Below are 144,179 nucleotides of genomic sequence, written 5' to 3' on the forward strand. Positions count from 1 at the left end.
TTTGCTGGGACTATCATGCATTAGTCTTCAACCAGCAAGACAATTGGTCAAGAATGCTCTTGTTATCAACTATCTGTGGCTGGTTTGGTAGGTTTTCAATTAAACTACGGTTAGGAAAGACCTCAGTAAGTTATGGAGAGCAAATAAAGCCCTTATGCAAATTAGTTTAGAATTGAGACCATCTGATTGGTTGATGCAATTGTCATTCAAAATACACCATTCTGATTGGTTTATGTACTGTCAGTCAACAGTTCTCTATTTTACAACTTTTGTTGGGACTATCATGCATTAGTCTTCAACCAGCAAGACAATTGGTCAAGAATGCTCTTGTTATCAACTATCTGTGGCTGGTTTTATAGGTTTTCAATTAAACTAGGGTTAGGAAGGACCTCAGTAAGTTATGAAGAGCAAATAAAGCCCTTATGCAAATTGGTTCAGAATTGAGATCATATGATTGGTTGTTGCAACTGTCATTCAAAATAAGCCATTCTGATTGGTTTATGTGCTGTCAGTCAACAGTTTTCTATTTTATAACTTTTGCTGGGACCATCATGCAATAGTCTTCTACCAGCAAGACAATTGGTCAAGAATGTAGTCAACAGTTTTCTATTTTACAACTTTTGCTGGCACCATCACGCAATAGCCTTCAACCAGCAAGACAATTGGTCAAGAATGTTCTTGTAATCAACTATCTGTGGCTGGTTCTGAAGGTGTTCAATTAGACTAGGGTGAGGAAGGACCTCAGTAAGTTATGAAGAGCAAATAAAGCCATTATGCAAATTAGTTCAGAATTGAGACCATCTGATTGGTTGATGCAACTGTCATTCAAAATAAGCCATTCTGATTGGTTTATGTACCATCAGTCAACAGTTTCCTATTTTACAACGTTTGCTGTGACCATCATGCAATAGTCTTCAACCAGCAAGACAATTGGTCAATACTGTTCTTATTATCAACTATCTGTGGCTGGTTCTGCAGTTGTTCAATTAGAATAGGGTGAGGAAGGACCTCAGTAAGTTATAAAGAGCAAATAAAGCCCTTATGCAAATTAGTTTAGAATTGAGACCATCTGATTGGTTTATGTACTGTCAGTCAACAGTTCTCTATTTTACAACTTTTGCTGGGACTATCATGCATTAGTCTTCAACCAGCAAGACAATTGGTCAAGAATGCTCTTGTTATCAACTATCTGTGGCTGGTTTTGTAGGCTTTCAATTAAACTAGGGTTAGGAAGGACCTCAGTAAGTTATGGAGAGCAAATAAAGCCCTTATGCAAATTAGTTTAGAATTAAGACCATCTGATTGGTTGATGCAATTGTCATTCAAAATAAGCCATTCTGATTGGTTTATGTACTGTCAGTCAACAGTTCTCTATTTTACAACTTTTGCTGGCACCATCACGCAATAGCCTTCAACCAGCAAGACAATTGGTCAAGAATGCTCTTGTTATCAACTATCTGTGGCTGGTTTTGTAGGTTTTCAATTAAACAAGGGTTAGGAAGGACCTCAGTAAGTTATGGAGAGCAAATAAAGCCCCTATGCAAATTGGTTCAGAATTGAGACCATCTGATTGGTTGATGCAACTGTCATTCAAAATAAGCCATTCTGATTGGTTTATGTACTGTCAGTCAACAGTTCTCTATTTTACAACTTTTGCTGGGACTATCAAGCATTAGTCTTCAACCAGCAAGACAATTGGTCAAGAATGCTCTTGTTATCAACTATCTGTGGCTGGGTTTGTAGGTTTTCAATTAAACTAGGGTTAGGAAGGACCTCAGTAAGTTATGGAGAGCAAATAAAGCCCTTATGCAAATTAGTTCAGAATTGAGATCATATGATTGGTTGATGCAACTGTCATTAAAAATAAGACATTCTGATTGGTTTATGTACTGTCAGTCAACAGTTTTCTATTTTACAACTTTTGCTGGGACTATCATGCATTAGTCTTCAACCAGCAAGACAATTGGTCAAGAATGCTCTTGTTATCAACTATCTGTGGCTGGTTTTGTAGGTTTTCAATTAGACTAGGGTGAGGAAGGACCTCAGTAAGTTATGAAGAGCACATAAAGCCCTTATGCAAATTGGTTCAGAATTGAGATCATATGATTGGTTGATGCAACTGTCATTCAAAATAAGCCATTCTGATTGGTTTATGTACTGTCAGTCAACAGTTTTCTATTTTACAACTTTTGCTGGGACTATCATGCATTAGTCTTCAACCAGCAAGACAATTGGTCAAGAATGCTCTTGTTATCAACTATCTGTGGCTGGTTTGGTAGGTTTTCAATTAAACTAGGGTTAGGAAAGACCTCAGTAAGTTATGGAGAGCAAATAAAGCCCTTATGCAAATTAGTTTAGAATTGAGACCATCTGATTGGTTGATGCAATTGTCATTCAAAATAAGCCATTCTGATTGGTTTATGTGCTGTCAGTCAACAGTTTTCTATTTTATAACTTTTTTTGGGACCATCATGCAATAGTCTTCTACCAGCAAGACAATTGGTCAAGAATGTAGTCAACAGTTTTCTATTTTACAACTTTTGCTGGCACCATCACGCAATAGCCTTCAACCAGCAAGACAATTGGTCAAGAATGTTCTTGTTATCAACTATCTGTGGCTGGTTCTGCAGGTGTTCAATTAGTCTAGGGTGAGGAAGGACCTCAGTAAGTTATGAAGAGCAAATAAAGCCATTATGCAAATTAGTTCAGAATTGAGACCATCTGATTGGTTTATGTACTGTCAGTCAACAGTTCTCTATTTTACAACTTTTGCTGGGACTATCATGCATTAGTCTTCAACCAGCAAGACAATTGGTCAAGAATGCTCTTGTTATCAACTATCTGTGGCTGGTTTTATAGGTTTTCAATTAAACTAGGGTTAGGAAGGACCTCAGTAAGTTATGGAGAGCAAATAAAGCCCTTATGCAAATTAGTTTAGAATTAAGACCATCTGATTGGTTGATGCAATTGTCATTCAAAATAAGCCATTCTGATTGGTTTATGTACTGTCAGTCAACAGTTCTCTATTTTACAACTTTTGCTGGCACCATCACGCAATAGCCTTCAACCAGCAAGACAATTGGTCAAGAATGCTCTTGTTATCAACTATCTGTGGCTGGTTTTGTAGGTTTTCAATTAAACTAGGGTTAGGAAGGACCTCAGTAAGTTATGGAGAGCAAATAAAGCCCCTATGCAAATTGGTTCAGAATTGAGATCATATGATTGGTTGTTGCAACTGTCATTCAAAATAAGCCATTTTGATTGGTTTATGTACTGTCAATCAACAGTTTTCTATTTTACAACTTTTGCTGGGACTATCATGCATTAGTCTTCAACCAGCAAGACAATTGGTCAAGAATGCTCTTGTTATCAACTATCTTTGGCTGGTTTGGTAGGTTTTCAATTAAACTAGGGTTAGGAAAGACCTCAGTAAGTTATGGAGAGCAAATAAAGCCCTTATGCAAATTAGTTTAGAATTGAGACCATCTGATTGGTTGATGCAATTGTCATTCAAAATAAGCCATTCTGATTGGTTTATGTGCTGTCAGTCAACAGTTTTCTATTTTATAACTTTTGCTGGGACCATCTTGCAATAGTCTTCTACCAGCAAGACAATTGGTCAAGAATGTAGTCAACAGTTTTCTATATTACAACTTTTGCTGGCACCATCACGCAATAGCCTTCAACCAGCAAGACAATTGGTCAAGAATGTTCTTGTAATCAACTATCTGTGGCTGGTTCTGCAGGTGTTCAATTAGACTAGGGTGAGAAAGGACCTCAGTAAGTTATGAAGAGCAAATAAAGCCATTATGCAAATTAGTTCAGAATTGAGACCATCTGATTGGTTGATGCAACTGTCATTCAAAATAAGTCATTCTGATTGGTTTATGTACCATCAGTCAACAGTTTCCTATTTTACAACGTTTGCTGGGACCATCATGCAATAGTCTTCAACCAGCAAGACAATTGGTCAATAATGTTCTTGTTATCAACTATCTGTGGCTGGTTCTGCAGTTGTTCAATTAGAATAGGGTGAGGAAGGACCTCAGTAAGTTATAAAGAGCAAATAAAGCCCTTATGCAAATTAGTTCAGAATTGAGACCATCTGATTGGTTGATGCAACTGTCATTCAAAATAAGCCATTCTGATTGGTTTATGTACTGTCAGTCAACAGTTCTCTATTTTACAACTTTTGCTGGGACTATCAAGCATTAGTCTTCAACCAGCAAGACAATTGGTCAAGAATGCTCTTGTTATCAACTATCTGTGGCTGGTTTTGTAGGTTTTCAATTAGACTAGGGTGAGGAAGGACCTCAGTAAGTTATGAAGAGCACATAAAGCCCTTATGCAAATTGGTTCAGAATTGAGATCATATGATTGGTTGATGCAACTGTCATTCAAAATAAGCCATTCTGATTGGTTTATGTACTGTCAGTCAACAGTTTTCTATTTTACAACTTTTGCTGGGACTATCATGCATTAGTCTTCAACCAGCAAGACAATTGGTCAAGAATGCTCTTGTTATCAACTATCTGTGGCTGGTTTGGTAGGTTTTCAATTAAACTAGGGTTAGGAAAGACCTCAGTAAGTTATGGAGAGCAAATAAAGCCCTTATGCAAATTAGTTTAGAATTGAGACCATCTGATTGGTTGATGCAATTGTCATTCAAAATAAGCCATTCTGATTGGTTTATGTGCTGTCAGTCAACAGTTTTCTATTTTATAACTTTTTTTGGGACCATCATGCAATAGTCTTCTACCAGCAAGACAATTGGTCAAGAATGTAGTCAACAGTTTTCTATTTTACAACTTTTGCTGGCACCATCACGCAATAGCCTTCAACCAGCAAGACAATTGGTCAAGAATGTTCTTGTTATCAACTATCTGTGGCTGGTTCTGCAGGTGTTCAATTAGTCTAGGGTGAGGAAGGACCTCAGTAAGTTATGAAGAGCAAATAAAGCCATTATGCAAATTAGTTCAGAATTGAGACCATCTGATTGGTTGATGCAACTGTCATTCAAAATAAGCCATTCTGATTGGTTTATGTACCATCAGTCAACAGTTCTCTATTTTACAACTTTTGCTGGGACTATCATGCATTAGTCTTCAACCAGCAAGACATTTGGTCAATAATGCTCTTGTTATCAACTATCTGTGGCTGGTTTTGTAGGTTTTCAATTAAACTAGGGTTAGGAAGGACCTCAGTAAGTTATGGAGAGCAAATAAAGCCCTTATGCAAATTAGTTCAGAATTGAGATCATCTGATTGGTTGATGCAACTGTCATTCAAAATAAGCCATTCTGATTGGTTTATATACTGTCAGTCAACAGTTTTCTATTTTACAACTTTTGCTGGGACTATCATGCATTAGTCTTCAACCAGCAAGACAATTGGTCAAGAATGCTCTTGTTATCAACTATCTGTGGCTGGTTCTGCAGGTGTTCAATTAAACTAGGGTTAGGAAAGACCTCAGTAAATTATGGAGAGCAAATAAAGCCCTTATGCAAATTAGTTTAGAATTGAGACCATCTGATTGGTTGATGCAATTGTCATTCAAAATAAGCCATTCTGATTGGTTTATGTACTGTCAGTCAACAGTTCTCTATTTTACAACTTTTGCTGGGACTATCATGCATTAGTCTTCAACCAGCAAAACAATTGGTCAAGAATGCTCTTGTTATCAACTATCTGTGGCTGGTTTTATAGGTTTTCAATTAAACTAGGGTTAGGAAGGACCTCAGTAAGTTATGGAGAGCAAATAAAGCCCTTATGCAAATTAGTTTAGAATTGAGACCATCTGATTGGTTGATGCAATTGTCATTTAAAATACACCATTCTGATTGGTTTATGTACTGTCAGTCAACAGTTCTCTATTTTACAACTTTTGCTGGGACTATCATGCATTAGTCTTCAACCAGCAAGACAATTGGTCAAGAATGCTCTTGTTATCAACTATCTGTGGCTGGTTTTGTAGGTTTTCAATTAAACTAGGGTTAGGAAGGACCTCAGTAAGTTATGGAGAGCAAATAAAGCCAAGTTATGGAGAGCAAATAAAGCCCTTATGCAAATTAGTTTAGAATTAAGACCATCTGATTGGTTGATGCAATTGTCATTCAAAATAAGCCATTCTGATTGGTTTATGTCCTGTCAGTCTACAGTTCTCTATTTTACAACTTTTGCTGGGACTATCATGCATTAGTCTTCAACCAGCAAGACATTTGGTCAAGAATGCTCTTGTTATCAACTATCTGTGGCTGGTTTTGTAGGTTTTCAATTAAACTAGGGTTAGGAAGGACCTTAGTAAGTTATGGAGAGCAAATAAAGCCCTTATGCAAATTAGTTCAGAATTGAGATCATCTGATTGGTTGATGCAACTGTCATTCAAAATAAGCCATTCTGATTGGTTTATATACTGTCAGTCAACAGTTTTCTATTTTACAACTTTTGCTGGGACTACAGTAGGAGCAAGTTTCATCTTTGCTCCTTTGGGCAGGGCTAGCCATGGCTAATCTATTGTTCTCAACTGCAATACAATACGTATTGAAATACAAAGATGAAACTTGCTCCTACTGTATCATGCATTAGTCTTCAACCAGCAAGACAATTGGTCAAGAATGCTCTTGTTATCAACTATCTGTGGCTGGTTCTGCAGGTGTTCAATTAGACTAGGGTGAGGAAGGACCTCAGTAAGTTATGAAGAGCAAATAAAGCCCTTATGCAAATTGGTTCAGAATTGAGATCATATGATTGGTTGATGCAACTGTCATTCAAAATAAGCCATTCTGATTGGTTTATGTACTGTCAGTCAACAGTTTTCTATTTTACAACTTTTGCTGGGACTATCATGCATTAGTCTTCAACCAGCAAGACAATTGGTCAAGAATGTAGTCAACAGTTTCCTATTTTACAACTTTTGCTGGCACCATCACGCAATAGCCTTCAACCAGCAAGACAATTGGTCAAGAATGTTCTTGTTATCAACTATCTGTGGCTGGTTCTGCAGTTGTTCAATTAGAATAGGGTGAGGAAGGACCTCAGTAAGTTATAAAGAGCAAATAAAGCCCTTATGCAAATTAGTTCAGAATTGAGACCATCTGATTGGTTGATGCAACTGTCATTCAAAATAAGCCATTCTGATTGGTTTATGTACTGTCAGTCAACAGTTCTCTATTTTACAACTTTTGCTGGGACTATCATGCATTAGTCTTCAACCAGCAAGACAATTGGTCAAAATGCTCTTGATATCAACTATCTGTGGCTGGTTTTGTAGGTTTTCAATTAAACAAGGGTTAGGAAGGACCTCAGTAAGTTATGGAGAGCAAATAAAGCCCTTATGCAAATTAGTTTAGAATTAAGACCATCTGATTGGTTGATGCAATTGTCATTCAAAATAAGCCATTCTGATTGGTTTATGTACTGTCAGTCAACAGTTCTCTATTTTACAACTTTTGCTGGGACTATCATGCATTAGTCTTCAACCAGCAAGACATTTGGTCAAGAATGCTCTTGTTATCAACTATCTGTGGCTGGTTTTGTAGGTTTTCAATTAAACTAGGGTTAGGAAGGACCTCAGTAAGTTATGAAGAGCAAATAAAGCCCTATGCAAATTAGTTCAGAATTGAGATCATCTGATTGGTTGATGCAACTGTCATTCAAAATAAGCCATTCTGATTGGTTTATATACTGTCAGTCAACAGTTTTCTATTTTACAACTTTTGCTGGGACTATCATGCATTAGTCTTCAACCAGCAAGACAATTGGTCAAGAATGCTCTTGTTATCAACTATCTGTGGCTGGTTCTGCAGGTGTTCAATTAAACTAGGGTTAGGAAAGACCTCAGTAAGTTATGGAGAGCAAATAAAGCCCTTATGCAAATTAGTTTAGAATTGAGACCATCTGATTGGTTGATGCAATTGTCATTCAAAATAAGCCATTCTGATTGGTTTATGTACTGTCAGTCAACAGTTCTCTATTTTACAACTTTTCCTGGGACTATCATTCATTAGTCTTCAACCAGCAAGACAATTGGTCAAGAATGCTCTTGTTATGAACTATCTGTGGCTGGTTTTATAAGTTTTCAATTAAACTAGGGTTAGGAAGGACCTCAGTAAGTTATGGAGAGCAAATAAAGCCCTTATGCAAATTAGTTTAGAATTAAGACCATCTGATTGGTTGATGCAATTGTCATTCAAAATACACTATTCTGATTGGTTTATGTACTGTCAGTCAACAGTTCTCTATTTTACAACTTTTGCTGGGACTATCATGCATTAGTCTTCAACCAGCAAGACAATTGGTCAAGAATGCTCTTGTTATCAACTATCTGTGGCTGGTTTTGTAGGTTTTCAATTAAACTAGGGTTAGGAAGGACCTCAGTAAGTTATGGAGAGCAAATAAAGCCCTTATGCAAATTAGTTTAGAATTGAGACCATCTGATTGGTTGATGCAATTGCCATTCAAAATAAGCCATTCTGATTGGTTTATGTGCTGTCAGTCAACAGTTTTCGATTTTATAACTTTTGCTGGGACCATCATGCAATAGTCTTCAACAAGCAAGACAATTGGTCATGAATGTAGTCAACAGTTTTCTATTTTACAACTTTTGCTTGCACTATCACGCAATAGCCTTCAACCAGTAAGACAATTGGTCAAGAATGCTCTTGATATCATCTATCTGTGGCTGGTTTTATAGGTTTTCAATTAAACTAGGGTTAGGAAGGACCTCAGTAAGTTATGGAGAGCAAATAAAGCCCCTATGCAAATTAGTTTAGAATTGAGACCATCTGATTGGTTGATGCAATTGTCATTCAAAATACACCATTCTGATTGGTTTATGTACTGTCAGTCAACAGTTCTCTATTTTACAACTTTTGCTGGGACTATCATGCATTAGTCTTCAACCAGAAAGACAATTGGTCAAGAATGCTCTTGTTATCAACTATCTGTGGCTGATTTTGTAGGTTTTCAATTAAACTAGGGTTAGGAAGGGCCTCAGTAAGTTTTGGAGAGCAAATAAAGCCCTTATGCAAATTAGTTTAGAATTAAGACCATCTGATTGGTTGATGCAATTGTCATTCAAAATAAGCCATTCTGATTGGTTTATGTACTGTCAGTCAACAGTTCTCTATTTTACGACTTTTGCTGGCACTATCATGCATTAGTCTTCAACCAGCAAGACATTTGGTCAAGAATGCTCTTGTTATGAACTATCTGTGGCTGGTTTTATAGGTTTTCAATTAAACTAGGGTTAGGAAGGACCTCAGTAAGTTATGGAGAGCAAATAAAGCCCTTATGCAAATTAGTTTAGAATTGAGACCATCTGATTGGTTGATGCAATTGTCATTCAAAATACACCATTCTGATTGGTTTATGTACTGTCAGTCAACAGTTCTCTATTTTACAACTTTTGCTGGGACTATCATGCATTAGTCTTCAACCAGCAAGACAATTGGTCAAGAATGCTCTTGTTATCAACTATCTGTGGCTGGTTTTGTAGGTTTTCAATTAAACTAGGGTTAGGAAGGACCTCAGTAAGTTATGGAGAGCAAATAAAGCCCTTATGCAAATTGGTTCAGAATTGAGATCATATGATTGGTTGATGCAACTGTCATTCAAAATAAGCCATTCTGATTGGTTTATGTACTGTCAGTCAACAGTTTTCTATTTTACAACTTTTGCTGGGACTATCATGCATTAGTCTTCAACCAGCAAGACAATTGGTCAAAATGCTCTTGATATCAACTATCTGTGGCTGGTTTTGTAGGTTTTCAATTAAACAAGGGTTAGGAAGGACCTCAGTAAGTTATGGAGAGCAAATAAAGCCCTTATGCAAATTAGTTTAGAATTAAGACCATCTGATTGGTTGATGCAATTGTCATTCAAAATAAGCCATTCTGATTGGTTTATGTACTGTCAGTCAACAGTTCTCTATTTTACAACTTTTGCTGGGACTATCATGCATTAGTCTTCAACCAGCAAGACATTTGGTCAAGAATGCTCTTGTTATCAACTATCTGTGGCTGGTTTTGTAGGTTTTCAATTAAACTAGGGTTAGGAAGGACCTCAGTAAGTTATGAAGAGCAAATAAAGCCCTATGCAAATTAGTTCAGAATTGAGATCATCTGATTGGTTGATGCAACTGTCATTCAAAATAAGCCATTCTGATTGGTTTATATACTGTCAGTCAACAGTTTTCTATTTTACAACTTTTGCTGGGACTATCATGCATTAGTCTTCAACCAGCAAGACAATTGGTCAAGAATGCTCTTGTTATCAACTATCTGTGGCTGGTTCTGCAGGTGTTCAATTAAACTAGGGTTAGGAAAGACCTCAGTAAGTTATGGAGAGCAAATAAAGCCCTTATGCAAATTAGTTTAGAATTGAGACCATCTGATTGGTTGATGCAATTGTCATTCAAAATAAGCCATTCTGATTGGTTTATGTACTGTCAGTCAACAGTTCTCTATTTTACAACTTTTGCTTGCACTATCACGCAATAGCCTTCAACCAGTAAGACAATTGGTCAAGAATGCTCTTGATATCATCTATCTGTGGCTGGTTTTATAGGTTTTCAATTAAACTAGGGTTAGGAAGGACCTCAGTAAGTTATGGAGAGCAAATAAAGCCCCTATGCAAATTAGTTTAGAATTGAGACCATCTGATTGGTTGATGCAATTGTCATTCAAAATACACCATTCTGATTGGTTTATGTACTGTCAGTCAACAGTTCTCTATTTTACAACTTTTGCTGGGACTATCATGCATTAGTCTTCAACCAGAAAGACAATTGGTCAAGAATGCTCTTGTTATCAACTATCTGTGGCTGATTTTGTAGGTTTTCAATTAAACTAGGGTTAGGAAGGGCCTCAGTAAGTTTTGGAGAGCAAATAAAGCCCTTATGCAAATTAGTTTAGAATTAAGACCATCTGATTGGTTGATGCAATTGTCATTCAAAATAAGCCATTCTGATTGGTTTATGTACTGTCAGTCAACAGTTCTCTATTTTACGACTTTTGCTGGCACTATCATGCATTAGTCTTCAACCAGCAAGACATTTGGTCAAGAATGCTCTTGTTATGAACTATCTGTGGCTGGTTTTATAGGTTTTCAATTAAACTAGGGTTAGGAAGGACCTCAGTAAGTTATGGAGAGCAAATAAAGCCCTTATGCAAATTAGTTTAGAATTGAGACCATCTGATTGGTTGATGCAATTGTCATTCAAAATACACCATTCTGATTGGTTTATGTACTGTCAGTCAACAGTTCTCTATTTTACAACTTTTGCTGGGACTATCATGCATTAGTCTTCAACCAGCAAGACAATTGGTCAAGAATGCTCTTGTTATCAACTATCTGTGGCTGGTTTTGTAGGTTTTCAATTAAACTAGGGTTAGGAAGGACCTCAGTAAGTTATGGAGAGCAAATAAAGCCCTTATGCAAATTGGTTCAGAATTGAGATCATATGATTGGTTGATGCAACTGTCATTCAAAATAAGCCATTCTGATTGGTTTATGTACTGTCAGTCAACAGTTTTCTATTTTACAACTTTTGCTGGGACTATCATGCATTAGTCTTCAACCAGCAAGACAATTGGTCAAAATGCTCTTGATATCAACTATCTGTGGCTGGTTTTGTAGGTTTTCAATTAAACAAGGGTTAGGAAGGACCTCAGTAAGTTATGGAGAGCAAATAAAGCCCTTATGCAAATTAGTTTAGAATTAAGACCATCTGATTGGTTGATGCAATTGTCATTCAAAATAAGCCATTCTGATTGGTTTATGTACTGTCAGTCAACAGTTCTCTATTTTACAACTTTTGCTGGGACTATCATGCATTAGTCTTCAACCAGCAAGACATTTGGTCAAGAATGCTCTTGTTATCAACTATCTGTGGCTGGTTTTGTAGGTTTTCAATTAAACTAGGGTTAGGAAGGACCTCAGTAAGTTATGAAGAGCAAATAAAGCCCTATGCAAATTAGTTCAGAATTGAGATCATCTGATTGGTTGATGCAACTGTCATTCAAAATAAGCCATTCTGATTGGTTTATATACTGTCAGTCAACAGTTTTCTATTTTACAACTTTTGCTGGGACTATCATGCATTAGTCTTCAACCAGCAAGACAATTGGTCAAGAATGCTCTTGTTATCAACTATCTGTGGCTGGTTCTGCAGGTGTTCAATTAAACTAGGGTTAGGAAAGACCTCAGTAAGTTATGGAGAGCAAATAAAGCCCTTATGCAAATTAGTTTAGAATTGAGACCATCTGATTGGTTGATGCAATTGTCATTCAAAATAAGCCATTCTGATTGGTTTATGTACTGTCAGTCAACAGTTCTCTATTTTACAACTTTTCCTGGGACTATCATTCATTAGTCTTCAACCAGCAAGACAATTGGTCAAGAATGCTCTTGTTATGAACTATCTGTGGCTGGTTTTATAAGTTTTCAATTAAACTAGGGTTAGGAAGGACCTCAGTAAGTTATGGAGAGCAAATAAAGCCCTTATGAAAATTAGTTTAGAATTAAGACCATCTGATTGGTTGATGCAATTGTCATTCAAAATACACTATTCTGATTGGTTTATGTACTGTCAGTCAACAGTTCTCTATTTTACAACTTTTGCTGGGACTATCATGCATTAGTCTTCAACCAGCAAGACAATTGGTCAAGAATGCTCTTGTTATCAACTATCTGTGGCTGGTTTTGTAGGTTTTCAATTAAACTAGGGTTAGGAAGGACCTCAGTAAGTTATGGAGAGCAAATAAAGCCCTTATGCAAATTAGTTTAGAATTGAGACCATCTGATTGGTTGATGCAATTGCCATTCAAAATAAGCCATTCTGATTGGTTTATGTGCTGTCAGTCAACAGTTTTCGATTTTATAACTTTTGCTGGGACCATCATGCAATAGTCTTCAACAAGCAAGACAATTGGTCATGAATGTAGTCAACAGTTTTCTATTTTACAACTTTTGCTTGCACTATCACGCAATAGCCTTCAACCAGTAAGACAATTGGTCAAGAATGCTCTTGATATCATCTATCTGTGGCTGGTTTTATAGGTTTTCAATTAAACTAGGGTTAGGAAGGACCTCAGTAAGTTATGGAGAGCAAATAAAGCCCCTATGCAAATTAGTTTAGAATTGAGACCATCTGATTGGTTGATGCAATTGTCATTCAAAATACACCATTCTGATTGGTTTATGTACTGTCAGTCAACAGTTCTCTATTTTACAACTTTTGCTGGGACTATCATGCATTAGTCTTCAACCAGAAAGACAATTGGTCAAGAATGCTCTTGTTATCAACTATCTGTGGCTGATTTTGTAGGTTTTCAATTAAACTAGGGTTAGGAAGGGCCTCAGTAAGTTTTGGAGAGCAAATAAAGCCCTTATGCAAATTAGTTTAGAATTAAGACCATCTGATTGGTTGATGCAATTGTCATTCAAAATAAGCCATTCTGATTGGTTTATGTACTGTCAGTCAACAGTTCTCTATTTTACGACTTTTGCTGGCACTATCATGCATTAGTCTTCAACCAGCAAGACATTTGGTCAAGAATGCTCTTGTTATGAACTATCTGTGGCTGGTTTTATAGGTTTTCAATTAAACTAGGGTTAGGAAGGACCTCAGTAAGTTATGGAGAGCAAATAAAGCCCTTATGCAAATTAGTTTAGAATTGAGACCATCTGATTGGTTGATGCAATTGTCATTCAAAATACACCATTCTGATTGGTTTATGTACTGTCAGTCAACAGTTCTCTATTTTACAACTTTTGCTGGGACTATCATGCATTAGTCTTCAACCAGCAAGACAATTGGTCAAGAATGCTCTTGTTATCAACTATCTGTGGCTGGTTTTGTAGGTTTTCAATTAAACTAGGGTTAGGAAAGACCTCAGTAAGTTATGGAGAGCAAATAAAGCCCCTATGCAAATTAGTTTAGAATTGAGACCATCTGATTGGTTGATGCAATTGTCATTCAAAATACACCATTCTGATTGGTTTATGTACTGTCAGTCAACAGTTCTCTATTTTACAACTTTTGCTGGGACTATCATGCATTAGTCTTCAACCAGAAAGACAATTGGTCAAGAATGCTCTTGTTATCAACTATCTGTGGCTGATTTTGTAGGTTTTCAATTAAACTAGGGTTAGGAAGGGCCTCAGTAAGTTTTGGAGAGCAAATAAAGCCCTTATGCAAATTAGTTTAGAATTAAGACCATCTGATTGGTTGATGCAATTGTCATTCAAAATAAGCCATTCTGATTGGTTTATGTACTGTCAGTCAACAGTTCTCTATTTTACGACTTTTGCTGGCACTATCATGCATTAGTCTTCAACCAGCAAGACATTTGGTCAAGAATGCTCTTGTTATGAACTATCTGTGGCTGGTTTTATAGGTTTTCAATTAAACTAGGGTTAGGAAGGACCTCAGTAAGTTATGGAGAGCAAATAAAGCCCTTATGCAAATTAGTTTAGAATTGAGACCATCTGATTGGTTGATGCAATTGTCATTCAAAATACACCATTCTGATTGGTTTATGTACTGTCAGTCAACAGTTCTCTATTTTACAACTTTTGCTGGGACTATCATGCATTAGTCTTCAACCAGCAAGACAATTGGTCAAGAATGCTCTTGTTATCAACTATCTGTGGCTGGTTTTGTAGGTTTTCAATTAAACTAGGGTTAGGAAGGACCTCAGTAAGTTATGGAGAGCAAATAAAGCCCTTATGCAAATTGGTTCAGAATTGAGATCATATGATTGGTTGATGCAACTGTCATTCAAAATAAGCCATTCTGATTGGTTTATGTACTGTCAGTCAACAGTTTTCTATTTTACAACTTTTGCTGGGACTATCATGCATTAGTCTTCAACCAGCAAGACAATTGGTCAAGAATGCTCTTGTTATCAACTATCTGTGGCTGGTTTGGTAGGTTTTCAATTAAACTAGGGTTAGGAAAGACCTCAGTAAGTTATGGAGAGCAAATAAAGCCCTTATGCAAATTAGTTTAGAATTGAGACCATCTGATTGGTTGATGCAATTGTCATTCAAAATAAGCCATTCTGATTGGTTTATGTGCTGTCAGTCAACAGTTTTCTATTTTATAACTTTTGCTGGGACCATCATGCAATAGTCTTCTACCAGCAAGACAATTGGTCAAGAATGTAGTCAACAGTTTTCTATTTTACAACTTTTGCTGGCACCATCACGCAATAGCCTTCAACCAGCAAGACAATTGGTCAAGAATGTTCTTGTTATCAACTATCTGTGGCTGGTTCTGCAGGTGTTCAATTAGACTAGGGTGAGGAAGGACCTCAGTAAGTTATGAAGAGCAAATAAAGCCATTATGCAAATTAGTTCAGAATTGAGACCATCTGATTGGTTGATGCAACTGTCATTCAAAATAAGCCATTCTGATTGGTTTATGTACCATCAGTCAACAGTTTCCTATTTTACAACGTTTGCTGGGACCATCATGCAATAGTCTTCAACCAGCAAGACAATTGGTCAATAATGCTCTTGTTATCAACTATCTGTGGCTGGTTTTGTAGGTTTTCAATTAAACTAGGGTTAGGAAGGACCTCAGTAAGTTATGGAGAGCAAATATAGCCCTTATGCAAATTAGTTCAGAATTGAGATCATCTGATTGGTTGATGCAACTGTCATTCAAAATAAGCCATTCTGATTGGTTTATATACTGTCAGTCAACAGTTTTCTATTTTACAACTTTTGCTTGGACTATCATGCATTCGTCTTCAACCAGCAAGACAATTGGTCAAGAATGTAGTCAACAGTTTTCTATTTTACAACTTTTGCTGGCACCATCACGCAATAGCCTTCAACCAGCAAGACAATTGGTCAAGAATGTTCTTGTAATCAACTATCTGTGGCTGGTTCTGCAGGTGTTCAATTAGACTAGGGTGAGGAAGGACCTCAGTAAGTTATGAAGAGCAAATAAAGCCATTATGCAAATTAGTTCAGAATTGAGACCATCTGATTGGTTGATGCAACTGTCATTCAAAATAAGCCATTCTGATTGGTTTATGTACCATCAGTCAACAGTTTCCTATTTTACAACGTCTGCTGGGACCATCATGCAATAGTCTTCAACCAGCAAGACAATTGGTCAATAATGTTCTTGTTATCAACTATCTGTGGCTGGTTCTGCAGTTGTTCAATTAGAATAGGGTGAGGAAGGACCTCAGTAAGTTATAAAGAGCAAATAAAGCCCTTATGCAAATTAGTTCAGAATTGAGACCATCTGATTGGTTGATGCAACTGTCATTCAAAATAAGCCATTCTGATTGGTTTATATACTGTCAGTCAACAGTTTTCTATTTTACAACTTTTGCTTGGACTATCATGCATTAGTCTTCAACCAGCAAGACAATTGGTCAAGAATGTAGTCAACAGTTTTCTATTTTACAACTTTTGCTGGCACCATCACGCAATAGCCTTCAACCAGCAAGACAATTGGTCAAGAATGCTCTTGTTATCAACTATCTGTGGCTGGTTTTATAGGTTTTCAATTAAACTAGGGTTAGGAAGGACCTCAGTAAGTTATGGAGAGCAAATAAAGCCCTTATGCAAATTAGTTCAGAATTGAGATCATCTGATTGGTTGATGCAACTGTCATTCAAAATACACCATTCTGATTGGTTTATGTACTGTCAGTCAACAGTTCTCTATTTTACAACTTTTGCTGGGACTATCATGCATTAGTCTTCAACCAGCAAGACAATTGGTCAAGAATGCTCTTGTTATGAACTATCTGTGGCTGGTTTTATAAGTTTTCAATTAAACTAGGGTTAGGAAGGACCTCAGTAAGTTATGGAGAGCAAATAAAGCCCTTATGCAAATTAGTTTAGAATTGAGACCATCTGATTGGTTGATGCAATTGTCATTCAAAATACACCATTCTGATTGGTTTATGTACTGTCAGTCAACAGTTCTCTATTTTACAACTTTTGCTGGGACTATCATGCATTAGTCTTCAACCAGCAAGACAATTGGTCAAGAATGCTCTTGTTATCAACTATCTGTGGCTGGTTTTGTAGGTTTTCAATTAAACTAGGGTTAGGAAGGACCTCAGTAAGTTATGGAGAGCAAATAAAGCCCTTATGCAAATTAGTTTAGAATTGAGACCATCTGATTGGTTGATGCAATTGCCATTCAAAATAAGCCATTCTGATTGGTTTATGTGCTGTCAGTCAACAGTTTTCGATTTTATAACTTTTGCTGGGACCATCATGCAATAGTCTTCAACAAGCAAGACAATTGGTCATGAATGTAGTCAACAGTTTTCTATTTTACAACTTTTGCTTGCACTATCACGCAATAGCCTTCAACCAGTAAGACAATTGGTCAAGAATGCTCTTGATATCATCTATCTGTGGCTGGTTTTATAGGTTTTCAATTAAACTAGGGTTAGGAAGGACCTCAGTAAGTTATGGAGAGCAAATAAAGCCCCTATGCAAATTAGTTTAGAATTGAGACCATCTGATTGGTTGATGCAATTGTCATTCAAAATACACCATTCTGATTGGTTTATGTACTGTCAGTCAACAGTTCTCTATTTTACAACTTTTGCTGGGACTATCATGCATTAGTCTTCAACCAGAAAGACAATTGGTCAAGAATGCTCTTGTTATCAACTATCTGTGGCTGATTTTGTAGGTTTTCAATTAAACTAGGGTTAGGAAGGGCCTCAGTAAGTTTTGGAGAGCAAATAAAGCCCTTATGCAAATTAGTTTAGAATTAAGACCATCTGATTGGTTGATGCAATTGTCATTCAAAATAAGCCATTCTGATTGGTTTATGTACTGTCAGTCAACAGTTCTCTATTTTACGACTTTTGCTGGCACTATCATGCATTAGTCTTCAACCAGCAAGACATTTGGTCAAGAATGCTCTTGTTATGAACTATCTGTGGCTGGTTTTATAGGTTTTCAATTAAACTAGGGTTAGGAAGGACCTCAGTAAGTTATGGAGAGCAAATAAAGCCCTTATGCAAATTAGTTTAGAATTGAGACCATCTGATTGGTTGATGCAATTGTCATTCAAAATACACCATTCTGATTGGTTTATGTACTGTCAGTCAACAGTTCTCTATTTTACAACTTTTGCTGGGACTATCATGCATTAGTCTTCAACCAGCAAGACAATTGGTCAAGAATGCTCTTGTTATCAACTATCTGTGGCTGGTTTTGTAGGTTTTCAATTAAACTAGGGTTAGGAAGGACCTCAGTAAGTTATGGAGAGCAAATAAAGCCCTTATGCAAATTGGTTCAGAATTGAGATCATATGATTGGTTGATGCAACTGTCATTCAAAATAAGCCATTCTGATTGGTTTATGTACTGTCAGTCAACAGTTTTCTATTTTACAACTTTTGCTGGGACTATCATGCATTAGTCTTCAACCAGCAAGACAATTGGTCAAAATGCTCTTGATATCAACTATCTGTGGCTGGTTTTGTAGGTTTTCAATTAAACAAGGGTTAGGAAGGACCTCAGTAAGTTATGGAGAGCAAATAAAGCCCTTATGCAAATTAGTTTAGAATTAAGACCATCTGATTGGTTGATGCAATTGTCATTCAAAATAAGCCATTCTGATTGGTTTATGTACTGTCAGTCAACAGTTCTCTATTTTACAACTTTTGCTGGGACTATCATGCATTAGTCTTCAACCAGCAAGACATTTGGTCAAGAATGCTCTTGTTATCAACTATCTGTGGCTGGTTTTGTAGGTTTTCAATTAAACTAGGGTTAGGAAGGACCTCAGTAAGTTATGAAGAGCAAATAAAGCCCTATGCAAATTAGTTCAGAATTGAGATCATCTGATTGGTTGATGCAACTGTCATTCAAAATAAGCCATTCTGATTGGTTTATATACTGTCAGTCAACAGTTTTCTATTTTACAACTTTTGCTGGGACTATCATGCATTAGTCTTCAACCAGCAAGACAATTGGTCAAGAATGCTCTTGTTATCAACTATCTGTGGCTGGTTCTGCAGGTGTTCAATTAAACTAGGGTTAGGAAAGACCTCAGTAAGTTATGGAGAGCAAATAAAGCCCTTATGCAAATTAGTTTAGAATTGAGACCATCTGATTGGTTGATGCAATTGTCATTCAAAATAAGCCATTCTGATTGGTTTATGTACTGTCAGTCAACAGTTCTCTATTTTACAACTTTTGCTTGCACTATCACGCAATAGCCTTCAACCAGTAAGACAATTGGTCAAGAATGCTCTTGATATCATCTATCTGTGGCTGGTTTTATAGGTTTTCAATTAAACTAGGGTTAGGAAGGACCTCAGTAAGTTATGGAGAGCAAATAAAGCCCCTATGCAAATTAGTTTAGAATTGAGACCATCTGATTGGTTGATGCAATTGTCATTCAAAATACACCATTCTGATTGGTTTATGTACTGTCAGTCAACAGTTCTCTATTTTACAACTTTTGCTGGGACTATCATGCATTAGTCTTCAACCAGAAAGACAATTGGTCAAGAATGCTCTTGTTATCAACTATCTGTGGCTGATTTTGTAGGTTTTCAATTAAACTAGGGTTAGGAAGGGCCTCAGTAAGTTTTGGAGAGCAAATAAAGCCCTTATGCAAATTAGTTTAGAATTAAGACCATCTGATTGGTTGATGCAATTGTCATTCAAAATAAGCCATTCTGATTGGTTTATGTACTGTCAGTCAACAGTTCTCTATTTTACGACTTTTGCTGGCACTATCATGCATTAGTCTTCAACCAGCAAGACATTTGGTCAAGAATGCTCTTGTTATGAACTATCTGTGGCTGGTTTTATAGGTTTTCAATTAAACTAGGGTTAGGAAGGACCTCAGTAAGTTATGGAGAGCAAATAAAGCCCTTATGCAAATTAGTTTAGAATTGAGACCATCTGATTGGTTGATGCAATTGTCATTCAAAATACACCATTCTGATTGGTTTATGTACTGTCAGTCAACAGTTCTCTATTTTACAACTTTTGCTGGGACTATCATGCATTAGTCTTCAACCAGCAAGACAATTGGTCAAGAATGCTCTTGTTATCAACTATCTGTGGCTGGTTTTGTAGGTTTTCAATTAAACTAGGGTTAGGAAGGACCTCAGTAAGTTATGGAGAGCAAATAAAGCCCTTATGCAAATTGGTTCAGAATTGAGATCATATGATTGGTTGATGCAACTGTCATTCAAAATAAGCCATTCTGATTGGTTTATGTACTGTCAGTCAACAGTTTTCTATTTTACAACTTTTGCTGGGACTATCATGCATTAGTCTTCAACCAGCAAGACAATTGGTCAAAATGCTCTTGATATCAACTATCTGTGGCTGGTTTTGTAGGTTTTCAATTAAACAAGGGTTAGGAAGGACCTCAGTAAGTTATGGAGAGCAAATAAAGCCCTTATGCAAATTAGTTTAGAATTAAGACCATCTGATTGGTTGATGCAATTGTCATTCAAAATAAGCCATTCTGATTGGTTTATGTACTGTCAGTCAACAGTTCTCTATTTTACAACTTTTGCTGGGACTATCATGCATTAGTCTTCAACCAGCAAGACATTTGGTCAAGAATGCTCTTGTTATCAACTATCTGTGGCTGGTTTTGTAGGTTTTCAATTAAACTAGGGTTAGGAAGGACCTCAGTAAGTTATGAAGAGCAAATAAAGCCCTATGCAAATTAGTTCAGAATTGAGATCATCTGATTGGTTGATGCAACTGTCATTCAAAATAAGCCATTCTGATTGGTTTATATACTGTCAGTCAACAGTTTTCTATTTTACAACTTTTGCTGGGACTATCATGCATTAGTCTTCAACCAGCAAGACAATTGGTCAAGAATGCTCTTGTTATCAACTATCTGTGGCTGGTTCTGCAGGTGTTCAATTAAACTAGGGTTAGGAAAGACCTCAGTAAGTTATGGAGAGCAAATAAAGCCCTTATGCAAATTAGTTTAGAATTGAGACCATCTGATTGGTTGATGCAATTGTCATTCAAAATAAGCCATTCTGATTGGTTTATGTACTGTCAGTCAACAGTTCTCTATTTTACAACTTTTCCTGGGACTATCATTCATTAGTCTTCAACCAGCAAGACAATTGGTCAAGAATGCTCTTGTTATGAACTATCTGTGGCTGGTTTTATAAGTTTTCAATTAAACTAGGGTTAGGAAGGACCTCAGTAAGTTATGGAGAGCAAATAAAGCCCTTATGCAAATTAGTTTAGAATTAAGACCATCTGATTGGTTGATGCAATTGTCATTCAAAATACACTATTCTGATTGGTTTATGTACTGTCAGTCAACAGTTCTCTATTTTACAACTTTTGCTGGGACTATCATGCATTAGTCTTCAACCAGCAAGACAATTGGTCAAGAATGCTCTTGTTATCAACTATCTGTGGCTGGTTTTGTAGGTTTTCAATTAAACTAGGGTTAGGAAGGACCTCAGTAAGTTATGGAGAGCAAATAAAGCCCTTATGCAAATTAGTTTAGAATTGAGACCATCTGATTGGTTGATGCAATTGCCATTCAAAATAAGCCATTCTGATTGGTTTATGTGCTGTCAGTCAACAGTTTTCGATTTTATAACTTTTGCTGGGACCATCATGCAATAGTCTTCAACAAGCAAGACAATTGGTCATGAATGTAGTCAACAGTTTTCTATTTTACAACTTTTGCTTGCACTATCACGCAATAGCCTTCAACCAGTAAGACAATTGGTCAAGAATGCTCTTGATATCATCTATCTGTGGCTGGTTTTATAGGTTTTCAATTAAACTAGGGTTAGGAAGGACCTCAGTAAGTTATGGAGAGCAAATAAAGCCCCTATGCAAATTAGTTTAGAATTGAGACCATCTGATTGGTTGATGCAATTGTCATTCAAAATACACCATTCTGATTGGTTTATGTACTGTCAGTCAACAGTTCTCTATTTTACAACTTTTGCTGGGACTATCATGCATTAGTCTTCAACCAGAAAGACAATTGGTCAAGAATGCTCTTGTTATCAACTATCTGTGGCTGATTTTGTAGGTTTTCAATTAAACTAGGGTTAGGAAGGGCCTCAGTAAGTTTTGGAGAGCAAATAAAGCCCTTATGCAAATTAGTTTAGAATTAAGACCATCTGATTGGTTGATGCAATTGTCATTCAAAATAAGCCATTCTGATTGGTTTATGTACTGTCAGTCAACAGTTCTCTATTTTACGACTTTTGCTGGCACTATCATGCATTAGTCTTCAACCAGCAAGACATTTGGTCAAGAATGCTCTTGTTATGAACTATCTGTGGCTGGTTTTATAGGTTTTCAATTAAACTAGGGTTAGGAAGGACCTCAGTAATGCGGGGTACACACCAGGACGACCCGCTCACGATGCACATCGTGAGCGGGTCGTCAGTGTCTCGTCCGACCCGCTCACGATGACGCGGGAGGGCACGACCCGCTCACGATGTGCACCGTGAGCGGGTCCGATCCGATGGCGACCCGCACCCGGTTCTATGGTCGTCATTGAGATCCTACCTGCAGCAGGTAGGATCTCAATAACGACCGACCGACCCGCGGGACCGCGCATCGGATCGGAATCGCTCCACACCAGGTCAGAAAAGGGCCCAATCAGCACACAATCTACATCCGATTGATCGGAATTGGATCTAGATTGTGCTGATCGGGCCCTAGTCGTCCTGGTGTGTACCTAGCATAAGTTATGGAGAGCAAATAAAGCCCTTATGCAAATTAGTTTAGAATTGAGACCATCTGATTGGTTGATGCAATTGTCATTCAAAATACACCATTCTGATTGGTTTATGTACTGTCAGTCAACAGTTCTCTATTTTACAACTTTTGCTGGGACTATCATGCATTAGTCTTCAACCAGCAAGACAATTGGTCAAGAATGCTCTTGTTATCAACTATCTGTGGCTGGTTTTGTAGGTTTTCAATTAAACTAGGGTTAGGAAGGACCTCAGTAAGTTATGGAGAGCAAATAAAGCCCTTATGCAAATTGGTTCAGAATTGAGATCATATGATTGGTTGATGCAACTGTCATTCAAAATAAGCCATTCTGATTGGTTTATGTACTGTCAGTCAACAGTTTTCTATTTTACAACTTTTGCTGGGACTATCATGCATTAGTCTTCAACCAGCAAGACAATTGGTCAAGAATGCTCTTGTTATCAACTATCTGTGGCTGGTTTGGTAGGTTTTCAATTAAACTAGGGTTAGGAAAGACCTCAGTAAGTTATGGAGAGCAAATAAAGCCCTTATGCAAATTAGTTTAGAATTGAGACCATCTGATTGGTTGATGCAATTGTCATTCAAAATAAGCCATTCTGATTGGTTTATGTGCTGTCAGTCAACAGTTTTCTATTTTATAACTTTTGCTGGGACCATCATGCAATAGTCTTCTACCAGCAAGACAATTGGTCAAGAATGTAGTCAACAGTTTTCTATTTTACAACTTTTGCTGGCACCATCACGCAATAGCCTTCAACCAGCAAGACAATTGGTCAAGAATGTTCTTGTTATCAACTATCTGTGGCTGGTTCTGCAGGTGTTCAATTAGACTAGGGTGAGGAAGGACCTCAGTAAGTTATGAAGAGCAAATAAAGCCATTATGCAAATTAGTTCAGAATTGAGACCATCTGATTGGTTGATGCAACTGTCATTCAAAATAAGCCATTCTGATTGGTTTATGTACCATCAGTCAACAGTTTCCTATTTTACAACGTTTGCTGGGACCATCATGCAATAGTCTTCAACCAGCAAGACAATTGGTCAATAATGCTCTTGTTATCAACTATCTGTGGCTGGTTTTGTAGGTTTTCAATTAAACTAGGGTTAGGAAGGACCTCAGTAAGTTATGGAGAGCAAATATAGCCCTTATGCAAATTAGTTCAGAATTGAGATCATCTGATTGGTTGATGCAACTGTCATTCAAAATAAGCCATTCTGATTGGTTTATATACTGTCAGTCAACAGTTTTCTATTTTACAACTTTTGCTTGGACTATCATGCATTCGTCTTCAACCAGCAAGACAATTGGTCAAGAATGTAGTCAACAGTTTTCTATTTTACAACTTTTGCTGGCACCATCACGCAATAGCCTTCAACCAGCAAGACAATTGGTCAAGAATGTTCTTGTAATCAACTATCTGTGGCTGGTTCTGCAGGTGTTCAATTAGACTAGGGTGAGGAAGGACCTCAGTAAGTTATGAAGAGCAAATAAAGCCATTATGCAAATTAGTTCAGAATTGAGACCATCTGATTGGTTGATGCAACTGTCATTCAAAATAAGCCATTCTGATTGGTTTATGTACCATCAGTCAACAGTTTCCTATTTTACAACGTCTGCTGGGACCATCATGCAATAGTCTTCAACCAGCAAGACAATTGGTCAATAATGTTCTTGTTATCAACTATCTGTGGCTGGTTCTGCAGTTGTTCAATTAGAATAGGGTGAGGAAGGACCTCAGTAAGTTATAAAGAGCAAATAAAGCCCTTATGCAAATTAGTTCAGAATTGAGACCATCTGATTGGTTGATGCAACTGTCATTCAAAATAAGCCATTCTGATTGGTTTATATACTGTCAGTCAACAGTTTTCTATTTTACAACTTTTGCTTGGACTATCATGCATTAGTCTTCAACCAGCAAGACAATTGGTCAAGAATGTAGTCAACAGTTTTCTATTTTACAACTTTTGCTGGCACCATCACGCAATAGCCTTCAACCAGCAAGACAATTGGTCAAGAATGCTCTTGTTATCAACTATCTGTGGCTGGTTTTATAGGTTTTCAATTAAACTAGGGTTAGGAAGGACCTCAGTAAGTTATGGAGAGCAAATAAAGCCCTTATGCAAATTAGTTCAGAATTGAGATCATCTGATTGGTTGATGCAACTGTCATTCAAAATACACCATTCTGATTGGTTTATGTACTGTCAGTCAACAGTTCTCTATTTTACAACTTTTGCTGGGACTATCATGCATTAGTCTTCAACCAGCAAGACAATTGGTCAAGAATGCTCTTGTTATGAACTATCTGTGGCTGGTTTTATAAGTTTTCAATTAAACTAGGGTTAGGAAGGACCTCAGTAAGTTATGGAGAGCAAATAAAGCCCTTATGCAAATTAGTTTAGAATTGAGACCATCTGATTGGTTGATGCAATTGTCATTCAAAATACACCATTCTGATTGGTTTATGTACTGTCAGTCAACAGTTCTCTATTTTACAACTTTTGCTGGGACTATCATGCATTAGTCTTCAACCAGCAAGACAATTGGTCAAGAATGCTCTTGTTATCAACTATCTGTGGCTGGTTTTGTAGGTTTTCAATTAAACTAGGGTTAGGAAGGACCTCAGTAAGTTATGGAGAGCAAATAAAGCCCTTATGCAAATTAGTTTAGAATTAAGACCATCTGATTGGTTGATGCAATTGTCATTCAAAATAAGCCATTCTGATTGGTTTATGTACTGTCAGTCAACAGTTCTCTATTTTACAACTTTTGCTGAGACTATCATGCATTAGTCTTCAACCAGCAAGACATTTGGTCAAGAATGCTCTTGTTATCATCTATCTGTGGCTGGTTTTGTAGGTTTTCAATTAAACTAGGGTTAGGAAAGACCTCAGTAAGTTATGGGGAGCAAATAAAGCCCTTATGCAAATTAGTTTAGAATTGAGACCATCTGATTGGTTGATGCAATTGTCATTCAAAATAAGCCATTCTGATTGGTTTATGTGCTGTCAGTCAACAGTTTTCGATTTTATAACTTTTGCTGGGACCATCATGCAATAGTCTTCAACCAGCAAGACAATTGGTCATGAATGTAGTCAACAGTTTTCTATTTTACAACTTTTGCTTGCACCATCACACAATAGCCTTCAACCAGCAAGACAATTGGTCAAGAATGCTCTTGTTATCAACTATCTGTGGCTGGTTCTGCAGGTGTTCAATTAAACTAGGGTTAGGAAAGACCTCAGTAAGTTATGGAGAGCAAATAAAGCCCTTATGCAAATTAGTTTAGAATTGAGACCATCTGATTGGTTGATGCAATTGTCATTCAAAATAAGCCATTCTGATTGGTTTATGTACTGTCAGTCAACAGTTCTCTATTTTACAACTTTTCCTGGGACTATCATTCATTAGTCTTCAACCAGCAAGACAATTGGTCAAGAATGCTCTTGTTATGAACTATCTGTGGCTGGTTTTGTAGGTTTTCAATTAAACTAGGGTTAGGAAGGACCTCAGTAAGTTATGGAGAGCAAATAAAGCCCTTATGCAAATTGGTTCAGAATTGAGATCATATGATTGGTTGATGCAACTGTCATTCAAAATAAGCCATTCTGATTGGTTTATGTACTGTCAGTCAACAGTTTTCTATTTTACAACTTTTGCTGGGACTATCATGCATTAGTCTTCAACCAGCAAGACAATTGGTCAAGAATGCTCTTGTTATCAACTATCTGTGGCTGGTTTTGTAGGTTTTCAATTAAACTAGGGTTAGGAAGGACCTCAGTAAGTTATGGAGAGCAAATAAAGCCCTTATGCAAATTGGTTCAGAATTGAGATCATATGATTGGTTGATGCAACTGTCATTCAAAATAAGCCATTCTGATTGGTTTATGTGCTGTCAGTCAACAGTTTTCTATTTTATAACTTTTGCTGGGACCATCATGCAATAGTCTTCAACCAGCAAGACAATTGGTCAATAATGTTCTTGTTATCAACTATCTGTGGCTGGTTCTGCAGTTGTTCAATTAGACTAGGGTGAGGAAGGACCTCAGTAAGTTATGAAGAGCAAATAAAGCCCCTATGCAAATTAGTTCAGAATTGAGACCATCTGATTGGTTGATGCAACTGTCATTCAAAATAAGCCATTCTGATTGGTTTATGTACCATCAGTCAACAGTTTCCTATTTTACAACGTTTGCTGGGACTATCATGCATTAGTCTTCAACCAGCAAGACAATTGGTCAAGAATGCTCTTGTTATGAACTATCTGTGGCTGGTTTTATAGGTTTTCAATTAAACTAGGGTTAGGAAGGACCTCAGTAAGTTATGGAGAGCAAATAAAGCCCTTATGCAAATTAGTTTAGAATTGAGACCATCTGATTGGTTGATGCAATTGTCATTCAAAATACACCATTCTGATTGGTTTATGTACTGTCAGTCAACAGTTCTCTATTTTACAACTTTTGCTGGGACTATCATGCATTAGTCTTCAACCAGCAAGACAATTGGTCAAGAATGCTCTTGTTATCAACTATCTGTGGCTGGTTTTGTAGGTTTTCAATTAAACTAGGGTTAGGAAGGACCTCAGTAAGTTATGGAGAGCAAATAAAGCCCTTATGCAAATTAGTTTAGAATTAAGACCATCTGATTGGTTGATGCAATTGTCATTCAAAATACACCATTCTGATTGGTTTATGTACTGTCAGTCAACAGTTCTCTATTTTACAACTTTTGCTGGGGCTATCATGCATTAGTCTTCTACCAGCAAGACAATTGGTCAAGAATGCTCTTGTTATCAACTATCTGTGGCTGGTTTTGTAGGTTTTCAATTAAACTAGGGTTAGGAAGGACCTCAGTAAGTTATGGAGAGCAAATATAGCCCTTATGCAAATTAGTTCAGAATTGAGATCATCTGATTGGTTGATGCAACTGTCATTCAAAATAAGCCATTCTGATTGGTTTATATACTGTCAGTCAACAGTTTTCTATTTTACAACTTTTGCTTGGACTATCATGCATTAGTCTTCAACCAGCAAGACAATTGGTCAAGAATGCTCTTGTTATCAACTATCTGTGGCTGGTTCTGCAGGTGTTCTATTAGACTAGGGTGAGGAAGGACCTCAGTAAGTTATGAAGAGCAAATAAAGCCTTTATGCAAATTAGTTCAGAATTGAGATCATCTGATTGGTTGATGCAACCGTCATTCAAAATAAGCCATTCTGATTGGTTTATGTACTGTCAGTCAACAGTTTTCTATTTTACAACTTTTGCTGGGACTATCATGCATTAGTCTTCAACCAGCAAGACAATTGGTCAAGAATGCTCTTGTTATCAACTATCTGTGGCTGGTTTTGTAGGTTTTCAATTAAACTAGGGTTAGGAAAGACCTCAGTAAGTTATGGAGAGCAAATAAAGCCCTTATGCAAATTAGTTTAGAATTGAGACCATCTGATTGGTTGATGCAATTGTCATTCAAAATAAGCCATTCTGATTGGTTTATGTGCTGTCAGTCAACAGTTTTCTATTTTATAACTTTTGCTGGGACCATCATGCAATAGCCTTCAACCAGCAAGACAATTGGTCAAGAATGCTCTTGTTATCAACTATCTGTGGCTGGTTTTATAGGTTTTCAATTAAACTAGGGTTAGGAAGGACCTCAGTAAGTTATGGAGAGCAAATAAAGCCCCTATGCAAATTAGTTTAGAATTGAGACCATCTGATTGGTTGATGCATTTGTCATTCAAAATACACCATTCTGATTGGTTTATGTACTGTCAGTCAACAGTTCTCTATTTTACAACTTTTGCTGGGACTATCATGCATTAGTCTTCAACCAGCAAGACAATTGGTCAAGAATGCCCTTGTTATCAACTATCTGTGGCTGGTTTTGTAGGTTTTCAATTAAACTAGGGTTAGGAAGGACCTCAGTAAGTTATGGAGAGCAAATAAAGCCCTTATGCAAATTAGTTCAGAATTGAGATCATCTGATTGGTTGATGCAACTGTCATTCAAAATAAGCCATTCTGATTGGTTTATATACTGTCAGTCAACAGTTTTCTATTTTACAACTTTTGCTGGGACTATCATGCATTAGTCTTCAACCAGCAAGACAATTGGTCAAGAATGCTCATGTTATCAACTATCTGTGGCTGGTTCTGCAGGTGTTCAATTAGACTAGGGTGAGGAAGGACCTCAGTAAGTTATGAAGAGCAAATAAAGCCCTTATGCAAATTGGTTCAGAATTGAGATCATATGATTGGTTGATGCAACTGTCATTCAAAATAAGCCATTCTGATTGGTTTATGTACTGTCAGTCAACAGTTTTCTATTTTACAACTTTTGCTGGGACTATCATGCATTAGTCTTCAACCAGCAAGACAATTTTTTTTTTTTTTTTACCACTCAGTGGTGTATTAAAACCGTTCTGTTCCCAAAAGGGAACTTTGAAATCCAGGCCTAGACTCCACGGTTACTAATACATTATCATCAATGTGGTCTTTATTAAACTCATAGAGACTCTCAAATAAAAATTTGCATACTCCCACCTACTATTTTCCCTCCAAAAAGCATTAAACACACCCCAAACAAAGCAATCAGTAGCCATTTTAATCTGATACTTCTAAAGTCTCCAAAAGATGAGCATTCTTTTCCCTTGTCCCAGGTTCCTTAAAAAAATCTTCTGGAACCTCAAAAAAGTCTGTCTGGTTCTTCATTCTTAGAAAACCAACACTCAACATTTTACTTATCCGCTCTTCTGAAAAACCAACAATTTTTATTACAGTCACAACCCTCTTTGCCTTTTTTTCTTCCTCCTTTATTTTAGCTTTTTTAAATTTAACACTCCCCTCCGCCTGATTTCCAACATCTTCTCTTTTAGGTTTTTTTCTCTCCATCTCCTCCTCTTTTATTGAACCTTCCTGCTCACTCATTTCTGACAAAGTACATCCACTAACAGTTTCCATACTATCTTGCTCAGATTCTGTTCCTTCTTCTGGAAATACAGACATAACCTCCATTTCTGGAAGTCCTGCCGCAATCCCACCAAATCCTCCATCTTCGGGACTCTTTTCTGCTCTCTTCTCCTTTCCTTTTGTAGCTCTGGTAGTACCTACAGTATCCCTCTCCTTTTCTTTTGGGGCTTCCTCCTCTCCCATACCTGGGCACCCTCTAGCCGAATGACCACTCTTGCCACAGACATCACAAGTCCTTGGCTGAGGACAGTCCCCTGCCTCATGACCTGCCTGTCTGCAGTTTCTGCAGCATTTATCTTTCGGACACTCATCTCGTACATGTCCATACATTAGGCATAATCTGCAATATCTCGGCTGTCCGGGGTAGTACAGAAAGCCTCTGTATCCCCCCACTGAGAAATTTGCTGGTGGGTGCGTTACCCCTCCGATTCCTCCAGAATCTGCCCTTAATTTGACCCAAAATTTATATTTTCCATTAAAAATCTGAAATGCATTTTTCTGCGGTATACCTCCTCTCACAGAAACACAATATCTTGTAAGAAAAGATCTTACCAGATCCAGGGGAGTGTACGTGTTGTACACATGTACTATTACTGGTCTCTCATTAATCATGAAGAGAGGAATCACTTCTATTCCATCCATCACAGGTTTGGATTTGTACTCACGCAGTAACTCATAGACAGGCAGGCACAAATGGTCATCGTCCAAAGTCACATCATAAATCCCAGTAGTCGGAAAATCTTGAACACAAAATATATCCTCCATCTTCAAATTAGCTGCTCCAAACAAAATCTCCTTCATAACAAACGCCAAGCTGTTGCTTTCTTTCTTCTGTAAATTGACCTGAAGCCGGAAAGTATTTCGAATCCCAACCATGGTTGCACAGGATACAGACACTACCTCGCCCTCTCGTTATCCTAGGGGCCCCCCAACAGGAAGGACCCCCGAATGCCTCCGGCTAGGACCAAGGCAGCAGATACTACCCTTGATCGCCAGCCAAAAGGCCGAGAAGACCAGCAAGACAATTGGTCAAGAATGCTCTTGTTATCAACTATCTGTGGCTGGTTTGGTAGGTTTTCAATTAAACTAGGGTTAGGAAAGACCTCAGTAAGTTATGGAGAGCAAATAAAGCCCTTATGCAAATTAGTTTAGAATTGAGACCATCTGATTGGTTGATGCAATTGTCATTCAAAATAAGCCATTCTGATTGGTTTATGTGCTGTCAGTCAACAGTTTTCTATTTTATAACTTTTGCTGGGACCATCATGCAATAGTCTTCAACCAGCAAGACAATTGGTCAATAATGCTCTTGTTATCAACTATCTGTGGATGGTTTTGTAGGTTTTCAATTAAACTAGGGTTAGGAATGACCTCAGTAAGTTATGGAGAGCAAATATAGCCCTTATGCAAATTAGTTCAGAATTGAGATCATCTGATTGGTTGATGCAACTGTCATTCAAAATAAGCCATTCTGATTGGTTTATATACTGTCAGTCAACAGTTTTCTATTTTACAACTTTTGCTTTGACAATTGGTCAAGAATGCTCTTGTTATCAACTATCTGTGGCTGGTTCTGCAGGTGTTCTATTAGACTAGGGTGAGGAAGGACCTCAGTAAGTTATGAAGAGCGAATAAAGCCCTTATGCAAATTAGTTCAGAATTGAGATCATATGATTGGTTAATGCAACTGTCATTCAAAATAAGCCATTCTGATTGGTTTATGTACTGTCAGTCAACAGTTTTCTATTTTACATCTTTTGCTGGGACTATCATGCATTAGTCTACAACCAGCAAGACAATTGGTCAAGAATGCTCTTGTTATCAACTATCTGTGGCTGGTTTTGTAGGTTTTCAATTAAACTAGGGTTAGGAAAGACCTCAGTAAGTTATGGAGAGCAAATAAAGCCCTTATGCAAATTAGTTCAGAATTGAGATCATATGATTGGTTGATGCAATTGTCATTCAAAATAAGCCATTCTGATTGGTTTATGTGCTGTCAGTCAACAGTTTTCTATTTTATAACTTTTGCTGGGACCATCATGCAATAGTCTTCAACCAGCAAGACAATTGGTCAAGAATGTAGTCAACAGTTTTCTATTTTACAACTTTTGCTGGCACCATCACACAATAGCCTTCAACCAGCAAGACAATTGGTCAAGAATGCTCTTGTTATCAACTATCTGTGGCTGGTTTTATAGCTTTTCAATTAAACTAGGGTTAGGAAGGACCTCAGTAAGTTATGGAGAGCAAATAAAGCCCTTATGCAAATTAGTTTAGAATTGAGACCATCTGATTGGTTGATGCAATTGTCATTCAAAATACACCATTCTGATTGGTTTATGTACTGTCAGTCAACAGTTCTCTATTTTACAACTTTTGCTGGGACTATCATGCATTAGTCTTCAACCAGCAAGACAATTGGTCAAGAATGCTCTTGTTATCAACTATCTGTGGCTGGTTTTGTAGGTTTTCAATTAAACTAGGGTTAGGAAGGACCTCAGTAAGTTATGGAGAGCAAATAAAGCCCTTATGCAAATTAGTTTAGAATTAAGACCATCTGATTGGTTGATGCAATTGTCATTCAAAATAAGCCATTCTGATTGGTTTATGTACTGTCAGTCAACAGTTTTCTATTTTGCAACTTTTGCTGGGACTATCATGCATTAGTCTTCAACCAGCAAGACAATTGGTCAAGAATGCTCTTGTTATCAACTATCTGTGGCTGGTTCTGCAGGTGTTCAATTAAACTAGGGTTAGGAAAGACCTCAGTAAGTTATGGAGAGCAAATAAAGCCCTTATGCAAATTAGTTTAGAATTGAGACCATCTGATTGGTTGATGCAATTGTCATTCAAAATAAGCCATTCTGATTGGTTTATGTACTGTCAGTCAACAGTTCTCTATTTTACAACTTTTGCTGGGACTATCATGCATTAGTCTTCAACCAGCAAGACAATTGGTCAAGAATGCTCTTGTTATGAACTATCTGTGGCTGGTTTTATAAGTTTTCAATTAAACTAGGGTTAGGAAGGACCTCAGTAAGTTATGGAGAGCAAATAAAGCCCTTATGCAAATTAGTTTAGAATTGAGACCATCTGATTGGTTGATGCAATTGTCATACAAAATACACCATTCTGATTGGTTTATGTACTGTCAGTCAACAGTTCTCTATTTTACAACTTTTGCTGGGACTATCATGCATTAGTCTTCAACCAGCAAGACAATTGGTCAAGAATGCTCTTGTTATCAACTATCTGTGGCTGGTTTTGTAGGTTTTCAATTAAACTAGGGTTAGGAAGGACCTCAGTAAGTTATGGAGAGCAAATAAAGCCCTTATGCAAATTAGTTTAGAATTAAGACCATCTGATTGGTTGATGCAATTGTCATTCAAAATAAGCCATTCTGATTGGTTTATGTACTGTCAATCAACAGTTCTCTATTTTACAACTTTTGCTGGGACTATCATGCATTAGTCTTCAACCAGCAAGACATTTGGTCAAGAATGCTCTTGTTATCAACTATCTGTGGCTGGTTTTGTAGGTTTTCAATTAAACTAGGGTTAGGAAAGACCTCAGTAAGTTATGGAGAGCAAATAAAGCCCTTATGCAAATTAGTTTAGAATTGAGACCATCTGATTGGTTGATGCACTTGTCATTCAAAATAAGCCATTCTGATTGGTTTATGTGCTGTCAGTCAACAGTTTTCTATTTTATAACTTTTGCTGGGACCATCATGCAATAGTCTTCAACCAGCAAGACAATTGGTCAAGAATGTAGTCAACAGTTTTCTATTTTACAACTTTTGCTGGCACCATCACGCAATAGCCTTCAACCAACAAGACAATTGGTCAAGAATGCTCTTGTTATCAACTATCTGTGGCTGGTTTTATAGGTTTTCAATTAAACTAGGGTTAGGAAGGACCTCAGTAAGTTATGGAGAGCAAATAAAGCCCCTATGCAAATTAGTTTAGAATTGAGACCATCTGATTGGTTGATGCAATTGTCATTCAAAATACACCATTCTGATTGGTTTATGTACAGTCAGTCAACAGTTCTCTATTTTACAACTTTTGCTGGGACTATCATGCATTAGTCTTCAACCAGCAAGACAAATGGTCAAGAATGCTCTTGTTATCAACTATCTGTGGCTGGTTTTGTAGGTTTTCAATTAAACTAGGGTTAGGAAGGACCTCAGTAAGTTATGAAGAGCAAATAAAGCCATTATGCAAATTAGTTTAGAATTGAGACCATCTGATTGGTTGATGCAACTGTCATTCAAAATAAGCCATTCTGATTGGTTTATGTACCATCAGTCAACAGTTTCCTATTTTACAACGTTTGCTGGGACCATCATGCAATAGTCTTCAACCAGCAAGACAATTGGTCAATAATGTTCTTGTTATCAACTATCTGTGGCTGGTTCTGCAGTTGTTCAATTAGAATAGGGTGAGGAAGGACCTCAGTAAGTTATAAAGAGCTAATAAAGCCCTTATGCAAATTAGTTCAGAATTGAGACCATCTGATTGGTTGATGCAACTGTCATTCAAAATAAGCCATTCTGATTGGTTTATGTACTGTCAGTCAACAGTTTTCTATTTTACAACTTTTGCTTGGACTATCATGCATTAGTCTTCAACCAGCAAGACAATTGGTCAAGAATGCTCTTGTTATCAACTATCTGTGGCTGGTTTTGTAGGTTTTCAATTAAACTAGGGTTAGGAAAGACCTCAGTAAGTTATGGAGAGCAAATAAAGCCCTTATGCAAATTAGTTTAGAATTGAGACCATCTGATTGGTTGATGCAATTGTCATTCAAAATAAGCCATTCTGATTGGTTTATGTGCTGTCAGTCAACAGTTTTCTATTTTATAACTTTTGCTGGGACCATCATGCAATAGTCTTCAACAAGCAAGACAATTGGTCAAGAATGTAGTCAACAGTTTTCTATTTTACAACATTTGCTGGCAGCATCACGCAATAGCCTTCAACCAGCAAGACTATTGGTCAAGAATGCTCTTGTTATCAACTATCTGTGGTTGGTTTTATAGGTTTTCAATTAAACTAGGGTTAGGAAGGACCTCAGTAAGTTAGGGAGAGCAAATAAAGCCCTTATGCAAATTAGTTTAGAATTAAGACCATCTGATTGGTTGATGCAATTGTCATTCAAAATAAGCCATTCTGATTGGTTTATGTACTGTCAGTCAACAGTTCTCTATTTTAAAACTTTTGCTGGGACTATCATGCATTAGTCTTCAACCAGCAAGACATTTGGTCAAGAATGCTCTTGTTATCAACTATCTGTGGCTGGTTTTGTAGGTTTTCAATTAAACTAGGGTTAGGAAGGACCTCAGTAAGTTATGGAGAGCAAATAAAGCCCTTATGCAAATTAGTTCAGAATTGAGATCATCTGATTGGTTGATGCAACTGTCATTCAAAATAAGCCATTCTGATTGGTTTATATACTGTCAGTCAACAGTTTTCTATTTTACAACTTTTGCTGGGACTATCATGCATTAGTCTTCAACCAGCAAGACAATTGGTCAAGAATGCTATTGTTATGAACTATCTGTGGCTGGTTTTATAAGTTTTCAATTAAACTAGGGTTAGGAAGGACCACAATAAGTTATGTAGAGCAAATAAAGCCCTTATGCAAATTAGTTTAGAATTGAGACCATCTGATTGGTTGATGCAATTGTCATTCAAAATACACCATTCTGATTGGTTTATGTACTGTCAGTCAACAGTTCTCTATTTTACAACTTTTGCTGGGACTACCATGCATTAGTCTTCAACCAGCAAGACAATTGGTCAAGAATGCTCTTGTTATCAACTATCTGTGGCTGGTTTTGTAGGTTTTCAATTAAACTAGGGTTAGGAATGACCTCAGTAAGTTATGGAGAGCAAATAAAGCCCTTATGCAAATTAGTTCAGAATTGAGATCATATGATTGGTTGATGCAATTGTCATTCAAAATAAGCCATTCTGATTGGTTTATGTGCTGTCAGTCAACAGTTTTCTATTTTATAACTTTTGCTGGGACCATCATGCAATAGTCTTCAACCAGCAAGACAATTGGTCAAGAATGTAGTCAACAGTTTTCTATTTTACAACTTTTGCTGGCACCATCACACAATAGCCTTCAACCAGCAAGACAATTGGTCAAGAATGCTCTTGTTATCAACTATCTGTGGCTGGTTTTATAGGTTTTCAATTAAAATAGGGTTAGGAAGGACCTCAGTAAGTTATGGAGAGCAAATAAAGCCCCTATGCAAATTAGTTTAGAATTGAGACCATCTGATTGGTTGATGCAATTGTCATTCAAAATACACCATTCTGATTGGTTTATGTACTGTCAGTCAACAGTTCTCTATTTTACAACTTTTGCTGGGACTATCATGCATTAGTCTTCAATCAGCAAGACAATTAGTCAAGAATGCTCTTGTTATCAACTATCTGTGGCTGGTTTTGTAGGTTTTTCAATTAAACTAGGGTTAGGAAGGACCTCAGTAACTTATGGAGAGCAAATAAAGCCCTTATGCAAATTAGTTCAGAATTGAGATCATCTGATTGGTTGATGCAACTGTCATTCAAAATAAGCCATTCTGATTGGTTTATATACTGTCAGTCAACAGTTTTCTATTTTACAACTTTTGCTGGGACTATCATGCATTAGTCTTCAACCAGCAAGACAATTGGTCAAGAATGCTCATGTTATCAACTATCTGTGGCTGGTTCTGCAGGTGTTCAATTAGACTAGGGTGAGGAAGGACCTCAGTAAGTTATGAAGAGCAAATAAAGCCCTTATGCAAATTGGTTCAGAATTGAGATCATATGATTGGTTGATGCAACTGTCATTCAAAATAAGCCATTCTGATTGGTTTATGTACTGTCAGTCAACAGTTTTCTATTTTACAACTTTTGCTGGGACTATCATGCATTAGTCTTCAACCAGCAAGACAATTGGTCAAGAATGCTCTTGTTATCAACTATCTGTGGCTGATTTGGTAGGTTTTCAATTAAACTAGGGTTAGGAAAGACCTCAGTAAGTTATGGAGAGCAAATAAAGCCCTTATGCAAATTAGTTTAGAATTGAGACCATCTGATTGGTTGATGCAATTGTCATTCAAAATAAGCCATTCTGATTGGTTTATGTGTTGTCAGTCAACAGTTCTCTATTTTACAACTTTTGCTGGGACTATCAAGCATTAGTCTTCAACCAGCAAGACAATTGGTCAAGAATGCTCTTGTTATCAACTATCTGTGGCTGGTTTGGTAGGTTTTCAATTAAACTAGGGTTAGGAAGGACCTCAGTAAGTTATGGAGAGCAAATAAAGCCCTTATGCAAATTAGTTCAGAATTGAGATCATCTGATTGGTTGATGCAACTGTCATTCAAAATAAGCCATTCTGATTGGTTTATATACTGTCAGTCAACAGTTTTCTATTTTACAACTTTTGCTGGGACTATCATGCATTAGTCTTCAACCAGCAAGACAATTAGTCAAGAATGCTATTGTTATGAACTATCTGTGGCTGGTTTTATAAGTTTTCAATTAAACTAGGGTTAGGAAGGACCTCAGTAAGTTATGGAGAGCAAATAAAGCCCTTATGCAAATTAGTTTAGAATTGAGACCATCTGATTGGTTGATGCAATTGTCATTCAAAATACACCATTCTGATTGGTTTATGTACTGTCAGTCAACAGTTCTCTATTTTACAACTTTTGCTGGGACTATCATGCATTAGTCTTCAACCAGCAAGACAATTGTTCAAGAATGCTCTTGTTATCAACTATATGTAGCTGGTTTTGTAGGTTTTCAATTAAACTAGGGTTAGGAAGGACCTCAGTAAGTTATGGAGAGCAAATAAAGCCCTTATGCAAATTAGTTTAGAATTAAGACCATCTGATTGGTTGATGCAATTGTCATTCAAAATAAGCCATTCTGATTGGTTTATGTACTGTCAGTCAACAGTTCTCTATTTTACAACTTTTGATGGGACCATCATGCAATAGTCTTCAACCAGCAAGACAATTGGTCAAGAATGTAGTCAACAGTTTTCTATTTTACAACTTTTGCTGGCACCATCATGCAATAGCCTTCAACCAGCAAGACAATTGGTCAAGAATGCTCTTGTTATCAACTATCTGTGGCTGGTTTTATAGGTTTTCAATTAAACTAGGGTTAGGAAGGACCTCAGTAAGTTATGGAGAGCAAATAAAGCCCCTATGCAAATTAGTTTAGAATTGAGACCATCTGATTGGTTGATGCAATTGTCATTCAAAATACACCATTCTGATTGGTTTATGTACAGTCAGTCAACAGTTCTCTATTTTACAACTTTTGCTGGGACTATCATGCATTAGTCTTCAACCAGCAAGACATTTGGTCAAGAATGCTCTTGTTATCAACTATCTGTGGCTGGTTTTGTAGGTTTTCAATTAAACTAGGGTTAGGAAAGACCTCAGTAAGTTATGGAGAGCAAATAAAGCCCTTATGCAAATTAGTTTAGAATTGAGACCATCTGATTGGTTGATGCAATTGTCATTCAAAATAAGCCATTCTGATTGGTTTATGTGCTGTCAGTCAACAGTTTTCTATTTTATAACTTTTGCTGGGACCATCATGCAATAGTCTTCAACCAGCAAGACAATTGGTCAAGAATGTAGTCAACAGTTTTCTATTTTACAACTTTTGCTGGCACCATCACACAATAGCCTTCAACCAGCAAGACAATTGGTCAAGAATGCTCTTGTTATCAACTATCTGTGGCTGGTTTTATAGGTTTTCAATTAAACTAGGGTTAGGAAGGACCTCAGTAAGTTATGGAGAGCAAATAAAGCCCCTATGCAAATTAGTTTAGAATTGAGACCATCTGATTGGTTGATGCAATTGTCATTCAAAATACACCATTCTGATTGGTTTATGTACTGTCAGTCAACAGTTCTCTATTTTACAACTTTTGCTGGGACTATCATGCATTAGTCTTCAACCAGCAAGACAATTGGTCAAGAATGCTCTTGTTATCAACTATCTGTGGCTGGTTTTGTAGGTTTTTCAATTAAACTAGGGCTAGGAAGGACCTCAGTAAGTTATGGAGAGCAAATAAAGCCCTTATGCAAATTAGTTCAGAATTGAGATCATCTGATTGGTTGATGCAACTGTCATTCAAAATAAGCCATTCTGATTGGTTTATATACTGTCAGTCAACAGTTTTCTATTTTACAACTTTTGCTGGGACTATCATGCATTAGTCTTCAACCAGCAAGACAATTGGTCAAGAATGCTCATGTTATCAACTATCTGTGGCTGGTTCTGCAGGTGTTCAATTAGACTAGGGTGAGGAAGGACCTCAGTAAGTTATGAAGAGCAAATAAAGCCCTTATGCAAATTGGTTCAGAATTGAGATCATATGATTGGTTGATGCAACTGTCATTCAAAATAAGCCATTCTGATTGGTTTATGTACTGTCAGTCAACAGTTTTCTATTTTACAACTTTTGCTGGGACTATCATGCATTAGTCTTCAACCAGCAAGACAATTGGTCAAGAATGCTCTTGTTATCAACTATCTGTGGCTGGTTTGGTAGGTTTTCAATTAAACTAGGGTTAGGAAAGACCTCAGTAAGTTATGGAGAGCAAATAAAGCCCTTATGCAAATTAGTTTAGAATTGATACCATCTGATTGGTTGATGCAATTGTCATTCAAAATAAGCCATTCTGATTGGTTTATGTGCTGTCAGTCAACAGTTCTCTATTTTACAACTTTTGCTGGGACTATCAAGCATTAGTCTTCAACCAGCAAGACAATTGGTCAAGAATGCTCTTGTTATCAACTATCTGTGGATGGTTTTGTAGGTTTTCAATTAAACTAGGGTTAGGAATGACCTCAGTAAGTTATGGAGAGCAAATATAGCCCTTATGCAAATTAGTTCAGAATTGAGATCATCTGATTGGTTGATGCAACTGTCATTCAAAATAAGCCATTCTGATTGGTTTATATACTGTCAGTCAACAGTTTTCTATTTTACAACTTTTGCTTTGACAATTGGTCAAGAATGCTCTTGTTATCAACTATCTGTGGCTGGTTCTGCAGGTGTTCTATTAGACTAGGGTGAGGAAGGACCTCAGTAAGTTATGAAGAGCGAATAAAGCCCTTATGCAAATTAGTTCAGAATTGAGATCATATGATTGGTTGATGCAACTGTCATTCAAAATAAGCCATTCTGATTGGTTTATGTACTGTCAGTCAACAGTTTTCTATTTTACATCTTTTGCTGGGACTATCATGCATTAGTCTACAACCAGCAAGACAATTGGTCAAGAATGCTCTTGTTATCAACTATCTGTGGCTGGTTTTGTATGTTTTCAATTAAACTAGGGTTAGGAAAGACCTCAGTAAGTTATGGAGAGCAAATAAAGCCCTTATGCAAATTAGTTTAGAATTGAGACCATCTGATTGGTTGATGCAATTGTCATTCAAAATATGCCATTCTGATTGGTTTATGTGCTGTCAGTCAACAGTTTTCTATTTTATAACTTTTGCTGGGACCATCATGCAATAGTCTTCAACCAGCAAGACAATTGGTCAAGAATGTAGTCAACAGTTTTCTATTTTACAACTTTTGCTGGCACTATCACGCAATAGCCTTCAACCAGCAAGTCAATTGGTCAAGAATGCTCTTGTTATCAACTATCTGTGGCTGGTTTTATAGCTTTTCAATTAAACTAGGGTTAGGAAGGACCTCAGTAAGTTATGGAGAGCAAATAAAGCCCTTATGCAAATTAGTTTAGAATTGAGACCATCTTAATGGTTGATGCAATTGTCATTCAAAATACACCATTCTGATTGGTTTATGTACTGTCAGTCAACAGTTCTCTATTTTACAACTTTTGCTGGGACTATCATGCATTAGTCTTCAACCAGCAAGACAATTGGTCAAGAATGCTCTTGTTATCAACTATCTGTGGCTGGTTTTGTAGGTTTTCAATTAAACTAGGGTTAGGAAGGACCTCAGTAAGTTATGGAGAGCAAATAAAGCCCTTATGCAAATTAGTTCAGAATTGAGATCATCTGATTGGTTGATGCAACTGTCATTCAAAATAAGCCATTCTGATTGGTTTATATACTGTCAGTCAACAGTTTTCTATTTTACAACTTTTGCTGGGACTATCATGCATTAGTCTTCAACCAGCAAGACAATTGGTCAAGAATGCTCATGTTATCAACTATCTGTGGCTGGTTCTGCAGGTGTTCAATTAGACTAGGGTGAGGAAGGACCTCAGTAAGTTATGAAGAGCAAATAAAGCCCTTATGCAAATTGGTTCAGAATTGAGATCATATGATTGGTTGATGCAACTGTCATTCAAAATAAGCCATTCAGATTGGTTTATGTACTGTCAGTCAACAGTTTTCTATTTTACAACTTTTGCTGGGACTATCATGCATTAGTCTTCAACCAGCAAGACAATTGGTCAAGAATGCTCTTGTTATCAACTATCTGTGGCTGGTTTGGTAGGTTTTCAATTAAACTAGGGTTAGGAAAGACCTCAGTAAGTTATGGAGAGCAAATAAAGCCCTTATGCAAATTAGTTTAGAATTGAGACCATCTGATTGGTTGATGCAATTGTCATTCAAAATAAGCCATTCTGATTGGTTTATGTGCTGTCAGTCAACAGTTCTCTATTTTACAACTTTTGCTGGGACTATCAAGCATTAGTCTTCAACCAGCAAGACAATTGGTCAAGAATGCTCTTGTTATCAACTATCTGTAGATGGTTTTGTAGGTTTTCAATTAAACTAGGGTTAGGAATGACCTCAGTAAGTTATGGAGAGCAAATATAGCCCTTATGCAAATTAGTTCAGAATTGAGATCATCTGATTGGTTGATGCAACTGTCATTCAAAATAAGCCATTCTGATTGGTTTATATACTGTCAGTCAACAGTTTTCTATTTTACAACTTTTGCTTTGACAATTGGTCAAGAATGCTCTTGTTATCAACTATCTGTGGCTGGTTCTGCAGGTGTTCTATTAGACTAGGGTGAGGAAGGACCTCAGTAAGTTATGAAGAGCGAATAAAGCCCTTATGCAAATTAGTTCAGAATTGAGATCATATGATTGGTTGATGCAACTGTCATTCAAAATAAGCCATTCTGATTGGTTTATGTACTGTCAGTCAACAGTTTTCTATTTTACATCTTTTGCTGGGACTATCATGCATTAGTCTACAACCAGCAAGACAATTGGTCAAGAATGCTCTTGTTATCAACTATCTGTGGCTGGTTTTGTATGTTTTCAATTAAACTAGGGTTAGGAAAGACCTCAGTAAGTTATGGAGAGCAAATAAAGCCCTTATGCAAATTAGTTTAGAATTGAGACCATCTGATTGGTTGATGCAATTGTCATTCAAAATATGCCATTCTGATTGGTTTATGTGCTGTCAGTCAACAGTTTTCTATTTTATAACTTTTGCTGGGACCATCATGCAATAGTCTTCAACCAACAAGACAATTGGTCAAGAATGTAGTCAACAGTTTTCTATTTTACAACTTTTGCTGGAAGCATCACGCAATAGCCTTCAACCAGCAAGACTATTGGTCAAGAATGCTCTTGTTATCAACTATCTGTGGTTGGTTTTATAGATTTTCAATTAAACTAGGGTTAGGAAGGACCTCAGTAAGTTATGGAGAGCAAATAAAGCCCTTATGCAAATTAGTTTAGAATTAAGACCATCTGATTGGTTGATGCAATTGTCATTCAAAATAAGCCATTCTGATTGGTTTATGTACTGTCAGTCAACAGTTCTCTATTTTAAAACTTTTGCTGGGACTATCATGCATTAGTCTTCAACCAGCAAGACATTTGGTCAAGAATGCTCTTGTTATCAACTATCTGTGGCTGGTTTTGTAGGTTTTCAATTAAACTAGGGTTAGGAAGGACCTCAGTAAGTTATGGAGAGCAAATAAAGCCCTTATGCAAATTAGTTCAGAATTGAGATCATCTGATTGGTTGATGCAACTGTCATTCAAAATAAGCCATTCTGATTGGTTTATATACTGTCAGTCAACAGTTTTCTATTTTACAACTTTTGCTGGGACTATCATGCATTAGTCTTCAACCAGCAAGACAATTGGTCAAGAATGCTATTGTTATGAACTATCTGTGGCTGGTTTTATAAGTTTTCAATTAAACTAGGGTTAGGAAGGACCACAATAAGTTATGTAGAGCAAATAAAGCCCTTATGCAAATTAGTTTAGAATTGAGACCATCTGATTGGTTGATGCAATTGTCATTCAAAATACACCATTCTGATTGGTTTATGTACTGTCAGTCAACAGTTCTCTATTTTACAACTTTTGCTGGGACTACCATGCATTAGTCTTCAACCAGCAAGACAATTGGTCAAGAATGCTCTTGTTATCAACTATCTGTGGCTGGTTTTGTAGGTTTTCAATTAAACTAGGGTTAGGAATGACCTCAGTAAGTTATGGAGAGCAAATAAAGCCCTTATGCAAATTAGTTCAGAATTGAGATCATATGATTGGTTGATGCAATTGTCATTCAAAATAAGCCATTCTGATTGGTTTATGTGCTGTCAGTCAACAGTTTTCTATTTTATAACTTTTGCTGGGACCATCATGCAATAGTCTTCAACCAGCAAGACAATTGGTCAAGAATGTAGTCAACAGTTTTCTATTTTACAACTTTTGCTGGCACCATCACACAATAGCCTTCAACCAGCAAGACAATTGGTCAAGAATGCTCTTGTTATCAACTATCTGTGGCTGGTTTTATAGGTTTTCAATTAAACTAGGGTTAGGAAGGACCTCAGTAAGTTATGGAGAGCAAATAAAGCCCCTATGCAAATTAGTTTAGAATTGAGACCATCTGATTGGTTGATGCAATTGTCATTCAAAATACACCATTCTGATTGGTTTATGTACTGTCAGTCAACAGTTCTCTATTTTACAACTTTTGCTGGGACTATCATGCATTAGTCTTCAACCAGCAAGACAATTGGTCAAGAATGCTCTTGTTATCAACTATCTGTGGCTGGTTTTGTAGGTTTTTCAATTAAACTAGGGTTAGGAAGGACCTCAGTAAGTTATGGAGAGCAAATAAAGCCCTTATGCAAATTAGTTCAGAATTGAGATCATCTGATTGGTTGATGCAACTGTCATTCAAAATAAGCCATTCTGATTGGTTTATATACTGTCAGTCAACAGTTTTCTATTTTACAACTTTTGCTGGGACTATCATGCATTAGTCTTCAACCAGCAAGACAATTGGTCAAGAATGCTCATGTTATCAACTATCTGTGGCTGGTTCTGCAGGTGTTCAATTAGACTAGGGTGAGGAAGGACCTCAGTAAGTTATGAAGAGCAAATAAAGCCCTTATGCAAATTGGTTCAGAATTGAGATCATATGATTGGTTGATGCAACTGTCATTCAAAATAAGCCATTCTGATTGGTTTATGTACTGTCAGTCAACAGTTTTCTATTTTACAACTTTTGCTGGGACTATCATGCATTAATCTTCAACCAGCAAGACAATTGGTCAAGAATGCTCTTGTTATCAACTATCTGTGGCTGGTTTGGTAGGTTTTCAATTAAACTAGGGTTAGGAAAGACCTCAGTAAGTTATGGAGAGCAAATAAAGCCCTTATGCAAATTAGTTTAGAATTGAGACCATCTGATTGGTTGATGCAATTGTCATTCAAAATAAGCCATTCTGATTGGTTTATGTGCTGTCAGTCAACAGTTCTCTATTTTACAACTTTTGCTGGGACTATCAAGCATTAGTCTTCAACCAGCAAGACAATTGGTCAAGAATGCTCTTGTTATCAACTATCTGTGGCTGGTTTGGTAGGTTTTCAATTAAACTAGGGTTAGGAAGGACCTCAGTAAGTTATGGAGAGCAAATAAAGCCCTTATGCAAATTAGTTCAGAATTGAGATCATCTGATTGGTTGATGCAACTGTCATTCAAAATAAGCCATTCTGATTGGTTTATATACTGTCAGTCAACAGTTTTCTATTTTACAACTTTTGCTGGGACTATCATGCATTAGTCTTCAACCAGCAAGACAATTGGTCAAGAATGTTCTTGTTATCAACTATCTGTGGCTGGTTTTATAAGTTTTCAATTAAACTAGGGTTAGGAAGGACCTCAGTAAGTTATGGAGAGCAAATAAAGCCCTTATGCAAATTAGTTTAGAATTGAGACCATCTGATTGGTTGATGCAATTGTCATTCAAAATACACCATTCTGATTGGTTTATGTACTGTCAGTCAACAGTTCTCTATTTTACAACTTTTGCTGGGACTATCATGCATTAGTCTTCAACCAGCAAGACAATTGTTCAAGAATGCTCTTGTTATCAACTATATGTAGCTGGTTTTGTAGGTTTTCAATTAAACTAGGGTTAGGAAGGACCTCAGTAAGTTATGGAGAGCAAATAAAGCCCTTATGCAAATTAGTTTAGAATTAAGACCATCTGATTGGTTGATGCAATTGTCATTCAAAATAAGCCATTCTGATTGGTTTATGTACTGTCAGTCAACAGTTCTCTATTTTACAACTTTTGATGGGACCATCATGCAATAGTCTTCAACCAGCAAGACAATTGGTCAAGAATGTAGTCAACAGTTTTCTATTTTACAACTTTTGCTGGCACCATCATGCAATAGCCTTCAACCAGCAAGACAATTGGTCAAGAATGCTCTTGTTATCAACTATCTGTGGCTGGTTTTATAGGTTTTCAATTAAACTAGGGTTAGGAAGGACCTCAGTAAGTTATGGAGAGCAAATAAAGCCCCTATGCAAATTAGTTTAGAATTGAGACCATCTGATTGGTTGATGCAATTGTCATTCAAAATACACCATTCTGATTGGTTTATGTACAGTCAGTCAACAGTTCTCTATTTTACAACTTTTGCTGGGACTATCATGCATTAGTCTTCAACCAGCAAGACATTTGGTCAAGAATGCTCTTGTTATCAACTATCTGTGGCTGGTTTTGTAGGTTTTCAATTAAACTAGGGTTAGGAAAGACCTCAGTAAGTTATGGAGAGCAAATAAAGCCCTTATGCAAATTAGTTTAGAATTGAGACCATCTGATTGGTTGATGCAATTGTCATTCAAAATAAGCCATTCTGATTGGTTTATGTGCTGTCAGTCAACAGTTTTCTATTTTATAACTTTTGCTGGGACCATCATGCAATAGTCTTCAACAAGCAAGACAATTGGTCAAGAATGTAGTCAACAGTTTTCTATTTTACAACTTTTGCTGGCACCATCACACAATAGCCTTCAACCAGCAAGACAATTGGTCAAGAATGCTCTTGTTATCAACTATCTGTGGCTGGTTTTATAGGTTTTCAATTAAACTAGGGTTAGGAAGGACCTCAGTAAGTTATGGAGAGCAAATAAAGCCCCTATGCAAATTAGTTTAGAATTGAGACCATCTGATTGGTTGATGCAATTGTCATTCAAAATACACCATTCTGATTGGTTTATGTACTGTCAGTCAACAGTTCTCTATTTTACAACTTTTGCTGGGACTATCATGCATTAGTCTTCAACCAGCAAGACAATTGGTCAAGAATGCTCTTGTTATCAACTATCTGTGGCTGGTTTTGTAGGTTTTTCAATTAAACTAGGGCTAGGAAGGACCTCAGTAAGTTATGAAGAGCAAATAAAGCCCTTATGCAAATTAGTTCAGAATTGAGATCATCTGATTGGTTGATGCAACTGTCATTCAAAATAAGCCATTCTGATTGGTTTATATACTGTCAGTCAACAGTTTTCTATTTTACAACTTTTGCTGGGACTATCATGCATTAGTCTTCAACCAGCAAGACAATTGGTCAAGAATGCTCTTGTTATCAACTATCTGTGGCTGGTTTGGTAGGTTTTCAATTAAACTAGGGTTAGGAAAGACCTCAGTAAGTTATGGAGAGCAAATAAAGCCCTTATGCAAATTAGTTTAGAATTGAGACCATCTGATTGGTTGATGCAATTGTCATTCAAAATAAGCCATTCTGATTGGTTTATGTGCTGTCAGTCAACAGTTCTCTATTTTACAACTTTTGCTGGGACTATCAAGCATTAGTCTTCAACCAGCAAGACAATTGGTCAAGAATGCTCTTGTTATCAACTATCTGTGGATGGTTTTGTAGGTTTTCAATTAAACTAGGGTTAGGAATGACCTCAGTAAGTTATGGAGAGCAAATATAGCCCTTATGCAAATTAGTTCAGAATTGAGATCATCTGATTGGTTGATGCAACTGTCATTCAAAATAAGCCATTCTGATTGGTTTATATACTGTCAGTCAACAGTTTTCTATTTTACAACTTTTGCTTTGACAATTGGTCAAGAATGCTCTTGTTATCAACTATCTGTGGCTGGTTCTGCAGGTGTTCTATTAGACTAGGGTGAGGAAGGACCTCAGTAAGTTATGAAGAGCGAATAAAGCCCTTATGCAAATTAGTTCAGAATTGAGATCATATGATTGGTTGATGCAACTGTCATTCAAAATAAGCCATTCTGATTGGTTTATGTACTGTCAGTCAACAGTTTTCTATTTTACATCTTTTGCTGGGACTATCATGCATTAGTCTACAACCAGCAAGACAATTGGTCAAGAATGCTCTTGTTATCAACTATCTGTGGCTGGTTTTGTATGTTTTCAATTAAACTAGGGTTAGGAAAGACCTCAGTAAGTTATGGAGAGCAAATAAAGCCCTTATGCAAATTAGTTCAGAATTGAGACCATCTGATTGGTTGATGCAATTGTCATTCAAAATATGCCATTCTGATTGGTTTATGTGCTGTCAGTCAACAGTTTTCTATTTTATAACTTTTGCTGGGACCATCATGCAATAGTCTTCAACCAGCAAGACAATTGGTCAAGAATGTAGTCAACAGTTTTCTATTTTACAACTTTTGCTGGCACCATCACACAATAGCCTTCAACCAGCAAGACAATTGGTCAAGAATGCTCTTGTTATCAACTATCTGTGGCTGGTTTTATAGGTTTTCAATTAAACTAGGGTTAGGAAGGACCTCAGTAAGTTATGGAGAGCAAATAAAGCCCCTATGCAAATTAGTTTAGAATTGAGACCATCTGATTGGTTGATGCAATTGTCATTCAAAATACACCATTCTGATTGGTTTATGTACTGTCAGTCAACAGTTCTCTATTTTACAACTTTTGCTGGGACTATCATGCATTAGTCTTCAACCAGCAAGACAATTGGTCAAGAATGCTCTTGTTATCAACTATCTGTGGCTGGTTTTGTAGGTTTTTCAATTAAACTAGGGTTAGGAAGGACCTCAGTAAGTTATGGAGAGCAAATAAAGCCCTTATGCAAATTAGTTCAGAATTGAGATCATCTGATTGGTTGATGCAACTGTCATTCAAAATAAGCCATTCTGATTGGTTTATATACTGTCAGTCAACAGTTTTCTATTTTACAACTTTTGCTGGGACTATCATGCATTAGTCTTCAACCAGCAAGACAATTGGTCAAGAATGCTCATGTTATCAACTATCTGTGGCTGGTTCTGCAGGTGTTCAATTAGACTAGGGTGAGGAAGGACCTCAGTAAGTTATGAAGAGCAAATAAAGCCCTTATGCAAATTGGTTCAGAATTGAGATCATATGATTGGTTGATGCAACTGTCATTCAAAATAAGCCATTCTGATTGGTTTATGTACTGTCAGTCAACAGTTTTCTATTTTACAACTTTTGCTGGGACTATCATGCATTAATCTTCAACCAGCAAGACAATTGGTCAAGAATGCTCTTGTTATCAACTATCTGTGGCTGGTTTGGTAGGTTTTCAATTAAACTAGGGTTAGGAAGGACCTCAGTAAGTTATGGAGAGCAAATAAAGCCCTTATGCAAATTAGTTCAGAATTGAGATCATCTGATTGGTTGATGCAACTGTCATTCAAAATAAGCCATTCTGATTGGTTTATATACTGTCAGTCAACAGTTTTCTATTTTACAACTTTTGCTGGGACTATCATGCATTAGTCTTCAACCAGCAAGACAATTGGTCAAGAATGCTATTGTTATGAACTATCTGTGGCTGGTTTTATAAGTTTTCAATTAAACTAGGGTTAGGAAGGACCTCAGTAAGTTATGGAGAGCAAATAAAGCCCTTATGCAAATTAGTTTAGAATTGAGACCATCTGATTGGTTGATGCAATTGTCATTCAAAATACACCATTCTGATTGGTTTATGTACTGTCAGTCAACAGTTCTCTATTTTACAACTTTTGCTGGGACTATCATGCATTAGTCTTCAACCAGCAAGACAATTGTTCAAGAATGCTCTTGTTATCAACTATATGTAGCTGGTTTTGTAGGTTTTCAATTAAACTAGGGTTAGGAAGGACCTCAGTAAGTTATGGAGAGCAAATAAAGCCCTTATGCAAATTAGTTTAGAATTAAGACCATCTGATTGGTTGATGCAATTGTCATTCAAAATAAGCCATTCTGATTGGTTTATGTACTGTCAGTCAACAGTTCTCTATTTTACAACTTTTGATGGGACCATCATGCAATAGTCTTCAACCAGCAAGACAATTGGTCAAGAATGTAGTCAACAGTTTTCTATTTTACAACTTTTGCTGGCACCATCATGCAATAGCCTTCAACCAGCAAGACAATTGGTCAAGAATGCTCTTGTTATCAACTATCTGTGGCTGGTTTTATAGGTTTTCAATTAAACTAGGGTTAGGAAGGACCTCAGTAAGTTATGGAGAGCAAATAAAGCCCCTATGCAAATTAGTTTAGAATTGAGACCATCTGATTGGTTGATGCAATTGTCATTCAAAATACACCATTCTGATTGGTTTATGTACAGTCAGTCAACAGTTCTCTATTTTACAACTTTTGCTGGGACTATCATGCATTAGTCTTCAACCAGCAAGACATTTGGTCAAGAATGCTCTTGTTATCAACTATCTGTGGCTGGTTTTGTAGGTTTTCAATTAAACTAGGGTTAGGAAAGACCTCAGTAAGTTATGGAGAGCAAATAAAGCCCTTATGCAAATTAGTTTAGAATTGAGACCATCTGATTGGTTGATGCAATTGTCATTCAAAATAAGCCATTCTGATTGGTTTATGTGCTGTCAGTCAACAGTTTTCTATTTTATAACTTTTGCTGGGACCATCATGCAATAGTCTTCAACAAGCAAGACAATTGGTCAAGAATGTAGTCAACAGTTTTCTATTTTACAACTTTTGCTGGCACCATCACACAATAGCCTTCAACCAGCAAGACAATTGGTCAAGAATGCTCTTGTTATCAACTATCTGTGGCTGGTTTTATAGGTTTTCAATTAAACTAGGGTTAGGAAGGACCTCAGTAAGTTATGGAGAGCAAATAAAGCCCCTATGCAAATTAGTTTAGAATTGAGACCATCTGATTGGTTGATGCAATTGTCATTCAAAATACACCATTCTGATTGGTTTATGTACTGTCAGTCAACAGTTCTCTATTTTACAACTTTTGCTGGGACTATCATGCATTAGTCTTCAACCAGCAAGACAATTGGTCAAGAATGCTCTTGTTATCAACTATCTGTGGCTGGTTTTGTAGGTTTTTCAATTAAACTAGGGCTAGGAAGGACCTCAGTAAGTTATGGAGAGCAAATAAAGCCCTTATGCAAATTAGTTCAGAATTGAGATCATCTGATTGGTTGATGCAACTGTCATTCAAAATAAGCCATTCTGATTGGTTTATATACTGTCAGTCAACAGTTTTCTATTTTACAACTTTTGCTGGGACTATCATGCATTAGTCTTCAACCAGCAAGACAATTGGTCAAGAATGCTCATGTTATCAACTATCTGTGGCTGGTTCTGCAGGTGTTCAATTAGACTAGGGTGAGGAAGGACCTCAGTAAGTTATGAAGAGCAAATAAAGCCCTTATGCAAATTGGTTCAGAATTGAGATCATATGATTGGTTGATGCAACTGTCATTCAAAATAAGCCATTCTGATTGGTTTATGTACTGTCAGTCAACAGTTTTCTATTTTACAACTTTTGCTGGGACTATCATGCATTAGTCTTCAACCAGCAAGACAATTGGTCAAGAATGCTCTTGTTATCAACTATCTGTGGCTGGTTTGGTAGGTTTTCAATTAAACTAGGGTTAGGAAAGACCTCAGTAAGTTATGGAGAGCAAATAAAGCCCTTATGCAAATTAGTTTAGAATTGAGACCATCTGATTGGTTGATGCAATTGTCATTCAAAATAAGCCATTCTGATTGGTTTATGTGCTGTCAGTCAACAGTTCTCTATTTTACAACTTTTGCTGGGACTATCAAGCATTAGTCTTCAACCAGCAAGACAATTGGTCAAGAATGCTCTTGTTATCAACTATCTGTGGATGGTTTTGTAGGTTTTCAATTAAACTAGGGTTAGGAATGACCTCAGTAAGTTATGGAGAGCAAATATAGCCCTTATGCAAATTAGTTCAGAATTGAGATCATCTGATTGGTTGATGCAACTGTCATTCAAAATAAGCCATTCTGATTGGTTTATATACTGTCAGTCAACAGTTTTCTATTTTACAACTTTTGCTTTGACAATTGGTCAAGAATGCTCTTGTTATCAACTATCTGTGGCTGGTTCTGCAGGTGTTCTATTAGACTAGGGTGAGGAAGGACCTCAGTAAGTTATGAAGAGCGAATAAAGCCCTTATGCAAATTAGTTCAGAATTGAGATCATATGATTGGTTGATGCAACTGTCATTCAAAATAAGCCATTCTGATTGGTTTATGTACTGTCAGTCAACAGTTTTCTATTTTACATCTTTTGCTGGGACTATCATGCATTAGTCTACAACCAGCAAGACAATTGGTCAAGAATGCTCTTGTTATCAACTATCAGTGGCTGGTTTTGTATGTTTTCAATTAAACTAGGGTTAGGAAAGACCTCAGTAAGTTATGGAGAGCAAATAAAGCCCTTATGCAAATTAGTTTAGAATTGAGACCATCTGATTGGTTGATGCAATTGTCATTCAAAATATGCCATTCTGATTGGTTTATGTGCTGTCAGTCAACAGTTTTCTATTTTATAACTTTTGCTGGGACCATCATGCAATAGTCTTCAACCAGCAAGACAATTGGTCAAGAATGTAGTCAACAGTTTTCTATTTTACAACTTTTGCTGGCACTATCACGCAATAGCCTTCAACCAGCAAGTCAATTGGTCAAGAATGCTCTTGTTATCAACTATCTGTGGCTGGTTTTATAGCTTTTCAATTAAACTAGGGTTAGGAAGGACCTCAGTAAGTTATGGAGAGCAAATAAAGCCCTTATGCAAATTAGTTTAGAATTGAGACCATCTTAATGGTTGATGCAATTGTCATTCAAAATACACCATTCTGATTGGTTTATGTACTGTCAGTCAACAGTTCTCTATTTTACAACTTTTGCTGGGACTATCATGCATTAGTCTTCAACCAGCAAGACAATTGGTCAAGAATGCTCTTGTTATCAACTATCTGTGGCTGGTTTTGTAGGTTTTCAATTAAACTAGGGTTAGGAAGGACCTCAGTAAGTTATGGAGAGCAAATAAAGCCCTTATGCAAATTAGTTCAGAATTGAGATCATCTGATTGGTTGATGCAACTGTCATTCAAAATAAGCCATTCTGATTGGTTTATGTACTGTCAGTCAACAGTTTTCTATTTTACAACTTTTGCTGGGACTATCATGCATTAGTCTTCAACCAGCAAGACAATTGGTCAAGAATGCTCTTGTTATCAACTATCTGTGGCTGGTTTTGTAGGTTTTCAATTAAACTAGGGTTAGGAAGGACCTCAGTAAGTTATGGAGAGCAAATAAAGCCCTTATGCAAATTAGTTCAGAATTGAGATCTTCTGATTGGTTGATGCAACTGTCATTCAAAATAAGCCATTCTGATTGGTTTATATACTGTCAGTCAACAGTTTTCTATTTTACAACTTTTGCTGGGACTATCATGCATTAGTCTTCAACCAGCAAGACAATTGGTCAAGAATGCTATTGTTATGAACTATCTGTGGCTGGTTTTATAAGTTTTCAATTAAACTAGGGTTAGGAAGGACCACAATAAGTTATGTAGAGCAAATAAAGCCCTTATGCAAATTAGTTTAGAATTGAGACCATCTGATTGGTTGATGCAATTGTCATTCAAAATACACCATTCTGATTGGTTTATGTACTGTCAGTCAACAGTTCTCTATTTTACAACTTTTGCTGGGACTACCATGCATTAGTCTTCAACCAGCAAGACAATTGGTCAAGAATGCTCTTGTTATCAACTATCTGTGGCTGGTTTTGTAGGTTTTCAATTAAACTAGGGTTAGGAATGACCTCAGTAAGTTATGGAGAGCAAATAAAGCCCTTATGCAAATTAGTTCAGAATTGAGATCATATGATTGGTTGATGCAATTGTCATTCAAAATAAGCCATTCTGATTGGTTTATGTGCTGTCAGTCAACAGTTTTCTATTTTATAACTTTTGCTGGGACCATCATGCAATAGTCTTCAACCAGCAAGACAATTGGTCAAGAATGTAGTCAACAGTTTTCTATTTTACAACTTTTGCTGGCACCATCACACAATAGCCTTCAACCAGCAAGACAATTGGTCAAGAATGCTCTTGTTATCAACTATCTGTGGCTGGTTTTATAGGTTTTCAATTAAACTAGGGTTAGGAAGGACCTCAGTAAGTTATGGAGAGCAAATAAAGCCCCTATGCAAATTAGTTTAGAATTGAGACCATCTGATTGGTTGATGCAATTGTCATTCAAAATACACCATTCTGATTGGTTTATGTACTGTCAGTCAACAGTTCTCTATTTTACAACTTTTGCTGGGACTATCATGCATTAGTCTTCAACCAGCAAGACAATTGGTCAAGAATGCTCTTGTTATCAACTATCTGTGGCTGGTTTTGTAGGTTTTTCAATTAAACTAGGGTTAGGAAGGACCTCAGTAAGTTATGGAGAGCAAATAAAGCCCTTATGCAAATTAGTTCAGAATTGAGATCATCTGATTGGTTGATGCAACTGTCATTCAAAATAAGCCATTCTGATTGGTTTATATACTGTCAGTCAACAGTTTTCTATTTTACAACTTTTGCTGGGACTATCATGCATTAGTCTTCAACCAGCAAGACAATTGGTCAAGAATGCTCATGTTATCAACTATCTGTGGCTGGTTCTGCAGGTGTTCAATTAGACTAGGGTGAGGAAGGACCTCAGTAAGTTATGAAGAGCAAATAAAGCCCTTATGCAAATTGGTTCAGAATTGAGATCATATGATTGGTTGATGCAACTGTCATTCAAAATAAGCCATTCTGATTGGTTTATGTACTGTCAGTCAACAGTTTTCTATTTTACAACTTTTGCTGGGACTATCATGCATTAATCTTCAACCAGCAAGACAATTGGTCAAGAATGCTCTTGTTATCAACTATCTGTGGCTGGTTTGGTAGGTTTTCAATTAAACTAGGGTTAGGAAAGACCTCAGTAAGTTATGGAGAGCAAATAAAGCCCTTATGCAAATTAGTTTAGAATTGAGACCATCTGATTGGTTGATGCAATTGTCATTCATAATAAGCCATTCTGATTGGTTTATGTGCTGTCAGTCAACAGTTCTCTATTTTACAACTTTTGCTGGGACTATCAAGCATTAGTCTTCAACCAGCAAGACAATTGGTCAAGAATGCTCTTGTTATCAACTATCTGTGGCTGGTTTGGTAGGTTTTCAATTAAACTAGGGTTAGGAAGGACCTCAGTAAGTTATGGAGAGCAAATAAAGCCCTTATGCAAATTAGTTCAGAATTGAGATCATCTGATTGGTTGATGCAACTGTCATTCAAAATAAGCCATTCTGATTGGTTTATATACTGTCAGTCAACAGTTTTCTATTTTACAACTTTTGCTGGGACTATCATGCATTAGTCTTCAACCAGCAAGACAATTGGTCAAGAATGCTATTGTTATGAACTATCTGTGGCTGGTTTTATAAGTTTTCAATTAAACTAGGGTTAGGAAGGACCTCAGTAAGTTATGGAGAGCAAATAAAGCCCTTATGCAAATTAGTTTAGAATTGAGACCATCTGATTGGTTGATGCAATTGTCATTCAAAATACACCATTCTGATTGGTTTATGTACTGTCAGTCAACAGTTCTCTATTTTACAACTTTTGCTGGGACTATCATGCATTAGTCTTCAACCAGCAAGACAATTGTTCAAGAATGCTCTTGTTATCAACTATATGTAGCTGGTTTTGTAGGTTTTCAATTAAACTAGGGTTAGGAAGGACCTCAGTAAGTTATGGAGAGCAAATAAAGCCCTTATGCAAATTAGTTTAGAATTAAGACCATCTGATTGGTTGATGCAATTGTCATTCAAAATAAGCCATTCTGATTGGTTTATGTACTGTCAGTCAACAGTTCTCTATTTTACAACTTTTGATGGGACCATCATGCAATAGTCTTCAACCAGCAAGACAATTGGTCAAGAATGTAGTCAACAGTTTTCTATTTTACAACTTTTGCTGGCACCATCATGCAATAGCCTTCAACCAGCAAGACAATTGGTCAAGAATGCTCTTGTTATCAACTATCTGTGGCTGGTTTTATAGGTTTTCAATTAAACTAGGGTTAGGAAGGACCTCAGTAAGTTATGGAGAGCAAATAAAGCCCCTATGCAAATTAGTTTAGAATTGAGACCATCTGATTGGTTGATGCAATTGTCATTCAAAATACACCATTCTGATTGGTTTATGTACAGTCAGTCAACAGTTCTCTATTTTACAACTTTTGCTGGGACTATCATGCATTAGTCTTCAACCAGCAAGACATTTGGTCAAGAATGCTCTTGTTATCAACTATCTGTGGCTGGTTTTGTAGGTTTTCAATTAAACTAGGGTTAGGAAAGACCTCAGTAAGTTATGGAGAGCAAATAAAGCCCTTATGCAAATTAGTTTAGAATTGAGACCATCTGATTGGTTGATGCAATTGTCATTCAAAATAAGCCATTCTGATTGGTTTATGTGCTGTCAGTCAACAGTTTTCTATTTTATAACTTTTGCTGGGACCATCATGCAATAGTCTTCAACAAGCAAGACAATTGGTCAAGAATGTAGTCAACAGTTTTCTATTTTACAACTTTTGCTGGCACCATCACACAATAGCCTTCAACCAGCAAGACAATTGGTCAAGAATGCTCTTGTTATCAACTATCTGTGGCTGGTTTTATAGGTTTTCAATTAAACTAGGGTTAGGAAGGACCTCAGTAAGTTATGGAGAGCAAATAAAGCCCCTATGCAAATTAGTTTAGAATTGAGACCATCTGATTGGTTGATGCAATTGTCATTCAAAATACACCATTCTGATTGGTTTATGTACTGTCAGTCAACAGTTCTCTATTTTACAACTTTTGCTGGGACTATCATGCATTAGTCTTCAACCAGCAAGACAATTGGTCAAGAATGCTCTTGTTATCAACTATCTGTGGCTGGTTTTGTAGGTTTTTCAATTAAACTAGGGCTAGGAAGGACCTCAGTAAGTTATGGAGAGCAAATAAAGCCCTTATGCAAATTAGTTCAGAATTGAGATCATCTGATTGGTTTATGCAACTGTCATTCAAAATAAGCCATTCTGATTGGTTTATATACTGTCAGTCAACAGTTTTCTATTTTACAACTTTTGCTGGGACTATCATGCATTAGTCTTCAACCAGCAAGACAATTGGTCAAGAATGCTCATGTTATCAACTATCTGTGGCTGGTTCTGCAGGTGTTCAATTAGACTAGGGTGAGGAAGGACCTCAGTAAGTTATGAAGAGCAAATAAAGCCCTTATGCAAATTGGTTCAGAATTGAGATCATATGATTGGTTGATGCAACTGTCATTCAAAATAAGCCATTCTGATTGGTTTATGTACTGTCAGTCAACAGTTTTCTATTTTACAACTTTTGCTGGGACTATCATGCATTAGTCTTCAACCAGCAAGACAATTGGTCAAGAATGCTCTTGTTATCAACTATCTGTGGCTGGTTTGGTAGGTTTTCAATTAAACTAGGGTTAGGAAAGACCTCAGTAAGTTATGGAGAGCAAATAAAGCCCTTATGCAAATTAGTTTAGAATTGAGACCATCTGATTGGTTGATGCAATTGTCATTCAAAATAAGCCATTCTGATTGGTTTATGTGCTGTCAGTCAACAGTTCTCTATTTTACAACTTTTGCTGGGACTATCAAGCATTAGTCTTCAACCAGCAAGACAATTGGTCAAGACTGCTCTTGTTATCAACTATCTGTGGATGGTTTTGTAGGTTTTCAATTAAACTAGGGTTAGGAATGACCTCAGTAAGTTATGGAGAGCAAATATAGCCCTTATGCAAATTAGTTCAGAATTGAGATCATCTGATTGGTTGATGCAACTGTCATTCAAAATAAGCCATTCTGATTGGTTTATATACTGTCAGTCAACAGTTTTCTATTTTACAACTTTTGCTTTGACAATTGGTCAAGAATGCTCTTGTTATCAACTATCTGTGGCTGGTTCTGCAGGTGTTCTATTAGACTAGGGTGAGGAAGGACCTCAGTAAGTTATGAAGAGCGAATAAAGCCCTTATGCAAATTAGTTCAGAATTGAGATCATATGATTGGTTGATGCAACTGTCATTCAAAATAAGCCATTCTGATTGGTTTATGTACTGTCAGTCAACAGTTTTCTATTTTACATCTTTTGCTGGGACTATCATGCATTAGTCTACAACCAGCAAGACAATTGGTCAAGAATGCTCTTGTTATCAACTATCAGTGGCTGGTTTTGTATGTTTTCAATTAAACTAGGGTTAGGAAAGACCTCAGTAAGTTATGGAGAGCAAATAAAGCCCTTATGCAAATTAGTTTAGAATTGAGACCATCTGATTGGTTGATGCAATTGTCATTCAAAATATGCCATTCTGATTGGTTTATGTGCTGTCAGTCAACAGTTTTCTATTTTATAACTTTTGCTGGGACCATCATGCAATAGTCTTCAACCAGCAAGACAATTGGTCAAGAATGTAGTCAACAGTTTTCTATTTTACAACTTTTGCTGGCACCATCACACAATAGCCTTCAACCAGCAAGACAATTGGTCAAGAATGCTCTTATCAACTATCTGTGGCTGGTTTTATAGGTTTTCAATTAAACTAGGGTTAGGAAGGACCTCAGTAAGTTATGGAGAGCAAATAAAGCCCCTATGCAAATTAGTTTAGAATTGAGACCATCTGATTGGTTGATGCAATTGTCATTCAAAATACACCATTCTGATTGGTTTATGTACTGTCAGTCAACAGTTTTCTATTTTACAACTTTTGCTGGGACTATCATGCATTAGTCTTCAACCAGCAAGACAATTGGTCAAGAATGCTCTTGTTATCAACTATCTGTGGCTGGTTTTGTAGGTTTTTCAATTAAACTAGGGTTAGGAAGGACCTCAGTAAGTTATGGAGAGCAAATAAAGCCCTTATGCAAATTAGTTCAGAATTGAGATCATCTGATTGGTTGATGCAACTGTCATTCAAAATAAGCCATTCTGATTGGTTTATATACTGTCAGTCAACAGTTTTCTATTTTACAACTTTTGCTGGGACTATCATGCATTAGTCTTCAACCAGCAAGACAATTGGTCAAGAATGCTCATGTTATCAACTATCTGTGGCTGGTTCTGCAGGTGTTCAATTAGACTAGGGTGAGGAAGGACCTCAGTAAGTTATGAAGAGCAAATAAAGCCCTTATGCAAATTGGTTCAGAATTGAGATCATATGATTGGTTGATGCAACTGTCATTCAAAATAAGCCATTCTGATTGGTTTATGTACTGTCAGTCAACAGTTTTCTATTTTACAACTTTTGCTGGGACTATCATGCATTAGTCTTCAACCAGCAAGACAATTGGTCAAGAATGCTCTTGTTATCAACTATCTGTGGCTGGTTTGGTAGGTTTTCAATTAAACTAGGGTTAGGAAAGACCTCAGTAAGTTATGGAGAGCAAATAAAGCCCTTATGCAAATTAGTTTAGAATTGAGACCATCTGATTGGTTGATGCAATTGTCATTCAAAATAAGCCATTCTGATTGGTTTATGTGCTGTCAGTCAACAGTTCTCTATTTTACAACTTTTGCTGGGACTATCAAGCATTAGTCTTCAACCAGCAAGACAATTGGTCAAGAATGCTCTTGTTATCAACTATCTGTGGATGGTTTTGTAGGTTTTCAATTAAACTAGGGTTAGGAATGACCTCAGTAAGTTATGGAGAGCAAATATAGCCCTTATGCAAATTAGTTCAGAATTGAGATCATCTGATTGGTTGATGCAACTGTCATTCAAAATAAGCCATTCTGATTGGTTTATATACTGTCAGTCAACAGTTTTCTATTTTACAACTTTTGCTTTGACAATTGGTCAAGAATGCTCTTGTTATCAACTATCTGTGGATGGTTTTGTAGGTTTTCAATTAAACTAGGGTTAGGAAAGACCTCAGTAAGTTATGGAGAGCAAATAAAGCCCTTATGCAAATTAGTTTAGAATTGAGACCATCTGATTGGTTGATGCAATTGTCATTCAAAATATGCCATTCTGATTGGTTTATGTGCTGTCAGTCAACAGTTTTCTATTTTATAACTTTTGCTGGGACCATCATGCAATAGTCTTCAACCAGCAAGACAATTGGTCAAGAATGTAGTCAACAGTTTTCTATTTTACAACTTTTGCTGGCACCATCACGCAATAGCCTTCAACCAGCAAGACAATTGGTCAAGAATGCTCTTGTTATCAACTATCTGTGGCTGGTTTTATAGCTTTTCAATTAAACTAGGGTTAGGAAGGACCTCAGTAAGTTATGGAGAGCAAATAAAGCCCTTATGCAAATTAGTTTAGAATTGAGACCATCTGATTGGTTGATGCAATTGTCATTCAAAATACACCATTCTGATTGGTTTATGTACTGTCAGTCAACAGTTCTCTATTTTACAACTTTTGCTGGGACTATCATGCATTAGTCTTCAACCAGCAAGACAATTGGTCAAGAATGCTCTTGTTATCAACTATCTGTGGCTGGTTTTGTAGGTTTTCAATTAAACTAGGGTTAGGAAGGACCTCAGTAAGTTATGGAGAGCAAATAAAGCCCTTATGCAAATTAGTTTAGAATTAAGACCATCTGATTGGTTGATGCAATTGTCATTCAAAATAAGCCATTCTGATTGGTTTATGTACTGTCAGTCAACAGTTTTCTATTTTGCAACTTTTGCTGGGACTATCATGCATTAGTCTTCAACCAGCAAGACAATTGGTCAAGAATGCTCTTGTTATCAACTATCTGTGGCTGGTTCTGCAGGTGTTCAATTAAACTAGGGTTAGGAAAGACCTCAGTAAGTTATGGAGAGCAAATAAAGCCCTTATGCAAATTAGTTTAGAATTGAGACCATCTGATTGGTTGATGCAATTGTCATTCAAAATAAGCCATTCTGATTGGTTTATGTACTGTCAGTCAACAGTTCTCTATTTTACAACTTTTGCTGGGACTATCATGCATTAGTCTTCAACCAGCAAGACAATTGGTCAAGAATGCTCTTGTTATGAACTATCTGTGGCTGGTTTTATAAGTTTTCAATTAAACTAGGGTTAGGAAGGACCTCAGTAAGTTATGGAGAGCAAATAAAGCCCTTATGCAAATTAGTTTAGAATTGAGACCATCTGATTGGTTGATGCAATTGTCATACAAAATACACCATTCTGATTGGTTTATGTACTGTCAGTCAACAGTTCTCTATTTTACAACTTTTGCTGGGACTATCATGCATTAGTCTTCAACCAGCAAGACAATTGGTCAAGAATGCTCTTGTTATCAACTATCTGTGGCTGGTTTTGTAGGTTTTCAATTAAACTAGGGTTAGGAAGGACCTCAGTAAGTTATGGAGAGCAAATAAAGCCTGTATGCAAATTATTTTAGAATTAAGACCATCTGATTGGTTGATGCAATTGTCATTCAAAATAAGCCATTCTGATTGGTTTATGTACTGTCAATCAACAGTTCTCTATTTTACAACTTTTGCTGGGACTATCATGCATTAGTCTTCAACCAGCAAGACATTTGGTCAAGAATGCTCTTGTTATCAACTATCTGTGGCTGGTTTTGTAGGTTTTCAATTAAACTAGGGTTAGGAAAGACCTCAGTAAGTTATGGAGAGCAAATAAAGCCCTTATGCAAATTAGTTTAGAATTGAGACCATCTGATTGGTTGATGCAATTGTCATTCAAAATAAGCCATTCTGATTGGTTTATGTGCTGTCAGTCAACAGTTTTCTATTTTATAACTTTTGCTGGGACCATCATGCAATAGTCTTCAACCAGCAAGACAATTGGTCAAGAATGTAGTCAACAGTTTTCTATTTTACAACTTTTGCTGGCACCATCACGCAATAGCCTTCAACCAGCAAGACAATTGGTCAAGAATGTTCTTGTTATCAACTATCCGTGGCTGGTTTTGTAGGTTTTCAATTAAACTAGGGTTAGGAAGGACCTCAGTAAGTTATGGAGAGCAAATAAAGCCCTTATGCAAATTAGTTCAGAATTGAGACCATCTGATTGGTTGCTGCAATTGTCATTCAAAATAAGCCATTCTGATTGGTTTATGTGCTGTCAGTCAACAGTTTTCTATTTTATAACTTTTGCTGGGACCATCATGCAATAGTCTTCAACCAGCAAGACAATTGGTCAAGAATGCTCTTGTTATCAACTATCTGTGGCTGGTTCTGCAGGTGTTCAATTAGACTAGGGTGAGGAAGGACCTCAGTAAGTTATGAAGAGCAAATAAAGCCATTATGCAAATTAGTTCAGAATTGAGACCATCTGATTGGTTGATGCAACTGTCATTCAAAATAAGCAATTCTGATTGGTTTATGTACCATCAGTCAACAGTTTCCTATTTTACAACGTTTGCTGGGACCATCATGCAATAGTCTTTAACCAGCAAGACAATTGGTCAATAATGTTCTTGTTATCAACTATCTGTGGCTGGTTCTGCAGGTGTTCAATTAGAATAGGGTGAGGAAGGACCTCAGTAAGTTATAAAGAGCAAATAAAGCCCTTATGCAAATTAGTTCAGAATTGAGACCATCTGATTGGTTGATGCAATTGTCATTCAAAATAAGCCATTCTGATTGGTTTATGTACTGTCAGTCAACAGTTCTCTATTTTACATCTTTTGCTGGGACTATCATGCATTAATCTTCAACCAGCAAGACAATTTTTTTTTTTTCTTTAATAAACCACTCAGTCTGGAAACAAACATCATATACTCCGAAGAGTAACACATATCTTTGCCCTTTGAACCCAGAAACTTGTTTCCAATCATCACACATGGTTTCAAAAAACAAATATTCCGAAATACAAAACCTTTACAAACTGTTATCCAAAAAAGACTTTACATTAGGAATCAATACATATCCGAAATACATATCAGTCAACAGGAAAACAAGAAAACCATTTACACAAACTCACTCTCACCTATATCTTACTAACTGCTTCCATTTTTTGTATTTCCACACTCCTTCAGCATCCCATTGAACAGCTCTTTTTTTATCCCATTCGTAGCATACATACAGTTTCCCAATTATCATCCTCACACAATCATTCACATCAATCCTCTCTTTTTTTGAAAACAAAAACATTCCTCACATCCCACAAACATTCCAGCACACATGACATAAACAACCATAATACCCTCTCTTCAAATTTACCACATGCACCCATCCCAAACATAGCCACTTTCCATGACACCCTTTGCACACCAGACAATTCCTTGCATAAACCATCCACACATCTCCAAACACTCCTTGCATACCTACATCCCCAAACAACATGCATAATACTTTCATTTCCACTACATCCATTCCTCGGACATTCCTCCATGCTTGTCAATCCTCTCTTCTTCTGTACCATCCTCACCGGTAAAATACCATGCAAACAAAGCCATACAAGATCTTTCTGCTTATTACTCATACCATCCATGCTCACTTTCTTCCACACTTCCTCACACTCACTCACTTTCAAACCCTCCACACTACAAACAGTCTCTCTATCTTTCAATACCTTCAACACACTCTTCTTTTTCTTCCAATCATCCTTAGGAATATCTCTCAAATTATTTTTTCTAACAAAAATTTCCAACTTCTTATAAACCAAACTAGCCTCATACGCAACCGGTTCATTCAACTTCCTCTCATACCATTTCAGATTCACAAACACCCATCCCGCCACATACCTCATCATACACGCTGCTTTCGTATCTTTCTCAATCATAACCATCACTCTTACTATAATATTTAGGTACAGGTAGACCTCAATATTAGGGAAATCCCATCCACCATTCTTCCTTTCTTTCATAACCCATTCTCTCTTTAAACATTCAGTCCTTCTATTCCAAAAAAACAAAAACAACATTCTATTAATCCTTTTCAAACACAGCACATTCGGCATAAACACACTCGCAACATAAAGCAACATCGGTAAAACAATTGCTTTCACCACAAGCACTCTTCCAGTCATCGTCAATTTTCTCAGTTTCCAAAAACTCAATCTTGCACTCACCTTTCTCTCTAACTCGCGCCAACTTTCTCTCCCTCTCATATCATTATCAAAAACAACCCCAAGAATTTTTATCCCACCCTCCACATACTCACCACCCACATCATCCATACCTTTCATCCCAAACACTTTCAACTTAGTTTTATCCCAGTTAACCTTAAAAGCGGAAGCTCCACAAAAAAAAACAATAAGCAACTTTGCTCTCTCAATTGATCTCTTACTCTCACCCACAATCACAACATCATCCATATATCCCAACACTTTCACACATCTACCGTTACTTCCGGGTATCATAAAACCTCTCACTACCTTATCTCTCCTCAACATACACAACAAAGGTTCCATTGCACACACGAAAATAATAGGGGATAAAGGACATCCCTGTCTCACCCCAGATTTAACAAAAAAACTTTCACTCAAAAAACCATTCACCAAAACCCTACTACTTACATTATAATACATACTCCTGATCTTACACACAAAATCACTCGGAAACCCCATTCTTACCAAAACCTTCCATAAAAAATCATGCGCAACCCTATCAAAAGCTTTTTCAAAGTCAAGCGACATCACATACATTCTTTGCATCCTTCCCAAACAATCATCAATCATATCCCGCAACAACATCAGATTTTCATTTATACGTCTCTCAGGCACCGCACACACTTGTTCCTCCCCAATCACTTGTTCACTCACACGTCTCATTCGATTCGCAATCACCTTAGCATACACCTTATAATCGACATTCAACAAGGTGATTGGCCTCCAATTTCTCACATCCTTCCTATCACCCTTCTTATATATCAACACAACCACACCCTCTTTCATACTATCACTCATAACCTCATTCTTAAACATGTAATTCAGAACACTCACCACATCCTCACTCATTACTTCCCACATCACACTATACAACTCCACAGGCAATCCATCACTCCCAGGCGTCTTATTCCTACTCATACTATCCAATGCATCCTTAATCTCACTCTCAGACAAAACTTTGCACAGCGACTCCCATTCAGACTCATCCACTCTCCCTTCCAAAGCATTCAAAACCTCACTTTCCATACTATCATCACACTCCTTCTCTTGAAACAAAATACTATAAAAAATTTTAACCTCATCTCTCATCCGTTCACCACATACTTCTTCTCCATTTACATCTTTCACCACATCCATATCCTTCCTTGCACCACACACTTTCTTAAAGAAGAAGCGACTACATTTTTCATCCTGCTCCATACATTCCACTTTAGCTCTGTATACAATCTGCCGTCCTTTTTCATTCATTCTGAACTTACACTTATTCCTTGTCTCACATATTTCCTCAGTCACATCCATACCCTCATCACGCAACCTATATAAATAATCCAGTCTCTTTCCCCACCATTCAATTTCTTCTCTCTTTGCTTTCGCCATTCTAAGTCCACTCTTTCTAAAAAATTTTGCAATCTCACTTTTTACCCAATCCCACCATTTCAGCAAACAAGCATAACTCTCTTTCTTACTCTTCCATACTTCATAGCATTTCACAAACTCATTCATAACCTCTTCCTTACCTAGCATACTCACATTTAACTTCCACACACCTCTTCCATACTTCCCACTGTCCATACACACCAGCTTACATTCTATACAATCATGATCAGAAAAACCTACTCTCATTTGCTCAAAACTTTTACATTCAAAATCTCTGGATACAAAAACATAATCTAAACGTGACACAATCATTCCCCTATCTGCTTTATAGGTCGCATTCGCTACCCCTCCACCACATTCTTTCGCCACATCCATAAGTGAAAAATCACCAATCAAACCACGCAGCAAACTACTTGTGACATCATTCCTCACTTCACCCATACCTCTCTTAATACCTCTATCTATCACACAATTAAAATCCCCCACCAGTACCACAGGCTTTCTTCCACACAAAAAATAACCCAATCTTTCAAACAATTCCTTCCTCATATTCTTATCAGCATATGCATATATGTTAATCAAATTAAATTTAAATCCACCATAATCCATTTCAACCAGTACACATCTACCCCTTTCTATTATTGTATAAGAATCCACTTTAATTTTATTACCCTTAATCAAAATCCCTACACCATCATTTCTGTTCTCACTAGATCCACTCCATAATGAGAAACCCTCCCTCCACTCAGTGCTTTTAGGTGAATCAATTATCCCACACTCCTGCAAGCAAATTACCTCTCCTCTCAAACCCTTAACATAATCTAAAACAGCTGTTCTCCTAATCAGAGATTTACACCCTCTCACATTCAGGGACACAATCCCAATCTCTTTCTTTGCCATTTAAAGAGACATAGCACATTTAAAGCAGCAAACCCAACCCAAATCAAAAACCTTAACATAAACTAAGAAAGCAGTTCTCTTAACTAGAGACATATACCCTTTTATATTCAGGGACACAATCCCTACATATGTTTTAAACATTTACAACCATTTGCAGGTACAAAACACATAACATGCACAAAACATATACCCTCAACCCATATCATCAGAGCCAGAGGTATGAGGCACTGCATGCCTCTCAGCCGACCCCTGCCTCTGCTGTCTGTCAAACTCATTTGCCTTTTCAATCAGGGTCTGTATATCAGGCGTAGGTGTTCCACTGAACCCCTTCATTAGCAGCAAAGCCTGCGGCATTGGAATAAGTTCTTCTCTGCGCGGTTTCTTTGCTGCCCTTCCTGACTCCTTTAAGCACTCTGGGGTGTCCATATAATCCGTCTGTGGGCTTTCACCTCCAGGTGTAGCCCGGCAGACCTCACTCCAATCTCTGCTGTCCTCTCCCAAATCAGCCGTGCCCGGCGAGCTCTCAGAGCTTAACCCACCGGAGCACGGACTGTAACAAATGCCGCTGCCATCATTATGCGCCTCAAAGAAAGGGGAGGCTGTCGGCGTCGGTGGCACTTCCCCAGACACCTCTCCCCTCCCGTCCTGTACCTGGTGGGGTGCTGGGCAGTCCTCAGCGTCCTCCTCGCTGTCAGCGTTCCCCTCCATTGTCTCACTGGCAGCATCATCCTGCTGCTCCTCAGCCCTCCTCTCATCCCTTTTACGCTCAAACGCCTCGGCATTCTGCCGGGCGTACTCATGTGGCTCCAACCCCCGGGTTTTTTCAAACGCAGATTTGGGGCAGTTCCGAGCCATATGCCCGGGCTCCCCGCAGAAATCGCACCTTCGGGGTTTAGTGCAGTCTCGGGCTTCATGCCCTGTCATTTTACAATTCCTGCACACTGTCTCTTTTTTGCAGTCATTGGCTCTGTGCCCAAACAGTTTACACAGCCTGCAAAAGTCAGGCTGGCCTGGGTAATTCAAATAACCCCTGAAATCCCCCACTGCAAAGGAAGCAGGGGGATGCATTTTTTTATCATGGGAACCAGCAGCTTCTTTTAGACGGACCCAGAATCTCCAGGCCCCATTGAAAATGCCACATACATTTTTTTGCATAACTCCTCCTCTAATTGAGGAGCAGTACTGTCTGAGGAAAGCAAAAATCCTTTCTACCTTTATAAAGGGATCAAAAAGGTGTACAGTTAATGGGATTTCATCCCCCAAGGCTGGGATAAATTTCAGCCCCTCCAACACGGGGTTCCCCTTTTCCTCTTCCGACAGTCTTAGAACTTCATGGTATACTGCATTTTCCACAAAAGTAACATCAAAGTAGCCTGTTCTAGGCACCTCCTGTATGCAAAATATTTCCCTCTTTTGCACATGAAATAGTCCCTCCAGCACCTCCACCACAAGATACAGCAACCTACTGTTAGGTACATCTCGATCCAGGAAAACTCTCAGCGTATTCCTCACATAAGACATCTTTCCTTCAAAATCCAAATCTCCTCCTCCGATAATCACCGATCTCTCCTCCGACCCGGGGGTCCCAAGGGAGGACCCTCGCACTCAAACCTCCGGCCACGCAAGGCTATGAACCTGGATCGCAGCCAAAAGGCCGAGAAGCGATCCTTCAGAATTGAGATCATATGATTGGTTGATGCAACTGTCATTCAAAATAAGCCATTCTGATTGGTTTATGTACTGTCAGTCAACAGTTTTCTATTTTACAACTTCATGCATTAGTCTTCAACCAGCAAGACAATTGGTCAAGAATGCCCTTGTTATCAACTATCTGTGGCTGGTTTTGTAGGTTTTCAATTAAACTAGGGTTAGGAAGGACCTCAGTAAGTTATGGAGAGCAAATAAAGCCCTTATGCAAATTAGTTCAGAATTGAGACCATCTGATTGTTTGATGCAATTGTCATTCAAAATAAGACATTCTGATTGGTTTATGTACTGTCAGTCAACAGTTCTCTATTTTACAACTTTTGCTGGGACTATCATGCATTAGTCTTCAACCAGCAAGACATTTGGTCAAGAATGCTCTTGTTATCAACTATCTGTGGCTGGTTTTGTAGGTTTTCAATTAAACTAGGGTTAGGAAGGACCTCAGTAAGTTATGCAGAGCAAATAAAGCCCTTATGCAAATTAGTTCAGAATTGAGATCATCTGATTGGTTGATGCAACTGTCATTCAAAATAAGCCATTCTGATTGGTTTATATACTGTCAGTCAACAGTTTTCTATTTTACAACTTTTGCTGGGACTATCATGCATTAGTCTTCAACCAGCAAGACAATTGGTCAAGAATGCTCTTGTTATCAACTATCTGTGGCTGGTTCTGCAGGTGTTCAATTAAACTAGGGTTAGGAAAGACCTCAGTAAGTTATGGAGAGCAAATAAAGCCATTATGCAAATTAGTTTAGAATTGAGACCATCTGATTGGTTGATGCAATTGTCATTCAAAATACACCAATCTGATTGGTTTATGTACTGTCAGTAAACAGTTCTCTATTTTACAACTTTTGCTGGGACTATCATGCATTAGTCTTCAACCAGCAAGACAATTTGTCAAGAATGCTCTTGTTATCAACTATCTGTGGAAGGTTTTGTAGGTTTTCAATTAAACTAGGGTTAGGAAGGAACTCAGTAAGTTATGGAGAGCAAATAAAGCCCTTATGCAAATTAGTTCAGAATTGAGATCATCTGATTGGTTGATGCAACTGTCATTCAAAATAAGCCATTCTGATTGGTTTATATACTGTCAGTCAACAGTTTTCTATTTTACAACTTTTGCTGGGACTATTATGCATTAGTCTTCAACCAGCAAGACAATTGGTCAATAATGCTCTTGTTATCAACTATCTGTGGCTGGTTCTGCAGGTGTTCAATTAGACTAGGGTGAGGAAGGACCTCAGTAATTTATGAAGAGCAAATAAAGCCCTTATGCAAATTGGTTCAGAATTGAGATCATATGATTGGTTGATGCAACTGTCATTAAAAATAAGCCATTCTGATTGGTTTATGTACTGTCAGTCAACAGTTCTCTATTTTACAACTTTTGCTGGGACTATCATGCATTAGTCTTCAACCAGCAAGACAATTGGTCAAGAATGCTCTTGTTATCAACTATCTGTGGCTGGTTTTGTAGGTTTTCAATTAAACTAGGGTTAGGAAGGACCTCAGTAAGTTATGGAGAGCAAATAAAGCCCTTATGCAAATTAGTTTAGAATTAAGACCATCTGATTGGTTGATGCAATTGTCATTCAAAATAAGCCATTCTGATTGGTTTATGTCCTGTCAGTCAACAGTTCTCTATTTTACAACTTTTGCTGGGACTATCATGCATTAGTTTTCAACCAGCAACATTTGGTCAAGAATGCTCTTGTTATCAACTATCTGTGGCTGGTTCTGCAGGTGTTCAATTAGACTAGGGTGAGGAAGGACCTCAGTAAGTTATGAAGAGCAAATAAAGCCCTTATGCAAATTGGTTCAGAATTGAGATCATATGATTGGTTGATGCAACTGTCATTCAAAATAAGCCATTCTGATTGGTTTATGTACTGTCAGTCAACAGTTTTCTATTTTATAACTTTTGATGGGACCATCATGCAATAGACTTCTACCAGCAAGACAATTGGTCAAGAATGTAGTCAACAGTTTTCTATTTTACAACTTTTGCTGGCACCATCACGCAATAGCCTTCAACCAGCAAGACAATTGGTCAAGAATGTTCTTGTTATCAACTATCTGTGGCTGGTTCTGCAGGTGTTCAATTAGACTAGGGTGAGGAAGGACCTCAGTAAGTTATGAAGAGCAAATAATGCCATTATGCAAATTAGTTCAGAATTGAGACCATCTGATTGGTTGATGCAACTGTCATTCAAAATAAGCCATTCTGATTGGTTTATGTACCATCAGTCAACAGTTTCCTATTTTACAACGTTTGCTGGGACCATCATGCAATAGTCTTCAACCAGCAAGACAATTGGTCAATAATGTTCTTGTTATTAACTATCTGTGGCTGGTTCGGCAGGTGTTCAATTAGAATAGGGTGAGGAAGGACCTCAGTAAGTTATAAAGAGCAAATAAAGCCCTTATGCAAATTAGTTCAGAATTGAGACCATCTGATTGGTTGCTGCAATTGTCATTCAAAATAAGCCATTCTGATTGGTTTATGTGCTGTCAGTCAACAGTTTTCTATTTTATAACTTTTGCTGAGACCATCATGCAATAGTCTTCAACCAGCAAGACAATTGGTCAAGAATGTAGTCAACAGTTTTCTGTTTTACAAATTTTGCTGGCACCATCACGCAATAGCCTTTAACCAGCAAGACAATTGGTCAAGAATGTTCTTGTTATCAACTATCTGTGGCTGGTTCTGCAGGTGTTCAATTAGACTAGGGCGAGGAAGGACCTCAGTAAGTTATGAAGAGCAAATAAAGCCATTATGTAAATTAGTTCAGAATTGAGATCATCTGATTGGTTGATGCAACTGTCATTCAAAATAAGCCATTCTGATTGGTTTATATACTGTCAGTCAACAGTTTTCTATTTTACAACTTTTGCTTGGACTACCATGCATTAGTCTTCAACCAGCAAGACAATTGGTCAAGCATGCTCTCGTTATGAACTATTTGTGGCTGGTTCTGCAGGTGTTCAATTAGACTAGGGTGAGGAAGGACCTCAGTAAGTTATGGAGAGCAAATAAAGCCCTTATGCAAATTAGTTCAGAATTGAGATCATATGATTGGTTGATGCAACTGTCATTCAAAATAAGCCATTCTGATTGGTTTATGTACAGTCAGTCAACAGTTTTCTATTTTACAACTTTTGCTGGGACTATCATGCATTAGTCTTCAACCAGCAAGACAATTGGTCAAGAATGCTCTTGTTATCAACTATCTGTCGCTGGTTTTGTAGGTTTTCAATTAAACTAGGGATAGGAAGGACCTCAGTAAGTTATGGAGAGCAAATAAAGCCCTTATGCAAATTAGTTCAGAATTGAGACCATCTGATTGGTTGCTGCAATTGTCATTCAAAATAAGACATTCTGATTGGATTATGTACTGTCAGTCAACAGTTTTCTAATTTACAACTTTTGCTGGGACTATCATGCATTAGTCTTCAACCAGCAAGACAATTAGTCAAGAATGCTCTTGTTATCAACTATCTGTGGCTGGTTTTATAGGTTTTCAATTAAACTAGGGTTAGGAAGGACCGCAGTAAGTTATGGAGAGCAAATAAAGCCCTTATGCAAATTAGTTCTCAATTGAGACCATCTGATTGGTTAATGCAATTGTCATTCAAAATAAGCCATTCTGATTGGTTTATGTGCTGTCAGTCAACAGTTTTCTAATTTACAACTTTTGCTGGGACCAACATGCAATAGTCTTCAACCAGCAAGACAATTGGTCAAGAATGTTCTTGTTATCAACTATCTGTGGCTGGTTCTGCAGGTGTTCAATTAGACTAGGGTGAGGAAGGACCTCAGTAAGTTATGAAGAGCAAATAAAGCCCTTATGCAAATTAGTTCAGAATTGAGATCATCTGATTGGTTGATGCAACTGTCATTCAAAATAAGCCATTCTGATTGGTTTATGTACTGTCAGTCAACAGTTTTCTATTTTACAACTTTTGCTGGGACTACCATGCAATAGTCTTCAAACAGCAAGACAATTAGTCAAGAATGCTCTTGTTATCAACTATCTGTGGCTGGTTTTATAGGTTTTCAATTAAACTAGGGTTAGGAAGGACCGCAGTAAGTTATGGAGAGCAAATAAAGCCCTTATGCAAATTAGTTCAGAATTGAGACCATCTGATTGGTTGATGCAACTGTCATTCAAAATAAGCCATTCTGATTGGTTTATATACTGTCAGTCAACAGTTTTCTATTTTACAACTTTTGCTGGGACTATCATGCATTAGTCTTCAACCAGCAAGACAATTTTTTTTTTTTTTTTTTCTAAACCATCAGGTTTAGAGATAACATGCATTGTCCCATCAGGGACTAATCCATCAATCATGCTCAACCTGTAGCATTTATCTCCAACTCATCATTCTGGTCTTTATTTTTTTCTTAACTTTTAACTTATAGAGACTAACATAATTTTGCATAAACACACCTCCTTTCCAGTGCACCTCCCCAAACGGTCACACCCCAAACACTCAGCCTGGGGGCCATTTTAAACAATACTCCAAAAAAACACACTAACCAAAATTACTCATATTGATCCACATAATTCACTCCTTCTTGAAAAACTGGAATCCACGCTTTTGCTGGTTTAAAACCTTCTGGAACCACCCAAAAATCTGTGTTCGATTTCCAGGACACAAAACCCAGTTTCTCCAACACATCTGTCTTTACTTCCTTAAGCACATTCTTTAGGATAACTGCAACCTTTCCACCATACAGAGTCCCAGACACTCCTGAACCCTCTGATGTACTTGAGTCTTCACTTTCAGACCAGTCCTTAACTTTCTTTTTCTTTCTTTCCCGTTCAATCTTATCCTTTGATTTTCCCCTGCCCTCCTCCTTAGAACAATCAGATAAGTCCACTGGTATACACATCTCCTCAACCATTTCCACTTTATTTTCCTTCTCAACAGGTTCACTCTTTTCTACTTCTGCCACAACCTGTTCCTTCTCTGAATCATTACCTTCTGTATACGTTTCCTGCTGCTTTTTAAAGACAGGGCAGCTCCTTGCCATATGATCTGCAGCTCCACATATATCACATTTGCATATTTCAGGACATTCATTAGCCATGTGCCCTGCTTTTTTGCACTTCCTACATTTCTTCTCTGCTGAACACTCGCTCTGAACATGTCCATAAGAAAAACATTTCCTACAATATGTAGGCTGGCCAGGATAGTACAAAAAACCACGTTTTCCTCCTATGTTGAAACTTGCTGGAGGATGTTTAACCCCTCCTATGCCACCGGGCTCTGGCTTAAACTTGACAAAAAACTTAATCTTGCCATTAAAAATCCCAAAGGAATTTTTCATGCGCTCTCCTCCTTTTATCTCAGTGCAGTATTGCAACAAAAAGGATATAACCAAATTCACATCTGTATACGGGTCATAAAGATGTACATACATAGGCCTTTGTAACGCAAAAAACAGTTCAGTGAGCTTAATTCCCTCCATGATGGAGTTAGCCCCCTTAATGCAGTCTTTTAATTTCCCGCAGGCATCAAGACAACGATTCATCTCGTACAAGGTAATATCGTACATACCGGCTTTCTGGAAATCTTGCAGACAAAAAATCTCATTTTTTCCAATTCCAGCTACCTTCATCAAAATTTTCTCCATGATAAACTCCAAATCCACATCCTTCCTCAGAGCCAAATCGACTTCCAATCGAAACGTATTGCGCACCATCTTGGACACGATCAATCTTAACTCCTTCAACTCGCCTTCCCGTTCTCGTTCTCAGGGGATCTCCAGCATGAAGAACCCCCAAACAGACAATTGACCAAGAATGTTCTTGTTATCAACTATCTGTGGCTGGTTCTGCAGGTGTTCAATTAAACTAGGGTTAGGAAAGACCTCAGTAAGTTATGGAGAGCAAATAAAGCCCTTATGCAAATTAGTTTAGAATTGAGACCATCTGATTGGTTGATGCAATTGTCATTCAAAATACACCATTCTGATTGGTTTATGTACTGTCAGTCAACAGTTCTCTATTTTACAACTTTTGCTGGGACTATCATGCATTAGTCTTCAACCAGCAAGACAATTTGTCAAGAATGCTCTTGTTATCAACTATCTGTGGCTGGTTTTGTAGGTTTTCAATTAAACTAGGGTTAGGAAGGAACTCAGTTAGTTATGGAGAGCAAATAAAGCCCTTATGCAAATTAGTTCAGAATTGAGATCATCTGATTGGTTGATGCAACTGTCATTCAAAATAAGCCATTCTGATTGGTTTATATACTGTCAGTCAACAGTTTTCTATTTTACAACTTTTGCTGGGACTATCATGCATTAGTCTTCAACCAGCAAGACAATTGGTCAAGAATGCTCTTGTTATCAACTATCTGTGTCTGGTTCTGCAGGTGTTCAATTAGACTAGGGTGAGGAAGGACCTCAGTAAGTTATGAAGAGCAAATAAAGCCCTTATGCAAATTGGTTCAGAATTGAGATCATATGATTGGTTGATGCAACTGTCATCCAAAATAATCCATTCTGATTGGTTTATGTACTGTCAGTCAACAGTTTTCTATTTTACAACTTTTGCTGGGACTATCATGCATTAGTCTTCAACCAGCAAGACATTTGGTCAAGAATGCTCTTGTTATCAACTATCTGTGGCTGGTTTTGTAGGTTTTCAATTAAACTAGGGTTAGGAAGGACCTTAGTAAGTTATGGAGAGCAAATAAAGCCCTTATGCAAATTAGTTCAGAATTGAGATCATCTGATTGGTTGATGCAACTGTCATTTAAAATAAGCCATTCGGATTGGTTTATATACTGTCAGTCAACAGTTTTCTATTTTACAACTTTTGCTGGGACTATCATGCATTAGTCTTCAACCAGCAAGACAATTTGTCAAGAATGCTCTTGTTATCAACTATCTGTGGCTGGTTTTGTAGGTTTTCAATTAAACTAGGGTTAGGAAGGAACTCAGTAAGTTATGGAGAGCAAATAAAGCCCTTATGCAAATTAGTTTAGAATTGAGACCATCTGATTGGTTGATGCAATTGTCATTCAAAATACACCATTCTGATTGGTTTATGTACTGTCAGTCAACAGTTCTCTATTTTACAACTTTTGCTGGGACTATCATGCATTAGTCTTCAACCAGCAAGACAATTTGTCAAGAATGTTCTTGTTATCAACTATCTGTGGCTGGTTTTGTAGGTTTTCAATTAAACTAGGGTTAGGAAGGAACTCAGTAAGTTATGGAGAGCAAATAAAGCCCTTATGCAAATTAGTTCAGAATTGAGATCATCTGATTGGTTGATGCAACTGTCATTCAAAATAAGCCATTCTGATTGGTTTATATACTGTCAGTCAACAGTTTTCTATTTTACAACTTTTGCTGGGACTATCATGCATTAGTCTTCAACCAGCAAGACAATTGGTCAAGAATGCTCTTGTTATCAACTATCTGTGGCTGGTTCTGCAGGTGTTAAATTAGACTAGGGTGAGGAAGGACCTCAGTAAGTTATGAAGAGCAAATAAAGCCCTTATGCAAATTGGTTCAGAATTGAGATCATATGATTGGTTGATGCAACTGTCATTCAAAATAAGCCATTCTGATTGGTTTATGTACTGTCAGTCAACAGTTTTCTATTCTACAACTTTTGCTGGGACTATCATGCATTAGTCTTCAACCAGCAAGACAATTGGTCAAGAATGCTCTTGTTATCAACAATCTGTGGCTGGTTTGGTAGGTTTTCAATTAAACTAGGGTTAGGAAAGACCTCAGTAAGTTATGGAGAGCAAATAAAGCCCTTATGCAAATTAGTTTAAAATTGAGACCATCTGATTGGTTGATGCAATTGTCATTCAAAATAAGCCATTCTGATTGGTTTATGTGCTGTCAGTCAACAGTTTTCTATTTTATAACTTTTGCTGGGACCATCATGCAATAGTCTTCTACCAGCAAGACAATTGGTCAAGAATGTAGTCAACAGTTTTCTATTTTACAACTTTTGCTGGCACCATCACGCAATAGCCTTCAACCAGCAAGACAATTGGTCAAGAATGTTCTTGTTATCAACTATCTGTGGTTGGTTCTGCAGGTGTTCAATTAGACTAGGGTGAGGAAGGACCTCAGTAAGTTATGAAGAGCAAATAAAGCCCTTATGCAAATTAGTTCAGAATTGAGACCATCTGATTGGTTGATGCAACTGTCATTCAAAATAAGCCATTCTGATTGGTTTATGTACCATCAGTCAACAGTTTCCTATTTTACAACGTTTGCTGGGACCATCATGCAATAGTCTTCAACCAGCAAGACAATTAGTCAAGAATGCTCTTGTTATCAACTATCTGTGGCTGGTTTTATAGGTTTTCAATTAAACTAGGGTTAGGAAGGACCGCAGTAAGTTATGGAGAGCAAATAAAGCCCTTATGCAAATTAGTTCTCAATTGAGACCATCTGATTGGTTGATGCAATTGTCATTCAAAATAAGCCATTCTGATTGGTTTATGTGCTGTCAGTCAACAGTTTTCTAATTTACAACTTTTGCTGGGACCAACATGCAATAGTCTTCAACCAGCAAGACAATTGGTCAAGAATGTTCTTGTTATCAACTATCTGTGGCTGGTTCTGCAGGTGTTCAATTAGACTAGGGTGAGGAAGGACCTCAGTAAATTATGAAGAGCAAATAAAGCCCTTATGCAAATTAGTTCAGAATTGAGACCATCTGATTGGTTGATGCAACTGTCATTCAAAATAAGCCATTCTGATTGGTTTATATACTGTCAGTCAACAGTTTTCTATTTTACAACTTTTGCTGGGACTATCATGCATTATTCTTCAACCAGCAAGACAATTGGTCAAGAGTGCTCTTGTTATCAACTATCTGTGGCTGGTTTTGTAGGTTTTCAATTAAACTAGGGTAAGGAAGGACCTCAGTAAGTTATGAAGAGCAAATAAAGCCCTCATGAAAATTAGTTTAGAATTGAGACCATCTGATTAATTGATGCAATTGTCATTAAAAATAAGCCATTCTGATTGGTTTATGTGCTGTCAGTCAACAGTTTTCTATTTTATAACTTTTGCTGGGACTATCATGCAATAATCTTTAACCAGAAAGACAATTCGTCAAGAATGTAGTCAACAGTTTTCTATTTTACAACTTTTGCTGGGACTATCATGCATTAGTCTTCAACCAGAAAGACAATTGGTCAAGAATGCTCTTGTTATCAACTATCTGTGGCTGGTTCTGCAGGTGTTCAATTAGACTAGGGTGAGGAAGGACCTCAGTAAGTTATGAAGAGCAAATAAAGCCATTATGCAAATTAGTTCAGAATTGAGACCATCTGATTGGATGATGCAACTGTCATTCAAAATAAGCAATTCTGATTGGTTTATGTACCATCAGTCAACAGTTTCCTATTTTACAACGTTTGCTGGGACCATCATGCAATAGTCTTCAACCAACAAGACAATTGGTCAATAATGTTCTTGTTATCAACTATCTGTGGCTGGTTCTGCAGGTGTTCAATTAGAATATGGTGAGGAAGGACCTCAGTAAGTTATAAAGAGCAAATAAAGCCCTTATACAAATTAGTTCAGAATTGAGACCATCTGATTGGTTGATGCAACTGTCATTCAAAATAAGCCATTCTGATTGGTTTATGTATTGTCAATCAACAGTTCTCTATTTTACAACTTTTGCTGGGACTATCATGCATTAGTCTTCAACCAGTAAGACAATTGGTCAAGAATGCTCTTGTTATCAACTATCTGTGGCTGGTTTTGTAGGTTTTCAATTAAACTAGGGTTAGGAAGGACCTCAGTAAGTTATGGAGAGCAAATAAAGCCCTTATGCAAATTAGTTCAGAATTGAGATCATCTGATTGGTTGATGCAACTGTCATTCAAAATAAGCCATTCTGATTGGTTTATATACTGTCAGTCAACAGTTTTCTATTTTACAACTTTTGCTGGGACTATCATGCGTTAGTCTTCAACCAGCAAGACAATTGGTCAAGAATGCTCTTGTTATCAACTATCTGTGGCTGGTTCTGCAGGTGTTCAATTAAACTAGGGTTAGGAAAGACCTCAGTAAGTTATGGAGAGCAAATAAAGCCCTTATGCAAATTAGTTCAGAATTGAGATCATATGATTGGTTGATGCAACTGTCATTCAAAATAAGCCATTCTGATTGGTTTATGTACTGTCAGTCAACAGTTTTCTATTTTATAACTTTTGCTGGGACTATCATGCATTAGTCTTCAACCAGCAAGACAATTGGTCAAGAATGCTCTTGTTATCAACTATCTGTCGCTGGTTTTGTAGGTTTTCAATTAAACTAGGGTTAGGAAAGACCTCAGTAAGTTATGGAGAGCAAATAAAGCCCTTATGCAAATTAGTTTAGAATTGAGACCATCTGATTGGTTGATGCAATTGTCATTCAAAATACACCATTATGATTGGTTTATGTACTGTCAGTCAACAGTTCTTTATTTCACAACTTTTGCTGGGACTATCATGCATTAGTCTTCAACCAGCAAGACAATTGGTAAAGAATGCTCTTGTTATCAACTATCTGTGGCTGGTTCTGCAGGTGTTCAATTAGACTAGGGTGAGGAAGGACCTCAGTAAGTTATAAGGAGCAAATAAAGCCATTATGTAAATTAGTTCAGAATTGAGATCATCTGATTGGTTGATGCAACTGTCATTCAAAATAAGCCATTCTGATTGGTTTATATACTGTCAGTCAACAGTTTTCTATTTTACAACTTTTGCTGGGACTATCATGCATTAGTCTTCAACCAGCAAGACAATTGGTCAAGAATGCTCTTGTTATCAACTATCTGTGGCTGGTTCTGCAGGTGTTCAATTAGACTAGGGTGAGGAAGGACCTCAGTAAGTTATGAAGAGCAAATAAAGCCATTTTGCAAATTAGTTCAGAATTGAGACCATCTGATTGGTTGATGCTACTGTCATTCAAAATAAGCAATTCTGATTGGTTTATGTACCATCAGTCAACAGTTTCCTATTTTACAACGTTTGCTGGGACCATCATGCAATAGTCTTCAACCAGCAAGACAATTGGTCAACAATGTTCTTGTTATCAACTATCTGTGGCTGGTTCTGCAGGTGTTCAATTAGAATAGGGTGAGGAAGGACCTCAGTAAGTTATAAAGAGCAAATAAAGCCCTTATGCAAATTAGTTCAGAATTGAGACCATCTGATTGGTTGATGCAACTGTCATTCAAAATAAGCCATTCTGATTGGTTTATGTACTATCAGTCAACAGTTCTCTATTTTACAACTTTTGCTGGGACTATCATGCATTAGTCTTCAACCAGCAAGACAATTGGTCAAGCATGCTCTTGTTATCAACTATCTGTGGCTGGTTTTGTAGGTTTTCAATTAAACTAGGGTTAGGAAGGACCTCAGTAAGTTATGGAGAGCAAATAAAGCCCTTATGCAAATTAGTTCAGAATTGAGACCATCTGATTGGATGATGCAACTGTCATTCAAAATAAGCAATTCTGATTGGTTTATGTACCATCAGTCAACAGTTTCCTATTTTACAACGTTTGCTGGGACCATCATGCAATAGTCTTCAACCAACAAGACAATTGGTCAATAATGTTCTTGTTATCAACTATCTGTGGCTGGTTCTGCAGGTGTTCAATTAGAATATGGTGAGGAAGGACCTCAGTAAGTTATAAAGAGCAAATAAAGCCCTTATACAAATTAGTTCAGAATTGAGACCATCTGATTGGTTGATGCAACTGTCATTCAAAATAAGCCATTCTGATTGGTTTATGTATTGTCAATCAACAGTTCTCTATTTTACAACTTTTGCTGGGACTATCATGCATTAGTCTTCAACCAGTAAGACAATTGGTCAAGAATGCTCTTGTTATCAACTATCTGTGGCTGGTTTTGTAGGTTTTCAATTAAACTAGGGTTAGGAAGGACCTCAGTAAGTTATGGAGAGCAAATAAAGCCCTTATGCAAATTAGTTCAGAATTGAGATCATCTGATTGGTTGATGCAACTGTCATTCAAAATAAGCCATTCTGATTGGTTTATATACTGTCAGTCAACAGTTTTCTATTTTACAACTTTTGCTGGGACTATCATGCGTTAGTCTTCAACCAGCAAGACAATTGGTCAAGAATGCTCTTGTTATCAACTATCTGTCGCTGGTTTTGTAGGTTTTCAATTAAACTAGGGTTAGGAAAGACCTCAGTAAGTTATGGAGAGCAAATAAAGCCCTTATGCAAATTAGTTTAGAATTGAGACCATCTGATTGGTTGATGCAATTGTCATTCAAAATACACCATTATGATTGGTTTATGTACTGTCAGTCAACAGTTCTCTATTTTACAACTTTTGCTGGGACTATCATGCATTAGTCTTCAACCAGCAAGACAATTTGTCAAGAATGCTCTTGTTATCAACTATCTGTGGCTGGTTTTGTAGGTTTTCAATTAAACTAGGGTTAGGAAGGACCTCAGTAAGTTATGGAGAGCAAATAAAGCCCTTATGCAAATTAGTTTAGAATTGAGACCATCTGATTGGTTGATGCAATTGTCATTCAAAATAAGACATTCTGATTGGTTTATGTACTGTCAGTCAACAGTTCTTTATTTCACAACTTTTGCTGGGACTATCATGCATTAGTCTTCAACCAGCAAGACAATTGGTAAAGAATGCTCTTGTTATCAACTATCTGTGGCTGGTTCTGCAGGTGTTCAATTAGACTAGGGTGAGGAAGGACCTCAGTAAGTTATAAGGAGCAAATAAAGCCATTATGTAAATTAGTTCAGAATTGAGATCATCTGATTGGTTGATGCAACTGTCATTCAAAATAAGCCATTCTGATTGGTTTATATACTGTCAGTCAACAGTTTTCTATTTTACAACTTTTGCTGGGACTATCATGCATTAGTCTTCAACCAGCAAGACAATTGGTCAAGAATGCTCTTGTTATCAACTATCTGTGGCTGGTTCTGCAGGTGTTCAATTAGACTAGGGTGAGGAAGGACCTCAGTAAGTTATGAAGAGCAAATAAAGCCATTTTGCAAATTAGTTCAGAATTGAGACCATCTGATTGGTTGATGCTACTGTCATTCAAAATAAGCAATTCTGATTGGTTTATGTACCATCAGTCAACAGTTTCCTATTTTACAACGTTTGCTGGGACCATCATGCAATAGTCTTCAACCAGCAAGACAATTGGTCAACAATGTTCTTGTTATCAACTATCTGTGGCTGGTTCTGCAGGTGTTCAATTAGAATAGGGTGAGGAAGGACCTCAGTAAGTTATAAAGAGCAAATAAAGCCCTTATGCAAATTAGTTCAGAATTGAGACCATCTGATTGGTTGATGCAACTGTCATTCAAAATAAGCCATTCTGATTGGTTTATGTACTATCAGTCAACAGTTCTCTATTTTACAACTTTTGCTGGGACTATCATGCATTAGTCTTCAACCAGCAAGACAATTGGTCAAGCATGCTCTTGTTATCAACTATCTGTGGCTGGTTTTGTAGGTTTTCAATTAAACTAGGGTTAGGAAGGACCTCAGTAAGTTATGGAGAGCAAATAAAGCCCTTATGCAAATTAGTTCAGAATTGAGACCATCTGATTGGATGATGCAACTGTCATTCAAAATAAGCAATTCTGATTGGTTTATGTACCATCAGTCAACAGTTTCCTATTTTACAACGTTTGCTGGGACCATCATGCAATAGTCTTCAACCAACAAGACAATTGGTCAATAATGTTCTTGTTATCAACTATCTGTGGCTGGTTCTGCAGGTGTTCAATTAGAATATGGTGAGGAAGGACCTCAGTAAGTTATAAAGAGCAAATAAAGCCCTTATACAAATTAGTTCAGAATTGAGACCATCTGATTGGTTGATGCAACTGTCATTCAAAATAAGCCATTCTGATTGGTTTATGTATTGTCAATCAACAGTTCTCTATTTTACAACTTTTGCTGGGACTATCATGCATTAGTCTTCAACCAGTAAGACAATTGGTCAAGAATGCTCTTGTTATCAACTATCTGTGGCTGGTTTTGTAGGTTTTCAATTAAACTAGGGTTAGGAAGGACCTCAGTAAGTTATGGAGAGCAAATAAAGCCCTTATGCAAATTAGTTCAGAATTGAGATCATCTGATTGGTTGATGCAACTGTCATTCAAAATAAGCCATTCTGATTGGTTTATATACTGTCAGTCAACAGTTTTCTATTTTACAACTTTTGCTGGGACTATCATGCGTTAGTCTTCAACCAGCAAGACAATTGGTCAAGAATGCTCTTGTTATCAACTATCTGTCGCTGGTTTTGTAGGTTTTCAATTAAACTAGGGTTAGGAAAGACCTCAGTAAGTTATGGAGAGCAAATAAAGCCCTTATGCAAATTAGTTTAGAATTGAGACCATCTGATTGGTTGATGCAATTGTCATTCAAAATACACCATTATGATTGGTTTATGTACTGTCAGTCAACAGTTCTCTATTTTACAACTTTTGCTGGGACTATCATGCATTAGTCTTCAACCAGCAAGACAATTTGTCAAGAATGCTCTTGTTATCAACTATCTGTGGCTGGTTTTGTAGGTTTTCAATTAAACTAGGGTTAGGAAGGACCTCAGTAAGTTATGGAGAGCAAATAAAGCCCTTATGCAAATTAGTTTAGAATTGAGACCATCTGATTGGTTGATGCAATTGTCATTCAAAATAAGACATTCTGATTGGTTTATGTACTGTCAGTCAACAGTTCTTTATTTCACAACTTTTGCTGGGACTATCATGCATTAGTCTTCAACCAGCAAGACAATTGGTAAAGAATGCTCTTGTTATCAACTATCTGTGGCTGGTTCTGCAGGTGTTCAATTAGACTAGGGTGAGGAAGGACCTCAGTAAGTTATAAGGAGCAAATAAAGCCATTATGTAAATTAGTTCAGAATTGAGATCATCTGATTGGTTGATGCAACTGTCATTCAAAATAAGCCATTCTGATTGGTTTATATACTGTCAGTCAACAGTTTTCTATTTTACAACTTTTGCTGGGACTATCATGCATTAGTCTTCAACCAGCAAGACAATTGGTCAAGAATGCTCTTGTTATCAACTATCTGTGGCTGGTTCTGCAGGTGTTCAATTAGACTAGGGTGAGGAAGGACCTCAGTAAGTTATGAAGAGCAAATAAAGCCATTTTGCAAATTAGTTCAGAATTGAGACCATCTGATTGGTTGATGCTACTGTCATTCAAAATAAGCAATTCTGATTGGTTTATGTACCATCAGTCAACAGTTTCCTATTTTACAACGTTTGCTGGGACCATCATGCAATAGTCTTCAACCAGCAAGACAATTGGTCAACAATGTTCTTGTTATCAACTATCTGTGGCTGGTTCTGCAGGTGTTCAATTAGAATAGGGTGAGGAAGGACCTCAGTAAGTTATAAAGAGCAAATAAAGCCCTTATGCAAATTAGTTCAGAATTGAGACCATCTGATTGGTTGATGCAACTGTCATTCAAAATAAGCCATTCTGATTGGTTTATGTACTATCAGTCAACAGTTCTCTATTTTACAACTTTTGCTGGGACTATCATGCATTAGTCTTCAACCAGCAAGACAATTGGTCAAGCATGCTCTTGTTATCAACTATCTGTGGCTGGTTTTGTAGGTTTTCAATTAAACTAGGGTTAGGAAGGACCTCAGTAAGTTATGGAGAGCAAATAAAGCCCTTATGCAAATTAGTTCAGAATTGAGATCATCTGATTGGTTGATGCAACTGTCATTCAAAATAAGCCATTCTGATTGGTTTATATACTGTCAGTCAACAGTTTTCTATTTTACAACTTTTGCTGGGACTATCATGCGTTAGTCTTCAACCAGCAAGACAATTGGTCAAGAATGCTCTTGTTATCAACTATCTGTGGCTGGTTCTGCAGGTGTTCAATTAAACTAGGGTTAGGAAAGACCTCAGTAAGTTATGGAGAGCAAATAAAGCCCTTATGCAAATTAGTTCAGAATTGAGATCATATGATTGGTTGATGCAACTGTCATTCAAAATAAGCCATTCTGATTGGTTTATGTACTGTCAGTCAACAGTTTTCTATTTTATAACTTTTGCTGGGACTATCATGCATTAGTCTTCAACCAGCAAGACAATTGGTCAAGAATGCTCTTGTTATCAACTATCTGTCGCTGGTTTTGTAGGTTTTCAATTAAACTAGGGTTAGGAAAGACCTCAGTAAGTTATGGAGAGCAAATAAAGCCCTTATGCAAATTAGTTTAGAATTGAGACCATCTGATTGGTTGATGCAATTGTCATTCAAAATACACCATTCTGATTGGTTTATGTACTGTCAGTCAACAGTTCTCTATTTTACAACTTTTGCTGGGACTATCATGCATTAGTCTTCAACCAGCAAGACAATTTGTCAAGAATGCTCTTGTTATCAACTATCTGTGGCTGGTTTTGTAGGTTTTCAATTAAACTAGGGTTAGGAAGGACCTCAGTAAGTTATGGAGAGCAAATAAAGCCCTTATGCAAATTAGTTTAGAATTGAGACCATCTGATTGGTTGATGCAATTGTCATTCAAAATAAGACATTCTGATTGGTTTATGTACTGTCAGTCAACAGTTCTTTATTTCACAACTTTTGCTGGGACTATCATGCATTAGTCTTCAACCAGCAAGACAATTGGTAAAGAATGCTCTTGTTATCAACTATCTGTGGCTGGTTCTGCAGGTGTTCAATTAGACTAGGGTGAGGAAGGACCTCAGTAAGTTATAAGGAGCAAATAAAGCCATTATGTAAATTAGTTCAGAATTGAGATCATCTGATTGGTTGATGCAACTGTCATTCAAAATAAGCCATTCTGATTGGTTTATATACTGTCAGTCAACAGTTTTCTATTTTACAACTTTTGCTGGGACTATCATGCATTAGTCTTCAACCAGCAAGACAATTGGTCAAGAATGCTCTTGTTATCAACTATCTGTGGCTGGTTCTGCAGGTGTTCAATTAGACTAGGGTGAGGAAGGACCTCAGTAAGTTATGAAGAGCAAATAAAGCCATTTTGCAAATTAGTTCAGAATTGAGACCATCTGATTGGTTGATGCTACTGTCATTCAAAATAAGCAATTCTGATTGGTTTATGTACCATCAGTCAACAGTTTCCTATTTTACAACGTTTGCTGGGACCATCATGCAATAGTCTTCAACCAGCAAGACAATTGGTCAACAATGTTCTTGTTATCAACTATCTGTGGCTGGTTCTGCAGGTGTTCAATTAGAATAGGGTGAGGAAGGACCTCAGTAAGTTATAAAGAGCAAATAAAGCCCTTATGCAAATTAGTTCAGAATTGAGACCATCTGATTGGTTGATGCAACTGTCATTCAAAATAAGCCATTCTGATTGGTTTATGTACTATCAGTCAACAGTTCTCTATTTTACAACTTTTGCTGGGACTATCATGCATTAGTCTTCAACCAGCAAGACAATTGGTCAAGAATGCTCTTGTTATCAACTATCTGTGGCTGGTTTTGTAGGGTTTCAATTAAACTAGGGTTAGGAAGGACCTCAGTAAGTTATGGAGAGCAAATAAAGCCCTTATGCAAATTAGTTCAGAATTGAGATCATCTGATTGGTTAATGCAACTGTCATTCAAAATAAGCCATTCTGATTGGTTTATATACTGTCAGTCAACAGTTTTCTATTTTACAACTTTTGCTGGGACTATCATGCGTTAGTCTTCAACCAGCAAGACAATTGGTCAAGAATGCTCTTGTTATCAACTATCTGTCGCTGGTTTTGTAGGTTTTCAATTAAACTAGGGTTAGGAAAGACCTCAGTAAGTTATGGAGAGCAAATAAAGCCCTTATGCAAATTAGTTCTCAATTGAGACCATCTGATTGGTTGATGCAATTGTCATTCAAAATAAGCCATTCTGATTGGTTTATGTGCTGTCAGTCAACAGTTTTCTAATTTACAACTTTTGCTGGGACCAACATGCAATAGTCTTCAACCAGCAATACAATTGGTCAAGATTGTTCTTGTTATCAACTATCTGTGGCTGGTTCTGCAGGTGTTCAATTAGACTAGGGTGAGGAAGGACCTCAGTAAGTTATGAAGAGCAAATAAAGCCCTTATGCAAATTAGTTCAGAATTGAGATCATCTGATTGGTTGATGCAACTGTCATTCAAAATAAGCCATTCTGATTGGTTTATGTACTGTCAGTCAACAGTTTTCTATTTTACAACTTTTGCTGGGACGACCATGCAATAGTCTTCAAACAGCAAGACAATTAGTCAAGAATGCTCTTGTTATCAACTATCTGTGGCTGGTTTTATAGGTTTTCAATTAAACTAGGGTTAGGAAGGATCGCAGTAAGTTATGGAGAGCAAAGAAAGCCCTTATGAAAATTAGTTTATAATTGAGTCCATCTGATTAATTGATGCAATTGTCATTAAAAATAAGCCATTCTGATTGGTTTATGTGCTGTCAGTCAACAGTTTTCTATTTTATAACTTTTGCTGGGACTATCATGCAATAATCTTTAACCAGAAAGACAATTCGTCAAGAACGTAGTGTACAGTTTTCTATTTTACAACTTTTGCTGGGACTATCATGCATTAGTCTTCAACCAGCAAGACAATTGGTCAAGAATCTTCTTGTTATCAACTATCTGTGGCTGGTTCTGCAGGTGTTCAATTAGAATAGGGTGAGGAAGGACCTCAGTAAGTTATAAAGAGCAAATAAAGCCCTTATGCAAATTAGTTCAGAATTGAGACCATCTGATTGGTTGATGCAACTGTCATTCAAAATAAGCCATTCTGATTGGTTTATGTACTATCAGTCAACAGTTCTCTATTTTACAACTTTTGCTGGGACTATCATGCATTAGTCTTCAACCAGCAAGACAATTGGTCAAGCATGCTCTTGTTATAAACTATCTGTGGCTGGTTTTGTAGGGTTTCAATTAAACTAGGGTTAGGAAGGACCTCTGTAAGTTATGGAGAGCAAATAAAGCCCTTATGCAAATTAGTTCAGAATTGAGATCATCTGATTGGTTAATGCAACTGTCATTCAAAATAAGCCATTCTGATTGGTTTATATACTGTCAGTCAACAGTTTTCTATTTTACAACTTTTGCTGGGACTATCATGCGTTAGTCTTCAACCAGCAAGACAATTGGTCAAGAATGCTCTTGTTATCAACTATCTGTGGCTGGTTCTGCAGGTGTTCAATTAAACTAGGGTTAGGAAAGATCTCAGTAAGTTATGGAGAGCAAATAAAGCCCTTATGCAAATTAGTTCAGAATTGAGATCATATGATTGGTTGATGCAACTGTCATTCAAAATAAGCCATTCTGATTGGTTTATATACTGTCAGTCAACAGTTTTCTATTTCACAACTTTTGCTGGGACTATCATGCATTAGTCTTCAACCAGCAAGACAATTGGTCAAGAATGCTCTTGTCATCAACTATCTGTGGCTGGTTCTGCAGGTGTTCAATTAAACTAGGGTTAGGAAAGACCTCAGTAAGTTATGGAGAGCAAATAAATCCCTTATGCAAATTAGTTCAGAATTGAGATCATATGATTGGTTGATGCAACTGTCATTTCAAAATAAGCCATTCTGATTGGTTTATGTACTGTCAGTCAACAGTTTTCTATTTTACAACTATTGCTGGGACTATCATGCATTAGTCTTCAACCAGCAAGACAATTGGTCAAGAATGCTCTTGTTATCAACTATCTATGGCTGGTTTTGTAGGTTTTCAATTAAACTAGGGCTAGGAAAGACCTCAGTAAGTTATGGAGAGCAAATAAAGTCCTTATGCAAATTAGTTTAAAATTGAGACCATCTGATTGGTTGATGCAATTGTCATTCAAAATACACCATTCTGATTGGTTTATGTACTGTCAGTCAACAGTTCTCTATTTTACAACTTTTGCTGGGACTATCATGCATTAGTCTTCAACCAGCAAGACAATTTGTCAAGAATGCTCTTGTTATCAACTATCTGTGGCTGGTTTTGTAGGGTTTCAATTAAACTAGGGTTAGGAAGGACCTCAGTAAGTTATGGAGAGCAAATAAAGCCCTTATTTAAATTAGTTCAGAATTGAGATCATCTGATTGGTTAATGCAACTGTCATTCAAAATAAGCCATTCTGATTGGTTTATATACTGTCAGTCAACAGTTTTCTATTTTACAACTTTTGCTGGGACTATCATGCATTAGTCTTCAACCAGCAAGACATTTGGTCAAGAATGCTCTTGTTATCAACTATCTGTGGCTGGTTTTGTAGGTTTTCAATTAAACTAGGGCTAGGAAAGACCTCAGTAAGTTATGGAGAGCAAATAAAGTCCTTATGCAAATTAGTTTAAAATTGAGACCATCTGATTGGTTGATGCAACTGTCATTTCAAAATAAGCCATTCTGATTGGTTTATGTACTGTCAGTCAACAGTTTTCTATTTTACAACTATTGCTGGGACTATCATGCATTAGTCTTCAACCAGCAAGACAATTGGTCAAGAATGCTCTTGTTATCAACTATCTGTGGCTGGTTCTGCAGGTGTTCAATTAAACTAGGGTTAGGAAAGATCTCAGTAAGTTATGGAGAGCAAATAAAGCCCTTATGCAAATTAGTTCAGAATTGAGATCATATGATTGGTTGATGCAACTGTCATTCAAAATAAGCCATTCTGATTGGTTTATGTACTGTCAGTCAACAGTTTTCTATTTTACAACTTTTGCTGGGACTATCATGCATTAGTCTTCAACCAGCAAGACAATTGGTCAAGAATGCTCTTGTTATCAACTATCTGTCGCTGGTTTTGTAGGTTTTCAATTAAACTAGGGTTAGGAAAGACCTCGGTAAGTTATGGAGAGCAAATAAAGCCCTTATGCAAATTAGTTTAGAATTGAGACCATCTGATTGGTTGATACAATTGTCATTCAAAATACACCATTCTGATTGGTTTATGTACTGTCAGTCAACAGTTTTCTATTTTACAACTTTTGCTGGGACTATCATGCATTAGTCTTCAACCAGCAAGACATTTGGTCAAGAATGCTCTTGTTATCAACTATCTGTGGCTGGTTTTGTAGGTTTTCAATTAAACTAGGGTTAGGAAGGACCTCAGTAAGTTATGGAGAGCAAATAAAGCCCTTATGCAAACTAGTTTAGAATTGAGACCATCTGATTGGTTGATGCAATTGTCATTCAAAATAAGACATTCTGATTGGTTTATGTACTGTCAGTCAACAGTTCTTTATTTCACAACTTTTGCTGGGACTATCATGCATTAGTCTTCAACCAGCAAGACAATTGGTAAAGAATGCTCTTGTTATCAACTATCTGTGGCTGGTTTTGTAGGTTTTCAATTAAACTAGGGTTAGGAAGGACCTCAGTAAGTTATGGAGAGCAAATAAAGCCCTTATGCAAATTAGTTCAGAATTGAGACCATCTGATTGGTTGCTGCAATTGTCATTCAAAATAAGCCATTCTGATTGGTTTATGTGCTGTCAGTCAACAGTTTTCTATTTTATAACTTTTGCTGGGACCATCATGCAATAGTCTTCAACCAGCAAGACAATTGGTCAAGAATGTAGTCAACAGTTTTCTATTTTACAAATTTTGCTGGCACCATCACGCAATAGCCTTTAACCAGAAAGACAATTGGTCAAGAATGTTCTTGTTGTCAACTATCTGTGGCTGGTTCTGCAGGTGTTCAATTAGACTAGGGTGAGAAAGGACCTCAGTAAGTTATGAAGAGCAAATAAAGCCATTATGTAAATAAGTTCAGAATTGAGATCATCTGATTGGTTGATGCAACTGTCATTCAAAATAAGCCATTCTGATTGGTTTATATACTGTCAGTCAACAGTTTTCTATTTTACAACTTTTGCTGGGACTATCATGCATTAGTCTTCAACCAGCAAGACAATTGGTCAAGAATGCTCTTGTTATCAACTATCTGTGGCTGGTTCTGCAGGTGTTCAATTAGACTAGGGTGAGGAAGGACCTCAGTAAGTTATGAAGAGCAAATAAAGCCATTTTGCAAATTAGTTCAGAATTGAGACCATCTGATTGGTTGATGCTACTGTCATTCAAAATAAGCAATTCTGATTGGTTTATGTACCATCAGTCAACAGTTTCCTATTTTACAACGTTTGCTGGGACCATCATGCAATAGTCTTCAACCAGCAAGACAATTGGTCAACAATGTTCTTGTTATCAACTATCTGTGGCTGGTTCTGCAGGTGTTCAATTAGAATAGGGTGAGGAAGGACCTCAGTAAGTTATAAAGAGCAAATAAAGCCCTTATGCAAATTAGTTCAGAATTGAGACCATCTGATTGGTTGATGCAACTGTCATTCAAAATAAGCCATTCTGATTGGTTTATGTACTATCAGTCAACAGTTCTCTATTTTACAACTTTTGCTGGGACTATCATGCATTAGTCTTCAACCAGCAAGACAATTGGTCAAGCATGCTCTTGTTATAAACTATCTGTGGCTGGTTTTGTAGGGTTTCAATTAAACTAGGGTTAGGAAGGACCTCAGTAAGTTATGGAGAGCAAATAAAGCCCTTATGCAAATTAGTTCAGAATTGAGATCATCTGATTGGTTAATGCAACTGTCATTCAAAATAAGCCATTCTGATTGGTTTATATACTGTCAGTCAACAGTTTTCTATTTTACAACTTTTGCTGGGACTATCATGCGTTAGTCTTCAACCAGCAAGACAATTGGTCAACAATGCTCTTGTTATCAACTATCTGTGGCTGGTTCTGCAGGTGTTCAATTAAACTAGGGTTAGGAAAGATCTCAGTAAGTTATGGAGAGCAAATAAAGCCCTTATGCAAATTAGTTCAGAATTGAGATCATATGATTGGTTGATGCAACTGTCATTCAAAATAAGCCATTCTGATTGGTTTATATACTGTCAGTCAACAGTTTTCTATTTCACAACTTTTGCTGGGACTATCATGCATTAGTCTTCAACCAGCAAGACAATTGGTCAAGAATGCTCTTGTCATCAACTATCTGTGGCTGGTTCTGCAGGTGTTCAATTAAACTAGGGTTAGGAAAGACCTCAGTAAGTTATGGAGAGCAAATAAAGCCCTTATGCAAATTAGTTCAGAATTGAGATCATATGATTGGTTGATGCAACTGTCATTTCAAAATAAGCCATTCTGATTGGTTTATGTACTGTCAGTCAACAGTTTTCTATTTTACAACTATTGCTGGGACTATCATGCATTAGTCTTCAACCAGCAAGACAATTGGTCAAGAATGCTCTTGTTATCAACTATCTATGGCTGGTTTTGTAGGTTTTCAATTAAACTAGGGTTAGGAAAGACCTCAGTAAGTTATGGAGAGCAAATAAAGCCCTTATGCAAATTAGTTTAGAATTGAGACCATCTGATTGGTTGATGCAATTGTCATTCAAAATACACCATTCTGATTGGTTTATGTACTGTCAGTCAACAGTTCTCTATTTTACAACTTTTGCTGGGACTATCATGCATCAGTCTTCAACCAGCAAGACAATTTGTCAAGAATGCTCTTGTTATCAACTATCTGTGGCTGGTTTTGTAGGGTTTCAATTAAACTAGGGTTAGGAAGGACCTCAGTAAGTTATGGAGAGCAAATAAAGCCCTTATGCAAATTAGTTCAGAATTGAGATCATCTGATTGGTTAATGCAACTGTCATTCAAAATAAGCCATTCTGATTGGTTTATATACTGTCAGTCAACAGTTTTCTATTTTACAACTTTTGCTGGGACTATCATGCATTAGTCTTCAACCAGCAAGACAATTGGTCAAGAATGCTCTTGTTATCAACTATCTGTGTCTGGTTCTGCAGGTGTTCAATTAGACTAGGGTGAGGAAGGACCTCAGTAAGTTATGAAGAGCAAATAAAGCCCTTATGCAAATTGGTTCAGAATTGAGATCATATGATTGGTTGATGCAACTGTCATTCAAAATAAGCCATTCTGATTGGTTTATGTACTGTCAGTCAACAGTTTTCTATTTTACAACTTTTGCTGGGACTATCATGCATTAGTCTTCAACCAGCAAAACATTTGGTCAAGAATGCTCTTGTTATCAACTATCTGTGGCTGGTTTTGTAGGTTTTCAATTAAACTAGGGTTAGGAAGGACCTCAGTAAGTTATGGAGAGCAAATAAAGCCCTTATGCAAATTAGTTCAGAATTGAGACCATCTGATTGGTTGATGCAATTGTCATTCAAAATACACCATTCTGATTGGTTTATGTACTGTCAGTCAACAGTTCTCTATTTTACAACTTTTGCTGGGACTATCATGCATTAGTCTTCAACCAGCAAGACAATGTGTCAAGAATGCTCTTGTTATCAACTATCTGTGGCTGGTTTTGTAGGTTTTCAATTAAACTAGGGTTAGGAAGGAACTCAGTAAGTTATGGAGAGCAAATAAAGCCCTTATGCAAATTAGTCCAGAATTGAGATCATCTGATTGGTTGATGCAACTGTCATTCAAAATAAGCCATTCTGATTGGTTTATATACTGTCAGTCAACAGTTTTCTATTTTGCAACTTTTGCTGGGACTATCATGCATTAGTCTTCAACCAGCAAGACAATTGGTCAAGAATGCTCTTGTTATCAACTATCTGTGGCTGGTTCTGCAGGTGTTCAATTAGACTAGGGTGAGGAAGGACCTCAGTAAGTTATGGAGAGCAAATAAAGCCCTTATGCAAATTGGTTCAGAATTGAGATCATATGATTGGTTGATGCAACTGTCATTCAAAATAAGCCATTCTGATTGGTTTATGTACTGTCAGTCAACAGTTTTCTATTTTACAACTTTTGCTGGGACCATCATGCATTAGTCTTCAACCAGCAAGACAATTGGTCAAGAATGCTCTTGTTATCAACTATCTGTGGCTGGTTTGGTAGGTTTTCAATTAAACTAGGGTTAGGAAAGACCTCAGTAAGTTATGGAGAGCAAATAAAGCCCTTATGCAAATTAGTTTAAAATTGAGACCATCTGATTGGTTGATGCAATTGTCATTCAAAATAAGCCATTCTGATTGGTTTATGTGCTGTCAGTCAACAGTTTTCTATTTTATAACTTTTGCTGGGACCATCATGCAATAGTCTTCTACCAGCAAGACAATTGGTCAAGAATGTAGTCACTAGTTTTCTATTTTACAACTTTTGCTGGCACCATCACGCAATAGCCTTCAACCAGCAAGACAATTGGTCAAGAATGTTCTTGTTATCAACTATCTGTGGCTGGTTCTGCAGGTGTTCAATTAGACTAGGGTGAGGAAGGACCTCAGTAAGTTATGAAGAGCAAATAAAGCCATTATGCAAATTAGTTCAGAATTGAGACCATCTGATTGGTTGATGCAACTGTCATTCAAAATAAGCCATTCTGATTGGTTTATGTACCATCAGTAAACAGTTTCCTATTTTACAACGTTTGCTGGGACCATCATGCAATAGTCTTCAACCAGCAAGACAATTAGTCAAGAATGCTCTTGTTATCAACTATCTGTGGCTGGTTTTATAGGTTTTCAATTAAACTAGGGTTAGGAAGGACCGCAGTAAGTTATGGAGAGCAAATAAAGCCCTTATGCAAATTAGTTCTCAATTGAGACCATCTGATTGGTTGATGCAATTGTCATTCAAAATAAGCCATTCTGATTGGTTTATGTGCTGTCAGTCAACAGTTTTCTAATTTACAACTTTTGCTGGGACCAACTTGCAATAGTCTTCAACCAGCAATACAATTGGTCAAGAATGTTCTTGTTATCAACTATCTGTGGCTGGTTCTGCAGGTGTTCAATTAGACTAGGGTGAGGAAGGACCTCAGTAAGTTATGAAGAGCAAATAAAGCCCTTATGCAAATTAGTTCAGAATTGAGATCATCTGATTGGTTGATGCAACTGTCATTCAAAATAAGCCATTCTGATTGGTTTATGTACTGTCAGTCAACAGTTTTCTATTTTACAACTTTTGCTGGGACTACCATGCAATAGTCTTCAAACAGCAAGACAATTAATCAAGAATGCTCTTGTTATCAACTATCTGTGGCTGGTTTTATAGGTTTTCAATTAAACTAGGGTTAGGAAGGATCGCAGTAAGTTATGGAGAGCAAAGAAAGCCCTTATGAAAATTAGTTTAGAATTGAGACCATCTGATTAATTGATGCAATTGTCATTAAAAATAAGCCATTCTGATTGGTTTATGTGCTGTCAGTCAACAGTTTTCTATTTTATAACTTTTGCTGGGACTATCATGCAATAATCTTTAACCAGAAAGACAATTCGTCAAGAATGTAGTGAACAGTTTTCTATTTTACAACTTTTGCTGGGACTATCATGCATTAGTCTTCAACCAGCAAGACAATTGGTCAAGAATCTTCTTGTTATCAACTATCTGTGGCTGGTTCTGCAGGTGTTCAATTAGAATAGGGTGAGGAAGGACCTCAGTAAGTTATAAAGAGCAAATAAAGCCCTTATGCAAATTAGTTCAGAATTGAGACCATCTGATTGGTTGATGCAACTGTCATTCAAAATAAGCCATTCTGATTGGTTTATGTACTATCAGTCAACAGTTCTCTATTTTACAACTTTTGCTGGGACTATCATGCATTAGTCTTCAACCAGCAAGACAATTGGTCAAGCATGCTCTTGTTATAAACTATCTGTGGCTGGTTTTGTAGGGTTTCAATTAAACTAGGGTTAGGAAGGACCTCAGTAAGTTATGGAGAGCAAATAAAGCCCTTATGCAAATTAGTTCAGAATTGAGATCATCTGATTGGTTAATGCAACTGTCATTCAAAATAAGCCATTCTGATTGGTTTATATACTGTCAGTCAACAGTTTTCTATTTTACAACTTTTGCTGGGACTATCATGCGTTAGTCTTCAACCAGCAAGACAATTGGTCAACAATGCTCTTGTTATCAACTATCTGTGGCTGGTTCTGCAGGTGTTCAATTAAACTAGGGTTAGGAAAGATCTCAGTAAGTTATGGAGAGCAAATAAAGCCCTTATGCAAATTAGTTCAGAATTGAGATCATATGATTGGTTGATGCAACTGTCATTCAAAATAAGCCATTCTGATTGGTTTATATACTGTCAGTCAACAGTTTTCTATTTCACAACTTTTGCTGGGACTATCATGCATTAGTCTTCAACCAGCAAGACAATTGGTCAAGAATGCTCTTGTCATCAACTATCTGTGGCTGGTTCTGCAGGTGTTCAATTAAACTAGGGTTAGGAAAGACCTAAGTAAGTTATGGAGAGCAAATAAAGCCCTTATGCAAATTAGTTCAGAATTGAGATCATATGATTGGTTGATGCAACTGTCATTTCAAAATAAGCCATTCTGATTGGTTTATGTACTGTCAGTCAACAGTTTTCTATTTTACAACTATTGCTGGGACTATCATGCATTAGTCTTCAACCAGCAAGACAATTGGTCAAGAATGCTCTTGTTATCAACTATCTATGGCTGGTTTTGTAGGTTTTCAATTAAACTAGGGTTAGGAAAGACCTCAGTAAGTTATGGAGAGCAAATAAAGCCCTTATGCAAATTAGTTTAGAATTGAGACCATCTGATTGGTTGATGCAATTGTCATTCAAAATACACCATTCTGATTGGTTTATGTACTGTCAGTCAACAGTTCTCTATTTTACAACTTTTGCTGGGACTATCATGCATTAGTCTTCAACCAGCAAGACAATTTGTCACGAATGCTCTTGTTATCAACTATCTGTGGCTGGTTTTGTAGGGTTTCAATTAAACTAGGGTTAGGAAGGACCTCAGTAAGTTATGGAGAGCAAATAAAGCCCTTATGCAAATTAGTTCAGAATTGAGATCATCTGATTGGTTAATGCAACTGTCATTCAAAATAAGCCATTCTGATTGGTTTATATACTGTCAGTCAACAGTTTTCTATTTTACAACTTTTGCTGGGACTATCATGCGTTAGTCTTCAACCAGCAAGACAATTGGTCAAGAATGCTCTTGTTATCAACTATCTGTGGCTGGTTCTGCAGGTGTTCAATTAAACTAGGGTTAGGAAAGATCTCAGTAAGTTATGAAGAGCAAATAAAGCCCTTATGCAAATTAGTTCAGAATTGAGATCATATGATTGGTTGATGCAACTGTCATTCAAAATAAGCAATTCTGATTGGTTTATGTACCATCAGTCAACAGTTTCCTATTTTACAACGTTTGCTGGGACCATCATGCAATAGTCTTCAACCAGCAAGACAATTGGTCAAGAATGTTCTTGTTATCAACTATCTGTGGCTGGTTCTGCAGGTGTTCAATTAGACTAGGGTGAGGAAGGACCTCAGTAAGTTATGAAGAGCAAATAAAGCCCTTATGCAAATTAGTTCAGAATTGAGATCATCTGATTGGTTGATGCAACTGTCATTCAAAATAAGCCATTCTGATTGGTTTATGTACTGTCAGTCAACAGTTTTCTATTTTACAACTTTTGCTGGGACTACCATGCAATAGTCTTCAAACAGCAAGACAATTAGTCAAGAATGCTCTTGTTATCAACTATCTGTGGCTGGTTTTATAGGTTTTCAATTAAACTAGGGTTAGGAAGGATCGCAGTAAGTTATGGAGAGCAAAGAAAGCCCTTATGAAAATTAGTTTAGAATTGAGACCATCTGATTAATTGATGCAATTGTCATTAAAAATAAGCCATTCTGATTGGTTTATGTGCTGTCAGTCAACAGTTTTCTATTTTATAACTTTTGCTGGGACTATCATGCAATAATCTTTAACCAGAAAGACAATTCGTCAAGAATGTAGTGAACAGTTTTCTATTTTACAACTTTTGCTGGGACTATCATGCATTAGTCTTCAACCAGCAAGACAATTGGTCAAGAATCTTCTTGTTATCAACTATCTGTGGCTGGTTCTGCAGGTGTTCAATTAGAATAGGGTGAGGAAGGACCTCAGTAAGTTATAAAGAGCAAATAAAGCCCTTATGCAAATTAGTTCAGAATTGAGACCATCTGATTGGTTGATGCAACTGTCATTCAAAATAAGCCATTCTGATTGGTTTATGTACTATCAGTCAACAGTTCTCTATTTTACAACTTTTGCTGGGACTATCATGCATTAGTCTTCAACCAGCAAGACAATTGGTCAAGCATGCTCTTGTTATAAACTATCTGTGGCTGGTTTTGTAGGGTTTCAATTAAACTAGGGTTAGGAAGGACCTCAGTAAGTTATGGAGAGCAAATAAAGCCCTTATGCAAATTAGTTCAGAATTGAGATCATCTGATTGGTTAATGCAACTGTCATTCAAAATAAGCCATTCTGATTGGTTTATATACTGTCAGTCAACAGTTTTCTATTTTACAACTTTTGCTGGGACTATCATGCGTTAGTCTTCAACCAGCAAGACAATTGGTCAACAATGCTCTTGTTATCAACTATCTGTGGCTGGTTCTGCAGGTGTTCAATTAAACTAGGGTTAGGAAAGATCTCAGTAAGTTATGGAGAGCAAATAAAGCCCTTATGCAAATTAGTTCAGAATTGAGATCATATGATTGGTTGATGCAACTGTCATTCAAAATAAGCCATTCTGATTGGTTTATATACTGTCAGTCAACAGTTTTCTATTTCACAACTTTTGCTGGGACTATCATGCATTAGTCTTCAACCAGCAAGACAATTGGTCAAGAATGCTCTTGTCATCAACTATCTGTGGCTGGTTCTGCAGGTGTTCAATTAAACTAGGGTTAGGAAAGACCTCAGTAAGTTATGGAGAGCAAATAAAGCCCTTATGCAAATTAGTTCAGAATTGATCATATGATTGGTTGATGCAACTGTCATTTCAAAATAAGCCATTCTGATTGGTTTATGTACTGTCAGTCAACAGTTTTCTATTTTACAACTATTGCTGGGACTATCATGCATTAGTCTTCAACCAGCAAGACAATTGGTCAAGAATGCTCTTGTTATCAACTATCTATGGCTGGTTTTGTAGGTTTTCAATTAAACTAGGGTTAGGAAAGACCTCAGTAAGTTATGGAGAGCAAATAAAGCCCTTATGCAAATTAGTTTAGAATTGAGACCATCTGATTGGTTGATGCAATTGTCATTCAAAATACACCATTCTGATTGGTTTATGTACTGTCAGTCAACAGTTCTCTATTTTACAACTTTTGCTGGGACTATCATGCATTAGTCTTCAACCAGCAAGACAATTTGTCAAGAATGCTCTTGTTATCAACTATCTGTGGCTGGTTTTGTAGGGTTTCAATTAAACTAGGGTTAGGAAGGACCTCAGTAAGTTATGGAGAGCAAATAAAGCCCTTATGCAAATTAGTTCAGAATTGAGATCATCTGATTGGTTAATGCAACTGTCATTCAAAATAAGCCATTCTGATTGGTTTATATACTGTCAGTCAACAGTTTTCTATTTTACAACTTTTGCTGGGACTATCATGCATTAGTCTTCAACCAGCAAGACAATTGGTCAAGAATGCTCTTGTTATCAACTATCTGTGTCTGGTTCTGCAGGTGTTCAATTAGACTAGGGTGAGGAAGGACCTCAGTAAGTTATGAAGAGCAAATAAAGCCCTTATGCAAATTGGTTCAGAATTGAGATCATATGATTGGTTGATGCAACTGTCATTTAAAATAAGCCATTCTGATTGGTTTATGTACTGTCAGTCAACAGTTTTCTATTTTACAACTTTTGCTGGGACTATCATGCATTAGTCTTCAACCAGCAAGACATTTGGTCAAGAATACTCTTGTTATCAACTATCTGTGGCTGGTTTTGTAGGTTTTCAATTAATCTAGGGTTAGGAAGGACCTCAGTAAGTTATGGAGAGCAAATAAAGCCCTTATGCAAATTAGTTCAGAATTGAGACCATCTGATTGGTTGATGCAATTGTCATTCAAAATACACCATTCTGATTGGTTTATGTACTGTCAGTCAACAGTTCTCTATTTTACAACTTTTGCTGGGACTATCATGCATTAGTCTTCAACCAGCAAGACAATGTGTCAAGAATGCTCTTGTTATCAACTATCTGTGGCTGGTTTTGTAGGTTTTCAATTAAACTAGGGTTAGGAAGGAACTCAGTAAGTTATGGAGAGCAAATAAAGCCCTTATGCAAATTAGTCCAGAATTGAGATCATCTGATTGGTTGATGCAACTGTCATTCAAAATAAGCCATTCTGATTGGTTTATATACTGTCAGTCAACAGTTTTCTATTTTGCAACTTTTGCTGGGACTATCATGCATTAGTCTTCAACCAGCAAGACAATTGGTCAAGAATGCTCTTGTTATCAACTATATGTGGCTGGTTCTGCAGGTGTTCAATTAGACTAGGGTGAGGAAGGACCTCAGTAAGTTATGGAGAGCAAATAAAGCCCTTATGCAAATTGGTTCAGAATTGAGATCATATGATTGGTTGATGCAACTGTCATTCAAAATAAGCCATTCTGATTGGTTTATGTACTGTCAGTCAACAGTTTTCTATTTTACAACTTTTGCTGGGACCATCATGCATTAGTCTTCAACCAGCAAGACAATTGGTCAAGAATGCTCTTGTTATCAACTATCTGTGGCTGGTTTGGTAGGTTTTCAATTAAACTAGGGTTAGGAAAGACCTCAGTAAGTTATGGAGAGCAAATGAAGCCCTTATGCAAATTAGTTTAAAATTGAGACCATCTGATTGGTTGATGCAATTGTCATTCAAAATAAGCCATTCTGATTGGTTTATGTGCTGTCAGTCAACAGTTTTCTATTTTATAACTTTTGCTGGGACCATCATGCAATAGTCTTCTACCAGCAAGACAATTGGTCAAGAATGTAGTCACTAGTTTTCTATTTTACAACTTTTGCTGGCACCATCACGCAATAGCCTTCAACCAGCAAGACAATTGGTCAAGAATGTTCTTGTTATCAACTATCTGTGGCTGGTTCTGCAGGTGTTCAATTAGACTAGGGTGAGGAAGGACCTCAGTAAGTTATGAAGAGCAAATAAAGCCATTATGCAAATTAGTTCAGAATTGAGACCATCTGATTGGTTGATGCAACTGTCATTCAAAATAAGCCATTCTGATTGGTTTATGTACCATCAGTAAACAGTTTCCTATTTTACAACGTTTTCTGGGACCATCATGCAATAGTCTTCAACCAGCAAGACAATTAGTCAAGAATGCTCTTGTTATCAACTATCTGTGGCTGGTTTTATAGGTTTTCAATTAAACTAGGGTTAGGAAGGACCGCAGTAAGTTATGGAGAGCAAATAAAGCCCTTATGCAAATTAGTTCTCAATTGAGACCATCTGATTGGTTGATGCAATTGTCATTCAAAATAAGCCATTCTGATTGGTTTATGTGCTGTCAGTCAACAGTTTTCTAATTTACAACTTTTGCTGGGACCAACATGCAATAGTCTTCAACCAGCAATACAATTGGTCAAGAATGTTCTTGTTATCAACTATCTGTGGCTGGTTCTGCAGGTGTTCAATTAGACTAGGGTGAGGAAGGACCTCAGTAAGTTATGAAGAGCAAATAAAGCCCTTATGCAAATTAGTTCAGAATTGAGATCATCTGATTGGTTGATGCAACTGTCATTCAAAATAAGCCATTCTGATTGGTTTATGTACTGTCAGTCAACAGTTTTCTATTTTACAACTTTTGCTGGGACTACCATGCAATAGTCTTCAAACAGCAAGACAATTAGTCAAGAATGCTCTTGTTATCAACTCTCTGTGGCTGGTTTTATAGGTTTTCAATTAAACTAGGGTTAGGAAGGATCGCAGTAAGTTATGGAGAGCAAAGAAAGCCCTTATGAAAATTAGTTTAGAATTGAGACCATCTGATTAATTGATGCAATTGTCATTAAAAATAAGCCATTCTGATTGGTTTATGTGCTGTCAGTCAACAGTTTTCTATTTTATAACTTTTGCTGGGACTATCATGCAATAATCTTTAACCAGAAAGACAATTCGTCAAGAATGTAGTGAACAGTTTTCTATTTTACAACTTTTGCTGGGACTATCATGCATTAGTCTTCAACCAGCAAGACAATTGGTCAAGAATCTTCTTGTTATCAACTATCTGTGGCTGGTTCTGCAGGTGTTCAATTAGAATAGGGTGAGGAAGGACCTCAGTAAGTTATAAAGAGCAAATAAAGCCCTTATGCAAATTAGTTCAGAATTGAGACCATCTGATTGGTTGATGCAACTGTCATTCAAAATAAGCCATTCTGATTGGTTTATGTACTATCAGTCAACAGTTCTCTATTTTACAACTTTTGCTGGGACTATCATGCATTAGTCTTCAACCAGCAAGACAATTGGTCAAGCATGCTCTTGTTATAAACTATCTGTGGCTGGTTTTGTAGGGTTTCAATTAAACTAGGGTTAGGAAGGACCTCAGTAAGTTATGGAGAGCAAATAAAGCCCTTATGCAAATTAGTTCAGAATTGAGATCATATGATTGGTTGATGCAACTGTCATTCAAAATAAGCCATTCTGATTGGTTTATATACTGTCAGTCAACAGTTTTCTATTTCACAACTTTTGCTGGGACTATCATGCATTAGTCTTCAACCAGCAAGACAATTGGTCAAGAATGCTCTTGTCATCAACTATCTGTGGCTGGTTCTGCAGGTGTTCAATTAAACTAGGGTTAGGAAAGACCTCAGTAAGTTATGGAGAGCAAATAAAGCCCTTATGCAAATTAGTTCAGAATTGAGATCATATGATTGGTTGATGCAACTGTCATTTCAAAATAAGCCATTCTGATTGGTTTATGTACTGTCAGTCAACAGTTTTCTATTTTACAACTATTGCTGGGACTATCATGCATTAGTCTTCAACCAGCAAGACAATTGGTCAAGAATGCTCTTGTTATCAACTATCTATGGCTGGTTTTGTAGGTTTTCAATTAAACTAGGGTTAGGAAAGACCTCAGTAAGTTATGGAGAGCAAATAAAGCCCTTATGCAAATTAGTTTAGAATTGAGACCATCTGATTGGTTGATGCAATTGTCATTCAAAATACACCATTCTGATTGGTTTATGTACTGTCAGTCAACAGTTCTCTATTTTACAACTTTTGCTGGGACTATCATGCATTAGTCTTCAACCAGCAAGACAATTTGTCAAGAATGCTCGTTATCAACTATCTGTGGCTGGTTTTGTAGGGTTTCAATTAAACTAGGGTTAGGAAGGACCTCAGTAAGTTATGGAGAGCAAATAAAGCCCTTATGCAAATTAGTTCAGAATTGAGATCATCTGATTGGTTAATGCAACTGTCATTCAAAATAAGCCATTCTGATTGGTTTATGTACTGTCAGTCAACAGTTTTCTATTTTACAACTTTTGCTAGGACTATCATGCATTAGTCTTTAACCAGCAAGACAATTGGTCAAGAATGCTCTTGTTATCAACTATCTGTCACTGGTTTTGTAGGTTTTCAATTAAACTAGGGTTAGGAAAGACCTCAGTAAGTTATGGAGAGCAAATAAAGCCCTTATGCAAATTAGTTTAGAATTGAGACCATCTGATTGGTTGATACAATTGTCATTCAAAATACACCATTCTGATTGGTTTATGTACTGTCAGTCAACAGTTCTCTATTTTACAACTTTTGCTGGGACTATCATGCATTAGTCTTTAACCAGCAAGACAATTGGTCAAGAATGCTCTTGTTATCAACTATCTGTGTCTGGTTCTGCAGGTGTTCAATTAGACTAGGGTGAGGAAGGACCTCAGTAAGTTATGAAGAGCAAATAAAGCCCTTATGCAAATTGGTTCAGAATTAAGATCATATGATTGGTTGATGCAACTGTCATTCAAAATAAGCCATTCTGATTGGTTTATGTACTGTCAGTCAACAGTTTTCTATTTTACAACTTTTGCTGGGACTATCATGCATTAGTCTTCAACCAGCAAGACATTTGGTCAAGAATGCTCTTGTTATCAACTATCTGTGGCTGGTTTTGTAGGTTTTCAATTAAACTAGGGTTAGGAAGGACCTCAGTAAGTTATGGAGAGCAAATAAAGCCCTTATGCAAATTAGTTTAGAATTGAGACCATCTGATTGGTTGATGCAATTGTCATTCAAAATAAGACATTCTGATTGGTTTATGTACTGTCAGTCAACAGTTCTTTATTTCACAACTTTTGCTGGGACTATCATGCATTAGTCTTCAACCAGCAAGACAATTGGTAAAAAATGCTCTTGTTATCAACTATCTGTGGCTGGTTTTGTCGGTTTTCAATTAAGCTAGGGTTAGGAAGGACCTCAGTAAGTTATGGAGAGCAAATAAAGCCCTTATGCAAATTAGTTCAGAATTGAGACCATCTGATTGGTTGCTGCAATTGTCATTCAAAATAAGCCATTCTGATTGGTTTATGTGCTGTCAGTCAACAGTTTTCTATTTTATAACTTTTGCTGGGACCATCATGCAATAGTCTTCAACCAGCAAGACAATTGGTCAAGAATGTAGTCAACAGTTTTCTATTTTACAAATTTTGCTGGCACCATCACGCAATAACCTTTAACCAGCAAGACAATTGGTCAAGAATGTTCTTGTTGTCAACTATCTGTGGCTGGTTCTGCAGGTGTTCAATTAGACTAGGGTGAGAAAGGACCTCAGTAAGTTATGAAGAGCAAATAAAGCCATTATGTAAATAAGTTCAGAATTGAGATCATCTGATTGGTTGATGCAACTGTCATTCAAAATAAGCCATTCTGATTGGTTTATATACTGTCAGTCAACAGTTTTCTATTTTACAACTTTTGCTGGGACTATCATGCATTAGTCTTCAACCAGCAAGACAATTGGTCAAGCATGCTCTTGTTATAAACTATCTGTGGCTGGTTTTGTAGGGTTTCAATTAAACTAGGGTTAGGAAGGACCTCAGTAAGTTATGGAGAGCAAATAAAGCCCTTATGCAAATTAGTTCAGAATTGAGATCATCTGATTGGTTAATGCAACTGTCATTCAAAATAAGCCATTCTGATTGGTTTATATACTGTCAGTCAACAGTTTTCTATTTTACAACTTTTGCTGGGACTATCATGCGTTAGTCTTCAACCAGCAAGACAATTGGTCAACAATGCTCTTGTTATCAACTATCTGTGGCTGGTTCTGCAGGTGTTCAATTAAACTAGGGTTAGGAAAGATCTCAGTAAGTTATGGAGAGCAAATAAAGCCCTTATGCAAATTAGTTCAGAATTGAGATCATATGATTGGTTGATGCAACTGTCATTCAAAATAAGCCATTCTGATTGGTTTATATACTGTCAGTCAACAGTTTTCTATTTCACAACTTTTGCTGGGACTATCATGCATTAGTCTTCAACCAGCAAGACAATTGGTCAAGAATGCTCTTGTCATCAACTATCTGTGGCTGGTTCTGCAGGTGTTCAATTAAACTAGGGTTAGGAAAGACCTCAGTAAGTTATGGAGAGCAAATAAAGCCCTTATGCAAATTAGTTCAGAATTGAGATCATATGATTGGTTGATGCAACTGTCATTTCAAAATAAGCCATTCTGATTGGTTTATGTACTGTCAGTCAACAGTTTTCTATTTTACAACTATTGCTGGGACTATCATGCATTAGTCTTCAACCAGCAAGACAATTGGTCAAGAATGCTCTTGTTATCAACTATCTATGGCTGGTTTTGTAGGTTTTCAATTAAACTAGGGTTAGGAAAGACCTCAGTAAGTTATGGAGAGCAAATAAAGCCCTTATGCAAATTAGTTTAGAATTGAGACCATCTGATTGGTTGATGCAATTGTCATTCAAAATACACCATTCTGATTGGTTTATGTACTGTCAGTCAACAGTTCTCTATTTTACAACTTTTGCTGGGACTATCATGCATTAGTCTTCAACCAGCAAGACAATTTGTCAAGAATGCTCTTGTTATCAACTATCTGTGGCTGGTTTTGTAGGGTTTCAATTAAACTAGGGTTAGGAAGGACCTCAGTAAGTTATGGAGAGCAAATAAAGCCCTTATGCAAATTAGTTCAGAATTGAGATCATCTGATTGGTTAATGCAACTGTCATTCAAAATAAGCCATTCTGATTGGTTTATATACTGTCAGTCAACAGTTTTCTATTTTACAACTTTTGCTGGGACTATCATGCGTTAGTCTTCAACCAGCAAGACAATTGGTCAAGAATGCTCTTGTTATCAACTATCTGTGGCTGGTTCTGCAGGTGTTCAATTAAACTAGGGTTAGGAAAGATCTCAGTAAGTTATGGAGAGCAAATAAAGCCCTTATGCAAATTAGTTCAGAATTGAGATCATATGATTGGTTGATGCAACTGTCATTCAAAATAAGCCATTCTGATTGGTTTATGTACTGTCAGTCAACAGTTTTCTATTTTACAACTTTTGCTAGGACTATCATGCATTAGTCTTCAACCAGCAAGACAATTGGTCAAGAATGCTCTTGTTATCAACTATCTGTCACTGGTTTTGTAGGTTTTCAATTAAACTAGGGTTAGGAAAGACCTCAGTAAGTTATGGAGAGCAAATAAAGCCCTTATGCAAATTAGTTTAGAATTGAGACCATCTGATTGGTTGATACAATTGTCATTCAAAATACACCATTCTGATTGGTTTATGTACTGTCAGTCAACAGTTCTCTATTTTACAACTTTTGCTGGGACTATCATGCATTAGTCTTTAACCAGCAAGACAATTGGTCAAGAATGCTCTTGTTATCAACTATCTGTGTCTGGTTCTGCAGGTGTTCAATTAGACTAGGGTGAGGAAGGACCTCAGTAAGTTATGAAGAGCAAATAAAGCCCTTATGCAAATTGGTTCAGAATTAAGATCATATGATTGGTTGATGCAACTGTCATTCAAAATAAGCCATTCTGATTGGTTTATGTACTGTCAGTCAACAGTTTTCTATTTTACAACTTTTGCTGGGACTATCATGCATTAGTCTTCAACCAGCAAGACATTTGGTCAAAAATGCTCTTGTTATCAACTATCTGTGGCTGGTTTTGTAGGTTTTCAATTAAACTAGGGTTAGGAAGGACCTCAGTAAGTTATGGAGAGCAAATAAAGCCCTTATGCAAATTAGTTCAGAATTGAGACCATCTGATTGGTTGATGCAATTGTCATTCAAAATACACCATTCTGATTGGTTTATGTACTGTCAGTCAACAGTTTTCTATTTTACAACTTTTGCTGGGACTATCATGCATTAGTCTTCAACCAGCAAGACATTTGGTCAAGAATGCTCTTGTTATCAACTATCTGTGGCTGGTTTTGTAGGTTTTCAATTAAACTAGGGTTAGGAAGGACCTCAGTAAGTTATGGAGAGCAAATAAAGCCCTTATGCAAATTAGTTTAGAATTGAGACCATCTGATTGGTTGATGCAATTGTCATTCAAAATAAGACATTCTGATTGGTTTATGTACTGTCAGTCAACAGTTCTTTATTTCACAACTTTTGCTGGGACTATCATGCATTAGTCTTCAACCAGCAAGACAATTGGTAAAAAATGCTCTTGTTATCAACTATCTGTGGCTGGTTTTGTCGGTTTTCAATTAAACTAGGGTTAGGAAGGACCTCAGTAAGTTATGGAGAGCAAATAAAGCCCTTATGCAAATTAGTTCAGAATTGAGACCATCTGATTGGTTGCTGCAATTGTCATTCAAAATAAGCCATTCTGATTGGTTTATGTGCTGTCAGTCAACAGTTTTCTATTTTATAACTTTTGCTGGGACCATCATGCAATAGTCTTCAACCAGCAAGACAATTGGTCAAGAATGTAGTCAACAGTTTTCTATTTTACAAATTTTGCTGGCACCATCACGCAATAACCTTTAACCAGCAAGACAATTGGTCAAGAATGTTCTTGTTGTCAACTATCTGTGGCTGGTTCTGCAGGTGTTCAATTAGACTAGGGTGAGAAAGGACCTCAGTAAGTTATGAAGAGCAAATAAAGCCATTATGTAAATAAGTTCAGAATTGAGATCATCTGATTGGTTGATGCAACTGTCATTCAAAATAAGCCATTCTGATTGGTTTATATACTGTCAGTCAACAGTTTTCTATTTTACAACTTTTGCTGGGACTATCATGCATTAGTCTTCAACCAGCAAGACAATTGGTCAAGAATGCTCTTGTTATCAACTATCTGTGGCTGGTTCTGCAGGTGTTCAATTAGACTAGGGTGAGGAAGGACCTCAGTAAGTTATGAAGAGCAAATAAAGCCATTTTGCAAATTAGTTCAGAATTGAGACCATCTGATTGGTTGATGCTACTGTCATTCAAAATAAGCAATTCTGATTGGTTTATGTACCATCAGTCAACAGTTTCCTATTTTACAACGTTTGCTGGGACCATCATGCAATAGTCTTCAACCAGCAAGACAATTGGTCAAGAATGTTCTTGTTATCAACTATCTGTGGCTGGTTCTGCAGGTGTTCAATTAGACTAGGGTGAGGAAGGACCTCAGTAAGTTATGAAGAGCAAATAAAGCCCTTATGCAAATTAGTTCAGAATTGAGATCATCTGATTGGTTGATGCAACTGTCATTCAAAATAAGCCATTCTGATTGGTTTATGTACTGTCAGTCAACAGTTTTCTATTTTACAACTTTTGCTGGGACTACCATGCAATAGTCTTCAAACAGCAAGACAATTAGTCAAGAATGCTCTTGTTATCAACTATCTGTGGCTGGTTTTATAGGTTTTCAATTAAACTAGGGTTAGGAAGGATCGCAGTAAGTTATGGAGAGCAAAGAAAGCCCTTATGAAAATTAGTTTAGAATTGAGACCATCTGATTAATTGATGCAATTGTCATTAAAAATAAGCCATTCTGATTGGTTTATGTGCTGTCAGTCAACAGTTTTCTATTTTATAACTTTTGCTGGGACTATCATGCAATAATCTTTAACCAGAAAGACAATTCGTCAAGAATGTAGTGAACAGTTTTCTATTTTACAACTTTTGCTGGGACTATCATGCATTAGTCTTCAACCAGCAAGACAATTGGTCAAGAATCTTCTTGTTATCAACTATCTGTGGCTGGTTCTGCAGGTGTTCAATTAGAATAGGGTGAGGAAGGACCTCAGTAAGTTATAAAGAGCAAATAAAGCCCTTATGCAAATTAGTTCAGAATTGAGACCATCTGATTGGTTGATGCAACTGTCATTCAAAATAAGCCATTCTGATTGGTTAATGTACTATCAGTCAACAGTTCTCTATTTTACAACTTTTGCTGGGACTATCATGCATTAGTCTTCAACCAGCAAGACAATTGGTCAAGCATGCTCTTGTTATAAACTATCTGTGGCTGGTTTTGTAGGGTTTCAATTAAACTAGGGTTAGGAAGGACCTCAGTAAGTTATGGAGAGCAAATAAAGCCCTTATGCAAATTAGTTAAGAATTGAGATCATCTGATTGGTTAATGCAACTGTCATTCAAAATAAGCCATTCTGATTGGTTTATATACTGTCAGTCAACAGTTTTCTATTTTATAACTTTTGCTGGGACTATCATGCGTTAGTCTTCAACCAGCAAGACAATTGGTCAACAATGCTCTTGTTATCAACTATCTGTGGCTGGTTCTGCAGGTGTTCAATTAAACTAGGGTTAGGAAAGATCTCAGTAAGTTATGGAGAGCAAATAAAGCCCTTATGCAAATTAGTTCAGAATTGAGATCATATGATTGGTTGATGCAACTGTCATTCAAAATAAGCCATTCTGATTGGTTTATATACTGTCAGTCAACAGTTTTCTATTTCACAACTTTTGCTGGGACTATCATGCATTAGTCTTCAACCAGCAAGACAATTGGTCAAGAATGCTCTTGTCATCAACTATCTGTGGCTGGTTCTGCAGGTGTTCAATTAAACTAGGGTTAGGAAAGACCTCAGTAAGTTATGGAGAGCAAATAAAGCCCTTATGCAAATTAGTTCAGAATTGAGATCATATGATTGGTTGATGCAACTGTCATTTCAAAATAAGCCATTCTGATTGGTTTATGTACTGTCAGTCAACAGTTTTCTATTTTACAACTATTGCTGGGACTATCATGCATTAGTCTTCAACCAGCAAGACAATTGGTCAAGAATGCTCTTGTTATCAACTATCTATGGCTGGTTTTGTAGGTTTTCAATTAAACTAGGGTTAGGAAAGACCTCAGTAAGTTATGGAGAGCAAATAAAGCCCTTATGCAAATTAGTTTAGAATTGAGACCATCTGATTGGTTGATGCAATTGTCATTCAAAATACACCATTCTGATTGGTTTATGTACTGTCAGTCAACAGTTCTCTATTTTACAACTTTTGCTGGGACTATCATGCATTAGTCTTCAACCAGCAAGAAAATTTGTCAAGAATGCTCTTGTTATCAACTATCTGTGGCTGGTTTTGTAGGGTTTCAATTAAACTAGGGTTAGGAAGGACCTCAGTAAGTTATGGAGAGCAAATAAAGCCCTTATGCAAATTAGTTCAGAATTGAGATCATCTGATTGGTTAATGCAACTGTCATTCAAAATAAGCCATTCTGATTGGTTTATATACTGTCAGTCAACAGTTTTCTATTTTACAACTTTTGCTGGGACTATCATGCGTTAGTCTTCAACCAGCAAGACAATTGGTCAAGAATGGTCTTGTTATCAACTATCTGTGGCTGGTTCTGCAGGTGTTCAATTAAACTAGGGTTAGGAAAGATCTCAGTAAGTTATGGAGAGCAAATAAAGCCCTTATGCAAATTAGTTCAGAATTGAGATCATATGATTGGTTGATGCAACTGTCATTCAAAATAAGCCATTCTGATTGGTTTATGTACTGTCAGTCAACAGTTTTCTATTTTACAACTTTTGCTGGGACTATCATGCATTAGTCTTCAACCAGCAAGACAATTGGTCAAGAATGCTCTTGTTATCAACTATCTGTCACTGGTTTTGTAGGTTTTCAATTAAACTAGGGCTAGGAAAGACCTCAGTAAGTTATGGAGAGCAAATAAAGCCCTTATGCAAATTAGTTTAGAATTGAGACCATCTGATTGGTTGATACAATTGTCATTCAAAATACACCATTCTGATTGGTTTATGTACTGTCAGTCAACAGTTCTCTATTTTACAACTTTTGCTGGGACTATCATGCATTAGTCTTTAACCAGCAAGACAATTGGTCAAGAATGCTCTTGTTATCAACTATCTGTGTCTGGTTCTGCAGGTGTTCAATTAGACTAGGGTGAGGAAGGACCTCAGTAAGTTATGAAGAGCAAATAAAGCCCTTATGCAAATTGGTTCAGAATTAAGATCATATGATTGGTTGATGCAACTGTCATTCAAAATAAGCCATTCTGATTGGTTTATGTACTGTCAGTCAACAGTTTTCTATTTTACAACTTTTGCTGGGACTATCATGCATTAGTCTTTAACCAGCAAGACAATTGGTCAAGAATGCTCTTGTTATCAACTATCTGTGTCTGGTTCTGCAGGTGTTCAATTAGACTAGGGTGAGGAAGGACCTCAGTAAGTTATGAAGAGCAAATAAAGCCCTTATGCAAATTGGTTCAGAATTAAGATCATATGATTGGTTGATGCAACTGTCATTCAAAATACACCATTCTGATTGGTTTATGTACTGTCAGTCAACAGTTTTCTATTTTACAACTTTTGCTGGGACTATCATGCATTAGTCTTCAACCAGCAAGACATTTGGTCAAGAATGCTCTTGTTATCAACTATCTGTGGCTGGTTTTGTAGGTTTTCAATTAAACTAGGGTTAGGAAGGACCTCAGTAAGTTATGGAGAGCAAATAAAGCCCTTATGCAAATTAGTTCAGAATTGAGACCATCTGATTGGTTGATGCAATTGTCATTCAAAATACACCATTCTGATTGGTTTATGTACTGTCAGTCAACAGTTTTCTATTTTACAACTTTTGCTGGGACTATCATGCATTAGTCTTCAACCAGCAAGACATTTGGTCAAGAATGCTCTTGTTATCAACTATCTGTGGCTGGTTTTGTAGGTTTTCAATTAAACTAGGGTTAGGAAGGACCTCAGTAAGTTATGGAGAGCAAATAAAGCCCTTATGCAAATTAGTTTAGAATTGAGACCATCTGATTGGTTGATGCAATTGTCATTCAAAATAAGCCATTCTGATTGGTTTATGTGCTGTCAGTCAACAGTTTTCTATTTTATAACTTTTGCTGGGACCATCATGCAATAGTCTTCAACCAGCAAGACAATTGGTCAAGAATGTAGTCAACAGTTTTCTATTTTACAAATTTTGCTGGCACCATCACGCAATAACCTTTAACCAGCAAGACAATTGGTCAAGAATGTTCTTGTTGTCAACTATCTGTGGCTGGTTCTGCAGGTGTTCAATTAGACTAGGGTGAGAAAGGACCTCAGTAAGTTATGAAGAGCAAATAAAGCCATTATGTAAATAAGTTCAGAATTGAGATCATCTGATTGGTTGATGCAACTGTCATTCAAAATAAGCCATTCTGATTGGTTTATATACTGTCAGTCAACAGTTTTCTATTTTACAACTTTTGCTGGGACTATCATGCATTAGTCTTCAACCAGCAAGACAATTGGTCAAGAATGCTCTTGTTATCAACTATCTGTGGCTGGTTCTGCAGGTGTTCAATTAGACTAGGGTGAGGAAGGACCTCAGTAAGTTATGAAGAGCAAATAAAGCCATTTTGCAAATTAGTTCAGAATTGAGACCATCTGATTGGTTGATGCTACTGTCATTCAAAATAAGCAATTCTGATTGGTTTATGTACCATCAGTCAACAGTTTCCTATTTTACAACGTTTGCTGGGACCATCATGCAATAGTCTTCAACCAGCAAGACAATTGGTCAAGAATGTTCTTGTTATCAACTATCTGTGGCTGGTTCTGCAGGTGTTCAATTAGACTAGGGTGAGGAAGGACCTCAGTAAGTTATGAAGAGCAAATAAAGCCCTTATGCAAATTAGTTCAGAATTGAGATCATCTGATTGGTTGATGCAACTGTCATTCAAAATAAGCCATTCTGATTGGTTTATGTACTGTCAGTCAACAGTTTTCTATTTTACAACTTTTGCTGGGACTACCATGCAATAGTCTTCAAACAGCAAGACAATTAGTCAAGAATGCTCTTGTTATCAACTATCTGTGGCTGGTTTTATAGGTTTTCAATTAAACTAGGGTTAGGAAGGATCGCAGTAAGTTATGGAGAGCAAAGAAAGCCCTTATGAAAATTAGTTTAGAATTGAGACCATCTGATTAATTGATGCAATTGTCATTAAAAATAAGCCATTCTGATTGGTTTATGTGCTGTCAGTCAACAGTTTTCTATTTTATAACTTTTGCTGGGACTATCATGCAATAATCTTTAACCAGAAAGACAATTCGTCAAGAATGTAGTGAACAGTTTTCTATTTTACAACTTTTGCTGGGACTATCATGCATTAGTCTTCAACCAGCAAGACAATTGGTCAAGAATCTTCTTGTTATCAACTATCTGTGGCTGGTTCTGCAGGTGTTCAATTAGAATAGGGTGAGGAAGGACCTCAGTAAGTTATAAAGAGCAAATAAAGCCCTTATGCAAATTAGTTCAGAATTGAGACCATCTGATTGGTTGATGCAACTGTCATTCAAAATAAGCCATTCTGATTGGTTAATGTACTATCAGTCAACAGTTCTCTATTTTACAACTTTTGCTGGGACTATCATGCATTAGTCTTCAACCAGCAAGACAATTGGTCAAGCATGCTCTTGTTATAAACTATCTGTGGCTGGTTTTGTAGGGTTTCAATTAAACTAGGGTTAGGAAGGACCTCAGTAAGTTATGGAGAGCAAATAAAGCCCTTATGCAAATTAGTTAAGAATTGAGATCATCTGATTGGTTAATGCAACTGTCATTCAAAATAAGCCATTCTGATTGGTTTATATACTGTCAGTCAACAGTTTTCTATTTTATAACTTTTGCTGGGACTATCATGCGTTAGTCTTCAACCAGCAAGACAATTGGTCAACAATGCTCTTGTTATCAACTATCTGTGGCTGGTTCTGCAGGTGTTCAATTAAACTAGGGTTAGGAAAGATCTCAGTAAGTTATGGAGAGCAAATAAAGCCCTTATGCAAATTAGTTCAGAATTGAGATCATATGATTGGTTGATGCAACTGTCATTCAAAATAAGCCATTCTGATTGGTTTATATACTGTCAGTCAACAGTTTTCTATTTCACAACTTTTGCTGGGACTATCATGCATTAGTCTTCAACCAGCAAGACAATTGGTCAAGAATGCTCTTGTCATCAACTATCTGTGGCTGGTTCTGCAGGTGTTCAATTAAACTAGGGTTAGGAAAGACCTCAGTAAGTTATGGAGAGCAAATAAAGCCCTTATGCAAATTAGTTCAGAATTGAGATCATATGATTGGTTGATGCAACTGTCATTTCAAAATAAGCCATTCTGATTGGTTTATGTACTGTCAGTCAACAGTTTTCTATTTTACAACTATTGCTGGGACTATCATGCATTAGTCTTCAACCAGCAAGACAATTGGTCAAGAATGCTCTTGTTATCAACTATCTATGGCTGGTTTTGTAGGTTTTCAATTAAACTAGGGTTAGGAAAGACCTCAGTAAGTTATGGAGAGCAAATAAAGCCCTTATGCAAATTAGTTTAGAATTGAGACCATCTGATTGGTTGATGCAATTGTCATTCAAAATACACCATTCTGATTGGTTTATGTACTGTCAGTCAACAGTTCTCTATTTTACAACTTTTGCTGGGACTATCATGCATTAGTCTTCAACCAGCAAGAAAATTTGTCAAGAATGCTCTTGTTATCAACTATCTGTGGCTGGTTTTGTAGGGTTTCAATTAAACTAGGGTTAGGAAGGACCTCAGTAAGTTATGGAGAGCAAATAAAGCCCTTATGCAAATTAGTTCAGAATTGAGATCATCTGATTGGTTAATGCAACTGTCATTCAAAATAAGCCATTCTGATTGGTTTATATACTGTCAGTCAACAGTTTTCTATTTTACAACTTTTGCTGGGACTATCATGCGTTAGTCTTCAACCAGCAAGACAATTGGTCAAGAATGCTCTTGTTATCAACTATCTGTGGCTGGTTCTGCAGGTGTTCAATTAAACTAGGGTTAGGAAAGATCTCAGTAAGTTATGGAGAGCAAATAAAGCCCTTATGCAAATTAGTTCAGAATTGAGATCATATGATTGGTTGATGCAACTGTCATTCAAAATAAGCCATTCTGATTGGTTTATGTACTGTCAGTCAACAGTTTTCTATTTTACAACTTTTGCTGGGACTATCATGCATTAGTCTTCAACCAGCAAGACAATTGGTCAAGAATGCTCTTGTTATCAACTATCTGTCACTGGTTTTGTAGGTTTTCAATTAAACTAGGGCTAGGAAAGACCTCAGTAAGTTATGGAGAGCAAATAAAGCCCTTATGCAAATTAGTTTAGAATTGAGACCATCTGATTGGTTGATACAATTGTCATTCAAAATACACCATTCTGATTGGTTTATGTACTGTCAGTCAACAGTTCTCTATTTTACAACTTTTGCTGGGACTATCATGCATTAGTCTTTAACCAGCAAGACAATTGGTCAAGAATGCTCTTGTTATCAACTATCTGTGTCTGGTTCTGCAGGTGTTCAATTAGACTAGGGTGAGGAAGGACCTCAGTAAGTTATGAAGAGCAAATAAAGCCCTTATGCAAATTGGTTCAGAATTAAGATCATATGATTGGTTGATGCAACTGTCATTCAAAATAAGCCATTCTGATTGGTTTATGTACTGTCAGTCAACAGTTTTCTATTTTACAACTTTTGCTGGGACTATCATGCATTAGTCTTTAACCAGCAAGACAATTGGTCAAGAATGCTCTTGTTATCAACTATCTGTGTCTGGTTCTGCAGGTGTTCAATTAGACTAGGGTGAGGAAGGACCTCAGTAAGTTATGAAGAGCAAATAAAGCCCTTATGCAAATTGGTTCAGAATTAAGATCATATGATTGGTTGATGCAACTGTCATTCAAAATACACCATTCTGATTGGTTTATGTACTGTCAGTCAACAGTTTTCTATTTTACAACTTTTGCTGGGACTATCATGCATTAGTCTTCAACCAGCAAGACATTTGGTCAAGAATGCTCTTGTTATCAACTATCTGTGGCTGGTTTTGTAGGGTTTCAATTAAACTAGGGTTAGGAAGGACCTCAGTAAGTTATGGAGAGCAAATAAAGCCCTTATGCAAATTAGTTCAGAATTGAGATCATCTGATTGGTTAATGCAACTGTCATTCAAAATAAGCCATTCTGATTGGTTTATATACTGTCAGTCAACAGTTTTCTATTTTACAACTTTTGCTGGGACTATCATGCGTTAGTCTTCAACCAGCAAGACAATTGGTCAAGAATGCTCTTGTTATCAACTATCTGTGGCTGGTTCTGCAGGTGTTCAATTAAACTAGGGTTAGGAAAGATCTCAGTAAGTTATGGAGAGCAAATAAAGCCCTTATGCAAATTAGTTCAGAATTGAGATCATATGATTGGTTGATGCAACTGTCATTCAAAATAAGCCATTCTGATTGGTTTATGTACTGTCAGTCAACAGTTTTCTATTTTACAACTTTTGCTGGGACTATCATGCATTAGTCTTCAACCAGCAAGACAATTGGTCAAGAATGCTCTTGTTATCAACTATCTGTCACTGGTTTTGTAGGTTTTCAATTAAACTAGGGCTAGGAAAGACCTCAGTAAGTTATGGAGAGCAAATAAAGCCCTTATGCAAATTAGTTTAGAATTGAGACCATCTGATTGGTTGATACAATTGTCATTCAAAATACACCATTCTGATTGGTTTATGTACTGTCAGTCAACAGTTCTCTATTTTACAACTTTTGCTGGGACTATCATGCATTAGTCTTTAACCAGCAAGACAATTGGTCAAGAATGCTCTTGTTATCAACTATCTGTGTCTGGTTCTGCAGGTGTTCAATTAGACTAGGGTGAGGAAGGACCTCAGTAAGTTATGAAGAGCAAATAAAGCCCTTATGCAAATTGGTTCAGAATTAAGATCATATGATTGGTTGATGCAACTGTCATTCAAAATAAGCCATTCTGATTGGTTTATGTACTGTCAGTCAACAGTTTTCTATTTTACAACTTTTGCTGGGACTATCATGCATTAGTCTTTAACCAGCAAGACAATTGGTCAAGAATGCTCTTGTTATCAACTATCTGTGTCTGGTTCTGCAGGTGTTCAATTAGACTAGGGTGAGGAAGGACCTCAGTAAGTTATGAAGAGCAAATAAAGCCCTTATGCAAATTGGTTCAGAATTAAGATCATATGATTGGTTGATGCAACTGTCATTCAAAATACACCATTCTGATTGGTTTATGTACTGTCAGTCAACAGTTTTCTATTTTACAACTTTTGCTGGGACTATCATGCATTAGTCTTCAACCAGCAAGACATTTGGTCAAGAATGCTCTTGTTATCAACTATCTGTGGCTGGTTTTGTAGGTTTTCAATTAAACTAGGGTTAGGAAGGACCTCAGTAAGTTATGGAGAGCAAATAAAGCCCTTATGCAAATTAGTTCAGAATTGAGACCATCTGATTGGTTGATGCAATTGTCATTCAAAATACACCATTCTGATTGGTTTATGTACTGTCAGTCAACAGTTTTCTATTTTACAACTTTTGCTGGGACTATCATGCATTAGTCTTCAACCAGCAAGACATTTGGTCAAGAATGCTCTTGTTATCAACTATCTGTGGCTGGTTTTGTAGGTTTTCAATTAAACTAGGGTTAGGAAGGACCTCAGTAAGTTATGGAGAGCAAATAAAGCCCTTATGCAAATTAGTTTAGAATTGAGACCATCTGATTGGTTGATGCAATTGTCATTCAAAATAAGACATTCTGATTGGTTTATGTACTGTCAGTCAACAGTTCTTTATTTCACAACTTTTGCTGGGACTATCATGCATTAGTCTTCAACCAGCAAGACAATTGGTAAAAAATGCTCTTGTTATCAACTATCTGTGGCTGGTTTTGTCGGTTTTCAATTAAACTAGGGTTAGGAAGGACCTCAGTAAGTTATGGAGAGCAAATAAAGCCCTTATGCAAATTAGTTCAGAATTGAGACCATCTGATTGGTTGCTGCAATTGTCATTCAAAATAAGCCATTCTGATTGGTTTATGTGCTGTCAGTCAACAGTTTTCTATTTTATAACTTTTGCTGGGACCATCATGCAATAGTCTTCAACCAGCAAGACAATTGGTCAAGAATGTAGTCAACAGTTTTCTATTTTACAAATTTTGCTGGCACCATCACGCAATAACCTTTAACCAGCAAGACAATTGGTCAAGAATGTTCTTGTTGTCAACTATCTGTGGCTGGTTCTGCAGGTGTTCAATTAGACTAGGGTGAGAAAGGATCTCAGTAAGTTATGAAGAGCAAATAAAGCCATTATGTAAATAAGTTCAGAATTGAGATCATCTGATTGGTTGATGCAACTGTCATTCAAAATAAGCCATTCTGATTGGTTTATATACTGTCAGTCAACAGTTTTCTATTTTACAACTTTTGCTGGGACTATCATGCATTAGTCTTCAACCAGCAAGACAATTTGTCAAGAATGCTCTTGTTATCAACTATCTGTGGCTGGTTCTGCAGGTGTTCAATTAGACTAGGGTGAGGAAGGACCTCAGTAAGTTATGAAGAGCAAATAAAGCCATTTTGCAAATTGGTTCAGAATTGAGACCATCTGATTGGTTGATGCTACTGTCATTCAAAATAAGCAATTCTGATTGGTTTATGTACCATCAGTCAACAGTTTCCTATTTTACAACGTTTGCTGGGACCATCATGCAATAGTCTTCAACCAGCAAGACAATTGGTCAACAATGTTCTTGTTATCAACTATCTGTGGCTGGTTCTGCAGGTGTTCAATTAGAATAGGGTGAGGAAGGACCTCAGTAAGTTATAAAGAGCAAATAAAGCCCTTATGCAAATTAGTTCAGAATTGAGACCATCTGATTGGTTGATGCAACTGTCATTCAAAATAAGCCATTCTGATTGGTTTATGTACTATCAGTCAACAGTTCTCTATTTTACAACTTTTGCTGGGACTATCATGCATTAGTCTTCAACCAGCAAGACAATTGGTCAAGAATGCTCTTGTTATCAACTATCTGTGGCTGGTTTTGTAGGGTTTCAATTAAACTAGGGTTAGGAAGGACCTCAGTAAGTTATGGAGAGCAAATAAAGCCCTTATGCAAATTAGTTCAGAATTGAGATCATCTGATTGGTTAATGCAACTGTCATTCAAAACAAGCCATTCTGATTGGTTTATATACTGTCAGTCAACAGTTTTCTATTTTACAACTTTTGCTGGGACTATCATGCATTAGTCTTCAACCAGCAAGACAATTTGTCAAGAATGCTCTTGTTATCAACTATCTGTGGCTGGTTCTGCAGGTGTTCAATTAGACTAGGGTGAGGAAGGACCTCAGTAAGTTATGAAGAGCAAATAAAGCCATTTTGCAAATTGGTTCAGAATTGAGACCATCTGATTGGTTGATGCTACTGTCATTCAAAATAAGCAATTCTGATTGGTTTATGTACCATCAGTCAACAGTTTCCTATTTTACAACGTTTGCTGGGACCATCATGCAATAGTCTTCAACCAGCAAGACAATTGGTCAACAATGTTCTTGTTATCAACTATCTGTGGCTGGTTCTGCAGGTGTTCAATTAGAATAGTGTGAGGAAGGACCTCAGTAAGTTATAAAGAGCAAATAAAGCCCTTATGCAAATTAGTTCAGAATTGAGACCATCTGATTGGTTGATGCAACTGTCATTCAAAATAAGCCATTCTGATTGGTTTATGTACTATCAGTCAACAGTTCTCTATTTTACAACTTTTGCTGGGACTATCATGCATTAGTCTTCAACCAGCAAGACAATTGGTCAAGAATGCTCTTGTTATCAACTATCTGTGGCTGGTTTTGTAGGGTTTCAATTAAACTAGGGTTAGGAAGGACCTCAGTAAGTTATGGAGAGCAAATAAAGCCCTTATGCAAATTAGTTCAGAATTGAGATCATCTGATTGGTTAATGCAACTGTCATTCAAAACAAGCCATTCTGATTGGTTTATATACTGTCAGTCAACAGTTTTCTATTTTACAACTTTTGCTGGGACTATCATGCGTTAGTCTTCAACCAGCAAGACAATTGGTCAAGAATGCTCTTGTTATCAACTATCTGTGGCTGGTTCTGCAGGTGTTCAATTAAACTAGGGTTAGGAGAGATCTCAGTAAGTTATGGAGAGCAAATAAAGCCCTTATGCAAATTAGTTCAGAATTGAGATTATATGATTGGTTGATGCAACTGTCATTCAAAATAAGCCATTCTGATTGGTTTATGTACTGTCAGTCAACAGTTTTCTATTTTACAACTTTTGCTGGGACTATCATGCATTAGTCTTCAACCAGCAAGACAATTGGTCAAGAATGCTCTTGTTATCAACTATCTGTCGCTGGTTTTGTAGGTTTTCAATTAAACTAGGGTTAGGAAAGACCTCAGTAAGTTATGGAGAGCAAATAAAGCCCTTATGCAAATTAGTTTAGAATTGAGACCATCTGATTGGTTGATACAATTGTCATTCAAAATACACCATTCTGATTGGTTTATGTACTGTCAGTCAACAGTTCTCTATTTTACAACTTTTGCTGGGACTATCATGCATTAGTCTTCAACCAGCAAGACAATTTGTCAAGAATGCTCTTGTTATCAACTATCTGTGGCTGGTTTTGTTGGTTTTCAATTAAACTAGGGTTAGGAAGGAACTCAGTAAGTTATGGAGAGCAAATAAAGCCCTTATGCAAATTAGTTCAGAATTGAGATCATCTGATTGGTTGATGCAACTGTCATTCAAAATAAGCCATTCTGATTGGTTTATATACTGTCAGTCAACAGTTTTCTATTTTACAACTTTTGCTGGGACTATCATGCATTAGTCTTCAACCAGCAAGACAATTGGTCAAGAATGCTCTTGTTATCAACTATCTGTGTCTGGTTCTGCAGGTGTTCAATTAGACTAGGGTGAGGAAGGACCTCAGTAAGTTATGAAGAGCAAATAAAGCCCTTATGCAAATTGGTTCAGAATTGAGATCATATGATTGGTTGATGCAACTGTCATTCAAAATAAGCCATTCTGATTGGTTTATGTACTGTCAGTCAACAGTTTTCTATTTTACAACTTTTGCTGGGACTATCATGCATTAGTCTTCAACCAGCAAGACATTTGGTCAAGAATGCTCTTGTTATCAACTATCTGTGGCTGGTTTTGTAGGTTTTCAATTAAACTAGGGTTAGGAAGGACCTCAGTAAGTTATGGAGAGCAAATAAAGCCCTTATGCAAATTAGTTCAGAATTGAGACCATCTGATTGGTTGATGCAATTGTCATTCAAAATACACCATTCTGATTGGTTTATGTGCTGTCAGTCAACAGTTTTCTAATTTACAACTTTTGCTGGGACCAACATGCAATAGTCTTCAACCAGCAAGACAATTAGTCAAGAATGCTCTTGTTATCAACTATCTGTGGCTGGTTTTATAGGTTTTCAATTAAACTAGGGTTAGGAAGGACCGCAGTAAGTTATGGAGAGCAAATAAAGCCCTTATGCAAATTAGTTCTCAATTGAGACCATCTGATTGGTTGATGCAATTGTCATTCAAAATAAGCCATTCTGATTGGTTTATGTGCTGTCAGTCAACAGTTTTCTAATTTACAACTTTTGCTGGGACCAACATGCAATAGTCTTCAACCAGCAATACAATTGGTCAAGAATGTTCTTGTTATCAACTATCTGTGGCTGGTTCTGCAGGTGTTCAATTAGACTAGGGTGAGGAAGGACCTCAGTAAGTTATGAAGAGCAAATAAAGCCCTTATGCAAATTAGTTCAGAATTGAGATCATCTGATTGGTTGATGCAACTGTCATTCAAAATAAGCCATTCTGATTGGTTTATGTACTGTCAGTCAACAGTTTTCTATTTTACAACTTTTGCTGGGACTACCATGCAATAGTCTTCAAACAGCAAGACAATTAGTCAAGAATGCTCTTGTTATCAACTATCTGTGGCTGGTTTTATAGGTTTTCAATTAAACTAGGGTTAGGAAGGATCGCAGTAAGTTATGGAGAGCAAATAAAGCCCTTATGAAAATTAGTTTAGAATTGAGACCATCTGATTAATTGATGCAATTGTCATTAAAAATAAGCCATTCTGATTGGTTTATGTGCTGTCAGTCAACAGTTTTCTATTTTATAACTGTTGCTGGGACTATCATGCAATAATCTTTAACCAGAAAGACAATTCGTCAAGAATGTAGTGAACAGTTTTCTATTTTACAACTTTTGCTGGGACTATCATGCATTAGTCTTCAACCAGCAAGACAATTGGTCAAGAATGCTCTTGTTATCAACTATCTGTGGCTGGTTCTGCAGGTGTTCAATTAGAATAGGGTGAGGAAGGACCTCAGTAAGTTATGGAGAGCAAATAAAGCCCTTATGCAAATTAGTTCAGAATTGAGACCATCTGATTGGTTGATGCAACTGTCATTCAAAATAAGCCATTCTGATTGGTTTATGTACTATCAGTCAACAGTTCTCTATTTTACAACTTTTGCTGGGACTATCATGCATTAGTCTTCAACCAGCAAGACAATTGGTCAAGAATGCTCTTGTTATAAACTATCTGTGGCTGGTTTTATAGGGTTTCAATTAAACTAGGGTTAGGAAGGACCTCAGTAAGTTATGGAGAGCAAATAAAGCCCTTATGCAAATTAGTTCAGAATTGAGATCATCTGATTGGTTAATGCAACTTTCATTCAAAATAAGCCATTCTGATTGGTTTATATACTGTCAGTCAACAGTTTTCTATTTTACAACTTTTGCTGGGACTATCATGCGTTAGTCTTCAACCAGCAAGACAATTGGTCAAGAATGCTCTTGTTATCAACTATCTGTGGCTGGTTCTGCAGGTGTTCAATTAAACTAGGGTTAGGAAAGATCTCAGTAAGTTATGGAGAGCAAATAAAGCCCTTATGCAAATTAGTTCAGAATTGAGATCATATGATTGGTTGATGCAACTGTCATTTCAAAATAAGCCATTCTGATTGGTTTATGTACTGTCAGTCAACAGTTTTCTATTTTACAACTATTGCTGGGACTATCATGCATTAGTCTTCAACCAGCAAGACAATTGGTCAAGAATGCTCTTGTTATCAACTATCTATGGCTGGTTTTGTAGGTTTTCAATTAAACTAGGGTTAGGAAAGACCTCAGTAAGTTATGGAGAGCAAATAAAGCCCTTATGCAAATTAGTTTAGAATTGAGACCATCTGATTGGTTGATGCAATTGTCATTCAAAATACACCATTCTGATTGGTTTATGTACTGTCAGTCAACAGTTCTCTATTTTACAACTTTTGCTGGGACTATCATGCATTAGTCTTCAACCAGCAAGACAATTTGTCAAGAATGCTCTTGTTATCAACTATCTGTGGCTGGTTTTGTAGGTTTTCAATTAAACTAGGGTTAGGAAGGAACTCAGTAAGTTATGGAGAGCAAATAAAGCCCTTATGCAAATTAGTTCAGAATTGAGATCATATGATTGGTTGATGCAACTGTCATTCAAAATAAGCCATTCTGATTGGTTTATATACTGTCAGTCAACAGTTTTCTATTTCACAACTTTTGCTGGGACTACCATGCAATAGTCTTCAAACAGCAAGACAATTAGTCAAGAATGCTCTTGTTATCAACTATCTGTGGCTGGTTTTATAGGTTTTCAATTAAACTAGGGTTAGGAAGGATCGCAGTAAGTTATGGAGAGCAAATAAAGCCCTTATGAAAATTAGTTTAGAATTGAGACCATCTGATTAATTGATGCAATTGTCATTAAAAATAAGCCATTCTGATTGGTTTATGTGCTGTCAGTCAACAGTTTTCTATTTTATAACTTTTGCTGGGACTATCATGCAATAATCTTTAACCAGAAAGACAATTCGTCAAGAATGTAGTGAACAGTTTTCTATTTTGCAACTTTTGCTGGGACTATCATGCATTAGTCTTCAACCAGCAAGACAATTGGTCAAGAATCTTCTTGTTATCAACTATCTGTGGCTGGTTCTGCAGGTGTTCAATTAGAATAGGGTGAGGAAGGACCTCAGTAAGTTATAAAGAGCAAATAAAGCCATTATGCAAATTAGTTCAGAATTGAGACCATCTGATTGGTTGATGCAACTGTCATTCAAAATAAGCCATTCTGATTGGTTTATGTACTATCAGTCAACAGTTCTCTATTTTACAACTTTTGCTGGGACTATCATGCATTAGTCTTCAACCAGCAAGACAATTGGTCAAGAATGCTCTTGTTATCAACTATCTGTGGCTGGTTCTGCAGGTGTTCAATTAAACTAGGGTTAGGAAAGATCTCAGTAAGTTATGGAGAGCAAATAAAGCCCTTATGCAAATTAGTTCAGAATTGAGACCATCTGATTGGTTGATGCAACTGTCATTCAAAATAAGCCATTCTGATTGGTTTATGTACTATCAGTCAACAGTTCTCTATTTTACAACTTTTGCTGGGACTATCATGCATTAGTCTTCAACCAGCAAGACAATTGGTCAAGAATGCTCTTGTTATCAACTATCTGTGGCTGGTTCTGCAGGTGTTCAATTAAACTAGGGTTAGGAAAGATCTCAGTAAGTTATGGAGAGCAAATAAAGCCCTTATGCAAATTAGTTCAGAATTGAGATCATATGATTGGTTGATGCAACTGTCATTCAAAATAAGCCATTCTGATTGGTTTATATACTGTCAGACAACAGTTTTCTATTTCACAACTTTTGCTGGGACTACCATGCAATAGTCTTCAACCAGCAAGACAATTGGTCAAGAATGCTCTTGTCATCAACTATCTGTGGCTGGTTCTGCAGGTGTTCAATTAAACTAGGGTTAGGAAAGACCTCAGTAAGTTATGGAGAGCAAATAAAGCCCTTATGCAAATTAGTTCAGAATTGAGATCATATGATTGGTTGATGCAACTGTCATTTCAAAATAAGCCATTCTGATTGGTTTATGTACTATCAGTCAACAGTTTTCTATTTTACAACTATTGCTGGGACTATCATGCATTAGTCTTCAACCAGCAAGACAATTGGTCAAGAATGCTCTTGTTATCAACTATCTATGGCTGGTTTTGTAGGTTTTCAATTAAACTAGGGTTAGGAAAGACCTCAGTAAGTTATGGAGAGCAAATAAAGCCCTTATGCAAATTAGTTCAGAATTGAGATTATCTAATTGGTTGATGCAACTGTCATTCAAAATAAGCCATTCTGATTGGTTTATATACTGTCAGTCAACAGTTTTCTATTTAACAACTTTTGCTGGGACTATCATGCATTAGTCTTCAACCAGCAAGACAATTGGTCAAGAATGCTCTTGTTATCAACTATCTGTGGCTGGTTTGGTAGGTTTTCAATTAAACTAGGGTTAGGAAGGACCTCAGTAAGTTATGGAGAGCAAATAAAGCCCTTATGCAAATTAGTTTAGAATTGAGACCATCTGATTGGTTGATGCAATTGTCATTCAAAATAAGCCATTCTGATTGGTTTAATTGCTGTCAGTCAACAGTTTTCTATTTTATAACTTTTGCTGGGACCATCATGCAATAGTCTTCTACCAGCAAGACAATTGGTCAAGAATGTAGTCAACAGTTTTCTATTTTACAACTTTTGCTGGCACCATCACGCAATAGCCTTCAACCAGCAAGACAATTGGTCAAGAATGTTCTTGTTATCAACTATCTGTGGCTGGTTCTGCAGGTGTTCAATAAGACTAGGGTGAGGAAGGACCTCAGTAAGTTATGAAGAGCAAATAAAGCCATTATGCAAATTAGTTCAGAATTGAGATCATCTGATTGGTTGATGCAACTGTCATTCAAAATAAGCCATTCTGATTGGTTTATGTACCATCAGTCAACAGTTTCTTATTTTACAACGTTTGCTGGGACCATCATGCAATAGTCTTCAACCAGCAAGACAATTGGTCAATAATGTTCTTGTTATCAACTATCTGTGGCTGGTTCTGCAGTTGTTCAATTAGAATAGGGTGAGGAAGGACCTCAGTAAGTTATAAAGAGCAAATAAAGCCCTTATGCAAATTAGTTCAGAATTGAGACCATCTGATTGGTTGATGCAACTGTCATTCAAAATAAGCCATTCTGATTAGTTTATGTACTGTCAGTCAACAGTTCTCTATTTTACAACTTTTGCTGGGACTATCATGCATTAATCTTCAACCAGCAAGACAATTGGCCAAGAATGCTCTTGTTATCAACTATCTGTGGCTGGTTTGGTAGGTTTTCAATTAAACTAGGGTTAGGAAAGACCTCAGTAAGTTATGGAGAGCAAATAAAGCCCTTATGCAAATTAGTTTAGAATTGAGACCATCTGATTGGTTGATGCAATTGTCATTCAAAATAAGCCATTCTGATTGGTTTATGTGCTGTCAGTCAACAGTTTTCTATTTTATAACTTTTGCTGGGACCATCATGCAATAGTCTTCTACCAGCAAGACAATTGGTCAAGAATGTAGTCAACAGTTTTCTATTTTACAACTTTTGCTGGCACCATCACGCAATAGCCTTCAACCAGCAAGACAATTAGTCAAGAATGTTCTTGTTATCAACTATCTGTGGCTGGTTCTGCAGGTGTTCAATTAGACTAGGGTGAGGAAGGACCTCAGTAAGTTATGAAGAGCAAATAAAGCCATTATGCAAATTAGTTCAGAATTGAGACCATCTGATTGGTTGATGCAACTGTCATTCAAAATAAGCCATTCTGATTGGTTTATGTACCATCAGTCAACAGTTTCCTATTTTACAACGTTTGCTGGGACCATCATGCAATAGTCTTCAACCAGCAAGACAATTGGTCAATAATGTTCTTGTTATCAACTATCTGTGGCTGGTTCTGCAGTTGTTCAATTAGAATAGGGTGAGGAAGGACCTCAGTAAGTTATAAAGAGCAAATAAAGCCCTTATGCAAATTAGTTCAGAATTGAGACCATCTGATTGGTTGATGCAACTGTCATTCAAAATAAGCCATTCTGATTAGTTTATGTACTGTCAGTCAACAGTTCTCTATTTTACAACTTTTGCTGGGACTATCAAGCATTAGTCTTCAACCAGCAAGACAATTGGTCAAGAATGCTCTTGTTATCAACTATCTGTGGCTGGTTTTGTAGGTTTTCAATTAAACTAGGGTTAGGAAGGACATCAGTAAGTTATGAAGAGCAAATAAAGCCCTTATGCAAATTAGTTCAGAATTGAGATCATATGATTGGTTGATGCAACTGTCATTCAAAATAAGCCATTCTGATTGGTTTATGTACTGTCAGTCAACAGTTTTCTATTTTACAACTTTTGCTGGGACTATCATGCATTAGTCTTCAACCAGCAAGACAATTGGTCAAGAATGCTCTTGTTATCAACTATCTGTGGCTGGTTTTGTAGGTTTTCAATTAAACTAGGGTTAGGAAAGACCTCAGTAAGTTATGGAGAGCAAATAAAGCCCTTATGCAAATTAGTTCAGAATTGAGACCATCTGATTGGTTGATGCAACTGTCATTCAAAATAAGCCATTCTGATTGGTTTATGTACTGTCAGTCAACAGTTTTCTATTTTACAACTTTTGCTGGGACTATCATGCATTAGTCTTCAACCAGCAAGACAATTGGCCAAGAATGCTCTTGTTATCAACTATCTGTGGCTGGTTTGGTAGGTTTTCAATTAAACTAGGGTTAGGAAAGACCTCAGTAAGTTATGGAGAGCAAATAAAGCCCTTATGCAAATTAGTTTAGAATTGAGACCATCTGATTGGTTGATGCAATTATCATTCAAAATAAGCCATTCTGATTGGTTTATGTGCTGTCAGTCAACAGTTTTCTATTTTATAACTTTTGCTGGGACCATCATGCAATAGTCTTCTACCAGCAAGACAATTGGTCAAGAATGTAGTCAACAGTTTTCTATTTTACAACTTTTGCTGGCACCATCACGCAATAGCCTTCAACCAGCAAGACAATTAGTCAAGAATGTTCTTGTTATCAACTATCTGTGGCTGGTTCTGCAGGTGTTCAATTAGACTAGGGTGAGGAAGGACCTCAGTAAGTTATGAAGAGCAAATAAAGCCATTATGCAAATTAGTTCAGAATTGAGACCATCTGATTGGTTGATGCAACTGTCATTCAAAATAAGCCATTCTGATTAGTTTATGTACCATCAGTCAACAGTTTCCTATTTTACAACGTTTGCTGGGACCATCATGCAATAGTCTTCAACCAGCAAGACAATTGGTCAATAATGTTCTTGTTATCAACTATCTGTGGCTGGTTCTGCAGTTGTTCAATTAGAATAGGGTGAGGAAGGACCTCAGTAAGTTATAAAGAGCAAATAAAGCCCTTATGCAAATTAGTTCAGAATTGAGACCATCTGATTGGTTGATGCAACTGTCATTCAAAATAAGCCATTCTGATTAGTTTATGTACTGTCAGTCAACAGTTCTCTATTTTACAACTTTTGCTGGGACTATCAAGCATTAGTCTTCAACCAGCAAGACAATTGGTCAAGAATGCTCTTGTTATCAACTATCTGTGGCTGGTTTTGTAGGTTTTCAATTAAACTAGGGTTAGGAAGGACATCAGTAAGTTATGAAGAGCAAATAAAGCCCTTATGCAAATTAGTTCAGAATTGAGATCATATGATTGGTTGATGCAACTGTCATTCAAAATAAGCCATTCTGATTGGTTTATGTACTGTCAGTCAACAGTTTTCTATTTTACAACTTTTGCTGGGACTATCATGCATTAGTCTTCAACCAGCAAGACAATTGGTCAAGAATGCTCTTGTTATCAACTATCTGTGGCTGGTTTTGTAGGTTTTCAATTAAACTAGGGTTAGGAAAGACCTCAGTAAGTTATGGAGAGCAAATAAAGCCCTTATGCAAATTAGTTCAGAATTGAGACCATCTGATTGGTTGATGCAACTGTCATTCAAAATAAGCCATTCTGATAGGTTTATGTACTGTCAGTCAACAGTTTTCTATTTTACAACTTTTGCTGGGACTATCATGCATTAGTCTTCAACCAGCAAGACAATTGGCCAAGAATGCTCTTGTTATCAACTATCTGTGGCTGGTTTGGTAGGTTTTCAATTAAACTAGGGTTAGGAAAGACCTCAGTAAGTTATGGAGAGCAAATAAAGCCCTTATGCAAATTAGTTTAGAATTGAGACCATCTGATTGGTTGATGCAATTGTCATTCAAAATAAGCCATTCTGATTGGTTTATGTGCTGTCAGTCAACAGTTTTCTATTTTATAACTTTTGCTGGGACCATCATGCAATAGTCTTCTACCAGCAAGACAATTGGTCAAGAATGTAGTCAACAGTTTTCTATTTTACAACTTTTGCTGGCACCATCACGCAATAGCCTTCAACCAGCAAGACAATTAGTCAAGAATGTTCTTGTTATCAACTATCTGTGGCTGGTTCTGCAGGTGTTCAATTAGACTAGGGTGAGGAAGGACCTCAGTAAGTTATGAAGAGCAAATAAAGCCATTATGCAAATTAGTTCAGAATTGAGACCATCTGATTGGTTGATGCAACTGTCATTCAAAATAAGCCATTCTGATTGGTTTATGTACCATCAGTCAACAGTTTCCTATTTTACAACGTTTGCTGGGACCATCATGCAATAGTCTTCAACCAGCAAGACAATTGGTCAATAATGTTCTTGTTATCAACTATCTGTGGCTGGTTCTGCAGTTGTTCAATTAGAATAGGGTGAGGAAGGACCTCAGTAAGTTATAAAGAGCAAATAAAGCCCTTATGCAAATTAGTTCAGAATTGAGACCATCTGATTGGTTGATGCAACTGTCATTCAAAATAAGCCATTCTGATTAGTTTATGTACTGTCAGTCAACAGTTCTCTATTTTACAACTTTTGCTGGGACTATCAAGCATTAGTCTTCAACCAGCAAGACAATTGGTCAAGAATGCTCTTGTTATCAACTATCTGTGGCTGGTTTTGTAGGTTTTCAATTAAACTAGGGTTAGGAAGGACATCAGTAAGTTATGAAGAGCAAATAAAGCCCTTATGCAAATTAGTTCAGAATTGAGATCATATGATTGGTTGATGCAACTGTCATTCAAAATAAGCCATTCTGATTGGTTTATGTACTGTCAGTCAACAGTTTTCTATTTTACAACTTTTGCTGGGACTATCATGCATTAGTCTTCAACCAGCAAGACAATTGGTCAAGAATGCTCTTGTTATCAACTATCTGTGGCTGGTTTTGTAGGTTTTCAATTAAACTAGGGTTAGGAAAGACCTCAGTAAGTTATGGAGAGCAAATAAAGCCCTTATGCAAATTAGTTCAGAATTGAGACCATCTGATTGGTTGATGCAACTGTCATTCAAAATAAGCCATTCTGATTGGTTTATGTACTGTCAGTCAACAGTTTTCTATTTTACAACTTTTGCTGGGACTATCATGCATTAGTCTTCAACCAGCAAGACAATTGGCCAAGAATGCTCTTGTTATCAACTATCTGTGGCTGGTTTGGTAGGTTTTCAATTAAACTAGGGTTAGGAAAGACCTCAGTAAGTTATGGAGAGCAAATAAAGCCCTTATGCAAATTAGTTTAGAATTGAGACCATCTGATTGGTTGATGCAATTATCATTCAAAATAAGCCATTCTGATTGGTTTATGTGCTGTCAGTCAACAGTTTTCTATTTTATAACTTTTGCTGGGACCATCATGCAATAGTCTTCTACCAGCAAGACAATTGGTCAAGAATGTAGTCAACAGTTTTCTATTTTACAACTTTTGCTGGCACCATCACGCAATAGCCTTCAACCAGCAAGACAATTAGTCAAGAATGTTCTTGTTATCAACTATCTGTGGCTGGTTCTGCAGGTGTTCAATTAGACTAGGGTGAGGAAGGACCTCAGTAAGTTATGAAGAGCAAATAAAGCCATTATGCAAATTAGTTCAGAATTGAGACCATCTGATTGGTTGATGCAACTGTCATTCAAAATAAGCCATTCTGATTAGTTTATGTACCATCAGTCAACAGTTTCCTATTTTACAACGTTTGCTGGGACCATCATGCAATAGTCTTCAACCAGCAAGACAATTGGTCAATAATGTTCTTGTTATCAACTATCTGTGGCTGGTTCTGCAGTTGTTCAATTAGAATAGGGTGAGGAAGGACCTCAGTAAGTTATAAAGAGCAAATAAAGCCCTTATGCAAATTAGTTCAGAATTGAGACCATCTGATTGGTTGATGCAACTGTCATTCAAAATAAGCCATTCTGATTAGTTTATGTACTGTCAGTCAACAGTTCTCTATTTTACAACTTTTGCTGGGACTATCAAGCATTAGTCTTCAACCAGCAAGACAATTGGTCAAGAATGCTCTTGTTATCAACTATCTGTGGCTGGTTTTGTAGGTTTTCAATTAAACTAGGGTTAGGAAGGACATCAGTAAGTTATGAAGAGCAAATAAAGCCCTTATGCAAATTAGTTCAGAATTGAGATCATATGATTGGTTGATGCAACTGTCATTCAAAATAAGCCATTCTGATTGGTTTATGTACTGTCAGTCAACAGTTTTCTATTTTACAACTTTTGCTGGGACTATCATGCATTAGTCTTCAACCAGCAAGACAATTGGTCAAGAATGCTCTTGTTATCAACTATCTGTGGCTGGTTTTGTAGGTTTTCAATTAAACTAGGGTTAGGAAAGACCTCAGTAAGTTATGGAGAGCAAATAAAGCCCTTATGCAAATTAGTTCAGAATTGAGACCATCTGATTGGTTGATGCAACTGTCATTCAAAATAAGCCATTCTGATTAGTTTATGTACTGTCAGTCAACAGTTCTCTATTTTACAACTTTTGCTGGGACTATCAAGCATTAGTCTTCAACCAGCAAGACAATTGGTCAAGAATGCTCTTGTTATCAACTATCTGTGGCTGGTTTTGTAGGTTTTCAATTAAACTAGGGTTAGGAAGGACCTCAGTAAGTTATGAAGAGCAAATAAAGCCCTTATGCAAATTAGTTCAGAATTGAGATCATATGATTGGTTGATGCAATTGTCATTCAAAATAAGCCATTCTGATTGGTTTATGTGCTGCCAGTCAACAGTTTTCTATTTTATAACTTTTGCTGGGACCATCATGCAATAGTCTTCAACCAGCAAGACAATTGGTCAAGAATGTAGTCAACAGTTTTCTATTTTACAACTTTTGCTGGCACCATCACGCAATAGCCTTCAACCAGCAAGACAATCGGTCAAGAATGCTCTTGTTATCAACTATCTGTGGCTGGTTTTATAGGTTTTCAATTAGACTAGGGTGAGGAAGGACCTCAGTAAGTTATGAAGAGCAAATAAAGCCCTTATGCAAATTGGTTCAGAATTGAGATCATATGATTGGTTGATGCAACTGTCATTCAAAATAAGCCATTCTGATTGGTTTATGTACTGTCAGTCAACAGTTTTCTATTTTACAACTTTTGCTGGGACTATCATGCATTAGTCTTCAACCAGCAAGACAATTGGCCAAGAATGCTCTTGTTATCAACTATCTGTGGCTGGTTTGGTAGGTTTTCAATTAAACTAGTGTTAGGAAAGACCTCAGTAAGTTATGGAGAGCAAATAAAGCCCTTATGCAAATTAGTTTAGAATTGAGACCATCTGATTGGTTGATGCAATTGTCATTCAAAATAAGCCATTCTGATTGGTTTATGTGCTGTCAGTCAACAGTTTTCTATTTTATAACTTTTGCTGGGACCATCATGCAATAGTCTTCTACCAGCAAGACATTTGGTCAAGAATGTAGTCAACAGTTTTCTATTTTACAACTTTTGCTGGCACCATCACGCAATAGCCTTCAACCAGCAAGACAATTAGTCAAGAATGTTCTTGTTATCAACTATCTGTGGCTGGTTCTGCAGGTGTTCAATTAGACTAGGGTGAGGAAGGACCTCAGTAAGTTATGAAGAGCAAATAAAGCCATTATGCAAATTAGTTCAGAATTGAGACCATCTGATTGGTTGATGCAACTGTCATTCAAAATAAGCCATTCTGATTGGTTTATGTACCATCAGTCAACAGTTTCCTATTTTACAACGTTTGCTGGGACCATCGTGCAATAGTCTTCAACCAGCAAGACAATTAGTCAATAATGTTCTTGTTATCAACTATCTGTGGCTGGTTCTGCAGTTGTTCAATTAGAATAGGGTGAGGAAGGACCTCAGTAAGTTATAAAGAGCAAATAAAGCCCTTATGCAAATTAGTTCAGAATTGAGACCATCTGATTGGTTGATGCAACTGTCATTCAAAATAAGCCATTCTGATTGGTTTATGTACTGTCAGTCAACAGTTTTCTATTTTACAACTTTTGCTGGGACTATCATGCATTAGTCTTCAATCAGCAAGACAATTGGTCAAGAATGCTCTTGTTATCAACTATCTGTGGCTGGTTTTGTAGGTTTTCAATTAAACTAGGGTTAGGAAAGACCTCAGTAAGTTATGGAGAGCAAATAAAGCCCTTATGCAGATTAGTTTAGAATTAAGACCATAAGATTGGTTGATGCAATTGTCATTCAAAATAAGCCATTCTGATTGGTTTATGTGCTGCCAGTCAACAGTTTTCTATTTTATAACTTTTGCTGGGACCATCATGCAATAGTCTTCAACCAGCAAGACAATTGGTCAAGAATGTAGTCAACAGTGTTCTATTTTACATCTTTTGCTGGCACCATCACGCAATAGCCTTCAACCAGCAAGACAATCGGTCAAGAATGCTCTTGTTATCAACTATCTATGGCTGGTTTTATAGGTTTTCAATTAAACTAGGGTTAGGAAGGACCTCAGTAAGTTATGGAGAGCAAATAAAGCCCTTATGCAAATTAGTTTAGAATTGAGACCATCTGATTGGTTGATGCAATTGTCATTCAAAATAAGCCATTCTGATTGGTTTATGTGCTGTCAGTCAACAGTTTTCTATTTTATAACTTTTGCTGGGACCATCATGCAATAGTCTTCTACCAGCAAGACAATTGGTCAAGAATGTAGTCAACAGTTTTCTATTTTACAACTTTTGCTGGCACCATCACGCAATAGCCTTCAACCAGCAAGACAATTAGTCAAGAATGTTCTTGTTATCAACTATCTGTGGCTGGTTCTGCAGTTGTTCAATTAGAATAGGGTGAGGAAGGACCTCAGTAAGTTATAAAGAGCAAATAAAGCCCTTATGCAAATTAGTTCAGAATTGAGACCATCTGATTGGTTGATGCAACTGTCATTCAAAATAAGCCATTCTGATTGGTTTATGTACCATCAGTCAACAGTTTCCTATTTTACAACGTTTGCTGGGACCATCATGCAATAGTCTTCAACCAGCAAGACAATTGGTCAATAATGTTCTTGTTATCAACTATCTGTGGCTGGTTCTGCAGTTGTTCAATTAGACTAGGGTGAGGAAGGACCTCAGTAAGTTATAAAGAGCAAATAAAGCCCTTATGCAAATTAGTTCAGAATTGAGACCATCTGATTGGTTGATGCAACTGTCATTCAAAATAAGCCATTCTGATTGGTTTATGTACTGTCAGTCAACAGTTCTCTATTTTACAACTTTTGCTGGGACTATCAAGCATTAGTCTTCAACCAGCAAGACAATTGGTCAAGAATGCTCTTGTTATCAACTATCTGTGGCTGGTTCTGCAGGTGTTCTATTAGACTAGGGTGAGGAAGGACCTCAGTAAGTTATGAAGAGCAAATAAAGCCCTTATGCAAATTAGTTCAGAATTGAGATCATATGATTGGTTGATGCAACTGTCATTCAAAATAAGCCATTCTGATTGGTTTATGTACTGTCAGTCAACAGTTTTCTATTTTACAAATTTTGCTGGGACTATCATGCATTAGTCTTCAACCAGCAAGACATTTGGTCAAGAATGCTCTTGTTATCAACTATCTGTGGCTGGTTTTGTAGGTTTTCAATTAAACTAGGGTTAGGAAGGACCTCAGTAAGTTATGGAGAGCAAATAAAGCCCTTATGCAAATTAGTTCAGAATTGAGATCATCTGATTGGTTGATGCAACTGTCATTCAAAATAAGCCATTCTGATTGCTTTATATACTGTCAGTCAACAGTTTTCTATTTTACAACTTTTGCTGGGACTATCATGCATTGGTCTTCAACCAGCAAGACAATTGGTCTAGAATGCTCTTGTTATCAACTATCTGTGGCTGGATCTGCAGGTGTTCTATTAGACTAGGGTGAGGAAGGACCTCAGTAAGTTATGAAGAGCAAATAAAGCCCTTATGCAAATTAGTTCAGAATTGAGATCATATGATTGGTTGATGCAACTGTCATTCAAAATAAGCCATTCTGATTGGTTTATGTACTGTCAGTCAACAGTTTTCTATTTTACAACTTTTGCTGGGACTATCATGCATTAGTCTTCAACCAGCAAGACAATTGGTCAAGAATGCTCTTGTTATCAACTATCTGTGGCTGGTTTTGTAGGTTTTCAATTAAACTAGGGTTAGGAAAGACCTCAGTAAGTTATGAAGAGCAAATAAAGCCCTTATGCAAATTAGTTCAGAATTGAGACCATCTGATTGGTTGATGCAATTGTCATTCAAAATAAGCCATTCTGATTGGTTTATGTGCTGTCAGTCAACAGTTTTCTATTTTATAACTTTTGCTGGGACCATCATGCAATAGTCTTCAACCAGCAAGACAATTGGTCAAGAATGTAGTCAACAGCTTTCTATTTTACAACTTTTGCTGGCACCATCACGCAATAGCCTTCAACCAGCAAGACTATTGGTCAAGAATGCTCTTGTTATCAACTATCTGTGGCTGGTTTTATAGGTTTTCAATTAAACTAGGGTTAGGAAGGACCTCAGTAAGTTATGGAGAGCAAATAAAGCCCTTATGCAAATTGGTTTAGAATTGAGACCATCTGATTGGTTGATGCAATTGTCATTCAAAATACACCATTCTGATTGGTTTATGTACTGTCAGTCAACAGTTCTCTATTTTACAACTTTTGCTGGGACTATCATGCATTAGTCTTCAACCAGCAAGACAATTGGTCAAGAATGCTCTTGTTATCAACTATCTGTGGCTGGTTTTGTAGGTTTTCAATTAAACTAGGGTTAGGAAGGACCTCAGTAAGTTATGGAGAGCAAATAAAGCCCTTATGCAAATTAGTTTAGAATTAAGACCATCTGATTGGTTGATGCAATTGTCATTCAAAATAAGCCATTCTGATTGTTTTATGTACTGTCAGTCAACAGTTCTCTATTTTACAACTTTTGCTGGGACTATCATGCATTAGTCTTCAACCAGCAAGACATTTGGTCAAGAATGCTCTTGTTATCAACTATCTGTGGCTGGTTTTGTAGGTTTTCAATTAAACTAGGGTTAGGAATGACCTCAGTAAGTTATGGAGAGCAAATAAAGCCCTTATGCAAATTAGTTCAGAATTGAGATCATCTGATTGGTTGATGCAACTGTCATTCAAAATAAGCCATTCTGATTGGTTTATATACTGTCAGTCAACAGTTTTCTATTTTACAACTTTTGCTGGGACTATCATGCATTAGTCTCCAACCAGCAAGACAATTGGTCAAAAATGCTCTTGTTATCAACTATCTGTGGCTGGTTTGGTAGGTTTTCAATTAAACTAGGGTTAGGAAGGACCTCAGTAAGTTATGGAGAGCAAATAAAGCCCTTATGCAAATTAGTTTAGAATTGAGACCATCTGATTGGTTGATGCAATTGTCATTCAAAATAAGCCATTCTGATTAGTTTAATTGCTGTCAGTCAACAGTTTTCTATTTTATAACTTTTGCTGGGACCATCATGCAATAGTCTTCTACCAGCAAGACAATTGGTCAAGAATGTAGTCAACAGTTTTCTATTTTACAACTTTTGCTGGCACCATCACGCAATAGCCTTCAACCAGCAAGACAATTGGTCAAGAATGTTCTTGTTATCAACTATCTGTGGCTGGTTCTGCAGGTGTTCAATAAGACTAGGGTGAGGAAGGACCTCAGTAAGTTATGAAGAGCAAATAAAGCCATTATGCAAATTAGTTCAGAATTGAGACCATCTGATTGGTTGATGCAACTGTCATTCAAAATAAGCCATTCTGATTAGTTTATGTACCATCAGTCAACAGTTTCCTATTTTACAACGTTTGCTGGGACCATCATGCAATAGTCTTCAACCAGCAAGACAATTGGTCAATAATGTTCTTGTTATCAACTATCTGTGGCTGGTTCTGCAGTTGTTCAATTAGAATAGGGTGAGGAAGGACCTCAGTAAGTTATAAAGAGCAAATAAAGCCCTTATGCAAATTAGTTCAGAATTGAGACCATCTGATTGGTTGATGCAACTGTCATTCAAAATAAGCCATTCTGATTAGTTTATGTACTGTCAGTCAACAGTTCTCTATTTTACAACTTTTGCTGGGACTATCAAGCATTAGTCTTCAACCAGCAAGACAATTGGTCAAGAATGCTCTTGTTATCAACTATCTGTGGCTGGTTTTGTAGGTTTTCAATTAAACTAGGGTTAGGAAGGACCTCAGTAAGTTATGAAGAGCAAATAAAGCCCTTATGCAAATTAGTTCAGAATTGAGATCATATGATTGGTTGATGCAACTGTCATTCAAAATAAGCCATTCTGATTGGTTTATGTACTGTCAGTCAACAGTTTTCTATTTTACAACTTTTGCTGGGACTATCATGCATTAGTCTTCAACCAGCAAGACAATTGGTCAAGAATGCTCTTGTTATCAACTATCTGTGGCTGGTTTTGTAGGTTTTCAATTAAACTAGGGTTAGGAAAGACCTCAGTAAGTTATGGAGAGCAAATAAAGCCCTTATGCAAATTAGTTCAGAATTGAGACCATCTGATTGGTTGATGCAACTGTCATTCAAAATAAGCCATTCTGATTAGTTTATGTACTGTCAGTCAACAGTTCTCTATTTTAAAACTTTTGCTGGGACTATCAAGCATTAGTCTTCAACCAGCAAGACAATTGGTCAAGAATGCTCTTGTTATCAACTATCTGTGGCTGGTTTTGTAGGTTTTCAATTAAACTAGGGTTAGGAAGGACCTCAGTAAGTTATGAAGAGCAAATAAAGCCCTTATGCAAATTAGTTCAGAATTGAGATCATATGATTGGTTGATGCAATTGTCATTCAAAATAAGCCATTCTGATTGGTTTATGTGCTGCCAGTCAACAGTTTTCTATTTTATAACTTTTGCTGGGACCATCATGCAATAGTCTTCGACCAGCAAGACAATTGGTCAAGAATGTAGTCAACAGTTTTCTATTTTACAACTTTTGCTGGCACCATCACGCAATAGCCTTCAACCAGCAAGACAATTGGTCAAGAATGCTCTTGTTATCAACTATCTGTGGCTGGTTTTATAGGTTTTCAATTAGACTAGGGTGAGGAAGGACCTCAGTAAGTTATGAAGAGCAAATAAAGCCATTATGCAAATTAGTTCAGAATTGAGACCATCTGATTGGTTGATGCAACTGTCATTCAAAATAAGCCATTCTGATTGGTTTATGTACCATCAGTCAACAGTTTCCTATTTTACAACGTTTGCTGGGACCATCATGCAATAGTCTTCAACCAGCAAGACAATTGGTCAATAATGTTCTTGTTATCAACTATCTGTGGCTGGTTCTGCAGTTGTTCAATTAGAATAGGGTGAGGAAGGACCTCAGTAAGTTATAAAGAGCAAATAAAGCCCTTATGCAAATTAGTTCAGAATTGAGACCATCTGATTGGTTGATGCAACTGTCATTCAAAATAAGCCATTCTGATTGGTTTATGTACTGTCAGTCAACAGTTTTCTATTTTACAACTTTTGCTGGGACTATCATGCATTAGTCTTCAACCAGCAAGACAATTGGTCAAGAATGCTCTTGTTATCAACTATCTGTGGCTGGTTTTGTGTGTTTTCAATTAAACTAGGGTTAGGAAGGACCTCAGTAAGTTATGAAGAGCAAATAAAGCCCTTATGCAAATTAGTTCAGAATTGAGATCATATGATTGGTTGATGCAACTGTCATTCAAAATAAGCCATTCTGATTGGTTTATGTACTGTCAGTCAACAGTTTTCTATTTTATAACTTTTGCTGGGACCATCATGCAATAGTCTTCAACCAGCAAGACAATTGGTCAAGAATGTAGTCAACAGCTTTCTATTTTACAACTTTTGCTGGCACCATCACGCAATAGCCTTCAACCAGCAAGACTATTGGTCAAGAATGCTCTTGTTATCAACTATCTGTGGCTGGTTTTATAGGTTTTCAATTAAACTAGGGTTAGGAAGGACCTCAGTAAGTTATGGAGAGCAAATAAAGCCCTTATGCAAATTGGTTTAGAATTGAGACCATCTGATTGGTTGATGCAATTGTCATTCAAAATACACCATTCTGATTGGTTTATGTACTGTCAGTCAACAGTTCTCTATTTTACAACTTTTGCTGAGACTATCATGCATTAGTATTCAACCAGCAAGACAAATGGTCAAGAATGCTCTTGTTATCAACTATCTGTGGCTGGTTTTGTAGGTTTTCAATTAAACTAGGGTTAGGAAGGACCTCAGTAAGTTATGGAGAGCAAATAAAGCCCTTATGCAAATTAGTTTAGAATTAAGACCATCTGATTGGTTGATGCAATTGTCATTCAAAATAAGCCATTCTGATTGGTTTATGTACTGTCAGTCAACAGTTCTCTATTTTACAACTTTTGCTGGGACTATCATGCATTAGTCTTCAACCAGCAAGACAATTGGTCAAGAATGCTCTTGTTATCAACTATCTGTGGCTGGTTTTGTAGGTTTTCAATTAAACTAGGGTTAGGAAGGACCTCAGTAAGTTATGGAGAGCAAATAAAGCCCTTATGCAAATTAGTTTAGAATTAAGACCATCTGATTGGTTGATGCAACTGTCATTCAAAATAAGCCATTCTGATTAGTTTATGTACCATCAGTCAACAGTTTCCTATTTTACAACGTTTGCTGGGACCATCATGCAATAGTCTTCAACCAGCAAGACAATTGGTCAATAATGTTCTTGTTATCAACTATCTGTGGCTGGTTCTGCAGTTGTTCAATTAGAATAGGGTGAGGAAGGACCTCAGTAAGTTATAAAGAGCAAATAAAGCCCTTATGCAAATTAGTTCAGAATTGAGACCATCTGATTGGTTGATGCAACTGTCATTCAAAATAAGCCATTCTGATTAGTTTATGTACTGTCAGTCAACAGTTCTCTATTTTACAACTTTTGCTGGGACTATCAAGCATTAGTCTTCAACCAGCAAGACAATTGGTCAAGAATGCTCTTGTTATCAACTATCTGTGGCTGGTTTTGTAGGTTTTCAATTAAACTAGGGTTAGGAAGGACCTCAGTAAGTTATGAAGAGCAAATAAAGCCCTTATGCAAATTAGTTCAGAATTGAGATCATATGATTGGTTGATGCAACTGTCATTCAAAATAAGCCATTCTGATTGGTTTATGTACTGTCAGTCAACAGTTTTCTATTTTACAACTTTTGCTGGGACTATCATGCATTAGTCTTCAACCAGCAAGACAATTGGTCAAGAATGCTCTTGTTATCAACTATCTGTGGCTGGTTTTGTAGGTTTTCAATTAAACTAGGGTTAGGAAGGACCTCAGTAAGTTATGGAGAGCAAATAAAGCCCTTATGCAAATTAGTTTAGAATTAAGATCATCTGATTGGTTGATGCAACTGTCATTCAAAATAAGCCATTCTGATTGGTTTATATACTGTCAGTCAACAGTTTTCTATTTTACAACTTTTGCTGGGACTATCATGCATTAGTCTCCAACCAGCAAGACAATTGGTCAAGAATGCTCTTGTTATCAACTATCTGTGGCTGGTTTGGTAGGTTTTCAATTAAACTAGGGTTCGGAAGGACCTCAGTAAGTTATGGAGAGCAAATAAAGCCCTTATGCAAATTAGTTTAGAATTGAGACCATCTGATTGGTTGATGCAATTGTCATTCAAAATAAGCCATTCTGATTGGTTTAATTGCTGTCAGTCAACAGTTTTCTATTTTATAACTTTTGCTGGGACCATCATGCAATAGTCTTCTACCAGCAAGACAATTGGTCAAGAATGTAGTCAACAGTTTTCTATTTTACAACTTTTGCTGGCACCATCACGCAATAGCCTTCAACCAGCAAGACAATTGGTCAAGAATGTTCTTGTTATCAACTATCTGTGGCTGGTTCTGCAGGTGTTCAATAAGACTAGGGTGAGGAAGGACCTCAGTAAGTTATGAAGAGCAAATAAAGCCATTATGCAAATTAGTTCAGAATTGAGACCATCTGATTGGTTGATGCAACTGTCATTCAAAATAAGCCATTCTGATTAGTTTATGTACCATCAGTCAACAGTTTCCTATTTTACAACGTTTGCTGGGACCATCATGCAATAGTCTTCAACCAGCAAGACAATTGGTCAATAATGTTCTTGTTATCAACTATCTGTGGCTGGTTCTGCAGTTGTTCAATTAGAATAGGGTGAGGAAGGACCTCAGTAAGTTATAAAGAGCAAATAAAGCCCTTATGCAAATTAGTTCAGAATTGAGACCATCTGATTGGTTGATGCAACTGTCATTCAAAATAAGCCATTCTGATTAGTTTATGTACTGTCAGTCAACAGTTCTCTATTTTACAACTTTTGCTGGGACTATCAAGCATTAGTCTTCAACCAGCAAGACAATTGGTCAAGAATGCTCTTGTTATCAACTATCTGTGGCTGGTTTTGTAGGTTTTCAATTAAACTAGGGTTAGGAAGGACCTCAGTAAGTTATGAAGAGCAAATAAAGCCTTTATGCAAATTAGTTCAGAATTGAGATCATATGATTGGTTGATGCAACTGTCATTCAAAATAAGCCATTCTGATTGGTTTATGTACTGTCAGTCAACAGTTTTCTATTTTACAACTTTTGCTGGGACAATCATGCATTAGTCTTCAACCAGCAAGACAATTGGTCAAGAATGCTCTTGTTATCAACTATCTGTGGCTGGTTTTGTAGGTTTTCAATTAAACTAGGGTTAGGAAAGACCTCAGTAAGTTATGGAGAGCAAATAAAGCCCTTATGCAAATTAGTTCAGAATTGAGACCATCTGATTGGTTGATGCAACTGTCATTCAAAATAAGCCATTCTGATTAGTTTATGTACTGTCAGTCAACAGTTCTCTATTTTAAAACTTTTGCTGGGACTATCAAGCATTAGTCTTCAACCAGCAAGACAATTGGTCAAGAATGCTCTTGTTATCAACTATCTGTGGCTGGTTTTGTAGGTTTTCAATTAAACTAGGGTTAGGAAGGACCTCAGTAAGTTATGAAGAGCAAATAAAGCCCTTATGCAAATTAGTTCAGAATTGAGATCATATGATTGGTTGATGCAATTGTCATTCAAAATAAGCCATTCTGATTGGTTTATGTGCTGCCAGTCAACAGTTTTCTATTTTATAACTTTTGCTGGGACCATCATGCAATAGTCTTCAACCAGCAAGACAATTGGTCAAGAATGTAGTCAACAGTTTTCTATTTTACAACTTTTGCTGGCACCATCACGCAATAGCCTTCAACCAGCAAGACAATTGGTCAAGAATGCTCTTGTTATCAACTATCTGTGGCTGGTTTTATAGGTTTTCAATTAGACTAGGGTGAGGAAGGACCTCAGTAAGTTATGAAGAGCAAATAAAGCCCTTATGCAAATTGGTTCAGAATTGAGATCATATGATTGGTTGATGCAACTGTCATTCAAAATAAGCCATTCTGATTGGTTTATGTACTGTCAGTCAACAGTTTTCTATTTTACAACTTTTGCTGGGACTATCATGCATTAGTCTTCAACCAGCAAGACAATTAGCCAAGAATGCTCTTGTTATCAACTATCTGTGGCTGGTTTGGTAGGTTTTCAATTAAACTAGTGTTAGGAAAGACCTCAGTAAGTTATGGAGAGCAAATAAAGCCCTTATGCAAATTAGTTTAGAATTGAGACCATCTGATTGGTTGATGCAATTGTCATTCAAAATAAGCCATTCTGATTGGTTTATGTGCTGTCAGTCAACAGTTTTCTATTTTATAACTTTTGCTGGGACCATCATGCAATAGTCTTCTACCAGCAAGACAATTGGTCAAGAATGTAGTCAACAGTTTTCTATTTTACAACTTTTGCTGGCACCATCACACAATAGCCTTCAACCAGCAAGACAATTAGTCAAGAATGTTCTTGTTATCAACTATCTGTGGCTGGTTCTGCAGGTGTTCAATTAGACTAGGGTGAGGAAGGACCTCAGTAAGTTATGAAGAGCAAATAAAGCCATTATGCAAATTAGTTCAGAATTGAGACCATCTGATTGGTTGATGCAACTGTCATTCAAAATAAGCCATTCTGATTGGTTTATGTACCATCAGTCAACAGTTTCCTATTTTACAACGTTTGCTGGGACCATCATGCAATAGTCTTCAACCAGCAAGACAATTGGTCAATAATGTTCTTGTTATCAACTATCTGTGGCTGGTTCTGCAGTTGTTCAATTAGAATAGGGTGAGGAAGGACCTCAGTAAGTTATAAAGAGCAAATAAAGCCCTTATGCAAATTAGTTCAGAATTGAGACCATCTGATTGGTTGATGCAACTGTCATTCAAAATAAGCCATTCTGATTGGTTTATGTACTGTCAGTCAACAGTTTTCTATTTTACAACTTTTGCTGGGACTATCATGCATTAGTCTTCAACCAGCAAGACAATTGGTCAAGAATGCTCTTGTTATCAACTATCTGTGGCTGGTTTTGTAGGTTTTCAATTAAACTAGGGTTAGGAAAGACCTCAGTAAGTTATGGAGAGCAAATAAAGCCCTTATGCAGTCTAGTTTAGAATTGAGACCATCAGATTGGTTGATGCAATTGTCATTCAAAATAAGCCATTCTGATTGGTTTATGTGCTGCCAGTCAACAGTTTTCTATTTTATAACTTTTGCTGGGACCATCATGCAATAGTCTTCAACCAGCAAGACAATTGGTCAAGAATGTAGTCAACAGTTTTCTATTTTACAACTTTTGCTGGCACCATCACGCAATAGCCTTCAACCAGCAAGACAATCGGTCAAGAATGCTCTTGTTATCAACTATCTGTGGCTGGTTTTATAGGTTTTCAATTAAACTAGGGTTAGGAAGGACCTCAGTAAGTTATGGAGAGCAAATAAAGCCCCTATGCAAATTAGTTTAGAATTGAGACCATCTGATTGGTTGATGCAATTGTCATTCAAAATACACCATTCTGATTGGTTTATGTACTGTCAGTCAACAGTTCTCTATTTTACAACTTTTGCTGGGACTATCATGCATTAGTCTTCAACCAGCAAGACAATTGGTCAAGAATGCTCTTGTTATCAACTATCTGTCGCAGGTTTGGTAGGTTTTCAATTAAACTAGGGTTAGGAAAGACCTCAGTAAGTTATGGAGAGCAAATAAAGCCCTTATGCAAATTAGTTTAGAATTGAGACCATCTGATTGGTTGATGCAATTGTCATTCAAAATAAGCCATTCTGATTGGTTTATGTGCTGTCAGTCAACAGTTTTCTATTTTATAACTTTTGCTGGGACCATCATGCAATAGTCTTCTACCAGCAAGACAATTGGTCAAGAATGTAGTCAACAGTTTTCTATTTTACAACTTTTGCTGGCACCATCACGCAATAGCCTTCAACCAGCAAGACAATTAGTCAAGAATGTTCTTGTTATCAACTATCTGTGGCTGGTTCTGCAGGTGTTCAATTAGACTAGGGTGAGGAAGGACCTCAGTAAGTTATGAAGAGCAAATAAAGCCATTATGCAAATTAGTTCAGAATTGAGACCATCTGATTGGTTGATGCAACTGTCATTCAAAATAAGCCATTCTGATTGGTTTATGTACCATCAGTCAACAGTTTCCTATTTTACAACGTTTGCTGGGACCATCATGCAATAGTCTTCAACCAGCAAGACAATTGGTCAATAATGTTCTTGTTATCAACTATCTGTGGCTGGTTCTGCAGTTGTTCAATTAGAATAGGGTGAGGAAGGACCTCAGTAAGTTATAAAGAGCAAATAAAGCCCTTATGCAAATTAGTTCAGAATTGAGACCGTCTGATTGGTTGATGCAACTGTCATTCAAAATAAGCCATTCTGATTGGTTTATGTACTGTCAGTCAACAGTTTTCTATTTTACATCTTTTGCTGGGACTATCATGCATTAGTCTACAACCAGCAAGACAATTGGTCAAGAATGCTCTTGTTATCAACTATCTGTGGCTGGTTTTGTAGGTTTTCAATTAAACTAGGGTTAGGAAAGACCTCAGTAAGTTATGGAGAGCAAATAAAGCCCTTATGCAAATTAGTTTAGAATTGAGACCATCTGATTGGTTGATGCAATTGTCATTCAAAATATGCCATTCTGATTGGTTTATGTGCTGTCAGTCAACAGTTTTCTATTTTATAACTTTTGCTGGGACCATCATGCAATAGTCTTCAACCAGCAAGACAAT

The sequence above is a fragment of the Crinia signifera genome, chromosome 3 (genome assembly GCF_055691185.1).
Source record: "Crinia signifera chromosome 3, ASM5569118v1, whole genome shotgun sequence".
Lineage (NCBI taxonomy): Eukaryota > Metazoa > Chordata > Amphibia > Anura > Myobatrachidae > Crinia > Crinia signifera.